The sequence below is a fragment of the Marmota flaviventris genome, chromosome 8 (genome assembly GCF_047511675.1).
Source record: "Marmota flaviventris isolate mMarFla1 chromosome 8, mMarFla1.hap1, whole genome shotgun sequence".
In the NCBI taxonomy this organism is placed as follows: Eukaryota; Metazoa; Chordata; class Mammalia; order Rodentia; family Sciuridae; genus Marmota; species Marmota flaviventris.
The window spans coordinates 2950714-3062788 of record NC_092505.1 but is presented as its reverse complement, the minus strand read 5'-3'; the positions used below and the strand labels follow the sequence as shown (position 1 = coordinate 3062788).

Below are 112075 nucleotides of genomic sequence, written 5' to 3'. Positions count from 1 at the left end.
ACCTGTGCAGACTCACCCCAGGCCTCCCCCATACCTGCCCAATCAGGCCACTCAGTCCGCTCAGCCCTCAGGGAACCGGCCTGTGGAGGGAGTCATTCCAGATGCAGTGCCCAGAACAGACCTGCGACGGCGACCATCAGGAGTTCATATCTGAATTGCTTGACGTGACAGGAAGACGATCCTGTGCCTCACAGCTGTACCGTCACCCCTCAGACTCCAAAATCTACGCCTGCTCGAACGCCTTATATAAAGTAGTATAGTACTATTGTACTATAAGGCCCTGTTACTTAGAATGCCAATACCATGTAATGCTATGAAATCAGTAGTTACCGTATGGTGTTTAGGAGGAACAACAGAGGACCTCAGCAACGTTTCATACAGATGCCACCCCCATCCCTAGACAGGCACCACCGCGTGCAAACCCCTCCTTGGTGAAGGCACAGGGTCATGTGCAGGTGGAGGGCAAGGCCTGGTCGCCATGGCGGGCTCTGGTTATGCAGAGTGCGCGTGGGTGGGTAAGGCTATGAACATCCATTAAGAGCCAGCGTGGGGATCTTGTGCTGCCACCACCCCAGGGCTGAGCTGTGAGTGAGGATGAAGAGCTCAGGTGTGCTAGGAGGGCTCCTCATGCCCTTTGGGTCCAGTAACAGCCTTGCTGACTTGGCGGCCACCTGTTCTGCATCCCGGCTACAGGTCAGAGTTAGACGAGCACCTATGGAAAATGACCTCTAACCCTCGGCCAAGCGAGCTCTCCCTGGGGCATGGCAGCCGTGACCATGACCCAGCAGGACTTGTCTGCGATCCTTCCTCTTCTAACTTCCTGTGGCATCAGGGTTCATGAATACCCACAAGAGATTCTCAGACGAGGTGATCATAGTCGTGCATGCAGAAGGCCAGTGGGACAGAAATGGTCATTGTCCCGTGTGGTTGAACCCTTTGACATCAACCCAAGAGCATTATCTAGGGACAGTTTTCCCTTGTTAGATCATCAGAACCTCACTCCCTCCCGTGAATGCAGGAGTTATGCTGTAATTGCTGGACTGTGAGGTAACCTAACCCTGGACTCAGCTGCCTGAGGGTCTCACTGCCTCTGACGAGTTGGATGAATGCCTGTGGTATCATCGTTTACCATTTTCAATATGGTCCTTTTAAATGACACACTTACTACACTGTCCATGTGTATAAAATCTTTAGGTGGTAAAAATGGCCTTCCCAGATTTTAAATTTGCAACAAATACAATTTTAAAGAAATAAACTTTTTCAATTCTTAAAAAAAAAAGTAGAACCGGTGTGACTAGTTGGCTGTCTTCTGAACATCCAGCAGCCGTGAGGGTGGCCCTCCTCTCCTTTGGCCAGGGGCAGATGGGTGGATGGCCAACAGTGGGTCTGAGTGTAGGGGGCAGTCTGACCCAGTGCTGGACCCCGCTAGATCTCTCACAAGGGAGGGGGGCCCCTGGGGAAAAAGAGGTGCCAAGAAGATTTGGCGGAAAGGGATGGCAAGCTGAAGACCGGGAGCCAGGGAGCCCCCTGCACGCCCCTGTCCCAGGAGGAGAACTCACTTCCTGTTGCCTGTTCTCCTCAGGACCCCACAAATTTGGAAGGGAAAAGCCCAAACTGCCAAGAAGAATTTGAAGTCCTGGCTGGCCCTGTCCTGAGCCCGAGGTGGCCAGCTCACACAGGACACAGGTCCACACAGGCCATCCCTAGGGCCCGCGGCTCTGCGGCTCTGAGAGGCCGTCCTTTCCCTGCTGGAGCTGGGCTGCAAGGAGAGCCTTCACAGCCCTTCCACCTCAGAGTGGGGACGGTGGCCAAGGGACAGTTACAAAAACCAATATGTCAGGAATTCCTCCTCAACCCAAGACAACAGTCCAGAGCACCCCAAGTGAATGAAGCTCAAACAAAAACCATGATGCAAGGTGTGGTGAGGGTAGGCCTCGGTTTAGGGTCTGTCGTGGTGAATCAACAGTCATAAACGTGGGGTAGTTTAGCCACAGGCCGTTTACCAAAAGGTAAGCCGTGCACACTCCACCACTCGGGCCCCCAGGTGAATGGAGAGCAGACCCAAGCTGGCAGTGGGCTGGCGCTGTCCTGTGTTCCCAGCCAGCACAATCAACCAGTTGCACAGACCGTGATGCGCCATCTTTGGTCTCACGTCTGGCTTACCTGACGTTCACAGTGGTCCATCAAGGGCGTCATTGCTGCAAAACGTTTATTTTACTTTTACTTTTCCAAGAGCTCTTCCTCACCCTTTGAACTGAATTGTTCTGCTCTGAAGGCACCGTCGGGGCTCCTTTGTTGACTATCATGTGCCTTATTATTCACCCTTATTTTGACTTGAGCTGTTCTCCAACATAACACTGACCATTTCCATCAACTCCTGCAGTTTTTCCAAGACTCAACGCTTCCCCTCCTCATCTACTGGACCACAATGTGGGAAACCTGGCGATTGGGAAGAGGGCTTGTCAACAGCATGGACGTGAGGGGCTGAACACAGCTCGCCTGGCAGGAACAGAGCACCGAAAAAAAAAACAAAAATGTGCGTTCACCTGACACCCAGGGACAGCAAGACGCTAGCGCTAAACAGGAATAGTCTTTAAAAGGTTGGTTCATTGGCAAATATGGCCAACGCTGCCTGACTGCCACAATCTCACTCCCAACTCTATAAAACAGGATTCACGTCATGAATACTTGGAGGGCTTCCAACCCCAGCCCCAAGCCCAGTGCCTGATTCACAGTTGGCCTCCAGGAAATACCCGCTGAATACATGAACTGCAAATCATGGTGAAGGGCATACAAGAATAAACAAATCATCGCCGTGGTTACCAGCACCCCGTCGAGCAGATTCCTGCTCAGAGGTATGAGAAGTCTGGAAATAATCAGTAAGGAATAGAGGGCAAAGACAGAAGTTAGATGGAAAGGGAGACACCAGGTGGTCTCCCAGCCCTGAGAGGAGCTGGAACTGGACACCTGGACAAGGCCCCAGTCCTTTATCTAAGGAAGTACATCAGCTTCCAGTGTGGCCGGGACCTTGTGGTGACAGGTGACGCCCCTCTCGGCGGCAGCGGTGTTTGATCCTGGGGCTGTGAGCTGAGGCAGGGCCATGGTGACCTGGGCTTTCTCCAGCCAGGAATCTCACCCAGGTGTGCTCAGTGCACGTAGGTAAATGTCACAGCTCATTGATGTTTACAACTCATACATGTCAATAATCACAACAGAAAAGAAAACCAAAGAGCTCTAGGAGATGGTATGCAGAGGAGGCATGACACGAGGAGAGACTGCCAGCAGCCAGAGGGGAGGACCCTTGCAGAGGGGAGGGGTGTGAGGCAGGGCGTCAGGGTCAGGGGTCAGGCAGAGCACTCACTGTGGGCAAGGCCAGCATAGCCAGGGGAGGAGAAAGGTCAGGTGCCATTCTGGGGGTCCCCAAGGACACTGGTCCCCAGGCTGGCAGCAGAGCCCAGCATGCGCTCCTGGAGACCCCGCAGCGGGAAGGTGAGCCGAGTGCCAGGGACAGACACAGCCAGAGCCGGAGAGTCTCCAGTCCATGATGGGACTCACCCAAATTGGAGTCCTCAAAATGTCAAAGCTCTGAGTCTCATCAAGCCACCGTCAAAAACAAACAGGCCACAGGCCAGAGAGATCACATGCTGATGAAGGGCAGAATGGGCAAAGAACTGTCCATTCAAAAATAAAAGAGAGCCCCAGAAAAACTGGGAAAAGACGTGACCAGACGTTTCACAAGGGCAGCTAGGCAAATACCAGAGAAGCACAGGAATAGAGGCCCAATGCCATAGTTAAAAAGGACGCTGTGGGGACAGTTAATGTGACCATGCCTGTGGGTTATGTGGATTAGGAAGATTCTATCAAATCACACTGACATGGACTCTCTTAGTTTTGTTGACTATAGTATGATGGTATTCTTGTTGTCATAAGACACACACTGAAATACTTAGGCATTATATTACACTCCGATGATTGCAAAAAATAATATATCTGTAACACACACACACAGTACATTCTCTCTGCACACTCCTCTCTCTTCCAGAGAAAATAAAACAGATGGAAATTGACTAAATCACATTTCATGCATGTACAAATATGTCACAATGAATCCCACTATTATGTCTTATTATAATGCACCAATAAAAATTATTAAATAAAAATGAAAATAAACTTACAAAATAAAGCAAACAGGGCCTGATGCAGATAATTTCTATCTGGGTAAGGAGTATATTATATAGGAGTTTCTCTTACTATTTTTGTAACTTATAAATTTAAAATTACATAAATTACCAAATATTAAAAAAAAAAAAAAAAAAAAAAAACACTGAAAAACTGTAATGATGTTTTCTAGGATTAATCTGGCAAAAGGACCAGAAGCCAAGATGAAGAAGCCACCTCTGGCCAAAAGGTGTCCTTCTGGGCACAGCTAGTCCTGGCCTGATACCTTGAGGCCAAGTCCACACTGACATCTCAGAGGAGACCCCAGTGCAATCTGGTCACCATCTGAAGCCCCGCTACTTAGCACCTATCTGAAGTGCCTCTTCTGTGATGCACAGCCTAATAAATCCAGAAGCAATGGCAGGTCAGGAAAATCTTATTTCTCCAACATGCCTGCAGGGCCTGAACTTGGGCCCCAGTCATCACCAGGATCACCTGCTCACCACAGGTCGACCACACAGGCCCACCTTCATGACGCCGTGGGTTCAGTTCCAGACCAAAACAAAGAGATGACAGTCAAGCACGTCACCTTGATATATCTGGTTTTCCAGTGCACATAAAAGTTGTGGTTTTTCTTCCATCAAATAAGCAAGTGTACAATAGCATGGTCCAAAAAAAATCTAGAGACTGTTATTAAAGATTCTTTATTGCTAAAGCATGCTAATAGTCACCTGAGCCTTTCGGGAGTCACATCGTCCTGCTGGTAGAGGGTCTTGCCTCGTGTTGATGGTGCCCGACTGACGCGGGGGGCAGCTGCGGAAAGCTGGACGGCCTGGAAGTTTCTCAGAACAAGAAGCGGTGAGGTCCACTGCATGCATTGGCTCTTCCTTTCAGGACAGGTTTCCTGTAGCGTCGGAGGCTGGGGACAGCACCGTGCCCACACTAGGACATTGGGAATCTGCTCTTCCAACCCCGCGGGTGCACTATTCTAAATCCTCAACCACATCACCTTGATCACAGCATCCTCCCAGAAGTCGGTTCCATCTCAAGAAACCATGCTCTTTGCCCATTCACAAGAAGTGACTTCTCACCTGTGGAAGTGTCACTGTGAGGTGCAGCCATCCAGCCACGTCCTCAGGCTCCACTTCTCAGTCACCACCTGCACAGTTCCTTCTCCACCACCGTCCTGAGCCCCCCAAAGTCCCTGTGAGGGTCGGGATGAACTTCTTCCCATTAGTGTAGGAATCTTGCCCCCCTCCCCTGACCATGAATGTTCTTACTGACATCCGGAATGGGAACCCTTCCAGAAGGTTTTCAACTGCCCAGATCAGAGGAGGCACCATCAAGGGCACTCACAGCCCTACAGAACACGCTTCTTAAACAAGAAGACGTGGGCTGGGGATGTGGCTCAAGTGGTAGCACGCTCGCCTGGCATGCGTGCGGCCCGGGTTCAATCCTCAGCACCACATACAAACAAAGATGTTGTGTCTGCTGAGAACTAAAATATAAATATTAAAATTCTCTCTCTCTGTCTCTCTCTCTCCCCCCACCTTAAAAAAAAAAAAAAAAAGACTTGAAGTCAGAATGACTCCCAGTCCCCGGGTGCAGAGGGGTGCTGTGCCAGGAGATCTGAACACAACATGGGGGCTCTGTGTCCCTCTCCACCAGAGCTCTTGGGGACAAGGTGTTTGGTCAATGAGCAGTGATATTTGAAAGAATCTTTTTTTCTGAGCAGCAGGTCTCAATGGTGGACTTAAAATATTGACCGTGTTGGAAAAGAGAGGCCTGTTCTCCAGGCCTCTTGCTCCATTCCCAGAGTATGAGCTGGTGGATCCAGTGCTGTCCCAAGGGCCCTCCATTACAGGTGGTCAGTAAGCACTGGCCTCGACTTGCATTCACCCGCTACAGTAGCCCCTGGGGAGAGTCAGCCTGTCCTTGGAAGCTTGGAAGCCGGACACAGACCCCTCTCAGCAGCCTCTTCCAACGCCGGCCTGTGTCCACACTGAGAGTCATCATTCAGTGCGGCAGATGGACGCATCTGTGCCATGTCACCATGCACCCACTATTTCCTAACCCTCTAGGCTGCCTCCAGGGGCGACCTGATCCCAGCTTCTTCTGATGAGTCTTCTCAGAACTGGAGAGAGCTGGGCCTGGCTCTGGATCAGCTTTAGGTACTGTCGTCGATCCAGACAGCTGGCCTCCAGGTGGGTAAGTGGCCTGTTTGGCTTCCTCTCCACCTGCATGTGCACTGCGGTAGCACTGTCATCTCCTGCATTCACAGCCTGGCTCACTGCTGGCAGCAAGCTGCCTTGGGACCTGCTGGCTTGGGACAGGCCTCCCTCACTAGGCTCCATCACCTCCAGCTTTGATGTAAGCTACTCGTCTTCCTTTCACTTGAACACCCGGACAAGGACATTGCAAGGTCATTCACGGGCCTTGTTTCAATACTGTTGTGTCTCAGGGACTAGGGAGGCCTGAGGAGGGAGGGGGTAAGGATGGCGGTAGGTGGGGTCAGAGCCCACACCACACTTATCTATGGCTGACCTTCCTTCGACCTTCCTTCCGTATGGGGGCAGTTGGTGGAACCATGGGCCAAGCTGGAGGAAACAGTTCAAAGAATCGCAGCAGAGACTGCTTCAGAAACAAAAGATAACGGGAAGATTTATTTCAATTGCAAACCAACTTAACAAATGACTAAATAAGAAAGATTGACTGGCCCTAACTGCCCAGCCCGCCACCTGCTGCAGTCTGCACCCTTCCCCCGCTGGATCTCAGTCCTGCAGATCTGATTGTCTGCCTTCTTCTTCTTCAAAGCTCACATTTCCTGAGAAGAAAAGGGAAACCTGAGTATATGGAAAAAACCACCTGACACAATAAAAGCCACGTCCCTGTCTCCAAGGGGCCCGAGCCAGGGCTGCCCTGCTGGGAGAGCAGGAGTGAGCACTGCATCCAGGACGGGCAGCCCTGCTGGGATCAGGAGGCAGCCGGAGCAGCCTTCTGTGGGAGGGCCCCCTGAGCTCACAGTGGGCCTTCTGCGGCCCCTCCAGGCCCCTGGGCCTGGCCCAAGGACTGCATGGTGGGAGGAGGGTGAGCCCCACGCTCCGCCTGCGTGTGACTCCGGCTTCACGCTCGGGCTCCTCACCCTGGTGCTCCTCTCCCTGGTGCTCCTCACCCTGGTGCTCCTCTCCCTGGTGCTCCCCACCCTCGTGCTCCCCACCCTCGTGCTCCCCACCCTCGTGCTCCTTACCCCGGTGCTCCTCACCCTGGTGCTCCCCACCCTCGTGCTCCCCACCCCCGCACTCCTCACCCTGGTGCTCCCCACCCCCGCGCTCCTCTCCCTGGTGCTCCTCTCCCTGGTGCTCCCCACCCTCGTGCTCCCCACCCTCGTGCTCCCCACCCTCGTGCTCCCCACCCTCGTGCTCCTTACCCCGGTGCTCCTCACCCTGGTGCTCCCCACCCTCGTGCTCCTCTCCCTGGTGCTCCTCTCCCTGGTGCTCCCCACCCCCGTGCTCCTCACCCTGGTGCTCCCCACCCTGGTGCTCCCCACCCCCGCGCTCCTCTCCCTGGTGGTCCTCACCCTGGTGCTCCCCACCCTGGTGCTCCCCACCCCCGCGCTCCTCTCCCTGGTGGTCCTCACCCTGGTGCTCCCCACCCCCGCGCTCCTCTCCCTGGTGCTCCTCAACCTGGTGCTCCCCACCCCCGCGCTCCTCACCCTGGTGCTCCCCACCCTCGTGCTCCTCTCCCTGGTGCTCCTCTCCCTGGTGCTCCTCTCCCTGGTGTTCCCCACCCTCACGCTCCCCACCCCCGCGCTCCTCACCCTGGTGCTCCCCACCCCCGCGCTCCTCTCCCTGGTGCTCCTCAACCTGGTGCTCCCCACCCCCGCGCTCCTCACCCTGGTGCTCCCCACCCTGGTGCTCCCCACCCTCGTGCTCCTCTCCCTGGTGCTCCTCTCCCTGGTGTTCCCCACCCTCGCGCTCCCCACCCCCGCGCTCCTCACCCTGGTGCTCCCCACCCTTGTGCTCTTCACCCTCGCGCTCCCCACCTTGGTGCTCCCCACCCTGGTGCTCCTCACCCTCGTGCTCCCCACCCTCGTGCTCCCCACCCTCGTGCTCCTCACCGTGGTGCTCCCCACCCTGGTGCTCCTCACCCTGGTGCTCCCCACCCTCGTGCTCCCCACCCCCGCGCTCCTCACCCTCGCGCTCTGTACCCTGGTGCTCCTCACCCTGGTGCTCCTTGCTCATCACCCTGGTGTTCCTCTCCCTGGTGCTCCCCACTCTCGCACTCCTCACCCTCGCGCCCCCCACCCTCATGCCCCCCGCCCTTGCGCCCCTCACCCTGGTCCAGGTCGTAGCCGTACTCCCCGGCCTCCTCCGGGTAGATGTCTTGGTCCTCGCCTAACGGCCTCAACGTCTCCATCTCGCCCTCGTAACCCTCGGGCATATCCTGGGCTTCCTCCTCTGATTCTCCCCGGCCTGACACAAAGCAAGGACCAGAAGGTGAGGACAGCGGGAAAAGAAGGTGACCAGTGGCCGGGAAGCTCCCTGGCGTGGCGCTCCCTCCTCCCGAGAGCAGCCCTCCCTCTTCCAGGATCCCGCCACCCAGCTGCAGCCTGAGCCCGGCCCACACAGCACTCCCAGCCCCACTGCAGCAAGTGGCTCTGATGGCCGTCTCCTTCTGAGGGTCTGGATATGAATACTGAGAAAGAGAAACCCTCTGTGCCTTGGGGCTCTTGAGCTGGTTGTGCAAGTCAGTAGAGTCCAACCGTTAATCCCAGAGGGAAGAGAGGGCTGGCGTGACCCGGCTGCGCCTGAGCTTGTCCCATAGACTCACTTTCCAGTTATCGGAACCAGTAATCAGCCAGTGCCGATCCAACTGTTCTCCACTGAGTTGGCTCTCAACCCTAGCAAGTGGGGGGAGTCACCCAGTTAGAGCCCCCCTCACTTTCTGTGGCATGTGGACAACACCCTGGGTGACACTGTGGTGGGGGGAGTGCTGCCTGAATCTTCCTCCAGGAAGGAACTGTCACCAGCACTGTCAGTCACCCGGCCAACATGCACACGCCGTGCGGCCCCTGACGCCTGGGGTCACAGGAACCCCGGGCAGCTGAGGCCTGCACGTCCGTGGGATGCTCCTCCGTCCCCTGGATCCTGTCTTCTCTGCCTCCTCTCCCTGAGGGTAGCTGATCCCAAATGATCACCCTGACAATGTCCTCACACCACACTGGCCCACGGGCCACATCCCAGGGAGCCCACCACACAGGTGAGCAGGACGCGCGGCTCCCACGGACTGGGGCTCCGCACCTTCAATTCCGACCACCTCTTCCTGGCCCGGCCCCTCAGTGGGGGGCTGCTCCTCAGCGAGGGTCGGTGTCCACAGGGCCAAGTCTGTGATTTTGGTAGCTTTCCACTTTGGGACAATAGTTATTAATGTCTCCTCTTCTTCCTCCTCTTCTCCTCTTTCCTGTTTTAAGTACAAAAATGTAAAATTCACCCACACTTATATAACCTTGGTTTGAAACATTAAAAGCCAAGAAAGGAAGGACAGGTTCTGAATCGTTAGAGCCTATTGGTGACCCTGCTCCATGGTCAGACCAACCTCCCGCCACCCCGGCATGAGACGAGAAGGAAGACCAAGCAGTGCTGCTTGCCTTCCAGGCCCCGTGAGCTCCCAGGCCCGGCGTCCCAGCTGTTGGCAGGAGCTAGGGGACAGCCCAGGCTGCAAGTCCCCTCCAACCTCTACGCTGGCTCTGATGTGTTTATATAAACAACAGAAAGAACATCAGCATCAGACAAGCCCCGAGAGTGACAAGAGGGGTAAACATGGAAGTCCTAATGTCAACAATTCTGGGCAATAGCATTCCAGGAAAGCGAAACGAGAGATCAGCATCTCTAAACATGGAGCGTTTTGTAACAACATGCAATTCCGACAATTGTTGGCAGCCCACATATGTCAATTTTGACAAGCATATTTGTCTACTTCTCAGTTCTGTAATTATCACAAAATTTCAAAAAGCTGAGCATCAACCCTATAAATGTGGCAGTCTCACTGTCGCACAGATGGTAATACCTGTGGAAAGAGCAACACTCGTCTTCCTCTGAGTCGCTCAGAAATAAATTACTCTACTTGGATTCAAAGTGTCTGAGTTCCATCACCAGGAAGGGGACACCAGTGCTCCAGGACCGCAGGGCTCAACCTGACCTGCAGCAGAGCCACCGGGAAAGCTCCTTGAAACCCAGACTGCGGACCCACCTGCAGAGTCCACGTACGATTCAGTAGTCTGGGTGGTGGCCTCTAGGCGCATGGACACTGACACTCCTGGTCCAGGGTCCCCACTCTGGGAACCTCCCCAGGGGCAGCGGCCCTCCACGCACCAGCACATCCTCCACCAGGATCCCAAGCTCCTGCCTCCCGCTGCTGGGAGGCCACAGTGGCAACTGCTGCTCATAACTGAGTCCCTCCCAAGGGACAGCCTCCACCAGAAATGCTGCAGAGCAGGGAGCCCCACACCACCGTCCACGGCAGCAGACACCTGCTGCCTGGTCCCTGCTGCCCTTCAGCAAATATCGAGGAACCATCCCAGCTTCAGAGCTCCCCAGGTCACCTGAGAGTTCCTTTCCGCTTCTGCCCAACCTGCTTCCCTCACTCCCTCTCAAAGCACCGACCCCAGAGCACCGATAAAACTTGCATGCACAACCCAGACTCCTGGATTCTGTCTCCTTGGTGTGATGGACTAAATTATTACCTCCATCCCAAAACAAAATTTTCTGTTGTTTAAGTCAGCCGGTTTGTGGTGTTTTGTTAAAGCAGCAAACTAAAACTGGCAAACTAACACACTCAGGAACCTGGTGCGAGGCATACCATTTCAGAGGAAGGAATGGAGGGAGGAGGGAGGGAGGGAAGATCATTTAGAAAGAACCACTAGAAACCATTTAGAAAGAAACACAGGACTTTTGTTAGAAAGCGGAGGGGGGGATTTATCTAAAGTTAGTTAATAACAAAAAAGATCAAAACTTAAAAGCATGTCATTTTCTCCCCAAGAAGGCCAAAGAGGAGCCATGGACAAGTCTGCACCATAGGCACCAGGGGATGGAGAGAAGTGCGGGGCAGCTGCTTGCGGTACTGCGGTCCACCGGAGACCTCCAGCAGTGTGGCCCACATCCACAAGCCCAGTGCTCTGGTCTCTACCACCAAGATCCCCTGGAGGCTTTCTATTCTATGAATTTGTTTCTCAAACTGTGATTCACAGTCTGCTAAACTAATTTAATGACCCGGAGGGGTTGCAACAAAGGTTTTAGATTTGGGGGGCCATTACAGTGTGTAATGGTCAATTCGAATTGTCAACTTGACTGGATTAAGAGATGCCAAGGATGAATAAGATCATGGATGCGTCCGTGAGGGTGTATCTAGGAGTGATTGGCATGTGGGACAGCCAACTGAAATGGAGACCCTCCCTAGGTGTGGGCAGCACCGCCCAATAGGATGGAGGCTTGAATGGAGTAAAAGTTGGAGGAACTAGGGAGCGGAACAGATGCAAGCTCCATTCTTCTTGAACGGGTCCTTGATTGTTGAGGATCCTCTGAGGATATAGGACTCTCCCTTCTTCTCTTCCAAAGGGGACTCGGCCAGTGATTCTCCAGGAGGCTTAGGTTGCAGACAAGTGGCAGCATTGATCCCTCCTGTTCTGGGGCTTCAGCCTCTTGGACTGCGCAGCTACTGGTTCCTCCAGCTCTCCAGCCTGCAGGCGGCCACTGTGGACTGTCCAGCTTCTGGTCACGTGAGCCAGCCTAATAAGTCCCCCTGCTATAATCATCCTTCCTGTTGATCTCTCCCTCTAGAGAGCCCTGACCAGTACATGGCGACTGCATCAGGTGCCTTTTCTGCCTTGGCAGCGTGAAGGCAGCGTAGGCAGTGTCCGTGGGCCAGCGGCTGGGTTCTAGTACCAACAAATCTATTTGCAAAAACAAGAGGTAGGCCCCTCTCCCAGGACTGGGCAGAGGGAAACGGCGCAGCTGCTGTAGGAAGCATCCAGCAGCCCCTCAGAAAGCTAAGCAGCAGGACACCATGCTGCCCTGCGGTGCCCCCCAGGTAACACCCCAAGACTGGAAAAGGCACTCGGACGGGGCCTGGCACACCCGTTCACAGCAGCATCCTTCACGATCGCCACAAGCCAGAAGCCGATGACGACCATCAACAGAAGCATGGATGAGCCCGTCCGACAAGGCAACGAACGTCACTCTGTCACAGAACGGAAGGAGAGTCTGACATTGGCCACAATGCGACTGACCCTGGAGGACAACACTACGTTCTTTGTCAAGTGAATAAGCTGGTCACAGAAGGACAAAGACTGTGTGAGTCCATTTGTATACACTATCTAGAAAGAGCACATTCATGGCACAGAAAGCAGGTTCAGTGCCACTGGGGAAGCGGGAGGGGTGACAGGGTACCATTGCCAGGCGGGCATTTTCCACTGGGACGGCGGACAAGACTCAGAGCATGTCCTTAGTGCCACTGAACTGTAGAAATGGCCAAACGCAGGCAGGTGTGTGGTCCAGCCACATGGCAGGCTGAGGCAGAAGGGTCACTGGAGCAGAAGTCGGAGGCCAGCCAGGACAACACGGTGACATCCTGTCTCAAAAAAATGGTGAGCTGGGGTGTCATCCAGTGGTAGAGCATTTGCCTACAACATCCAAGGCCTTGGGTTCAAATCCCAGCACCGCAAAGAAATAAAATATAAGCAAGTTTTGTTTTACAGATCTATACAAACACATTACACCCACAATTTTATTTTATTTTATTTCGGTACCAGGAATTGACACCAGGGGAGCTACACCACTGAACTATATCCCCTGGCCTTTTTAAACATTTTTATTTTAAGACAGGGTCTCACTAAGTTACTCAGGGCCTAACTTGTAGAGGTTGGCCTCAAACTCACGATCCTCCTGCCTCATCCTCCCTGGTCATTGGGATTACAAGTGTCCCAACGCACCTGGCTAAATCCAGGATTTCATTAAAAGGACAGGAGGTGGGCCAGGCTTGTCCCGTGGACTGTGAGCACTTCAGTTGATTTACCGGCTCCTATGCAGGGGACATGGTCCCCTCACTGGGGGAAGAGGACAGCTAGGCTTTCTGTGTCACGGTCCTTGGCACCCATGGCAGCCTGTTTTACAAGGAGGTCTCAGGGGTGAGCACTGCTTCCTGGTGGTGCTCCCCGAAGAGCAATGGTATGAGGAGCTTGTGTGAATGCCCCTTAGATGTTCTTGACGTTGTTTTTCTCATCACTCTGAAATACGGGCTTCTGATAACTGGTGCCAGGAGGGCCCCCACTTGGCTGTTTCTCCGCACTGCCCCTGGTGGCATGCCTGTGGAATCACAGTAGGACTACAGGCTGATTCTTACCAGTGGGGGCAACATGCTAGATTCACAACCAGGTTCTTTTGGGGGACAGGTGGGAGGTGCCCAACCCCGGGGAGCCTAGCAAATGTACCAAATGTGTCACCATCATGTTGAACAATAAGGCTGATTGCTTTTCCGACTGTGTGTCGTGGCCACATTCAAACATGATTGCAGCTTGCTAGAGAAGCACACGGTGGGACAACACGTCCCACTCCCCTCCACTTCTCCCAGATGCAGATGGCTTGTGGAAGCCACCTTGAATTGAGTGGAGCACCTGGGGTCCCTGAAGAGACCGTGCTCGGGGTGGTGAGGCCTCCGTTTTAGCCTGTCGATTTCTGGTTAGCCAGGACCTGACCCTGGCTGGTGGCTCTTAGCTGCATCAGAGGGGATCCAAAGCAAAACAGCAGGACCCACAGCTAAGAGGAAGGTTTGTGTGAGACCACAGAAGATTCTGGTCACTGAAAGGAGGTGGACAACTACTCTGTAGACCACAGAGGACAGTGGGTTGGTTGGGGGAACCGAGTAGCCATAGCCAGAGAGAGGCACAGGAAGGGCAGCACCCCAGGAGAGGAGTCAGGCCAACAGCAGGTGCTCTGGAGACCACGCAGTCCCTGGCCACTCAGGGGACAGCTAGGAGGGCCTGGCATCCACTAGCCATGGCAGGTTAAGGGGCAAAGATGCCTTCAATTTTAGCATCTGAGAGAGTTTAAGGAGAAAAATGAGAAAGTCAGGTTTGAAAATTATCTGAACACTGAACACAAAAACTGGTTCTGAATTCAGTCAGGATTTAAGCTGGGGCCAGCAGAGGGTAAAGGAAGGACATTCCCTACAGATGATGTCAGGCAGGAGCCCTGAGCAGGGCCAAGCAGAGCCCCTCAGTGAGCAAGGGTGACCTGCCTTCATCTCATGAGCACCTGAAAGTGGTGGAGAAGAGTCAGGGCAACACAGTCCCCATGGGTGATGCAAGTCAATCTGAAATGCCTCAGCCACAGCTGAGAGAGAGGCAGCCCACCTGACCCATAGTTTCACTTTTCACAGTTTCAGTTGCCCACAGTCCACCTGGTCTGAAAACATCACATGGAGCATTCAAGAAATAAACAACTAGTAAGTTTTAAAGTGAACATCCTCCTGAGTAGTGTGATGGAATCTCATGCAACAGTCCTACCCTGCTGCACCTGGGACCAAATTGTCCCTTCGTCCACGGTGTCCAGCCTGTATATGCTACCTACCCATCACTCACTCAGTAGCTGTCTAGATGACCCAATTGTCCATCACGGTCTCACAGTGTTCAAGTGACTCTTACTTTTACTTAAAAATGGCCCCAAATCACAGAAATATCCAAATGCTGGCAATTTGGATAGGTTTAAGAAAAACTGCGAAGTGCTTCATTTAAGGGAAAAAGTTCTCAATAAGAAAAGAAAAAAATAATATGTTAAGGTCACTGAGACTGTAGTACAACAAGGTATGCGTGAGGCAACATCCACATAACTGTATACAGACTCATGTCATGCTTGCTACATTTCATTTCTGGCCATGCTAACCTCTTGCTTTATAAATAAAACTTCAGGGTAACCGTGTACATCCAGGTAAAAGTTCAGTGTATACAAACTCCACACCATCCATAGTTTCAGGTATTCACTGGGGGGCATGGATCAGAGCCCCCCAGACGGGAGACACCACTGCACCGGTGTGGCGGTTGACACCAAGAATTCGGTTCTCCAGCTCTCTTCAAGAAAGAAAATATGTGGATATGGGAGAGTGTGCTTACAATCTATTTTTAGATCGTTAGGAAAGGGTACATAGGAACTTCAGAGAAAACAAAATCACAATTCAACACTTTTTTCCAGGCTCAATCTCTTTTGAAAAATTCAGAACTTCTCACAGTGAGAATGATATCAGTAAATAAGCAAGTCCAAGGCTCAAAACTAGCACCATGGTCAGGAAATTTCACTAAGTTGCCAATTAGGCACAGGCACCACTCAGACATTAATGACAGGAATGAAACCATCACCCCCAACACACACCCGTACCTAGAGGCCTCATGATGGTGATATTATCTGGCTCATTTTAATGTTCACCAGGGAACATCAATTTAGTATTGATATCAATGCTAAATACTGGAAAGGAAAGAAAAAATCATTTACCAACCAGGCTTTAAAAGATTCAAGGTGCACACCCAACACATGAACAAATACCAGACAAATTGTGGTGGCACTGGTGACAGATTTTCGTTGTCCTTCTGGTACCTAACACTGTCCAGAACTCTCCAACTCAGGACTAGCTGGTTCCTCTTCACAAAACCCAGGTCCGGACTTGCACAACTGTGAAATGACGCTCAGCACTCCTAGTGGCTGAGTCCCACCCGAGCTCACGCAGACCAAGAAGAGCTGGCACAGCGCCCCTCACAAATCACCCTGACCAGCAGGGTCCGCGTCACTGCCCAGCCCTCCCTCTGAGCACGCCGACGACAGCCACACTTCCACTCACCGTGTCTGTCAGACGATACTCGCCATGCTGCTCACAGCCGATGTCAAACACGTACTTTCCGGGGCCGACAGGCTACGAGCAAAGAGAACCCCAAAGCACATCACTCTCGAGGCATGACACCCAGCACAGAGCCCACCCCACACCACGTCCCCGGGCCAGTCCAGCAGGATTGCCACGTATGTGTCCTGTCTAGTAATTGTGTAAAACTTCAGCCACATTTTACTAGTTTATAAAAGTTGCCCTATTCGTACCTACAGTTTGATGAGCCTGACCCACAGGCAAACTCCCGAGAGGGCCGCTGCCCACGTGCTGACACCTCCTCTGTGACCCCATTGCTAGTAGACAGGGTCATTTAAAACACTACGACACTGCAATGTGACTCCATCCGTGCCCTAGAAAGACCTCCCGCCACAGGGCCAGCCATCAGCCTGGCTGTCCTCCACCTGAGGGAGGGAACCCCCTTGGCTCGGTGACCACTGCTGACACCTGCTGTGCCAGGGTCTTCCTCTGACACAGGGAGGACAGCAAGCCCGCTCTGAGATGCATCCTTAGGCACATCTCCAGAAGTGAATTCCCGGACTAAAACATTCATGTGTTCTAACCAGAATGAGGCTTGAATAATTTTCATTTCTACAGAGTGAGTCTCCAAGTCCTCAAACCCTTATTCTTCCTAAACATTAACATTTTGTTCTATCTTTATGGTTTTTATGTAATAATTGGAAATCTCATAATTCTAAGTTATACCTTTTAGGTTATTAGCAAAGGTATTTAAGATTTTCATGATTTTTAAATTAAGTTTTTGATTGTATAAATGGGTTACCATAATTTCACATAGGTATGTTTTGGGTTATGATCAAATGAGAGTAGTTAACATTTCTATCTCCTCAAACAATCTTTTAAATCCTCGATTAACGTGTAATGATCGTACGTGTTTATGGGGACTGTTTAAATCACATGGAGGAACGTGCTTTATATATTAAAAGTTGTGCATATTCTAACCCCCTTTGTCATTCATCCCCTAAATTTTCTTTTTACTGTTTTCTATTTATAAAGGATTATTCTTATGAATTTAAGTCTACTAAGCTTTTTTAAATGGATCTGATTACTAAAGCCTCTTCCTCGTTCCTGGGAAGCACCCACCTCTGTAGGCTGAGGGAACCCTGAACACCTTCTTTCCCACGTGGTCACCCAGTTGTCCCAGGCCTCTTGCTGATGCCACCCCGTCAATCCCTCATCAATTTGAAATGAAGCCACACCAAGCACTCGAGTGCAGTGTCCCCTGGGACCTGCCTCAGACTCTCTGTGCCTCTTTATATCTCCACGCGGGTCACACTGTTGATACCGCTTGTCAGCAAGGACATGAATGAGCCATTTTCTGAGAAACACAAACCAGCACTAACGCTGTGAAAAATGCTCCAGCTCACTAGTGCCCAGGAGCACCTCTGCCCCTGACAATGGCCAGTGCTGGTGAGCAGGTGCGTGCTCCTGCTGCTGGAACTACCGCCTGTGGCCGGTCGGCAGAACCACTGTGGTGTGAACGCTCAGACAGCCTCCATGCTCTATGGCCCAACCTACCTAAACCCTCCCAGCAAGGCAGGGCTATGATCCGTCAGTTTAAATAGCTCCCTTGCAATTCTAGGGTCCTGTGACACCTCTATCTATAGAACAGGTGTGTGCAGGTGAGCCAAGGGAGGAGGAGGCCTTTACAGACAAAATTGCTAATAAAAGTAGAAACAGAGACAACAGCAGATTGGTCATTCCAGCACCACCTCCCTGGTAAAGGTGAGAGCAGAGGGGCCTTCCTTGCCGGTCATGCAGAAATGGCTGGGGTTTGACTCCACCCTCCCTTCCCAGGTCCCCAAGTGCCACTTGTGACCTTAAGGTCTCCTAACTGGAGGACAAAGCCTGCATTTTTACTCCAGTTTCTCAGATCAGCCTCATCTAGCTTACTGATTCTTCCAAATCAATGCTTAGGGCACAAATGACGTGCAAAGGACAAGTGGACTTTCAGAGCCTGAGGGGAACCCACTCCATTAGCCAAAGGCCCCGGCGTCAACTCCAGCCCATCCACTTGCTCAGCAAATGCTCTCGTCAGGGAGTTTCTACTCTGGATCTGGTCGAATGCCCAAGTGGCAGGTTCTGAGCTCCTCAGGGTTCCTTCGCACCCTGTGAGAGCCAGCTCTCTGCGAGCAGAAACGGCCAAACAGGAGGCCTCCAGAGCCAGGCAGGCACTCTGGCCAGCCTGCAACCCCCCCGCCCCGCCCTGGGGGTGGTCTGGCCTGCAGCAGGAGAAGGCAGCTCAGGGGTCTTGCTCCCCAGAGCTGCCTCCCAGGGGAGACAGAGCCAAAGCATCCACAGACTGAATCCAGGAAATAAAGACTGGATGCCTGACCTACCAGGAAGCAGGGACACATAGAACCAGAGGGTAGGACGTCGTGTCATAAAGACACACAGGGCTCTGCTGGAGGATGAGGGGACAGCTACTGAGGCAGAGAAGCAGGCCAGTGTCCCCCCGCCCCGCCCACCCCCTGCCCTCTGGGCGTCAGCGGGCTGGAGACACAGCGGTCCACCCCGTGTTTTCATATTTTCCATTCCATCCCACTTGCAGGGCTAGGGAAGGGGCGACTGCCCAGCTCATCATCAGCTCTCCCTTCCCACAGACTCACGTTTTTGTTCATGAACTTGCCCTGGTACCTGTGGTTCAGGTGAACCAGCTCGGCCGCGCCCTCCTGCTGTCCATTCACCCAGGTGCCGACGTACTTACTGCCCGTGTCTGCGTAGAAGTAGGTGCCTTGCCCGTGCCTGGTTAAGACAAGGGCCCAGTGCATCACCTCACCTCCTGAAAGAACTTCCGGGGTCAGGGCTGACCGTGAAATCACAGACGGCCTAGATGGAGGCCAGCTCACAAGCCATTTGGGTCCAAACAGAGGAAGCTTGGGGTTCCGCACCTCCCACGGGCCATTAAGATACACACTTGGAAGTGGACTTTGGTCACGACTTTGCTGACAAACCCTAGCAACTGAACACATCTGTCACTGTGTTCCTATTCCAGAATAAGCCCTAAGGCCGAGGGCAGACCAACCTTTGGTGAGCGAACCAGTCCCCGGTGTAGGTGTCATTATTCACGTAGTAGTACACACCATGGCCATGCCTCTGGTCGTCCGCCCACTCCCCTGCAAGGGACAACACAAAAGCAGGCCCAGGTGAGAAGCAGGGAGTGATGCCCTGAGCCACGGGCTCAGGAAATTCCACAGAAGAGAGAGTTTGAACCCCAGGGGTGAAGGCCTCAGGGCTCCTCTGACTTCCTCTGAGCCCCTCTCCCTGCGCCGCTGGCATGTGGTGGCTGAGCCTTTTGGAGAGCAGCTAAGAGAGAGCTGGGTTGGGTTCCCTCGGCAGGTCTGCTGCAGTGTGTGCCCGTGGGCCACAGTCACCCCCGGCACCTACAGGCAGGGGCATGGCGAGATCCAGCCAAGCTTGTCTGGCCTGCTGCCGGAGATCCTGATGCCACGCTCCGTTCTGTGCCCTCGGCATCCAGCGGCAAGTCGGTCGAGCTCAGGGGTCTAGCCTCGGCACTCACCAGCTTCCCTCCTCCACCCACCGAGCCTCCAGGCTCAGAGAGTCCTCTGCGCCCCCTTCCCTGGCCTGCTGGCCTTGCCCACTCACCTCCACACTGGCCTTCCTAATTACCTGAAGACTGGATGGGAAATGGGAAATTGGCGACGGCATCGCAGGCTCACCACCCAGGACCAGAGCAAAGAGTGTCCACTAAAGCCTGCGCTGGAAAAGTGAGAAGGCCTGTGGCTCCCACGGTCACCTCCCCAGGGGTGGGGGGGCGGGGGGCTTAGTGTCAGCATGTGCCTAGCATGCACCAGGCCCTGGGTTCAGCCCCCAGCACTGTGAGAACAGAAAAAGAAAAGACTGACCTATCACCAATAACAAAGCATTAAGCTGAACAGAGCTTTCCTAGACTATGAGAACTCAGCAGCTAGGTCTGAGAAATATGTTCATCAATGAGAAAAGATGAAATCAGCCTTCTATGATCTCTATGAAAATATTACAAAATTGTTTTCTTATGGAGAGGTATTCAGAAAGTATTAGATAACCATGGTGGGAAAACTGGTCTCGAAGTGTGTCAGACACTAATTCATAAAAATTACTGGCAGGAAGCCCTGGGTTCGATTCCCAGTACCATAAAAACAATTAAAAACCTCAGTTACCCTTGGACTGTGTTGTGGTGGTATTTTTAAATGTTCGACGTATCCTTATTTCTCATTAGCAGTAGAAATTCACTTCTGTACCAACTTTACATCCTTTTTCTTAAGGTAATGAGGGCCCCCAAACTTGGATAAGCTCCTGGCTGGCAGGAACGCTGGACACACACCCACGTGGAAGTAAGAGCCCAGGGTGTGCCCAGAAGATGCCAGTCACCCACAAGGTGTGTTTCCAGGAATGACCCGAAGTCTGTCCACAGAAGGCACTGCTACACGTTCTTCAATCCCTTTACAATTCGTCCAGCAACAACAGTGTCCTGAGTACTTTCTGAAGAACATGTTCTGATGACACTGTCTTGGAGGAGTGTACACCAGCTTGGGGACAGAGGCTGGCCTGTGTGCCATCCATAGAAGGCGGACAGCAGCAGAGCCCACCGCCTGAAAAACAGCTCAGAAAAGGGTGGGCTTACCAAGGCCAGGCTCCCAGATGTGATGTGAGGGCAGGTTCCCAGATGAGCAAAGGGGGGCAGAGTCAGACATATAAGAAATCCGCGAAACAACACATTAGGTACCTGAGGTAGCCATGAGGACATACAGCATGTGCAGATGTCCCAGAGGAGCGGCCTGCATCTTAAGGGACAATAATGTGCCTGGATTTGCAGCATCGACCGATTTCTGTGGTGGCGATAGTCCTGCTGTGGCCAATTTCAAGCTACATATAGAAGTGCAGAATTGGCTTCTGTGAGCCATTGGGAGCTGGCTCCACACACCCCTGGGGAAGACACCTCAGCTGGAACAGTTACATCATTTGGTTTCTTCCCAGCAAAAGACTGGGACAAAACGACTACATCTCCCTTCTCTTGAGCATGTGAGCTGGGATCCAGGGTAGCGCCATAAGAAAAAAGTACTACATATTTTGCACACATTTTTAAGAAGTTAAAGAGGCCAATTAAATTATAAAAGACACTAAATTTTATGCCAGTGGGGTCTGATGAATAAAATTTTTTTAAGTCCTATTCAAAGTCAGAGACTCTACCCAGAGCAATGAGCCCTATACAGTTGAGCAGGCAGTTTGGAGAAAGGTCACCTGCTGGGGCGTCTTGAGTGGCCATGAGCCAAGTGAACGACATTCAGAAACTTCATTAATACTGCTTTAATTATGCATTTCACTCTTTTCAAAGTCCTCCTTTCACTGACCCTCTACTTCCTCATCATTCTGGATCTGGCAACAGAAGTTTTATAATTATATTTCTCTTCAGGAGTAGCCCCTACAGTTGGTTGGCTGGTTGGGGTTGGGCCTTCCTCTGGGAGAGCAGGGGGTCAGATGCCAACCCCGCCATTGTCACCAGGCTCCCAGTCTGGCATTCTGGGGATTAGAGACTATTTAAAAAGAAAAGCTCCCACACGAAGCTCTCCTGTCCTCTGAGATGCTGGAAAGCCAGATCCCAACACTGCAGGCCCAGCCAGACAGAGAAGGAACTAGCATTTACGCAGCATCAGCATGCCAGACACGGGCTGGCCTCGGGCACTTGGTATATGCAGAAACCAACGTGGCCTGCCAGACGCAGAGACCACGTGCATTGCCCAAGTCGCAGTGGAGCCCCAGAGAGAATGGAACTCCGGCACATCCAGTTCCAATGCCACGACTCTCCTCTGCAAGTCCCCTCTCCTGGAGTCCAGGCTCACTGCCCCTCAGAGCTTCCAGCCAGGCCACCAGGAAGCCATCGCGGCGCGTGTCTCTCCAGTTTCACTGTGAAACTGCACTTTCTTCAGTTCTGTTTGGCAGGCAACAAGACAGCATGCAGTAGTGACGCCCCTTCCTCTTTCAAGCCTCACAGGTTGAACCGGCCTTATCCCCAAACTCCAAAATGGACAGAGGTGGTCCAAGGGCCTCTCTGACGTGTGGTATCCGTCCACCCCTGCAATCTCATCTCCCACCACCCCTGGGCACCTGAGCCCAGGAACACCTCCCAGCTCATCTCCTGCAGCTCTGGATCCGCACACCCTCCTCAGCACCCTCCTCAGACCCGTCTGAGACGCAGGGAGGCCAGTCCTGGGCCTGGCGCTGCATGGTCCTGAGGCTGAGCACACTGCCCTGCAGGTAGCCATCCTGCCATTAGATGGCAGTTAACCCAAGTACACTGCATGGATCATTCCGTCACAGTTAGACTTGGTGATTAGAAGATCTTTGACTTACTGAGCCCACAATATCACAACTTCTGACTTGAGATTCCATTACTGTCTTCGTGAAATGAGACACTTATTTAAGCTTTAGTCAGAGAAGAAATCTCTGGGCAGTGACTATACCTCATGCCCCTAGGTTATGAGACCATCTGGACCCTTCCATTCTCACCCTGTGTACCTCTTCATCTGACGATTTATCTGTCTCCTTTGGAATAACCTTTATAATAACCCAGTAACAGTAAAGTTTTTCCATGAATTCTGTGAGCCATTAAATCAAATCACCAAATATGAGGAAGGGGGTCACCTTTGAAGTGGACAGAAGAGTGGGTCGCCTGGCATCTGAATAGGAAGCAGCCTGTGGGGCTGCGGGTGACACTAACTCACTCTGGGCAGTCAGTGCCAGCATTGGGCGGAACCCCGGGAGCCCAGCTGTCAGAAGAGCTGAAGACGGCTTGGGCTTGGTGTGGAAACCCATGCACTTGGTGTCCTGAGTCATATGAGTTTTCCTTTAGTTGGTTAATCTCCATATTAAAAGTTCCTGCAAAGGCTTATTCTGAGTATTTTTTTATTTACTGTTTATGTTGTCTGAATTGTATCAGCATTCACACTAAAATTAAGAGACAAGATTGAGATTGGGCTCATAAGGAATTGGAAAGAATTAAATTAAGCCCTAAAGTGTTTAAAGTTCATTTAAAAAGCAGATGGTGCTCATGCTGGAGCAGGCTTCTAAGATTTAGGAAACAACCCAACACAAACTCTACCTCTAATGGGGCAGGCACATACCCTCTCCAGCTTGGTCTCAGAACCGACAGCATCCCCTTTCTATAATCACCACTTTTCCTTGCTTTATCTAGGACAGGACAGGTATGGTTTGGATAAGTGTCCCCAAAGGCCAGGTGTTGAAGGCGTGGCCCCTGGCCTGTGGCACTATTGGGAGGTGGTGGGACCTTTAAGAGTGGGGCCTAGTGGAAGGAAGTTAGGTCACAGCAGCGTGCCCTTGAAGGGGACATTGGCACCCAGTCCCTGCCTGTCTCCCTTCACCTCCTGGCTGCCATGAGGTAAGAGATTTGCTTCACTGATCACTCCACCATGATTCACAGCCTCAGCACAAACTCAAAAGCAATGTGTCCAAATGACCATGGACTAAAACCACGAGCCAAAAGAAAGCCTTCCTCCTTTTCCAATGATGGTCTCAGGATTGTGTCAGGGTGACAGAGAGCTACCCACACAAGAGCATAGCTGCACGTGAAGGACACAGTGCCTCAATAAGAAGTGATGCTGTCACCTCGTCATGTCGTGGTCTTTGCCAATGGTCACTGGGCAGAGCTCGGTGTGCTCCCATGTGCTAATGCCGTCCTCAGGCTGCAGGCCAGGAGGCCAAGGCAGGAAAGACAAAGCCACCATGCAACATCACCTGTCATCACCACACTCCAAGGTTGGGATCTTTTGGAAATCTGATGACAAGCAGATAACTTTATCCAGGGGGAAGGGACAGAACACAGAATTTTGCATTCAGTTCCCAAAGGTTCACAGCCTACTCCCCACCTGCTCTCTGCCAGGTCTGCGATATGACTGTTGCAATCACACTAGAGGATGTGGTGCAGAGGGGCAGCAATGAGGTCCCTAGAAATAAGGTGGCACAGTCATCTGTGACATAATGTCAGCATGTGAGGAATGTTGGCAGACAGGAGCTCCACTTAGCAGACAGCCCCCTCGCTGAAGGGAACCATGGGGTCTGAAGAAACCCTGTGTCCATCAGAAGAGAGGCTGTCAGGAATGGAAAACAGCAAGGACTTCAGGGGACGAATGCTACAGAGCACCTGGAGCCATGGAGCCCTGTGACACCTGTGGCCTGTGCTCCCAGTCCCCAGGCCTCAGAAGGGCGTGGGCTGGCAACAGGGAGAGTCCAATTTCCACTGTAGGTTCACTAGTTAGTCCGTCGGTTAGTTACAAGGTTTCTGACTGCTGTGCCAACCCTGTGAAAATAGGAACACTATTTGTGTTTACTGACTGATAATATGAAGAACAGTAGGCTTTCTGTATACTACAGTACCCATAGATGAGTTCAAAGACAGAAGTAAAAAGGCAAAACTAAGAACCTCTGCAAACCAGAATGTGATTGTGATAACATTTACCTTCGTATCTGGACCCATCAGGATATATAAACGTGCCTTGACCATGCTTTTTATTTTTAATATATTCTCCCATGTATCGGGCACCATTTTTAAATTTGTAGATCCCCTGAAATACATCAATTGCATAATTGATATCATTCCTGAATTTCATATTCACTAATAATCAGTAGGGAAAACCACCCGCCTAAGTCACTGATTCTGACCTGGCCATGTCTTTTACCAAATTCATAGTTCCCCTCATAGGTGTCACCATTGGGCAGTCTCGCCTTCCCGTGTCCATGCCGTTCACCTGCCTCATTCCGATCCCCTTCATATTCCTGGGTAAAAGAAATTAAGAGAATTACAGGTAACATTCATTACATGCTAACTACGTGCCAAGCATTTTGTACATATTGTGCCAATGAATCCTCCCAAACCTCGGCATATATTCAGTTACTCCATCATGCAGGTGATGCAGGTGACCAAGCCTGCTGTGAAACAGCACTGGTCCAGGGCCACACAGCTGGGGCATCAGTGCGTGTGGGAGTCTCACTTCCCCCGACACGGGGGCTTGCAGTATGTTGTGCTGATCAACCAGTGTGTGCAGAGTGCTAATGTGCTCTGCTCTTTATGGGAATATGCTTCTGCAGTAGCACAGGCAGCTGGAGCAGGTCTGCAGCTGCAGACACCTCCCTCTTCACATCACCCAATAATCCAGCACTAAAAAAGCAAACGTCCCAAGAGAAGTCAACCTTCCTTCAAATGGCACCTAGAGTATCTGTAACCTGAAGAGAACTTTGCCCTGCAAGGAAATTCTGACAGCAGGGAGAAGGGTGGGAGGGTGCTGGGAGTACAGGGGGCTTTACCTACTGTGTTCTAACTCAGCAAAGTCTATCTGCTTTTCAAACTCCTTATCACAAGACTAAGAGTCAAACACTCATAGCCTAAGTTGAAATAATTGGGTAGCTGTCTAAAAGTAAATTGGGCTGGAGGCGTAGTGTAGTGGTAGAGTGCTTGCCTAGTGTGCATGAGGCTGTGGGTTTGATCTCCAGCACCAAAAACAAAAGGTATTATGTGCCTGTAATCCCAGCAGCTACAGGTGCATAGGTAGGAAGATGCCGGACCCTGTCTCAACAAAAATGAATAAATAAATAAACACAAGCTTGTAATTCCCCTATTTTTCCTATCCTTCATAAAATAAACATTCCATAACACTTACTACATGGGTGGGGAGTGCATATAATGACATGGTGGAAGCAGTATAACTTAGCCTGGGAAGCTGACAGCATCATCTGCAGAACTTAAATATAAACTGTAATATTTATTTAAAAATTAAAAAATAAAAAATCTTTAAAGCCATGGAATTGGCTTTTGTCTCGATGTGCTTCAGGTACAGACATAGGACAATGAAGACTTCAGAGACACGCCACCCCCTGATTCTCGACCTTTTCTAGTAGTGCTTAGCCCAGAATTTCTTGCCAAAAATAAAAATTTGTGACCTTATATATTTGTTTCAGGATTAGTCTCCATCAAAACATACAAAGGCCCATCTCCCCTCCAAGGCCTCCTACTACACCCAATACTGAGTTGCTAAGTGGCTCATCAAGAGAAATTCTCTAAGGTGACCCCAAATACAATCTAAACTTCAAAATCATGGACACGGAATGGTTACAGATACAAATCAATAGAGCCATTTGAGGATACAAACGAGAGAGCTTTCTAGACAGGAATTGTAGGTTGGATCTTCCCAGAAGCACACCTTGAATAAGTTACTTTTTTTAAGTGCTTGCACCAGAAACCTAAGGCAGAGTAGGGAGAATAGACAGGAGAGAGGAAGCAGCTAAGCAAGAAAGGAATTTCAGGTAAAGTATCAGCCTCAAACTCATGGCACAGAGGACTCTGGAGCCGGGATTTCACTGCAGCTTGTTCTGCCTGTTGCACTAGCTAGTGGGGGTGTGAATCCCAGGCACTGGTTCTTCAAACTGGCCAGGTGGCTCCAGGCATAGAAGTGCTAGCTTTGAGCAGCAAGTGAGGCAGAAGCTGGGACATTGGTGCCCAGAGCTGGGAAAAAAAAAAAAAAAATAGTGTGAGCAGGCACCAGTAGCATTACAGAAGAGGTGCTAGATTTCTTCGTTGATTCTGGAACTCTTAACTCTGTATTGCACAGACATAGAAGCCAAGGTTCCCAATCTGGCAGCAGAGAGGGGTCTTTCCCTGACTTAGGGAAGAACAATGTGCCCACACAAGCCCAAGCCCAAGCCACATCAGTGGACCTGTATACCTTACCTCCTCTCTGCCTGCCTAAATGAGAGAATAATTCCAACGACCCTGCTCAGGGCAGAGGAAACGGGAAAGTAAGGGCCTGCGTGGTGATGTCTCTGGCCCCTCCTGAGCGCAGGGCCTCTCAGCACCTCTTGGAGGCTGCCAGGAAGCAGCGTTCCTCCACTCACGTCACCCCTGCGGGGTCAAAGCTCAGTTAAGAGAAATGACTTATTCAAGGGCGACACCGCAGCTTGGGATGATCCGGTCATCTAAGGACATGCCTCCACTGTGGTTAACACAAGGAGAAGGAAATTCCAAAGCCCCGGGCCTGGAAATCTTCGCCTTTAATGGGAGGCGGGATGGGAGTGGGGAGCGCGAGGGGAGGTGGAAACCAGACGTCACGGCGCTTCACCTCTCGCCGTCCGGGACGCAGCGCCGCCCGGGAGGCCCGCGAGGTCGTGCCGCCGGTTGGGGCTGCGGCTCGGCGCTGCTGTCGCCCGCCTGGGCTGCGGCGCCCGACCCCGGAGGCCCCGCCACCGCGCACTCGGAAGCCCTTCCTGCCGGAGCTCACCCCAATGTCGTTCTCTCCCTCCTCCTCCAGCTCCTCGGAGCCCAGGTCCGACATGGCCTCGACTCAGCCGGGATCCCCACCGCCACGTCGCTAGCCAGCAGGTACCCGCCACCCTCACTGGCGCGTCCGGCGTCGCCATGGAGACGCGCCCCCCACGCTCCCCCAGGCCGGGGAGGGGCGGGGCGAGAGTTGAGGGGAGGAGCCGGGGCAGCCTGCGTGCCACCCTAGCAACGGGAGGGCGCCTCGGCCAATCGCCGCCCACGAGGGGTGGGGCGGTGCCCAAGGGGCCGAGGGGCCTGGCGGGCGCGCGGCAGCCGGGAAACCGCCCTAGCAACGGGAGGGCGCCTCCACCAATTGCCACCCGCGAAGAGGAAGGGGCGTGGCGGGGGCGTGGCGGAAGGCGCGGGGTGGAGCCTCGAGCGACCCTGGCGTTGTCCTAGCAACGCGGAGGCGCCGGCACCAATCGCTTCCCGGGAAGAGGAAGGGGGCGGGTCCTGGGCGAGCCTGGTACCCGGGCGTCTCACCTGGTCTCAGTGTACCTGGCCCCGGAATTTAGGCTGCTGTCCTTGCAAGGATTCACCTGGGAGCTGGGCCCCCAGGAGGAAGGGCTCCCGGGCACTTTCCAGCTCTCGAGCTACCTCACCTCGCGGCCTCTGTGTCTTCCCTGGGATGCCGCCTCCTTCTTACCTTTCCAAGCTCTTCTGCCCCTTCGGTGTTCGTGGTCCCCAAAGATGTGTGCGCCACGGTCTTCTTCTCTGGTTTGTAAACGCCTCCTCCCCTCTGGAGGCCTGTTCTGGCCTCAGCAGCTGCGCCTCCACACTGACATCCACCGGTTGAACACCCCTCCCCAACCCCGCGATCAGCCCACTCCTGGCCACTCTCAGGTGTCCTACACCCAGCTCCATTCCCGTCCTCTGGCTGCCGGCACCTCCACTCACACAGCCACCTGATACACTCAGCCGCCAAGGTCCCTGGATCTCCTTCCTCTGCTGTCACCCAGACTCAGGCCTCCCTACTCTCCCACCAAGCCAGTCTCTCTGCCTCCTGTCTCTGGTCTCTTACCGGCTTCACACGCCTCCTGTGCTCAAAACCCAAGTACAGACAGTCTCACTCTCAAGCACTCCATCTCTCCAAGTCCCCAACCTCCCCTCTCTGCACTTGCTGCTTGCTGCAGATAAACCAAACAGCATGTTCCCAAAGTACCTCCAATCTCCAGCCTCGATGCCTGTTTGCCTGTGCCGCACCCTCTCCCTGGAATGCCGCCTTCTCCCCATTCGACCTGGCAGAACTCACATCCATTCTTCACAGGCTAAGGAGCTACTTCCCCAAAGAAGCTCCAGACTCATTATGAGAGGACCCTGAAGGAGGGAGAGGGGAATAAGGCTTGGAGGAGGAATGATCTTCAACCCCATCCATCCATTGTAAAGGTCTGAGAGTGACAAAATTTAAAATTTAAGTGGCAATTTTTAAATAATACTTAATTGGTAAGTAAAAATGCTATGTATGCAAGGTATACACAGAATGATTTGATATACATAACACACATGTGTACTGAATACCACAGATTAGCACATCCATTACCATGCACAGTAACTGTTTGTGTTTAAGTGTGTATATGGAGCGATGAGGGCATTTAAAGTCTGCTCTGTTCTCAAATTTCAAGTAAACAAATGCATCATCATTAACCACAGTCACTATTCTGTACATTAGATACCCAGAGCATATTCATTTTATGGCTGAAAGTTTATACTTTTGACATCTCCACATTTTCCCCATGCCCCAGCTCCTGGCAACAACCATTCTCTCTGCTTCTGTAAGTTTGACTCTTTCTACATTCTAAAATGCTATGGTTTGAATGTCTTCAAAATTCAGGTGTTGCCAATGTGACAGTGTGTTGGTCAGCTTTCTGTCTCTGTGACACAGTGCCTGAGATAGTCAACTTAATTGACTCAGTTTCAGAGGTTTCAGTCTGTGGTCAGTTGGCTCATTGCTTTTGGGCCTGTGGCATAGTACATCATGGCAGGAGTGCATGACAGAGGAAAATGCTCACCTCGGGGCAGCGGGAGAGGAGGGAGAGAGGAAAGGGCCAGGGACACGATATTTCTTTCAAGGACATTGCAGGCCCTACATCTTAAAGGTTATACAACCTCCCAAAAGCATCAGGCTGGTGACAGATCCTTTAACACAGGGAGGTTGGGAGCAGTTTAAATAGCAGCAGATAGTACTGGGTGGTGATCAGGCCCCAGTGGCCTTTCCTCAGGAGCAGGATTCAGGCCCATACCCAGGAGGCTTCTCACAGAGTCCCGCTGGCTTGCCCCCCTGCCCTTCTGCATCTGTCCCCTTTGTCCCTGTCCATTCCCATGTGAGGACCCAGAAAGAAGGCCCTCACTGGAGGGCGTGGCTTTGAGCTTGGACTTCCTACCTTCAGGACTGACAGAAAATACATGTCTGTTCTTTACATGTTTCCCAGCATTTTGCTACAGCAGCACAAGGCACTAGCACACATAAAAGCGAGATCATTGTCTTTCTGTTTCTGGATTATTTCACTTAACATCATGTCCAACAGCTGCATTCAGGGATTTTTTTTTTTGTACCAGGGATTGAACTCAGGGGCACTCAACCACTGGGCCACATCCCCAGCCCTATTTTGTATTTTATTTAGAGACAGGGTCTCACTGAGTTGTTTATCACCTTGTTTTTGCTGAGGCTGGCTTTGATCTAGCAATCCTCCTGCCTCAGCCTCCCAAGCAGCTGGGATTACAGGTGTGCACCACCGTTCCCAGCAGGATTTTCTTTTTTATGGCTAAATAATATGCATATAGTCATCAATTGCTGGACCCTTTGGTTGTTTATCTCAGCTATTGTAAACAGGGTTGCAGCTGACATGAAAGCAGACATCACTTTGGCATACTGACTTCAGTTCCTTTGGATATATGCCTGGAAGCGAGATGCTATGTTGCATGAAAGTTCTGTTCTAATCTTTGGAGGAGCGTCTACATGGCTTTCCATGGTGAATTCATTGTGGCAGTATGTATTAATGCTGCAGTCTACTTTTAATTTTTATTCTAAGTATTTGCTCCCTTCTCACTGCAGCTCCTATTGGTCCTTCAGGTGGATGTGCTGGCCGTGCCTCGTGTACTTTAGCCCACATCTATCACAGGCATCCCGCTCTGGCTTCGGTGATAGACGTCCATGTGGTTGTCTGGTTTCCAGAACCTAAGGAGCCAAGCTGCCGTCCTCATCTCCCCCATGGCACTCAGAAGTGCAGAGCAAGTGCTCAGCCACGGCCACAATACCTGTCCACGGGGCCTTTAGATCTCTGCTCAGATAGAAATATGGGAAGGATCCCAGGTTTTTGCTTTCCGACTGAGCTACATTCCCAGCTCTTTTTATTAATTTATTAATTTATTTTTATTTTGAGACAGAGTCTCACCAATTTGCTTAGGGCCTCAATAAGTTGCTGAGGCTCGTCTTGAACTTGACATCCTCCTACCTCAGCCTTCCGAGTTGCAGGGATTACCAGTGTGTGCCACTGTGCCCAGCTATGTTAATTTTTATGCCAATGTTCATTAGCACTAATGTACTTAAGGGTAAGCAGACACTGAAGTTTCTAGAAATATATGGACATGTGGATTCTTAGATGCAAGTAGGTGTATTAGTTGTCTGGAGATCATAGCTCCAATAAAATTGGCAACCAACAAGGAAGAAGTAACCAGGTACCCACACACACACCTCCCTGAGGTATGCAGGTAAACAATAGGATTTTTTTTATTTGCTTTACTGAGATAGAACCCAGGGCTTCTTGCAGACTAGGCGAGTGCCCCCCTGCTGAGCTGCTCCCTCAGACCTGACGGAAAGGGTATTGAAGCAAATGTCAAGAGAGAGATATAAATCATTTTTCACACAGGAAGTGGGATTATTCAGTAATGCCACAGCCAGTAGGGCAAACAGTGGTGGAAGTCAGCTAGCATGGAGACAAGAAATGGCAGAAACTTGGCATACATATGGCACACTGGGGGACAACCCAAGCACATGCCCATGACACAGTGTCTGGCACAGAGAAAGTGCCCAGCCAACATGTGTTCCAGAATAAATGTTAGACATCATTTTGCAACAGAGCTGTGCTTTATGCAGCACTTGGAAAAGGCAAAGAAAGGAAAGTATATATTTTTTTATTCTTTTTTCCTTCTTGTTTATGATCTTGTTTACTATCATTCTTCTTCAATCATGCTTCGTTTTTCAGGTGCTCTCTTGGGATATCAGTTACTTAACTACATCTGAATATTTATGTGGCTCACAAACCAAGGGGTTATATCAGGAACTCCAAAAGAAATTTCAAAGCCATTTGGGGCAAATTCCACATTAATCCCCAAAGTTAAAAAGCAATGACCAAGACTGTGGTGCCTCGCGGCTGGGCTAGTCCTTCATTTTAAAGTGGACATGGGGGCTGAGGTGTGGCTAAGTGGTAGAGTGCTTACCCAGCATGTCCAGGGCCCTGATCCCCAGCACCACAGAACAAACAAATAGAATGGGCATAATGAATAAAGTTGGTTCTCTCTTGATGTTATGGGGCAGACCGCTCAGAAAACACCAAGCCCATTTTGTCCGAATTGGAGAGTCTTTATTTAGCCAGCCTTTATTTAGCTGCTCCCTGCAGGACCCATAACTGTCTCTGCAAGGAACAGCCCCGAGCCTGAGCATTTCAGGGTATTTAAAAGCAAAAACTGCGTCCAGGTTGGCATAGCAGCAAGCAAGCAAGCAGGGGTACAGAAGCTGAGCTGAGCCGTTAGCGAAATACTGCAGGGGGCACATTGGTATTGCCCACGGGACGTCCACAGTCATAACAGAAGGGAAGTGGATCAAATGACCCTAGCTGAGTGCAAGTTAAAGGATGTTACTAATGTCTAGATAATCAATTTCTGACAGGGTACATGGCCAAGAAAAATGGGAACCAAAAAGAGAACAACTTTACATTGTGTAAGGATTGCCATTTTGTGTTGCCAAACATGTTATGCTAAGCAACTATTGGTAGGTTCAGAGGTCGGGTGTTCCCACGGGAGAAGCGTTTCTTATAAGACAGGGTAAAATGGAGTCTGGTCCATATACCTGGCCTACAGCACTACATACAGCACCTACTACATACAGCACCCCCACTTGGTTCTGCAGTGATGGCCCACCTTCCCTGCCTCAGGATGAGTCGGGTCCCCTGAGAAAAGGGCAGGGAGGAGCCGGCAAACTGAGCCACTGTGCACTGTGTTCCCAGAATAAGGCTCACCCTGCCCAATTTACAGGAGGGCCCTGAGGATCGGATAAGACTACAGAGGATCAAAGTGGCCTGGAATTCCTCTAGAGAGTTAGTGTGTTTCTGTAGAAAAGTAATGTGGGTGCTTAAGCCTTCTGTCACACGTGATGCATACAAAAGGATACCTGTTCACACACGCTGGTGACATGGCAAAGTGTGCCGTGAACACAGAGACCACTGCCCAGGTGCCTGGGTGGACGGAGGGATGAAGTCACTTGAGCACCTACATGCCTGCATCTTTGTCCACATCCCCATGCACCTGTAAAGAAGCCAGCTGTGCAGAGCTGGGGTGGGTGACTGGGCCAGTGGGGAGGAAAGCAAGACTGAGTGCAGAGGACCACAGGCTTCCTGGCGTGGCCGGCCACCAGCACCCAGTGCTCGGCTCCCTGCTCCCAGGCCCCCTGTGAGTTACATTTCTTCTTTGAAAATTAGACGGGTAAAGCAGCCTCTCCTATGAGTTAGTTTGTCTTTCCTTGATCATTTTGAGAACGATGCTTATTCTCCATCTGTGGTTAACTGCTGCTAATTATTTATGTCACTTTCTCCAGCTCTCCTCATAGATTCTGCCTCTTTCTGAAATGCAGTTCCCTGTCTCTCTACCTGGTGAGCACTTCCCCACCTTAATACCTGGCCATCTGGAAGCTTCCTGGCACGCCTTTCCTGGCTGCGTCCAGCTCTGCTTGCCCTGCTTCCGGCTGGGCTCTGCCGGGCTCCCTAAGTTGCCGTGGTCTGTTTCCGGGTCAGCCTCTTTTTACACCTCCAGGTTTAAGGACTGCACTCCACAGTTAGCCTAAAGCCTGGCCCATAGCAGATGCTCACATCATTCAGAATTACTTAATGCACTCAGGGAAGTGGGAATGCCCACTTATCCCTCACCATCGTCATGTGCCTTTACTTAGAACATGTCAAAAGTCACCAAAGTTTCTTAAAAGACTAGTGTTTCACTCTAAGGATATACCAGAATCATTTTGACTCAGCATTGCACATAAGAATGAATGAAAAAGTTCAATACAAATTTGAAGAATGTTACTTAAGGAAATTAGATTCCATATTACTTTTAAGAAAACATTGTCTCAAGAGTCTTTTCTCTTTATTTCATTCATTCATGTCTCAGGCGACGACCAAAAGCACTTCCGCAGCTGTGTACTGCTGCTCCCCTCCTCCTGGGGCTGCAGCCTACCTGCTTGTTTGAATCATCTTTCTTTCTCCAGGTTTCTTTCTTAGAGACCTAATTGCTAGGACAAGCCTCTAAGCAGTTGTAGACCAAACAGTCGCTGAGAATGCTAAACCAGTCATTTCCCTCTCCCTGTACAAAGAAGAGAGCCAGGATGGTTCTAAACTGGGCTCGTAGTTTTAGGTTTCCTGAGAGCTCACCATCTGAGCTCTGAGCTCTGAGCTCCTGTGCTAAAAAGAGAACCTGACTGATATCTTCTCCGGCCACACTGAGCCCCTGGCAACCACATCCGGGTAATACAGTAACAACTTAGTGCTATTTATGACACAAAGGGCAAGCTTTCAGTTCAGAGAACATAGAAGAGTTTCCCAAGCCAACACAAATTGAAGTGTAAAAACATGCATTTGTTAAACAAGGTAAGATTATCTCATTTAGGATAATTGTGGTTCACCAGTGTATTCCTTTGATTAGTTCCCTTAATATGTGCAAAATATTTATTCCTGAAAATAACAGTTCAAAAAGAGATGTTCTTTTTAATCTTAAAGTGCTTAAGTTTTTGTTTTGTTTTGTTTTTTTTATTTAAAACTTGAAAATTTTTTACATTATAGACTTGGGGGGATCTCTACATTATGGGATTTGAGGCCCACTGTAGACTTGTTATCAACTCGATTGTGAGACCCTAGAGAACGGGGACCTATCATGTTTATCTTTGTGACAGGAACAGGGTCTTACAGATGAAGCCCCGAGTGACCCTGCATTAGAGAAGCTGGGGCACAGAGTTAAGGATGGTTCTCAGTGACGGTCAGTGCTGGAGCTGGGCAGCCGTGGCTGCGAGCAGTAGGGGACCTCTGCCTTGGGTGTGCTGGTGAGAGTGGGTGCTGCGTCCAGGCCTGGTTCAGCGTCAGTACTTCTCAACCTAAGGTGGTCTTGCTGTGTGTTCCCATAGGCGCTCCTTCACTCGCCATCCGAAGGATAGCTGTGAAGGAATCGTGGAACGTGGAGGGCAGACTTGACTTTACGCCAGCTGACCGAGCCTTACAGGATTAATGCTACAGACTGTGGTGGGGTGTCTCTGACTCTATTTTCAAGGAGAAAGGCAGATCAATAAAAGAAGCCGATGAAAGGGACTTTGTAGTTCCCTCCTTCCCCAGCTCCAAATTGTGCGTTAGATCACATTTTTCTATTAATTTGCTGCACTTTGCAGTTACTAGAGTGTCACAAGCATTTATAAGTGATTCACAGTTCCCATAGCACCCTTGTGACTGTTGGTTCAATAACAAGTATTTATGGAGAGTCCCTGGTGAGTTGGGCAGGCTCGGGTGATAAGGACTCGCTGAAGAATGAAACAGGTAAAGACACTGTGAAGCTCACTTCTCCTCTCAGCAAGCCCAGGAGGCCACAGCAGGAAAACTGGTGCTTAGGAGAGTAGGTGACTTTCCCAGGGTCCCAGAATACTAAGTCTGGAGTCTGAATTTGAACCTGCAACTTTAAATTCTAAATCCGGTGCTTTTTTTTTTTTTTTTTTTTTTTTGCTAGATCACTATACACTGGATCATAACTGATGTTCAAAAAGATCATCTTTTTTCTTTTGTGTGTGTGTGTGTGCGTGTGTGTGTTGCTGAGGCTCAAACCTAAGGCTTTATGTATGCTAGGCTCAAAAAGGTAATCTTAAGTGATATTAAAGAAAATACATTCTATTCAATAAGTCCATCTATTATTGAGTTGTAACAGTCTATTTTTAGAAAGGATTTCAGTTGTAAGGATGAAAACTAATGGTTACAGTCATAGGAATTAAAAGTAAGTGGCCCCAAACTTCCCATGACTCAGTGAGTGCCAAGGTCATCCGCATAGCCTCACACTAGTGAGTAGGGCAGGGTCAACTGGCTAAGCTCAGAGTCTGGCTTCACCATCAAAGTCACCCTCTCCCAGACTCCAGGTTGACTGGGAAAAGATGGGCAATCCTGATAGGCTCTCAGGTTTGGGGAGAAGGTCATGAGTGATGGCGTTCTCCCACCAGGCTGTGTGCATGCTGTATAAAGTGGAAGCGCCCTCTCCAAAAGTCATCAGATAGGCCCCCGTGCCTCCCCAGTTGAACTGAAGAATATGGGCCTTTTTCAAAAACCTCATAAAAGCTGTGTGCAGTGGCACATGCCTGTAACCCCAGGAACTCGGGAAGCTGAGGCAAGAGGACAGAGTTCAAAGCCAGCCTCAGGAGATTAGCAAGGCACTTAGCAACTCAGTGAGAGCTTGTCTCTAAATAAAATATTTTAAAAAGGGCTGGGGATGTGGCTCAGTGGCTAAGCACCCCTGGGTTCAAACCCCAGTATAAAAATTGTTCAACTCATAAAAATTGTTCAACTTGGCTAGGCATCCTGGTGCATGCCTGTAATCCCAGCAACTCAGGAGGCTGAGGCAGGAGGATCTCAAGTTCAAAGCCAACCTCAGCAACTTAGTGAGGCCCTGACTTGAAATACAAAATCAAAAGGACTAGGGATCTGGCTCAGTGATTTAAAAAAAATAAACAACTGTTCGACATTCTTATTGTGTTCGCATGCACTAGCTCAGCTGCAATAATGGATTCTTAATTGACCAGTCATTTTCTATTTCCATGTCCCTAATCTCATACTACCTATAGGCTGAAACTGAAGAGCATTACAGCAGATAGGTTCAGGCAACAAGTCGTCCTGGCATGGAGTTTGAGCTCAGAGGGATTCTTCACCAAAGGAAGCATTAAGCCCCTGAATGTGATCAATCCTTTGTACACACCCCACTTCAGTGAGGAGCCAGGTACTTCCAGAAGCCCTGGGGTGCTCTTGTGACGACTTCACCACACTGCAGAGGAAACACAAGGTAGTCTTCTAGAAGACATTGCCAAAGGGTCTTAGAAACCAGAAAATGTGCCCTACCTATCTTATAGGTAGCTTAGCAAAGCCACCGTTGTAATGTGACTGACTCCTCATTATTTCAGGACACTTGCAACACTCCTGTCTCTAAAATATGTCCCTAACTTAGGTATTAGTGCTAAAATTCTCCATCTAAAAACCCACCAGTTATTTTACATTAGTGTTTATTTTTATTTTTTTAAATACATATGGTTCTAAAATCAAAATCTAAAATATCACAGCAAATATTTGACTTCACCCTTTAACGCCCCCGTCTCATTCCCCAACCACTTTCTACTCTTTTGCCCTTGCTTCTCTTCCCTACATACTTCTAGATGGCACAGGTACGCTACAGTTTTATGTGTGCTTGTAGATGTGCACATCTTGTTTTGGAGGTGAGAGCTGGCTCTTTCACGTCCTCTGACACTTTCCCTGACCCAGTGGGACCATAGATCTATCCCACTTGGGTTGACTGTGTGAATGTTGTTCATGCCATCACCTGTGTCCTTCTTATCAACGAAGACAATCCTTTGGAGGGAAATAGCACTTTCACCTGTGAATCAGCTGGGGTGTGAATCAAGAGTACTACCAGGGGTGGTATGGCAGGTGCTAGCTGGCATGAGGCTAGGGGCATGGACACTCTCCTGTCTGGGCCATCTGGGACTGGGCAGACCTGCTTCTCCATACCCAGTCATGTTGCTGGATTGGGAGATAGCTCCTCTGCATATAGCCTCTTGCCAGCTCTGTACCCATGGCCTAGTATGACGCCTGCAATATAGAGCATGCTTAATCACGGGAGGCCTTTCATTCTGTTCATTACCACTAACATCAGTGACTGAATGTGCATCATCTTTATTCAACAATTAGTGCACCACACTGCTAGAATTCTTGCTTCTTGATCTGGGAAAATAAAATGGGTCCCTCTTCTGCACATTAAGTAATCAGGTTCTGATTTTCCTTTCCTTCTCTCCCTAATGGTCTTTAATGCTTCAGTGCTCTCTTAGCACAAGGCATTTTCTCAAGTTCTAAAGCCCAGTGTTCTCGGGCTGCCTGAAGGGCAGCTGCTGTTCCCCGTCAGACCCGGCTTGCCTTTGGCCTTGTCTTGGCCCTTCTGAGGAGTGGGCTCCTCACCTGCATGGCATGCTCACCATGTTTGGGGGTTAAAATACTGAAGAAAAACCATGGGACTGAAGTCATTATCAAGCAAACCAAGATAGGTGTGATGCGACCCCCAGGAAGAACAGAGATAGATAAGGGGCATAGCGCTTATTTAAGAAAATTATGACAGAAAACTAACAAAATCTAGAGATGGAAATGTACATTCAGATCCATAAGTACTATAGAACCCCAAATAGACAAAATATCAAGTAACTTCCACCAAGACACATAATCAAATTCTTGAAAGTCAGAGGCAGAGACATTTTTGAAAGCAGCAAAAGAAAAGCAATTTGTTACACACAGGAAAGATTACATACATAAGATTATCAACATATTTCCTAGAAAAAACCTTACAGGCCAGGCAGGGGTAGGACGATATATAATTAAAATTCTGAAGGAGAAAGATCCTGCTGGTCAAGACCATTATCCTCAGCAAGAATGTTCTAGAGAAATGAAGATTTTCCAAGACAAAAGCTGTGGCAGTTTATCACCATGGGACCTATATTTTATCTCTTTTTTTGTTGTTGTTTGTTCTTCAATATAAAACATTTAATGTTTAAAAAAAAAAAAAAAACTGTCAGGGCTGAGGTTGTAGCTCAGTGGTAGAGCACTCACCCAGCACAGATGAGGCCCTGGGTTTGATCTCAGTACCACATAAAAACAAGTGAGTAAAAATAAAAGTTGGGGCCTGGGTATCTAGCTCAGTTGGTAGAGTGTTTGCCTAGCATGCACAAGGCCCTGCGTTCTTAGTTTATGGTGATTGTTTCTTAACGGCAACCTCATGTACACCGTAAATGTATACAATTTTTATACGTTAGTTTTACCTCGGAAAAACTTTCAAAAAGCAAAAACTGACTCAATGATGAGGACCTCCCAGTGGTCTTGAGCTTGTATATACCTTTCAAGCATAAAACCTGACATGGTCATGGGGACACTCACACGTTTTCATTACCAAATATAAAATGTGTTATTTGGAAGTTTTGCACACGCCATCTCCTTTAAATATATTTTATATGCTGCTTACAATCACATAAAAGATTAATATAAAATTTGATGTTTATTAACATTTAATCTTTATTGGATCATAAGGTTAATATTTTCAGCCAATATTCTGCATGGGCCTTCAGTTCCCCTCTGGTTCCAGTGTGCCATGCAACTAGGGTCATTTTTTTTTTTCTGAAGGAAGATGTGACAACCTCAGGACAACCTGTCCTGTGTCACATTGCATTCATGTGGTTAGCGAACATGGATGAGTGCCTTCTGACACAGGAGGGGACGCCAGGCATCTCCCCAGGCCCTTCTAGGGGCAGGAGAAAGGTTTATGAGAAACTAATACCAATCCATGAGGTTTGCTCAGTGCTTCGACTGGGTGGAGGAGAAGCTGGCATCAGGAGGGCCAGGGCAGAAACATGAAAGTGTGAAAAGCCCATGCTTTGGGATCTGAAGAGCTGTCCTAGGGCTTTGAGCAAGACAAGAGTCAGCTGCAGAAGTGGTTTCAGGCCGTCCGGGGTGTGGAATAGCTGGAGGGTTGTTAATTAGGTAGACAAGATCACATTTGGCTTTCAGGGGTCTTGCTTTTCAGTGCCTCCCAGTCCTGTGGCCAGCCTCACGTGACAGAGAAGCCCTGATCAGAGCCAGTGACCTGTGCCAGGAGTGGGGAGATGACTTGAAAGAGACATGAGAGTCAGGTTGGGCTGGTTTGGTGCCCACTAGGAATGGAGTAAGGAAGGAAAACTGGGAGAGAGAAAGAGACCTAGCCAAAGGGAGAGAGAAAACTGGAGCCCTGGGCTGCCTTCCTTGTGGGATATTGGCCAAGAGGCTCCTGAAGCTGGCTCAAGAGCAGCTATAAGCTGGGCACATTTTCTTCCTGAGTGCAGAAGTCTTCTTAAAAGCCTAAATACGCTACCCAACTCTGCAAACAGCAGGGGATAGCACAGCATTCCTCAAACAGAGCAAGTCCTGAGGGTATACTGTGCAGCCTCCTCCAGACAGGCCTCAGGAGACAGCCTCAGGGTGCCTGGGCAGGGCTTGGTGTGTCTGGATTTTACAGCCAGGCCTGGGATCAGGTGGCCGGCATCTTCCTGGAAAGTTTGCTTCCCGCCCCAGTTTGCTTTCCCAGGGAGGTCTCTGGGCTGGGCTTGGTTGCCATCCGTGTTGTACAGGGTTTCCCTAGGACATAATCAGACCCCCTACTCAGCTGTCCAGGGCCCCGTTTTGGCCAGAGGCAGGCGCAGTTTGGAGAACAGTCGTTCCGGGGATGAAATGGAAGCTTCTGCCAGGGCACCCCACCCATTGCTCTGCACGTGGGCTGCAAGTGTCACACTCCCAGGTGTGATCCATGTTAGTTCCACGTAGCCATTTCCGTGTGCCCGCTTTTACTCTGTGGGATGCTAATCTTCATGATCCGATGTGACTTATTGTGTCGCCATAAGACAATAGGAACAAAAGCCAGAAGGCCAAGAAAGACCCTCTTTAGTGCCCGGGCTCTGTGGGAGTCCGGTCCTTCCTCAGAAACTCGTCCCCGCTGTTGCCTAGAAGCCTAAGAGCGGCCCTAAGGACAAAGGGCCGGCGGTGCCGAGACCCGCCGACGCTGGGGTCGGCGCGGGGTAGCCAACCCGTAAGTGCCGGTGCGCCCGGCGGCCGGGAGGGCGCGCGGCAGGTGTGGGGACGCGGGACGGCCGGGCAGCGCCACTCCGCGCGGGGGCGCCCCCGCCTGCGTCCCCAGGGCGGTCTGGGACCCTGCGCTCGGGGCCGGGGTCCCGGAGGGCGGGAGAGGGAGGAGCCGCGCGAACCCGCCGCGGCCCGGGCCGGCGCCCCGCGGCCGGGAAAGCGAAAGGGCGGCGGGGCCTCTGCGCGCCGCAGGAAGTCGCGAGCAGGAAGCGCCCGCGGCGGGCGGCGGGCGGTGCGGGGCGCGGGCCTCCCCGGAGCAGGTGGGAAGCGGCCGCGCGGGAGGCGCTGCGGCCCGACCCTCCCCGGCCGCACCTGCCGGCCGCCGCGCACCTGCGCCCGGGGCCGCGCTTCCGGCCGCGCGCTGCGGGCTCGGCTCTCGGCGCCTTCTTCCTAGAGGTTTGCTTTATTTGGAGGGCGGGGGGCGATCTCAAGCTCTTTTCGTTGCGGAAAGTCTTTGAAGTAAGGGATCTAGAAGAGTGTCCCTGGGCGACCATGCCAGGCGCCTGGTGCTTGGTGACGCTGCTATTCCGGGAAAGTGGAGGCAGAGGGCGCGGTCTTGGCCCGGCAGCCACTCGCTGAAGCCCCTGGCAGGGGTTCGCCAAGCTGTCCTGCCGGGTCCCTTGCCCATCCCCGCCGCCGCCGTGACAGTTGGGGGTCTAGGGAGCCGACTGGAGGAGACCCGCGCATTGTCTGCCGCGCGATGGGGACGTGGGCGTGCCGGCTGCCTTCACCTCCTCCCGGACCCGGCAATTGTATTGTGTGGGGAGGAGCCGGCCGAAAAGCCCTCGGGTAAGCTCGGAACCAGCACCTGGGCCTTCGGCTTGCCGGTCTGCTGAGCAGCTGGTTCCCGGAGCCCTGGAGCCTCCTGGCCAACCCGAGTGACAGCGACCTTCTGCTTATTATACAGGGCTTAAAACGCCAGAAAGTTCGCGGGCCGCTGGCCACCAACCTTCAGCCCTGGCGGCCCACGCCCTGAGCCCAGTTCGGGAGGAGGCGCTGTCTACGGATTTGCATTAGAATTTAGGATCCTGGAAGCCCCTTCCCCCACCCCCAGGTTTGAATTGCTAGAGGAGGAATTCCGAAGCCTGCCTTTCCCTGTCTCCTGAGCTCACTGCCGGGAAGCTGCTGCCTGCGTGTCCTGGAACTTAAATTGTGTGAAGTTGTGAGTTGGTAAATATATTCGATTTCCCCCACTCTTTATTTATTCATCGCCTGGTATTCTCTATGCTAGAAAACCTAGGCTCTAAATGTCCTGTCCCAGCACCTGGTCTTGGGGCTGCACTTACAGCCCAAGTGAGGGATGTTCTGTATGCTGCCATTGGAGTAGAGGCGTCTCGTGGACAGAATTCAAATTCCTAGTTGTACTGGAGCCCAGGAAGAGTGATGGTGATCATTTCTTTAATGTTGACTAGACCCTTAAAGCTTGGAGAGTGCTTGCCCTGGAGAGGGAGTTTTGTATTCTATCTCTTGATTTTTTAAAAAAGAAAAATGCATTGAACTTTTTTGGGGGGATGCCTTGTTCCCCATTCATGTTTGCTCTTGCAATGAGACCCAATCTTAAAATTTTTTCAACTACGTAAATGATTTGAAATATCTGAGACTGTGGAGACTAAGTGTGACCATGTGACCGTGCCCTGGAAAGACCCTTTCAACATTATTCTTGCTATTACTCACTTTCAGCCTCCTCATCTGTCTCAGCAAGAGACCCAGAGGGCAGCCTCTGAGGGGAGGGACTGTGGGGGGCTCTCAGGTGTGTATTTCCCTCTGCTCATCTATTTTGAGGAGTCTTTGACTAGGCTCTTTTGGAATAAGTCTAAGCCATGCTCCTTCTGGGTTTTAGTGGAAACAGTGTTGGGATGTTTGCTAAGTTGCTGTCTTGGACGGTGTGATGAAACTGCAATCAGATCCTTTTCTGATAAATTCCAGGAAGAGTGATTTTTTTAAAACTTTTGATGTATTTAGGCTGTGTGCCAAGACCAGAGTGCCACTCGCAATGTGCTCCCCTGCGGGGGCCCTCTGCAGGGCATGGGCAGGAGGAAGCACAGTGGAAGGAGGAGGTACCTAAGACAAACAGGGCGACCTGGAATTTGTCCCACAATATTGAGCCACCCGGGCGTGGTGCCTCCTTTCCTCGTTTTCTCTCCCTGTGAAGTGAATGCCCTGACTCTTCTTCCGGGTGGCCTTGGGCTCTGTGAGGGCATGTCACCTTCATGACCTCCTTGGTCCTGGAGCCGCCCATCCGGGAAACTGGGTTTCAGTGGGTGCTGCACAGGCCAGGGCCCTCCAGGTGTCAAATCCCTACTTGTCTACACCTCTAAGTGAGCTCACTGTGAGAATGTGTAGCACCCATCTCACAAGGGGAAGAACTCATAAGAAGAAATCAAGGAGCTTCATTTTCCTGCCTATTTTTCAGTGCCTTCTGGTTCTCTGTTGTTAAAGACCCTACAGGCAGAGTTGAGGTATATTGCTGAATTGATGCAGTTGACAGTAGCGTATTTTCAGATATACATGCATATAGAAGCATTTGGTGGAGGAAGAATTTGACTCTGGCCATCCATTTCCAGGCACTGTACAGTTGAAACCAAATCCTTTACTATAAAGTCATCGTTATAAAATAGTTTCTCCCAGTCTCAAACAGGGGCGCACTCATTTTGAGCAAAATTTTAGCAAAATATCATTTCAATCTAAAGATTTGAACAAAAGCAGTTTTAAAGATTTGCAGTCATTCATTCAATGTGAGGTGTTTGTTTTGTTTTGAGATGTAGTCTTTCCATGGATGGTTGCTTAGGCTGGCACCGACTCCAGAGTAATGGGGATTACAGATACGCAACACCCTGCCTGGCTTCAGCATGAATCTGAGTGCTTATTTTGAGGTGGGAAATGGGAGCAGGGCCTTCACCTGCAACCCCCATCTTCTCTTGGGTTCAGCCCAAATCGCCCTGGCTGGTGATAATTGAGCATGGACTGCATACCACAGGCTCTGTGTCAAAGTCTTCTGGGGATTATCTTTTTGTTTTTTATAATGCTGTAGGAGTGGCAGGCCATCAGCCCCATTTTGGGGTGGAGAAGGTAAGAGAGCAGAAAGTTAAAAGACTGGCTGGGTTCATGCAGCCCCAGGGCAGTGGTGGCAATGGGAAGGTTTCCTGGTGTGATGAATGAGTCATACCTGCTAAGGTCCTTGGCAGCCCTGGGGAAAGGTGCAGCTCTCCTAGGCAGAAGGGAGAGGGCCTCACCAATGTCAGGAGGGGAGACAGGGGAGTGGGACTTCTGGATGAATGGTCTGCAAAGAATTTGAATCCTTTTGTAAAATGTGATAAAGAAAAATCGAGGAATGTGTGATTCTTTGGTTGTCTGCTGTGCTGGGGACTGAGCTATCACTGAGTCATATCCCCAGCCTAGAATGTGCATTTTAAAAAAAATGTTTTTAGTTGTAAATGGACACAATACCTTTATTTTTTTTTTTATTTACTTTTATGTGGTGCTGGGGATTGAACCCAGGGCCTCACACATGCTAAGCAAGTGCTCTAGCACTGAGCCCCAGCCACAGCCCTAGGATGAGCATTTTTTGAAAGCTTGCTCTGGAGGAAAGGAGAGGGTGAATGTGGGGAACTGTCCTGTTTTGGAAGACGGAGTGACAGCACTACAAGCCGGGAGCTTGACTTTGCCACAGGAGACCAGTCTTGGTGGCCGGGCCTCTTATCCACTCACGGGCCTCCCCCATCCCTTCCTGTATTGTTTTCCTTCAGCTCCACCTTCAGAGGGGGACAGCTTTCCAGCCTCACTTAATGCAGAGGTAGAGTTCATGGGGTGGAGTTCACAACCACCACACTCATGCGCTTTGATTGAAATTACAAAGCCACAGTTAAGTGATTGATCAGCTCTGCCATTTTGTCCAGCCTACGGTCTTCTCTGTCTCCATGGCTCAAAGGTGGCCTTGTCCACAGTGGATGGAACTGAGCAAGTCTTGTGCCCTGCCGTACTCTGAAAATGGGGCACATGATGGAACCAGTGGGCACACACGGGGTTTCTTGTGATCGTCGTGGTTGGCCTGCATGGTGTGCTGGCTGAGAGTGCAGGGTTGATCTCCTGCAGAGTTGCAGATGGAGTATGCACTACAGTTCCTTTTTGTCCACCATGAGAGCATCTTGTGAAATTCATTTCCATGGGCTTTGCACACACCGCCTCTTCGGGTGCTCTATTTCCAGCCAGTAGCCCTCAGCGTGGGACTTCCTCTTTTTTTTTTTTCCTTTTTTGGTACCAGGGACTGAACTCGGGGGCACCCGACCACTGAGCCACATCCCCAGCCCTATTTTGTATTTATTTAGAGACAGGGTCTCACTGAATTGCTTAGGGCCTCACTAAATTGCTAAGGCTGGCTTTGAACTCACGATCCTCCTGTCTCAGCCTCCCAAACCGCTGGGATGACTGGCGTGCCCAGCTTGGGACTTCCCCTTGTACCCAAAGTTCAGCTGTAATCCGGACTGGGTAGCACTGCCTGTGTGGTCGCTGTCTGTGTGGTCACCCAGGTGCCATGGTCAGAACCCCAGACTTGAACACCTCTTGCTCTCTCCTCAGAGTGCCACCCCCCTCTGGAGAGAAGCAGGGAGGAGACCCAGGACCCCGGGCACCCTGCACCTCTGCTTCCAGGCTGGGTGGGTGAAGACAGGGTCTGCAGCCAGGATCTACGGCATCTTCTTCTGTGACCAAAGCTCCAAGGTCAGGGACTCTGTAAATGGCTCGACTCCCTGCCGGCATCCGCTTCATCGTCTCCTTCTCCAGGGATCAGTGGTGAGTCCTGCTGGGTTCACGTGACACAGTGCGAGTGTGGGTGGGGGCCTCCGGTGGTGGGTGACTTTGTTCCATGTTAGAGCGCGGGTGACTGGTCTCCTCTTTAGCGGTTGAGTTGCTGCTGGCCATGGAAGCAGTGGCCCAGAGCCCTGAGAGGCATCCTCCGCCTTTGGTACTGGTGTCAACAGATGGCATTGGGCTCCTTGGCAGTCTTCAATGTTTCTTTAACATCTCGGTCCCTATAGAAAATAGCCACTGACAACCAGCAAGCCTGTGAAATGGCAATGGGTGGACTGAGCACAGCGACCCCGAGCCCAGAAGGGTGGGCTGGCTGGGGCCGAGCTTTCAGAGAACACAGATCCAGTGCCACTCTCTGTTCCCAGAGCATCCCCCTTGCCAGCTCTGAGGCCGCTCCTCACAGTGGCTCCCAGGAAGCAGGTGGCAGGGCGGAGTCGGCTGTTGTCTGTCCTCCAGCCTCCCCTGCCGGCCTCCCCTGCAGATCCATGTCCAGAGGAAGAACTGTCAGTCTCCTACCTTTTTACCATGAGTGCTGGAGGCTAACAAGGACAGATGAACAAGAGAGGGGACAGAATCAGTGGAGGAGAGGTTATAGGAAAGTGTGCTCAGAGGGGCATTTAAGGGGGGCTTATTATCATCTTACATAAGGGAAGGGGGAGGGGAGGCACAGATGAGAAAACAAATGGTTTTATGGAAAGATAAGTGGGCCACTGAGAGAGCCAGGGCAGGTGGGTGGGCATGCCTGCTTCCGGTGGGGGAGGCTGCTCTTCTGTGGTGAGCATTGACCTTCCCTGCCGCTCCCTGGGGAGGGCTTGCTACAATGGAGTTCTTCTGCGTTGGTTTGGGAGACTCTGCTTTTAGCAAATAAGAGATTTCAGGAGCTCAACTATCTTCTGCTCAAAATGATGCTCCTCACCGCGGCCTGTTCTGGACCTGTTCTCCCACACCCTCTGCAGTGTCCCAGGCCCTGCTGGTGGGTGGAGCAGCCGCAGACTCTCTCAGGTGTGATTTAAAATACCTGGGGGTCACTTCCCTGGCTGACTTATTTTATATCTACTGGGACTCGAGCCACCATCTTCAAATACTTAGTGTTTAGCTTCTTTGTTTTGTAACTTTGCATTGATGTAATTTCAAACCCCCAGAACTTACATTCTTTGAATTCTAAGTTGCATTCTTACAACATTCTAAGAATGTTACAAAGAACTATAGGACTCATATGGATCCCAGATGTTGCCATTTGGCTTCTTCCCTGTGTCAGTGCAGGCAGAGGTAGATAGGGTGTCACACACACTGCATGTTCTAGCCCTCTTAAGAGTTGCAGAGATCAGACCCTTGTTTCTAAATATTTCCATGTTTACTTCCAATGAGCAATATGTTTTCTTGGGCTGGGGTGCAGCTCAGTAGGCGGCCACTTGCCTAGCTTGTGCAAGGGTGCAAGGCCCTGGGTTCTGTCCCCAGGACTGAAAAAGAAAATAAAAGAAAAAGAAATTCTCTTATATAACCTCAGCATGAAGAGCAAAATTGGGAATTGTAGCAGCTATAAAATAACATTATCCAATTCACAGTCCACATGAAACACAATATCAGTAACGCCTTTGCTACTTCTCCCCTCCGGCTCCCACCGGGATCACGCCCGTGTTTAGTTGTCCTGTGGGTTTCATCTCCTTTTCTCTGGAACCATCCCTTGGCCTTTTCTCTTTTTGCGACCCAGATGCTCTTGAAGGGCTCAGACCATTTATTTTGTGGCCCATTCCTCGTTTTGGACATGTCTGGTGTTTCCTCAGGGTCAGACTCAGATGAGGCGTTTGGGGCAGAAATCCCACAGAGGGGAGCAGCTTTCTTGCTGGTGGAGAAGGAGCCCTAAGATGGGGTCAGGAGCTGGAGTGGATGAGGGGATATGGATTGGCACCCGGGCCCAGGGTGGACTCCTGGAGGTAGATGGGTACAGGAGTAGATGGATGTATTCTATGGGGCATGTGGTCTCAAGGACACTCCTGGGGGTGCCTGGAGGTGCACCTCTGTCCTGGGTTGGCATGGTTTTGCTTGCTAGAAACTTGGGGTTAACCTAGACATTGATGTGGTTCTGTTGAAATGCTGTCATCAGGATGGCCGAGAAGGGGGCTGGGTGTGAGGAGCACGGGGTGCATTCACTCTTCGTCATGTTTGCCTTAGTCTAAATATGATCCAAAACAAAGTAAAAAGATGGCCTTTACCTAAAGCCACAGAAGGTCCTCTCTAGAGTCCTGGAGGCCTGCTGCAAAGTCGGGGTGTCAGGAGGCCCTCCCTGCCCCCTCCAGCTCCCAGCATTCCTGGCATGCAGCCACTGTCCCCCTGTGTGGCCACCCGGCCTCCTCCCCATCTCCTTTCTTTTGAGGACACCAGTCACGGGATGTGGAGCCCACCCTCATCTGTGTGACCTCACCTAAGCTGAGTACATCTTCAGAGACCCTAGCTCTGAATAAGGTGGCATTCCAAGTTGTGAGATGACGTGAATTTTTGAAGGACACTATTTAGTTCCACAAAGAATGGATAAAAGGAAATAAACAGCATTTCAAACTCTTCATACATTATTTTAAAAACTGAAGATAAAATACAAAATGCAGAAGGGCTTCAGGAGGTCACTGGGACTTCGGTCACATTGCCCTGGGTTAGTCTCATGTGTGCTCCCCTGAGACCGGCCATATCCAGATGGCACCCGAAGAACCATCCTGAGCCTCTGCTGCAGTCACACCTTCTTGAAGGAGAAACCAAACCTCTGGCACTGCTTCCTCCCACTCCCCAAATCCTGCGGAGGACAGGGAGGAGGGGCGTATCTGGAAATGGAGGAAGTGGGGCGGCCAGACCAGCCGTGAAGCCAGGGTTTCCTCCGCAGTCTCTAGGGAATCCCACCTGCCCTGCAGTTGACCCTCCACGGACCCCTGGGGCCATTCATCCGGGGCTTCATTTCTACACCATAGAACCTGGTTTCCGAGGTGGGGTTGCTTCCCTGGGTGGAGAGCTCTGTGTTTAGGGGGCAGGGAGGCCCCTCCTGGGGGGCACCTCAGCCTGCATACCACCTGCGAGTACCACCTGCAGAAGGATTAGAGAAGCAGGGCAGGGACAGAGCTGGCCCCAGGTCTCATCCTGGACAGCCCTAGAGGCCAAGAACGCAGTGCGTGCTGGGGCTGGGCACTCTCCAGCCATCACCCCATTGAGGGGTGAGGGTGTTATTTCCAGGGTGCGGGTAGTGGATGGAGGGCCTGAACCTGCAGCCCACCTGCTGGGTCAAGCGGCCTTGTCAGTCTGTAGCCTGTGAGTTCACGGTCAGGTTGCACAGCTCTGAGGTCCAGCGCTCCCACCACGCGCTCCAGGGAGAAGCTGTGCTTTCTCCTCCTGCACTGGCTTGCCAGGTGTTGGAGGAACTGAGAACTCTGTTTGTGCTTCTTGCAGAGATTTGAAAGGGGGTGGGGCAGGGACACCTTAGGCCACACTCACCCTGCTCACTTTAGAGAAGTGGGGAGGTGCGGGGCTCACAGGCCAGCTGTGGGCTGAAGCAGGTCTGGTCTGGTAGCTCCAGTGCTGGAACCTCCCCATGTGGTAGCTGAGGCACACATGGCAGTGCGGCAGTGCATGTGGAGCGGTTTCAGCCAGAGACTTCCGTGCTCTGCCCCAGGGGTGGCGGTCAGGCAGGAGGACAAAGACCAGACTTCTGCCTTGCGTCCCTGCACTGTAGGCACGGCTCTTGTGCTTTGGGCTTCAGTGTAAACCACGCACTCATTTTTTAGAGTCTACTTTCTTCTCATCTGGTCATTGACGGGCTTGTGGGGGAGAATCCTTGAGAAACCGTTGGTGTGTTTCCCTGAGGAAGGAGAGCTGTGGGGCACCTCTCCAGTCAGCAGCCTGTGCCTGGCTAGTCAGTTTGGTTTTCTCCTTTCCCCGAGACCGTGTTTCCGAGGCTACAGGGGAGAGTCCCAAGGTCCCACCAGCCATTTTCCCACCTGACATGGGTCTTCATTATTATTTTTTAATCGGGAAACCCTTATCTGGCTTCTGATTTTTCTGGTAGCCAGAGGGGCAGGTACCCCTCAAATTCTAATCCTGGGTGTGATTCACAGAAAGCTTCCCTGGAGGAGCAAGTCACACATTGCAAACACGGTGAGTGGCGGGAATAATGATGCCACCATCCCCGTGGGCAGGGACGGGCAGGAATGAGGTCATTGTTGATTCCGATGGTTGCCACACGATTTGAAGCCATTGGCCTCTCTGGGCCAGAGGCAGGACAGGTCTCAAGGTGGACAGTGCCTGACACCACAGCAGCAGCTTCCTGGTCGGAGCCCCTTTGCCTCACCTCCTGTCAAATGCTGTTCCTCCCGCCATTCCCTCCCTAGCAAGTCGTTTTCTGGGTGGGTTCAGTCTGTGGACTGGACTCAACCTCCGCCTCTTATTGCACTTCCTTTCCTCCTTCTGTCCCCCACGCTGCCCAGGCCTGCCCTTGCCCCTTGCTCCTGGCCGTGGCTGTGTGCCAGTGTCTTTCTGTCATGGGCCTCCTTCAGCGCTGGCTGGCGTTGCTGCCTCTCCCTCCTGAAGGTCAGTCAAGTGTCCTGTCGGCCTTGCCCATGTGCCTCTGGAGTGCAGAGACTAAACAGCCTTAAAATGAGCATGATCTGAAGTGCCCGGGACAGCAGGTGACACAAAGACCTTCTAGCTAACTATTTGTTGTAAACTAACTTCTAGCTAACTATTTGTTATAAAATAATGAAGCAGCCTTTGTGTCTGCTCTGCAAATACTCTGTACTTCATCTGAGTCCCAAATTTCTCTTTAGTTACAGTTTTTTTTTTAATTGACAAATGTGGTATTTTGATCTAATAATAAATAGGTATTTGGCCTCTGCCCCTGATCCGTGGCATACAGCTCCAGAACCCTGAAACGATGTCTTCTTGTGTGCTAGTGAGGGGACAGGTTGCCAAGGGGACAACTATGTGATTAGAGGGTTGAAACTTGGATCACAACCCCTGCGGGAGGAGAGAGGCTGAGGTCACTTGATCGCCAGCGGCAGTGATGTAATCGGCCATGACCATCAAAGCCTCCAGGTGGCTGGACATGGGGCTGCAGGGTGGTGTGGGCATGGAACCTCGCCCTCTCCTGCCCCTATGCTGCATCTGTTCCAGTGGCCTCCCTTGTAATAGCTTCATGACAAACCGGCAGAGGCTCGCAAAGTGCTGCTGTGATACCTGAACCTGAGGGGAGGTGGTGGTAACGCGGACTTATGACCAGTTGGTCACAACCTGGGACTTGTTGACCTCTGAAGCTGGGGCCGTCTTCTGCCACGGAGCCCTCGGCCTTGGGACCCAAGGACCCCTGCAGGCAGGCAGGGTCAGCAGGAGTTGGAGTGCAGTGCAGAAGCCCCCCTTGGTGTCCACTGAGAACCGCTCGATGCAGGGACAGCTCCATGTCTGCTGTCCGGAGTGGCGTGGGCGTGGGCGGGTGGGGGTAAGGGTGGGAAAAGCCGGTTTCTCCTCTTATGACATTTAAATGGTTTCAGTTCAGACAAGTGGCCTGGCCGGGCAGATTTGTTTTAGGTGGTGCTGTTGTGGTGATGCGTGAGCAGGGCCAACGGCTGATCCCGGGCAGGAGGCATGCAGGGCCGGCTCCCCCAGCCATCTCACGCGCCTCCTCCTCCCCCTGTGCTCTGTTCCAGGTACAGGGCCTTCATTTTCGTCCTGACATTTCTGCTGTACGCCAGTTTCCACTTATCCCGAAAGCCCATCAGCATAGTGAAGGTAAGAAACGACCCAGATCACTCCATTTCATATCCTGCCTAAGCTCTCCATGGGGAACCAGCTATTCAGGAAGTTTGAGGGAGGTGAGGCGCGCGGTGGGCAGGGAGAAAAGAAATGGTTCCAAATAGGTTTTTTGCTGCGTTTTTGGTTTTTTGCCCCTACATTCCCTTTTCAGAAATTTAGACCTTTAAAATGTTTCTAGGCTTTATAATTTTAGAGTTATTATGCTTGTATAAGTTAGCAGTTCCAGAATTTTCTAGATTATTTAAATATTTACTTTATCTTATGCAAATTTTCTTTCTAAGTACATCCAGTTCTAAGTGGTTTCCCAAATTGCTTCAGCCTCCCACAGAGGTGGTTCTCTGTGACTCTCCGACCCTGTGTGAGGGACGGGCGGGAAGTTGTTGAACAGGTATCCCAGTAGATCTGAGGAAGACCAAAGCAGACATTCCTCCATAATGACCGGTCCCTCCTCCTGCCCACGGACCCTCTGCAGGCTTGGATGGCCTTTGACTCTTGCTGTAGAAGGAGCCAGGAAACTGCCTTGGCAACAGCCCATGTGCAGCTCAAAGGCCCTTCGCTTACCTTCCCGCAGCTGCAGGCACCAGGTTCAGGACTGTGACCCTGCGACCTCGCAGCCAGCTTCCTCCCCCTCCCACAGGGCCAGGCAGACAGCTGCCCTGCAAGTCCTCTGGGCAGTGGGAGGCAGCACCGAGGCCTCTACTTCTGTGACAGGTCTGCATCCCTCCCCAGTGCCTTTGCCTAGACGTCAGGCGCTCAGTGACTCAAAACCTTCTCCAACTCCCCCAGACCCTTGGGAGCCAGGAGTTTCTGCACCCGTCTAGTTACTGACTGGGGATATTCGCAGATCTGTAAGCACATGGTTTTCAGGAGACCTAGAGATTAGAAAAGAGGCGATGGCCTTAGTAAATTCTCGCCTCAGCAGCAACAGGCCCTGGAAGTTTGAATGCTGCTACTTCTTGTCCTTTTGGTTAGAGAAATTCATGGACAGCTCAAGAAAATAGCAAATTACAAAAATGGAAGAGACCGCTGCAGAGGGAGTGAGCATGCGGAGCTGGAAGGCACCGTCAAGGGGCCCTTGTAGGGCTTCGAGATTGACCTGGGAAGGTCTGGGTGGATCGTGGGGGAGCGACCGCCTCCAGTACCAGATGGAGGGATGCAGCATCACCATGAGGCCACCCACCTCACGGGCATGTAAGGCAGGGCTGGCCAGTGGAGGGCCCCAAGGTCAGGAAGTGGCCCTTGGACCCCATCTGATGACCACCAGCATCCCTGTCTGGCCAGGAAGGGATGTGAGCATGGTTTATGTCCATTCTGCCAGCTCCTGTCAGGACCCCACCCTGACTCTGGTGTGCAGGAGTGTCCCCTCCTAGGCTCCTAGGGCTTACTGAGGAGGGGTCTTGTGTTAGGTTCTCAGGTCAGTATTTCATAAGGAGCAATAACTGCAGCGGAGGGCCCCCCTGCTGTGACAGGGTGCTCACGTGCTTTGTTCATGGTCCTCACAGCAATCCTGTGAGAATCCTTCCCAGGAAGCCAGGCCTCCCTGCAGGGCTGGGGCTCACTCGGGCAACACTGGTGGCTGCCCTGACTCCGGGTCCCTCTTTAATCACTCTGCCTCGGGGTCTCCAGGACATTTAATCACCTGAGTATGGTCAGTGTCTCAGCCAGATTTTCTTTAACACCCAGAATTTCTGATTTGGCACCACGGGGCTGCCTGGGTATGGATTGGCCGTATGCTGAATCTTATGGGCTTCTTTGCCTTTTAAGATAGATAAAAATACACTCCCCACATGGTAACTCGGACTTTACGCTCCTTGTGAAGTTTCACAGGCTTTAGCTCATGTTATAAATAACAGCAGAGAAGCTGCAAGCAGTAAGGATTCTTTTGACCCAAGGATCAGTTTGTATAATTACCTATAGCTTGCATTTCTAGAGTTGTTATGAACAAAACTTACCTGCTTACTTGAAATTGGTCAGCAGGGCTTGTAACTGATAAAGTGATTCATGGTTTATAACTCATTTACAGAATAACATGGCCTCTCAGGCCAGGTTTAGACTTGACTTTAATCACTGCTGATTAAGTTTATTTATCTCTGATTAAAAACTGTATATATAAAAATGATGACATGAGCAGGGCTCGGACCGTGGTGGTGTCACACACAACCCTTGTCCCTTTTCCTGCTGCTCCATCCGCATCCTGCCTTGTGATTTGAGGCAGGTGTCCACCCAGGCTGCTAGGGAGGTGAGGTCTGCCAGCGGAGACCTTTGGGGGACCCTTTTCCCCAAGGCCTGGCAGGGAGCTTCTTAGCTAAGATGCTGGTCCCTGGACAAAGGCAGAAATGGGGACATTGCTTAGAGTGTGCCCAACCCTCTCCACCTACACAAGAGCTGTGAGAAGAAAACTTTAAAATATTCAGAGTCAGATGGACAGCAGGAGGTCTGAAAAGTCAGAAGCCCCACCATGACTTTGGGCATAAACTCACTCTCTAGCACCCTGAGCTCCCTGGGTCTCCCTGGGTTGACGTTTGAGCAGAAGGCCGTCCAAGGGACGTTTCAGCAGGGATTTTTTTAATTGAATAAAATCTTAAAGTTTAAAGGATTGTAGGAAATCATCACTAAAGAAACTGTGGAAAAGATAACATGTTTTGTTGAAATGAAAATGTGAAAAAGCTTAACGTGTTTTTAAATATCAGCTGAGTTATTAAGATATTGCATGAAAATAGACAAAATGGTCCACAAAATAGAGAATATGGCGTATTTGAAGGTGATGAGAAAAGCGTAGGTGTTTATGTACCTGGTTTGGGTGTGGGGATGGAAGCCAGGCCCCCGTGCTGGATCTGCACACACTCCCCCCAGCCCCACGCCTGCTCAGCGTAGCTTACTTAGTGCTGGTGTTGGCACAACTGGGTATTCATCTACAGGACAAAAAGTTCACTCCCTATCTTGATAATAATTATAACTAATAATAATAAATGGGTGATCACATATTTAAATGTAATAAATACAAAACAAAAATCCAAGAACAAGACTGCGTGTCTTAGGAGTATGAAGTTAGGAAACCCAGAGGAACAGTGGACGAGGGGGATGAGCAGGCAGTTCACAGGCCCGGAATCCACACTCCAAGAGATGCGTGAACCACATTCAAGTTTGTTAGAATTCACAGATGCGGGTTCAGGTCACACAGATGGCTTTCTGAGCTCAGCCGGCACACTGGGAGCCTTCCCCTGTCGGTGGTGGCGTGTGGAAGAACTCCAGTCGTCAGGGTGTTTGGACAGTATTCTGGGAACACCTACTGAAAGCCCCAGTACAGCTGCCTGATCCTGGGCCCTGTCAAGGGCCAGTGACGCAGAGAGGTGCTGTCTGTCCATGACCCGTCTTTACAGCAGCCCTGGGACTCAGACACTGTCATGCCAGCTCCAGAGCTGGGAGTGCAGCTGCGGTCGCCCAGGGCAGGACAGGCACAGTGGTCCACAGCGGCTGCCTGTCTGCAGACGAAGCCTGTGCCCCTGACCAGATGTCCGGCCATGCTCCTCAGGTGACAGCGCCAGGAAGCTTTTTCTGCTGGCATGTGAATAAATAGATCACTTCTACCCTGTTGTATTTTCTGGGGGTGGTCCTCCCCAGAACGTTACATGATGAAGGAGTGAAAATGGTGTACCAGGCGGTGGTCTGCAGAATCCCATTTTCTTGCTTCTGCCTAAGGCTGCGTCAGACACCTCAGGTTAGCCCTGCAGACAGTTCCCCTTGTCCTGGCAGTGTGCCCTTCTGTCCTTTTGTCAGGGAGCTGGACAGGAGAGCCTGCAGGCTGTGACGAGGTGGGCTTCTCAGCTGCTGTAAGAAGAGGCTGGGGAGGGTGGCAGGGACACCCGACTTCTGGAGGAGCAGAGGGCATATGAATCAGGGGAGGGGCAGGGAAAGGAAGGCACAGGAACCCTCAGGTCGCTCCTGATCCCTGGGTGGGGCAGGTGGCCCAGGGGGAAGCAGGCAGGTGATAGCGTGGATTAGCCAGACGGGGAGGCCGGTGCGGCCCAGGAAAGCTGTTTGGAGGTGAGGACATTGCGTGTGTGAAGCGGAGCTCTGGGCTGGTTTTAGGGCAGTGTTTAAGTGACGGGCAGCCCGGTGGTGATGGCGGAGCATGTTACCCAGAGCAGCCGTGTGCATGGACCCTGCCAGGGCTCAGTCACTGGTATCCAGGTAAGCAGGCTGTGGACCTGGTGTCCACCCTGGCTGGCCATGGCGGGCAAGGGCTGCCTTTCAGAGGGGACTGCTCCCTCCTGAAGGAGGTGGACAGGACTTCTGGCTGCCACCTACTGGTGACCAGAGTGGCCCCTTGCCCTCTGCGGTGCCCCATGGTGAAGCCAGCTTTCCATGCCATGTCAGCCCTGCCTCTCAGGCTCCAGCTTACTGAGGTCCCCCCGAGGGACACTTCCCTGACCACAAGGACCCCTCCTTCCTGCCCTTGCTCACACCTGGTGGACTGGTACATCTGAGCTCTTATTAAAGAAGCCGCAGGTCAGGAGAGAGTGCAGAGGCCACCCGGGAGGGGCCACCATGTGACAGAGCAAGTTGCTTGTTCCTCAGTTTCCCCACAACCAGGTGGCCCCAGCTGTGACGGTTGTTCTAGGGAATGTGGCAGGAAGCCCCTGCCCGCGTCCCCTCTCTGCCTCCTGACCACAACTTGCCTGTCCCCGTGTCTGCAGCCCGAGTGCTGTGCTAAGCCGTGGTGCTCACCATCACCATCCCAGTGACTGTTGTGCAAGTGAGCAGCGGCCTGACTGCACTGGGGGACGCTGAAGCAGGACAGTGAGTGACCTGCTCCCCCGGCAGTCATTTGGCAAGCTCCCTACCTCGCCCTCCTTCGCCCCAGGGTTGCTTGCTGGTCTTGATGACCCCGTGGTGGACTGGTGGCCTCCTAACCCAGGCATGATTTTAAAACTGGGGTATGATTTGTCCATAGTAAACTACACAGGTGTTGGGTGTCTGGCTGACAAACCTTGGCCTGCATCTGGGTGTCCAGCACCCAGGTCAGGGATCCGGCCCCGTCCAGCTCCCTGAAGGCCCCCTGTCTCTGTCTCCTTGACCCTCCTCTGGGAACCACAAGTCTCACAGCCAGCCCTGTGCACTCATCTGCCTTTTCTTCATAGAGATGGAATCATTCAGAGGGAGCTTCTTAATATCGTGTTTGTGAGCCTCGTCCTCACTGTGGCACGGCCTGGGGCGTGTTCTTCTTTCTTGTGGTTGTACAGTTGTCTGCATCCGACAAAACGGACCTGCTGCTTCCCTCGTGGGCAGTGAAGGGAATGGCAGGCCATCCTCGGCCTCGACCCCGAGGACACCCGCCTCTTGGTGGCTGTGTGAATGCTCGTTAGTTACACGTGGGTGTAGGAGTGGGACTGCTGGTGAGCGTCCCCACAGCGGCTCCCGAGGCCCTTGCGGACCCCTCCCCAGTGGGCCTCATTTCTGCCTGAGGAGGCCGTTGCCCTAGGACGAGGGACAGCCCAGGCCGAGCCTCTCAGGACACTAGTCCTGCTCTGTGCTGCCTTCCTCCCTAGGGTGAGCTGCATAAGCACTGTGCTGGGGGTGAGGCTGAGCCCAGCTTCAGTGGCCAGAGCAGCAGCGCCGGCCACAGGCCCCCTCGCCAGCTCCCGGACAACGAGACTGACTGCGGCTGGGCCCCGTTTGGTGAGTTGAGCGTCAGCCCACCCGGTATCCAGGTACCCCTGGGCCTGTCCTGTCGCAGCTCTCCGGCCTTGCTGATTTGAATGCTGTTCTCAGGCGTGAGGGTGTGTCCATGCCAGCCCTGTCCTGGCAAACAGCAGCCATCACAGTGTGGCCACCACGTCTGTGGTGACAGCACTTGCCACCCTGATACAGTTCTCCAGTGCTCAGGAAACCTAAAGATCTTTTATATTTTGCATTTGTCCCACTTGGAAGTGAGGGCCTGCAGGGCATCCATCTTTGGGTGGGAAGAAGAGAGAGAGGACCTGGTGTGGGAGGCTGAGGTCAAGCCAGGGACATTCAAACACCAGGTGACCTGACACCTGCGCCCGGGAACAGGGGGGATCGTGTCTGAACCAGAAGGTGCATATTTAGGGATAACTTGAAAATATGACACTTGATTTTTCTTTGCAAAAAAATTGAACAAAATTTGGGCTACCAAGCTTTCTGTGTTCAGAACCAGCCCTCCTACTTCCTGAGCACCCCCGGATTTGGATTTCGAGAAGAGTTGTTTTGTATTTTGTAGCACTGCTCCAGAACTAAACTAAGCTATGCTGAGCATTTCCTGTTGATTTTCCAATCTGTGTAGATAAGAACAACTATCAGCAGCTGCTCGGGGCCCTGGACTACTCCTTCCTGTGCGCCTATGCTATTGGGATGTACCTGAGGTAGGTCTGCTTGAGTTTCCGGATGCATCCCCGGTATGGAAACGTTCCCAGGGCATGGAAGTACACAGGAGTGGGAGGCACAGGGCCCTGCACACAGTGGCTTCCCTCCTGGTATCTCCCTAAGGCAAGGATGAGTCAAAAGCAAGTGTCCAGCACTGTGTCCACAAGGTGGGACCTCAGAGCAGTGTCCCAGGATTTCCATCAACTGGACACAGGCTGTCCTCAGCTCTCCTGGACCTGGTGGTCAGAACGTACTGTGAATCCTGCCAGTCCTGGGCTGTGGTCACAGAGCAAGGGACACTGGAGGTCCCATGGGATGCTTGGCAGAGTGCATCCTCTCAGAGGTTTCCGTGGCTGCCCTCTGTGCACAGACCAAGTGACTCTCTGGTTGGGACGGCTGAGGCAGCTTGTGTGGACACCTCCCCTGGTGCCCAGTTTGGCCCCAAACAGAATCAGAGCCCAGGGGCAGCACCACATTCAGCTGCAGCTGGAGTGGGGACAGGGCTTGGAGATGAGCCCCTGCTTCACCACCTGCCACAGTGTGGCCTTGGGCAAGTGACCGCACCTTTGGGGGCCTTAGTTTCTCCTTTAAAACTGGGGGAGATCATAGTTCTTGCATTATAATTGGTGAGGATGAAGCGGGTAGACCCCTGGGGCTCAGAACAGTGCAGGGCCGTGAGGGCCTGGCCCTAGGTAGGGACTAGGTGCCCCGCAGGTGCAGGCTGTGGCTGGCTGACCTAAGCTATTCCATTAGTCCAGCGGGGGCTGGTGGGGCACATAGCAGGCACTAAGGTGTTGGAGCCAAGAGGCTGTTGTCCACGGCAGATCTTCAGAGCTCTGAGAACCTCAGGGAAGCCTGTAAATGTTTAGCTCCTTCCCTGTGGCCCCCCCTAGAGCCTGGGATCAAGACCCAGGCCCCTCCTGGCTCAGCCCTGTGGTGGCCAGTGCCCCGGTGAGCACCTTCGCAGCCCCTGTCTGCGATGTCCCCATGCTCAGCGCTGTAGCGCGCTTTGAATGAACAGCAAACAGTAAGGATTCAGAAGCCCAGCATGCAGTGCGGCAGGACAGGGGCCAGCCGGAGGGCAAGGTGGTATGGCCTTGGGCCTGCTCGGGGCCTGAGCTGGCCAGACACCCTCAGAGGTCAGATGTGTTCATGTTATGAAGACTGCAGTTATGCTGGATTCAAACCATCTGTAGTTCTAAAGACCCAAGGCCAGAGTGCTTTTCTTGGTTACTAGAAAGCAGTGTTTAAATCCGACTTTCAGCCAAGGGTGATTTTGTCCCCTAGGGGACATTTAGTAATGTCTGGTGACATTTGTGGTTGTCACAGGAAGGTAAGAGGGTGCTTCTGGCATTTGTGGACAGAGACCAGGGATGCGGTTATACGTCCTGTAAGACACAGGAGACTCCTCACTCCAGTGCCTCTCGCCCCACAAATCCAAGGAGCTGTCTTCAGAAGCCCTGGCACAAGGGAAGGTGGTTTTATTGTTGCTTATTTATGGCAAAGATGACTTTTCATCCAGTTCCTCAATGAGGCCATTGAAAGGAAGCTCTCTCTAGCATGAGATGCGCGCTGCAGTCTCACATCTGAGGCAGGGCGTGCGCTGCCTCCCTGCCAGGCCGGTTAGTGTGACCGCCTGGCACTGTGGCCCGCTCAGCTGGCTGTGGAGCCACTACCCAAGGTCTCGGCAGTGGGTGTTTCTTGGTTTGGTATATCCATATGCAGCATGTCCGTGGGCCCAGGTCACTCCTGGAAGGTCCAGCAGCTGCAGAGTGGGCCTGAACCCCTGAGTGAGTTCTTATAATGTGGAGTGGTGTCCACGCCATCAGACCTGCTCTTAAAAACCTTTCAAGTGGACATCAAATATGGACCCCACGTTGGGGAGCAAGACGACAGGCTGCGTCTAAGCCCCAGCGGACGGCACCTGCTCTCGGGGCCCTTCTGGGCAGCCTAGCCAGCCTCTCTGGGCCGTGTTCCTAGCCTCTGAAGGAAGCGAGGTGAAGCACCCCCCCGGAGCTCCGGAGTGATCTGAGTCTGTGTGTGGTCGGTTCTGCTCAGCCGACATTGACCTGGATGTACTTGGCCTCTTAACTTGCTGCCCCTGAGTCAGTGTTGAGAAGGTGGTCCGCATGGCCTGTGTAGATCTGTGTGCCTGGTCGTCTCGGGAGGAAGAGCTCTCTGACGTTGGGTTTAGGTGATAAAAGGTAATGTTGCAGTTAAGTCCAGGGGGTCACCGGGCAGTATTCCTAGAGTGACTATGTGACGTAAAGCGGGTCCCTGGCATTTAATGGTTGCATGGGGCTCACATCACCTGTGGTGCCTCTGGCCTTTTACTCACTCAGGTTACACTGTAGCTCCTTAGTGACAGTCCCCGTAAAATCCTAAAGAGTGTGACATGAGGCAGTGTGAGCCACAGCCTGTTTGGCACCTGCCCTGGCGTGAACTGAGTCTTGCCACACCGTCCACCGCCATTGTGGCTCTGTGTAGAGTGCCCCTTACGTGCCGGACTCATGCCTGTTGGTCTCATCTGGAAAATGGCTCTTGTCCCCGAGTCCTGTCGCTGCTTTGGAGGATCAGGGAAGTCTACCCTGGGCCTCAGACCTTCCTCTGTAGGGTGAGAAAATGACACAGGCGCAGGTCGCTGTGGCTGGACGTGGTGGCTGGAGCCTGGCACATTCATGGGGGAGGGACTTGCTCTGCGTCACTGTCCCCTTCCATGGTGTCCGTCTTAGCTTGGCAGTTGGGATTTAAATGACTCTGTTAGTTGAGTGGACATTGTTTGTATTAAAGCGGGATCGACTAGCAGGACCAGTTTTGTTTGTGTAGCTGGCAGTGTCACAGGTGAGTGACAGTGTGTGAATTTGTTACTTGACGGTTAGTGACTTTTGCTAGAAACGGGGCGTCTCCCAAGGTCTGCCATGGCCTTTTCGGGCGAGGGAGTGAACGTTCCACGGGGAACAGCAGTGTCCAGGCTTCCTGGGAATCACTGAGCTTCGAATTCTGGAAGCTCAGGGAGCAGCGCGCAGCACCCGGGGGACACAGCGGCGTCTGGGCGGGGTGTGTCTGGTTCCTTACGTCACCTTTCCTTCCCCTCCTCAGTGGCATAATAGGGGAGCGCCTGCCCATCAGGTACTACCTGACGTTCGGGATGCTGGCCAGCGGGGCCTTCACCTCCCTGTTTGGGTTGGGATACTTCTACAACATCCACAGTTTCGGATTCTACGTGGTCACGCAGGTAAGGGTCGGGGTTCCGGTGACAGGCCAGGGCAGTTAAAACGAAGCCCTTCGGAGTCACTCTGCCCTGACCTGGGTAAACTTGAGATGCTCTGTCTCATGACATCTGACCACTTGGGAGTTGGGGGACATGGGGTGTGGCCAGCAGAGATGGAAAGGCTGACTTTGGGGGCCTTGGCAGCAGGCAGGGGTTTGAGAGGAAAGGCGGGATCCTGCAGGTGTAGGAGAGGGAGGCCTGGCTTTGCCCTTCTCTCTGGGCCCCTTCCGGGATCTCTGGACCTCGGGAATCTCTGGCTCCAGCCTCCCCACGGTCCTGTGGTGTTGCCCACTGGGAATAGCGACGCCCCTCTGGTTCTGTGATTCTTCTGGGCTTCTCCACGGGGAGTTAGAAAATCATCCAAGCAAGCTGTATTTCATTCTGTTTTTCACGATTTTGCCACAATACTTCAAAAGGTTTGGCTGTTTAATTACAAAAGTGATTCATGCTCACACACGGCCGTTCCCAGCATCCGTGGGGAGTGGCCCCAAACCCCCTGCAGTGACCAGAACCCACACCTGCTCGGGTCCCCTCTGTGAAACGGCAGGGGTTTGCTCAGAAGCTGCCCACACTCTCGTGGGCTTCAGTCACCTCCAGATTACCCACATCCCTCAGACAGGGCACGTGCTCACTCCCACGTCAACAACTGCAGGAGCGCACAACGACAAGAAGAAGGCCCTGCGACAAGAAGAAGGCCCTGCGTGCTCCTGCAGGCCTGGCTGCAGGCTGGCCCTGTGGGTGGTCGAGTCCTCAGACGCGGAGCCCTTGGGCCACAGTAATACAGAAAGTTGGAAGGAAGGAAAAGCAGTTCCCAGAGTCCCCATGTGTTCAGGCCTGAAGGCCGAGCCTGGCCAGGCAGGGCAGCTGCAGGTCGATGGGCGGCACCGGGCTGGACTTGACTCCTGTGGCCTTAGAGGGTGGTTCCAGTGCCCAGCACCAGTACATGCCCCAAGTCCCTTCATGAAACCACGGGGACAGGAGTGCTCCCCAGGCGCTGAGTGCAGTGTGGTCCCTGCAGAGGCTAGCAGCCGTCTCGCGGCACAGGGAGGGAAGATGGGCCTTTCTAAGCCTCTTAATGGTACGGTTCATAAAGAGTTCTATAAAAAGAAGAAGCATTTTCTCTCTTCATAAAATTTTTAGATTGCACAGAGCCTGGGAAGCTCAGCCCTGAGCTGTGAGCGGGAGCTGTTCCTGGCAGTGTCCTGCCTGGTGCTTCCTGCTCTTCCCTAGTACTCTAACATTTCCACGACGTGCACGTTGGAAGTCTCACCTAAAATATATACTAGAGAGTTTAAACTGTATAGATTTTAAGCTACATTTATATAGGTATCCTATGTATAGAAACTACATATATATGCCTTAAATCTTATAACTTAAACACTATAAATATGAAATTTTAACTTTGCGTTTAAGGGCTGGGGTGTAGACGGGTGGTAGAGTGCGTACTTAGCATGCACAAGGCTCTGGGTCCCTTCCCAGCACTAAAAAAATACAACTTTGGCTGCCAAGGGGCGTGCACACAGGAAACAAGGTGTTGTCTGCTTTTGCGAGAGGCCCTGCAGTGTCCCAAGACCCAGGGGAAGGGTGCGGCAGCTGGGGGAGCCCGCCTGAGGGGCCGCGCATGCTCACGCCTCCTCTCACTCCCTGCAGATCCTCAACGGACTGGTGCAGACCACCGGCTGGCCCAGCGTTGTCACCTGCCTCAGCAACTGGTTTGGGAAAGGAAGGTGAGAAAATGCAGCCACGGGGCCTATGTTTAAAATATGCTGATGGAAACCAGACCACCCGCTTCCCAACTTTCTTTAAAGTAAGATGATTGGAACCTTCAAGTCCAAGGCGGGGGCTACCCCGTCAGTGGGTAGAGCCCCACCTCTGGCTGTGTGGGTGGTTCCAGTGTGTGTCATTTGGACTACACCAGGGGTCACTCTGATGGCCACCCCCTGGATGTAGCCTCACCCAGCCTTCCAGGAGCCGTGGGAAATGCAGAGTCCAGGGACCCATCCAGCTGTTTGGATGCCAAATTGACATTTTAACGTGGCAGTTGGAGAAGTCCTGACCCAGGTCACCCAGTGCATCAGAAACAGGGCTGGGGCCCAACTCTGGTGATTTGACTGCAGCGCAGGGTCGCTTGGCGATGTCCACGAGAACGGACAGCACAGCCAGGCTGCAGGTTCGTAAGGGAGGAAGGGAGCTAGCGAGGCACATGCTCCAGGCACCTGGCCTGCGGCACCACAGCTTTCCTTACCCGATGGCTCCTCCTGAGTCTGGGTTGAGCCTGTGGAGTTAAATCCTGGGCCTTCCAAGGACTTCAGGAAAGGGCCTCTTTCTTCTTTTTAATCGTAGAATAAAGAAGCTCTGAGAGAGAAATGGAATGTGTCTTACGTAGCCTGTGGCAGAACGAAAGCCGGCTGCTCTGGTCGGCCTCTTGGTCCTGCGCCCTGGGGAAGGCTCTTCCTACCCACTCAGGCGCCCTGCCCCAGGACCGGCCCAGCTTCTGGGCACTCACTGTGCTGGTCTTGTGTTGCAGGCGAGGGCTGATCATGGGCGCCTGGAACTCCCACACCTCCGTGGGCAACATTCTGGGCTCCTTGATTGCTGGCTACTGGGTGTCCACGTGCTGGGGCCTGTCCTTCATCGTGCCTGGGGCCATCGTGGCAGCCATGGGGATAGTGTGCTTTCTCTTCCTTATTGAGCGTAAGTATGCCTGGCCCTGGAGGCGGCTAGGAGAGGGTCCCAGCTTCGCCTGCCTGGAGGGTCAGGGGCAAGGTGGGTGTGGGCTGCTGCCCGGCTCCCTGCATGCACCCTCACACTGCTGTCCCCTGGCTCATGAGACTTCCTGTTCGTATACAGGCCTACCCGGTGCCCAGCCCCCTCCTGGTCTTGCTGGATCTCCCACCGTTTCCTGGTTTCTGGGGTGACCACGGTAGAAATCCCTCCTTCTGCCCTCCTGCCCCTGCCTCCTCCCTCGGCCTCAGGCATAGTGTCCAGGACTCTTCTCCTCCTCCGGCTGCCATGGCACTCAGGCCTGGGGGAGGCCAGCCAACGTGGCCGCCCCTGCTCACCCCAGCCTTTCCTCCACAAATGGCAGTGGACCTTGCCGGCTTATTTGCTTTGTGATAAGCTGTATCTAGAACAATGCTATAAACCATGGCATGACCTAAGGCTGGATGTCTTAATTAGCTAGAGTATCTACCGGAAAACCAAGACTTTCCATTCCAGAGTCAATACTAAGCTTTTCATTTAACTGATTTTGAAAGTGATTTTCTAAGTAGAGATCCGGCAGGACAAGGATTCGAACGATCATGCGTGACAGAGATGCCAGCTGTTCTAGCCTTGCAAGCTGTTCTGATAGATGTTTGGCACTTCGCTCTTTGATTGACTTGAAGCAGAATACCAGCGTAGAGAGCTCACGTGGCAGGACAGGCCCACTTGACCTCCCCAGGCACGGGGCGCAAGTTAGGTTTCTCTGCCTGGGTTGGGCACTCCAAGATGCCAGCTCATCTTCCAAAAAATGATTGTGTCTTCTCTTCTCACTTTTCGTCGTTGTTGGCAAAGCTAACCTTGTTCGTTTGTTTGGTACCAGAGATTGAACCGAGGCTGCTTAACCCATGAGCCACATTTTTTTTATTTTTTTATTTAGAGTCAGGGTCTCACTGAGTTGCTTAAGGCCTTGCTAAGTTGCTGAGGCTGGCTTTAAACTTGTGATCCTCCTGCCTCAGCCTCCTAAGCGCTGGGATTACAGGCGTGCACCACTGTGTCTGGCTCCAAAACTAACCTTTTAATTTTTAAAATAACCAGCATCCAACCAAGTTACGGTTTTGAGACTCCGGGTCCAGGCTTCTATGTAGATAAAAATGGAAAGGAAAATTCAGATGTCGAGTTCATAGGCATGCCCCCGGCCCCACCCGGCCCCACCCATCCTGTGTCAATGCTCAGCCACTTCAGCAGGTGTCCTGTGGCACAGGCAGGCCTTCTGACCTGCTGTCCAGCATGCTAGCGTGTGGCAGCTAACTAACGGCATGCCACTGGCATTTCAGGAAAGGCTGCTCGTACCCACTGCCCCTGCGTGCTGGCTCTGTCCTCTAGTCCTCAGTGGGTGAAAGGGTCAGTTCTGGGGCAGGAGGAGCTGCGTTGTGGAATGGAGTGTATGCTGATGCCTACGCGGCCCAGGACCTCGGGTGGCACCCTAGGCTCAGTGATCCTGGACGGGTGTTGTCCCGCTCAGCAGGGTGCCAAGACAGGAAGCTCTGGTTTGGTCTTTTGTGATTAAACAGGAGTGTCCTTTTCATGAGCCTCCACTCCCACAGCATGAGGCGTGGGCAGGTCATGCAGGAGGACTGCCCCGCACCCCTCCTGTTCAGAGTGACCTGCTGGGCCGCCTCACCCACTATTGCCATGTCTTGGGGCCCTGTTTGCTCCTCCCTCGTCTACACTGGGGCAGAATCGCTGTCTCCACTGTCCGGGCCTCTGGGCCTTGAGCACAGCACAGGCCTTGCGGGCTCCTGGGGGGTTTGGCTAGACCGACGTGGTCCGCTGGCCCCTCAGAGCTCTGGCCTCCTCTGTTCTCCTCGGCTCTGGGAGGGAAGCGCCCACTGTCACTGACAGGCTGTCCAGGGACCCAGGGGAAGGAGGCCATGCTGCAGGGCCCAAGTCCCACTCGGTTTTGCTTCCTCCTCTCTCCACTGGTCCCATTCCCCAGTTCCAAGGGGGTTTTCTTGCACATAATATTGGCTTTTAGTCATCACTAGGAAGTTCTGCAGTTCCGTGAGGGCCATTGAGCGCTTCCTGTTCCTAGGGAACCACTCCTCCCCCTGCCCCACCTCGCACCCTCAGGCACTTCCTGGGTCTGCTCCCATCTCCCACCACCCCAGGGCCTCCAGGCTCATCTCACTGCCCCAGCGGCCCCTCTGCCTCCTCTGCTCTGGCCAGGCTGCCTCCAGGGCCTGGCGCGGGCCATGGGCCCCTCCTGGCCTCGCCCTTATCAGCCTCTGGCAGGACGGCTCCCTTGGTGCCTTCCCTGCTGCCCCTTGCTGCTGCGTTTGGCCGGGTCCACCTCTTGTATTAGAATCTGAGGGTGACGTTGCTCCTCTTCTCAGAATGGAGCCTTCGTCTCTGGCACCTCTTGCAGAGGTCAGCCCGATGCCTGCCCTGGGCAGTGCTCACACAGCTCTCCTGGCAGGGCTGAGTGGCCCGCCCAAGGTCCAGCAGATGCCAAGTGGCAGAGCTGCCGTGGCCACTGCTGGCTCCTCTACGCTAATTTTCTCTGACTTCAGCCATGGACACCTTGGGTCCTTGGGGTATGTTCTTCTGAGTTTCATTTAAATATTTTCCACTTACACAATCTCTTAAAAGACAAAACGTGGTGGGGGTGTAGCTCGGGGCCCTGGGTTCCATCTCCGGCACCACAAAAACAAGCGTCAGTTATAAATGCCGTCTTCTCCTGCAGACACGATGTGCATTTGGAAAATGTGCCCTCACGCGCGAGCTTAGCTTCTTAAGTCAGTGTTGGTCCAACCTGGGTCCCTGCAGCCAGCACGAGTGTCCACCGCTGAGGTTCAGATTGTGCTTCTGACAGTTGGCCAGCAGAGCGTGAAGAGGCGGGACGCTGGGAGGGGGTGGCCAGGTGCACCCTCACCTCCGCAGCTGTGACCTCAGCCGTGTCTTTTCCTTATGGTTGTTGGAGTGGGAGCCCAGGTGGCGCCTGTCCTCCCTCTGAAACGCTCCTGGGAGTCGGGCGTGCAGTGGTGCCCTGGGATGCACGGGGCGGTGAGGGGTTGCAGGGGAGCACGTCCCTGTGGGTGCTTTCTGTGGGAGCGCGGCTGTCTGTCATTCCCGTGGAGCAGCGACGCCCAGCCTCTGGCCCTGCACGGAGCATGGCCACGGTCCCACTCTGGTCCATCCTGCGCGTGGGCAGCATTGCTCACACTATCCTCCTCTCTGCTCTTTCAGATCCGAAGGACATCAGATGCTCCTCCACCCTGTCCATGGTAAGGCTCACTCCAGTTCTTGTCACCTTCTGGACCTGGGTGCTATTGGCCGGTGTCCTCACCCCGGGCCTGGTTCTCTCTTGGCTGGCCGTGGCTGTGCCCATCTGGATTCCTCACTGAGGGAGCCAGGGGCAGGGGCCTGGCAGAGCTTCTCCAGGAGGGGCAACCCCCTGGCTCTGCCCTGGGGCCGGGGTCTGCGTGAGTGGAGAAAAACACTTGGGTGAGCTGGTTAGCTCACCCCTCAGAGGGCTCCGGGACTGCCCAGTACACTGACGTGCTCCTGGTCAGGTTAGTTGCACGTGGCCCTTCACCTCTGCTCGTGTGAAGGCCCTTGTCCTGGTGACCATCGGCCCTGCAGCAGGGCGCACACCCTGCTGCCTCCCTGCCGTGTCCGCTGCCCTCTGGAGTCACTGTCTCGCCTTGGGCCAGCCTCTTGGCTCCTGTCCCCTCCCCTGTTTGGCCTGGGGGGCGGGCTTCTGCAGTCCCCCCACCTCCATCCAGCCCCACTCCCATACCATTCCTGGCGCGTCTTGTGGTATGAACTGCCATCTTAAAAGAAAGGCCTCTGGCCTTCTGTCCTGCTCCAGGCCAGTCCCCTCCTCTCCTCGAGCTCCCACCGCTCCACTGAACTGGCCACCAAGGTGCCAGCAGCATCTGGTCATATGGGGTGGGCATTACCTCTCACCCAACTTGAGCTGACACTGCTGTTTGGCTGGGCTGTCCTCCCTCCATGAACCACTCTCCTTGGACTTGTGGTGGTCACCTCACCTTGCTGGTTTTCTGGTGGCACACTGGCTGGACGGCCTGGGCAGTGTTGTGGCCCCTCTGCAGAGCCCGCTCCTTAGCCTGCTCGGCCCTCGTGCGCCTTCCGCTGCAGGAGAGCCTCACACGCTGCTCCCAGCAGTCGTTGTGCGTTGACACCATCGTCCCTGAGCTCCAAGGTCATTGATCCCACTGTCCACTTGAGCTTCCCATGGATCCATCTGGTTGTCCCCTCAGACCTAGCACGACCAGAGTAGATCTCTCAATTTTGCCCCATAAACTCACTAATCTTGGCATTGCCCATCATGGCCCAGGGCCCCTGACCACCCACGGACAGACACTCGCATTCGTCCAGCCCCTCTGGCCTCCACGCCACCTGTGCCAATCCTGTCGGTTCTGCTCTTGGCGTGGGTTTGGGGGTTGTGGTACGGACATGCTCTTGTCACCTCCACCTGCCTGGCCCTCCATGCTCCTCCCCAGAGTCCTCTGTGCTTCAGATCACTCCTCACACTCCCCCTGCAAAGACCTCTCCAGGCAAAGGCAGCACATGTCCTGGCCTTGCCTGGCGGCTCTCAGTGGACATTTCACTGGGCAGGAAGTCCTTTTCACCTGTCTGCTCTCTGTCCCCACTGAAGCAAGGATCCCGTCTGTCCTGTCCTGCTGCAGTCCTGGCCTCGTGCAGGAGAGGGCGCCAGAGCTCCCTTCCCGCCCACTGCTTAATAGACTGGTAGGGCTTCCGCCTACAGTTCATTTGAAACAAAGGGTTCTGGTGTTTTACTAAACGAACAAACAAAAAAGTAAGAAAATGAATTTTGAGAGCCACTATCTTCTGGAAGATTAAACATAGTATGGCTTTTGAAACTGTGGTCACTAGAGGACGTTCCTGAAGCCATCTTCCTGCCTTGGCCTGGGGTTCGGGGTCTGGGGCTTGTAGAGACTCAAGCTGAGTTTGTGCCCAGAAAGCTCCAAGAGCCTCTGGGGGGGGCGCACGCGGGCTCCCCTCCACCTAGCCCGGGCTTTCCCCCAGTAGTGTCTGGGCCTGGGGATGGGAAACGTGGACAGGCAGGGCAGGGGCTTGGGGAAGGGCCTGTCTTCCTCAGAGCCAGCCCCTAGGAGTCCGCAGAGCAGGCCTGGGCCCCGGGAGGTTCTTCTCCCGCGGTGTGCGTGCACCCGGGCTGCCACCTCTGCTTTATTTTGCTCTTCGAATCTTCTCTGAGCAGTTCACTGAGCTCGCATGGAGCCCAGGTGCCCGCAGGGCATGGGACAGCCTGGTCCTAGGGCATGGCTCCTCTTCCTCTTCCCCTCCCTGTCCCTGGGGCTGCTCCTTGGGTCATGGAGAAGTTGGCGTGATTCTGGGGACATTGCATCAGCTTCTGCAGACGGCCAGCGCTCCCTCTTCTAAGAACATGTCCCACTGAGTGCCCCGTCTTGCCACACAGTCCTGACACAGCCCCAGCAAGGAGGGAGGCAGCCTGGCCCACCCAGAGTGCTGTTCCTCTGTGTGGCGGGGGGCAGGTAGGAAGCAGGCCACCAGGAAGACCTTTGAGCTGACTGGCTCTGAGGGAGCTGTGTTCTGAGGTGTTAGTTCATGATGTGGTCCTTATTTTTTCCAATATTTTAGAGTTTTTGTTATGGAAATTTAAAAACCTAAAAAAGTTAAAATAATTACAGGATGAACTTTAGGATTTCCAAAACAGTCTGGGAAAAGAACAAAGTTGGAAGAACAATCGCCCTGATTTCAGTGCTCCCTGCAGTGCTGCCGGAACTGAGCAGACGCACAGTGGGTGGGACTGAGAAGCCCAGAGAGGACCTCGTCCTGGTGGGCAGTCGATGTGACAGGAGCACTGGGCGTCCAGCGAGTGAGGGTCATCACAACACAGGCGCTGGGACAGAGGCACCACACCATAAGTTAAAGTGGACCAGGGACCTAAATAGGAGCTAAAACCCTTGGCAGAAAACAAGGAGTGCGTCTTCATGACTTCAGGCCAAGCCTCCTCTGAGCACTTCACTGAGCTCGCGCGGGGCCCGTTGCCCTCACCCTCTCCGCGGGCCACCTCCTGGTGTGCCCTCGGGTGTGACGCCAAGCGTGCAGGGGTGTACCTGTCCCGTTTCTGTTGTGAGTAACACAATACTGTGGCCGGGTGAGTGTTAAGACAGAGGTTATTAGTGCCCTTGGCTCTGGGGTGCAAGGTCGAGGGCTGCCTCTGGCAGCAGCCTTCCTGCTGGTAGATCCCGCAGCACCAGGCAGGGCAAGGGTCAGCCTGCCTGTGTATGAGTCCTCGGGAAGCCATCAGGATTCCGTTGTGGGGCTCCGCCCGATGGCCTCATCTCGCCCCAGTCACCCCTCCCGGGCCCCTCCTCCAAACAGCACAGTTAGGTCCAGTTTCCACACTCAGATACCTCGCAGTGCAGCTGGACTTCAACAGGCAGCGCCTAAGGGACACACCCAAGCCACGCACAGAATCAAAACTTGCATCATTCCAAGGGAACCACCCAGAAAGTGAAAGCACAGCTCCACAGAACGGGGAGGGAAATATTTCCAAATCATGTCTGATAAGGGACTGTACCTGCATATATAAAGAGCTGTTAAAAACCAGGAATCGAACAACAAGCCAGTTAGCCAGGAACAACGGGGGTGCACACCTCTAGTCCCAGCAACTTGGGGGCTGCAGCCAGAGGGTAGCAAGTTCAAAGCCAGCCTCAGCAACTTAGCAAAGCCCTATCTCAAAAGATTAAAAGGGCTGGGGCTGGGGCTTAGTGGTAAAGTACCCCTGGGTTCAATCCTAGTACCAAAAAAAAAAAAAAAGACAACCAAGTTAAAAAGTGGTGCAAGGATCCAAACAGACATTTCTCCTAGGAAGGTATACAAGTGGTCCGTGAACACACGAATAGCTGCTCAGCATCACCAGCCATCAGGAAAATGTGCTCAGAACCACTGAGGTGCATCCACACCCCACGGGATGGCTGGGATCAGCGACAGACAAAACGTGTCCCTGAGGTGGGAGCTCACTGCCGTGCAGGTGTGAATGGCCTCGCGTGGGGACCAGCCCTGCGGTTCCTTGAAGAGTCAGGTGTAGGCTTGCGTGTGGCAGCAGTGCCACTCCCCAGAACCTCCCCAGGGAGAGAGCTCGTGTCCTCCATAAAGCTTGCTCGCGGATGTTACTGCATGATGTGTAGTAGCCACAACATGGTCGCAGCTGCAGTGTGCCGGCTGGTGAGCAGCTGAATAGAGCACAGGGTGCAGGGCAGCTGGGAGCTGAGCACCCACACACACTCCACGGTGAACCCCCCAGCCCCGTGCACGTCCCAGTGCCGTGCCACTCAGCTGCGCCCAGCCCCCGTGTGAAATGTCCAGAAGAGTCAACTCGAGAAACGGAGAGCAGATGGGTGGGCGCAGGGCGGCAGGGCCTGGGGGCAGGAGGGTCTGCTCCTGAAGGTGACAAATCTGTTGTGAGATGGGCGTGGTGATGGTTGTGAACTCTGAGCTGCACCCTCCAGTTGAGCTTGAATGATGCCCTCACCGTGCCGCCTCCTGGTGCTGCCGTGGGTTTTAAGGCCCAGGTGTTCTCTGTTACCACACCCGTCAGTGCCCGGGCTGTGGCACGCGGGGTTCTGTGTGGTACTTAAACAGGTCCAAGCACGGTCTGTCCGCCCCTTGGCCAGCATGTCCCTGGAGCCTCTCATTGATAGGTCGCTGTGTTTATTTTTCTGTTGAGGAAAGCGTGTTTGTCCTGTGGGGTTACCCACATCAGGGGCTTCATGGCCACGTCCCCGGGTGCTTCTAGCATGCTCCTCTGTCCCCATGTCCTGCAAACTGGTAGCCATGGTCCAGCCCAGAACTGAATTTCCCAACAAGTTTTCCTTTCAACTGAATCACAAGAACTGTGAATTGGAGGCTGGGGGTTGTTTCCTGTCTGCCTCAAGTCGGAGGATGCTAATGAAGCAATGTGTCTCTGCATCGGCCTCCTGCTGCTGAGGAGCTGTTGGGATTGGTCCTTCCGGTTCATCCTGCTCTCTGTGTTATTTAGGTTTATGGCATCTGTGAGGGACCCCAATCTAGGGCCCGTGTTAGGGCTTTGACAGATTTAATGCTGTTATCTCCAAGCAGAAGGGAAACGCACAGCCTTCTACCGAAACCAGGTGGAGAGGTACTTCTGTCTTGCCTCACCAAGTCGAGAGGTAGCCAGCCGCCCAGGGTGAGCCACGTCCCAGGGTTGAGGGACCCAGGCTCCTGCCACTGCTGTACCCCTGGGCATGGGTTTCAGGCCAAGATGGTCCACCCCGAGCCGTCCTAACAGTGCCTGGCACAAAGTGGAGGCTTAATAACTGTGAGTGAATGAGCGGGTGGTCAGTCCAGATGGGGGCTGGACTCCAGCTGTGTCATCTGTGTCCTGGCCAGTGGGAAGGAGCGCAGGCCCCTTCCCTTCCCGGACACTTCCTCAGGGCTCCTCACTGCTGTGCCTAGCTGTCCCCCGGAGCTGCAGAGGGGCTGTGGGATGGGCTTTGCCTTGAGCCCATGTCCCTGACTGAAAGGCCTGGGCTTTGTCCACAGGGAAGAGGACGTACATGCATGCTGGCTTTGAGAGCAGGCCAGCCCCTGCCTCTGACTGGCCTGGCGAGGGGACACACCGGGTCCTTGCCTGACCTGGGCATTTCCCTTGCAGGCACTAAGCCCAGGCTTCCTCAGAAGGGCTGTCGCCCCGTTTCAGATGGGGGTCCGCAGAGCCCTGCATGCAACGTGGGTCTGGTGGTCCACCTGACAGTGACAGCAGCTCCAGCCAGCTTGTCTCTGGACCCCTGGGACGCTGCCTGGCCCCCATAGCAGGTGGCCCTCATCGGGTGTCCCTCCCTCACCCCTGCGTCTCCGTCTGTTCTTTAAGAAAGGAGTTTATTTTCACCTTCTGTGGTCCGAGACTCTGGAGGTGAAATTGAACTACTCTCCAGCCCATTGTTTTATTTGAACTATTTCTCGTATTTTCTTTGTCGTGTTTGTGGGGACAGGAGGTATCCTTGCCACGGTAAAGGTAGCTGAATTTCTGGCTGTTGATTGAATAACTGCTCTAACTACGTTTTTCCTCCCAGCACTCCAAAGGCTACGAGAACACAGTGGACAGATTCAGACTCCACAAGCCAGTCCTGCACGGCGAGAAGAGCAGGCCTCTGGTGAGTCGCGCAGCGCGGGCTGCAGGCCCTAAGGTCCTTCGAGCCACAGGGCCGCCCATTCCCCTGGGTGTGCCACCAGCTTCCAGGGTCTTTACAACTTGGACCTCGGAGTTTCACCAGTAAAGCTTGGCCTTCTTTGGCTACTAAGCCAAACCTATTTTATGTTTTAAATCAAACGTGAAAGTGATTCACTCGTTCAACAGCTGTTTCCAGCATTCGGTGTCCCAGCACTGTTCCCTGCTGGGGGGAGGGGAGGTGGGGACAGATGGGAAGTGAGCAGAGGTGAGGCTGTGTGCCGGAGGGCCCCGAGCAGGAGCTCTCTGTTCCCGGGGGCTGCCCTCAACGGGTGGCAGGGTGCAGAGCAGGAGGAGCCCACAGGTCCTGCGCCTCGAGGGGTCGGCAGGGAGCACGCAGGGGTGGATGTGAGCTGCACCCCAGACCCAAGAGCAGGTGGGGGAGAGAGGAAGAGCGTGCGCAGGCGCCCCGCCCTCCCGCCTTGCAGGTGAGGCACAGAGCTGCTGAGCTGCTGCTCTTCTGTGGCACTGGGAGGCTCCTGCCGACACCTGGGGCCTTTACCCTCCCTTCTCCTTCAGGATTCTTCCAGAAGCCCCTCATCCCTGTGACTTAACTGACTGTACTGAGCATCCAGGGCCAGTTCAGACCTGGTTTTAATCCTAGAAACAAGCTATTTTCTTTTTAAATCAAATTGCTTAAAGGCTAAATATATCAACATACTTTTTTCTTTATTTTCTGGGGAAATTTATTTGTGGTGGTTGAAACATTAATAAAGGGAAGCTAATATCTAGTGCTTCGTCTTCCTTGGATCTTAGGGAGTGTGGGCACTGGCTAATGCAATGAAAAATGCTTTAGTCTGTATTCACTGCTGAGTTTATAGGTTTAAAAATCACATCTTAATGTCCACCTGGATGCAGCTCCTGATGTTCCTACAGATTGATTGACCTTCTCCTCTGATCTGGACCACAGGCCCTTGTTCTGATGTCCTCATCTGAAACTAGCCTTGCTCTGAGTATAGCTTCCCTCTTTCCTTTTCTGTCCCTTCTATAAAAGCCTATTCGCTAACATGCCACCAAAGTGCCAGTTACATATTTAGAAGCCCAGCAGGTCATTTCAGGCCAAAGGAGATAGGAACAGGGCCAGACGGTTGCTGGCAGCTCGCTGGGCATCCACTCTCAGCAGGCCCCTGCCTCTGCCCCTGGCCCTTGCCCTTGGTTAGGGTCAGCAGGCAGTGTCCCATCAGCATGGCGGGACACCCTGGCTGTTCTCTTGCCCAGAGTGATGCGCGGGCACCGACCTCCCACTTCCCACACAGTGCTGTGGCCTCTGTCGGTGCCGGGCGCATCCTTAGTGGCTGAATGAAGCATCAGGCCAGGGAAGTGAACCCGAGAAGGAGCCAGAGCTCTGGTGTCGCGTGGGCAAGCAGCAAGCCTCCTCTGGTCCTCCTGGGGTTGGTGGTCAATTGCTTGGGATGGTCCTCACGTGCCATCCCTGAGGCCACTGTCCTCCCTAGCCTCTCTGATTGGCTGTGGCTCAGAATAAAAGACACAGGGTGGGCGTGTTCACACTGTGTCATTCCATCTGCACCTTTGGGACAGATGTGTCCCAAGCTCTCCCCTGGTGGCCTTCCTGCAGCATGGTGCAGACAGCTTGGGGCCCTCTTGCGCATGCCCCTCATGTGTGCCTAAGCGTTGATCTGATAGTGTGTCTGTTTTCCTGTCCCCTCCCCTCCTGCACCCGCCCTGCTGGAGATTGGACCCACTGGGTTTTCACAGTAGAGGGCCCTTTGCTCCTCGAAAGGGTAAATCCCGAGAGGGGAGTGCCGTGGTCCGAGCAGCCCCTGCACCCAGCAGGCTCCAAGGCCCTGCATGATTGAAACCTGCTTGAGTAGGGGTCAAGAGTAGGGTCTCTTTGGCCCTGTGTCTTCTTTTCCATCTCCTCCACACTCCAAGGGACTGGGTCTTGGTGACAGGGAAACCCAAAAAGGGTGGCGGGGATGTGGGCGCAGGGCCTGTTCCCCACCGGCACAGAGCTGGGCTCCTCTCTGCTGCAGGAGTTCAGGGCCTGGTCTGTGGCTTTAAGCCCGCCCAGCAGGTGGCGCCCTGGAGCACCCTAGGAGTCCTGGAAGGGCCATGGGGTGGCCCGGCATCTGGGGCTGCTCTGTGGCCCCGGGGCTGGTGTGTGGCTACAGTCCAGAGCGCCCCTTTTTTCATTTTCTGTGTGGCTGCACTTCATCTACCGGCTCACCAACGCCCTGTTTAGAAAGGCCAGGGGTGTCCTGCGGTTCTCAGTCTAGACCCGGGGACCAACCAGCCTGGGCTGCCCCCAAGACTGCTGCAGTAGGGCAGTGCCAGCCTGGCCCCGGGGCTCTTGGGTGCCCAGGAAAGTCCTGGGTGCAGCACGGCGGGTGATGGCGTCTCCTAGCATCGCTCCTGAGAGGGAGTCAACTCCCAAACTCAAAACGCGGCTCCTTGATTTCCTCCACCTTAGGGAGTCGGTGTTGGGAAGCTGCAGGGTTTCACCCCTGGGCTTCACCGCCACACGGAAGCATCAGACTGTCCGGGTCAGTGTGAAGATGTCAGTCAGCCCAGCTCTGGATCCGAGTCCTGGTCAGGGCTCCTAGCCTCTGGGACCACACAGGTCCCGGGCACCTGAGGCCACCACGTGGGAATGCAGCTGCTGCAGCTGCCCCACCACCACCACCTTTTCCCTAATTTCTGTGTCTCCCTGAGGGAACTCTAAGTACCAGGGGTAGGTGTGAAGTGCGTCACCATTTTCATTTCTTGTTCTTTTTGAGGATTTTTATTGTATTTAGAATCCGGCTCCCATAGGTCACAGGGAGATAAATACAATAAAACCTCTTTGATGTTGCAAAAAGTCTAAAACACAGAGAAGTATCTCTTGTTCAGTGCTTTACCTTCCAGTGCAGCCATGAAGAGACTCTCCAGATCAGCCTCGTTCTGACTTCAGACTCCTCCCTGACGTGGGGGTCCTCTTCTACACTTTAACAAGTGCATACTTTGTCCCTTAGGAATGCTCAGAATATGATAAAACACAAAAATCAGAATTGGTTTATGAATTTTAAAATAATACTGCTTCTGATAATATATGTCCATTGTGAACTCCTTAAAAAATTCAGGATTATATAAAGAATTTCTTACCTACATTTCCTTCAGGGACAACCCTTGTTTAGATTTTAACTTTTTTCTGTCTAGACAAAGATCCTGTAGTTAAGTACCTACCCAGCAGGATACAAGCATTCTTTGAGATCATAATGAGAGTGTTATTATTTCATGTGCTGAAGTATTTTCCTATGTTGTTAAACATCTTCTAACCTTCTTTAAGAACTTCAAGGTGTGCCGTTTATGAGGACAAACTGTATTGACCAACATTTCTCCGCAGTTGCGCAACATTTATTTTATCCTGTAAACATTTCTTCACTTTTCACGTTTTTCTCAGACTGCTAGAATGTCTAGATCAAAGGATTTTGTGTTTCACAGTGTTTCATAAAACACGATCATAAAGCAGTGGCCGTGGTGGGACGGTCATCATGTCCCCGAGTGGTGCCGGACGGCGTCACCGAGTGCTTAGGGCGCTGTCTCTCTGCAGCCAGACCTGCCAGCTGATGACACCTGTGTTTTTTCTCTAACGGACCCTCACCCAGGACCCAGAGATGCAGTGCTTACTGATGGCTGACGGGAAGAGTTCCATCTGCCCGAGCCACGTCGTCGTCCTGCCAGGGGACAGCGGGAACAGCATGACCGCCATCAGCTTCACGGGGGCCTTGAGAATCCCGGTAAGTACCTGCCGGGATGCTAACTAAGAAGGCGGGTGGCAAGTGGGGGTGGCACCGGAGCTTCAGGGCCAGGTGTGGCTGCAGGAGTGCTTAGTTGCATGCTACTATTTCCATTGGTTGAAATTAGCTATTCCATTCGGAGAGTCAGGGATTTCCTAGACAAGTGAGACTCCGGGTCTTCACTTGGAGAACAGATTCTGGCTGCCCCTGAGGCCCCCTCTCTCTCCCTGGCCCCAGCCAGCCCTGGGGCTCTGACCTTCCTCCCGACGGCCTCAGTGTGACCTGGGGAGGGACCTCACCTGTGCCTGGTCCATGGCACCAGGCGGGTCCAGCTCCGTCTTCTCCCCCTCTGAAGTGCCTCAGCAGCACAAGCCATGCCGGCCCTGGGTGCCAGCAGGAGGATGCGGAGTCGGGGTGTGGAGACCGAGGGGAGTGCCTGAGAGAGGAGCCGTCGGGCCTCAGTGTCTGGACATGGTCCTGGTCTACAGATTTCCTTGGGTTGGCCCTGGGGCCGCTGTCCGTGGTGGCAGTGTCCTGTGCTGGCAGTCTGCCTGCATGGGGAGACTCCAGGACAAGGCTGTGTACGCAGGGGGAGGCAGGGGCGCGGTGGTGAGAGCTCTTGGTGTCTTCTCATTTCTCCTGTTCAGTTCACGGGCTCGCTCAGCCGTGAGGACAGGGAAGGCAGCGTCCCTCCCAGGGCTGGAGGCCACGCAGGCCAAGGCCAAGAGCAGAAGCAGGGGACACAGCAGCACCCGCCCCAGGGCCGCTTTCAACGCAGCCAGAGCATGTGGGGAATGAGTGGCCCCACTCAGAGGGACAGGGAGGAGCCAGGGATGGGAACGGTGTGACCCAGAACTGAAAAGTCAAGAGAATTAAAGGACAAGAACTGCTGCTTCAGGACAGAGGGTGCCACCAGGGCCCCCAGGAAACCGGGTCCACAGCAGTGAACCTGGGGCGGCCTCTAGCCAGTGGGAAACACCGGGGCTCAGGCCTGGCCACCTGATCATGGGAAGGCCTCTGCCGGCAGCCCGTGGAGATGGGACGTTACGTGAAATCAGTTTTAAGATTGTGTTAGTAACAGCCGAGGGTTCTCGGTGCCTGACTGTGTGCCACCCCTAACCCTGATGCCCTACACGGGGTCCGGGAGCCGGCCCAGCCCTCGGCCACTACTGCCCGGCTCTGTGGCCCTGCCCTTTGAGCCTCCTCTTCCCCATCGTAACCTGGCTTCCCACCTGCAGCGATCTGAGGACCAAGGGAGATGGTTCAGTTACAACACTGAGCAGCGCGCCAGGCACCGGGTCAGGACGCAGGGGACACTGTGTCCTCACAGGGGACATGCCCTCACACAGCGTGCCCAAGGAGCCACCCCGCTGGCTAGAGGGGTGGAGGGGTGGAGGGGTGGAGTGGTGATGGATGATGGCATGCGCAGACATCATGGCAGTCAGCACCAAAGCATCTTTGGGATTCTCACGTGTTCCAAGTGGGATCTGGAGTCACTGTGTCACAGGTGCCACCACTGTGTCATGGGCTCCCAGAACCCACCCAACTCCAAGCCTCGGTGCACTCGCCACTGCCCTGCGTCTTCCACAGCATCCATGGTTTGTGCTGTGACCAGCAGATGCCGTAGCCTGGAGACAGGGGGGCTGTCCAGGGTGTCCTGGCTGTTGTAATTCACAGTGACTTCAGGGAAGACGCAGACATTAAATGCTCAAAAGCAGGTGGATGGCCCAGGCCGTGCCCCGTGAGACTCCTGTACTCCTGAGTGCACCAGGCAGTATGGGATGCGTACAGCAGGGTGCAGTCCATCGACCCCACTCTGCCGTGAAGACGGCCCTCCCCTTGACAGGCAGCTGGGCTCCCTCGGCACTTGTGGTCCTGTGGGGTGGGTGGCCCTCTTCCAGGAGGCCCCGGGTTTCCCAGGCGTGGAGTGGCTCTTCCTCGGTTGCCTGCGGCAGTCCTGCTCTGAGTCTGCCTGTGGTCTCACCAGCTTGCTCTCTTGCAGGGTGTGATTGAGTTCTCTCTCTGCTTGCTCTTTGCCAAGCTGGTCAGCTACACTTTCCTCTTTTGGCTCCCGCTGTACATCACCAGCGTGGGTGAGTATGCAGTCCATTCCAGGCACTGACAGCTTTGAACCCCGCGAACTGGTGCCTGGAGATGGCCGTGCACCATGACCCCAGGGCCAACGTGGCGACAGGCAGCCCAGCCGGAGGGAGTTTGGAGATCAAGTTCTGTTGTCCTACTAATAACCTTCCTGGGGTTTAAAGGGTTGAGTGTTCTGTCCCAGCTCTGGCCCCTAATTCCATGGGGTGCTTCCTATTCTGGGCAGCCTGCATTTAAATCTGGGCCACGTTGGACTTTGGAACCAGTGGGCCATGAGGGATCCAGATAATAAGCCCTTAATAGTCTGGCCTGGAAATTGCCTCTGGGAGGTGCATTCTGATTCGAGGGCAGACTGACCGTGTTGTGTCTCTGGAGTCCAGCAGTGGCTGAAGCTGTGGGTTATGACAGAACCTCCCCGGAGTACAACTCGCACCCCATGTAGACACGCAGGATGACAAGGGGGGCCTCAGCAGCCCGGGAGAGGGGCCTGTGGAGGAGGTGGAGCCCTGTGGACAGGGTGGGGTGTCTCTGCAGCACCCCACGCCCCCGTCCCAGAGGGCCTGGGGAAGCAAGAAGGAGAAGCCACTAGGGGAGAGGCAGTCTTGGAGGAGCCGGGGTGGGGAGCTTGAGGATGTGGGAGGGTTGGAGGGAGCAGAGCAGGTGCAGGTGGTCTCTGAGGGTAGAGGTTGGAGAGCCTGAGGTTCTGGAGCCAGTAGATGTGAGGGGAGCTCAGGGTCAGGGAGGATCTGTCCATCACACTCCTAGAAGGACCAGCCTGCAGGGTGGCGGACAGAGGGTGGGTGCAGGCTGCAAGGAGCTCCCTGAGGCTCCCTCCCCGATGACCCCCCTCGTTCCAACAGGAGCACAGCACAGGCCAAAGGGCAGGCCCTTGACGGGAGGCCATGCACTTTCTTTCTCCTTATTCCCATGTGACAGCACAGGGTGACACTTCTCAGACTCAGATCTCACACTGCTGGCCTGGCCAGTTTGAGTGACTGAAAAAAGCTGAGTTCCCTGCATGTGACAGCAGGACTTGCCCATGCTGCCCAGCCTCCTTGAAGCACAGAGCTGTGGGGTCTAGAGGAGACCCTGAGGCCTCTGTCTTGCTCTGGGGCCCGGAAGGCCTGGTCCCTGCCGTGTACCGGGCGTGCGTGGCAACACTCCTGTTTGGCCCGAGGCACAGGCCAGCTTCCCAGGCTCTCCTGTCCTGAGCCGATGGCCCTTTGTGCCGTCCTGCACTGCCAACTGGAGGCAGGTGGTCACAAGGCTGGACCGGCCACTCTGGGCTTGGGCTGGCCACTCTGAGCTTGGGCTAGGAGTATCGTCAGCCGCTGTATGGCTTTTTTGTTCTTTTTTAAGTGGAGGTAAATTGCTCCTTGACGTAAGTGGCACTTGGGGGCAGATTCCCCTGGGGCTCCTCCGGAGCTCACAGTCCGCTCGTTTTGACAGACCACCTCGATGCCAAGAAAGCCGGCGAGCTCTCCACCTTGTTCGACGTGGGCGGGATCTTCGGTGAGTTCGTCGCCAGCTGTTCTCTTTGGGAGTATCTAACCTTGCTGTTCACACCCATGAGTCAGTTTGCTGCTGGGAGGGATCTATGGACCCGAGTGAGCTCAGCCATCACTCTGGGGGGACCTCCATCTTCCAGGCCCTGCCTCTGTCCTTCAACAAGCTGCCCTCAGAAATGGCAGCCCCAGGCACGTGAGGAGAGGCAGTATTTGTACCCTAGCAAGTGAAGGGGCTTCCTGGTTGGCCTAAAAACCTCAACCCGGACCCTAGGGTTCCTCCAGTGCTCACATGGAACCCTACCGGGCGAGGCCTGTAGGGGCACAGACCCCTGAAGGCCACCTGTGGCCAAGGAGCACAGAGCCAGGAGGAGACCGTTCTGGCTCCCGCCGTTCCCTTCCCTCCGGAGCAGCCCAGGCCTGGGCGTTGGCCCCTCAGCCCGTCCCTGTCTGTGGCAGGTGGGATTCTGGCGGGTGTCATCTCCGACCGGCTGGAGAAGCGGGCCTCCACCTGTGGCCTGATGCTGCTGCTCGCGGCCCCCACGGTAAGGCTCCGCTTCCCTCCCGCGAGCCTCCCCGTGGCAGCACAGCGCTCCCCTCTGGCCGAGGTCTCGTACTGACTGCTGTCTTGGGGTCCCCCCCCTCCTGCCCTTGCTGTCCCTCTCCCAAGACAAGCTTCCTCCAGCCCTGAGGACCCAGGGCCTTCCCAAACCCCAGGCTTGCTGGCCCCATCACACCGGTCTCATTCTGCTCCTTACGTCCTCAGTTGCTCATGACCTTGAGCAAGTGACCTCTCTCTGTGCCTCAGTTTCCTCATCTGAAAACCAGGGGTGACGGTGGCACTGCCTCTCTGACTAAAGATCCAGTGAAGTGCTGGCCGGTCATTGCTGTGTTCTGATGTCTTAGAGGCCACTCTGTCACCACCTTGCAGTCTAGCCATTTGTCCACCTGCCTTTCCACTGTCCCCAAAATAAGGCCTAGTTCTCAGTCAACCTGGGGCCATGGACATTCAAGGAATATTCAGGTGCCCCCTGCCATCCCTGGGTGCAGCTGCTCAGGTGGGCAACCCAAGTCGGCAGTTAAGACCTTCCATCCGGGAGCTCAGAGGAAGCTGCCCAGTGTGGCCATCAGCACCAGCTCTGAGCCCACCCTGCGGGTGACCCCGGGACCCCAGAGCTTGGTCCAGAGCCCACACACCTGGGGTGGGCTGGTGCCCCACCGGCACTGTCTTCAGGCGGGGGCGTGGCCGTGATTTCGGGGACCCCACTCTTGGGGTGCTGGCTTTAGGACACAGGGACCTGCGTGCCCTGCGGCGCTCCCAGTAAGCCCCATTTCCCGTCCCCTCCCCGTCCAGCTCTACGTCTTCTCCTCCGTCAGCAAGATGGGCCTGGAGGCCACCATAGGTGAGTGAGCCTTTGCTGCTCTTCTCTCCTCCACACGCATCTTTGACCCCACAACTTGGGGGACAGAAACCCAGGAGCTTTGGGCTGGTGTAACTGGAGCACATGGTGTGGCTAATAGGCCTGCGTCCCGTGGGGTGAGACCCGGGACTCCTGCCCCCAGGGTGGTAGGCCTGGTGTCGGCAGGTGTGAGTGGTGGGGAGAGCTCGGGGCAGCAGTGGGACCCCAGCCAGCCTGTGAGAGTCAGCCCGGCGCGCTCTTGGGCTGTGGCAAGAGGCCAAGCAGCTTGTGTGCTCAGCCTGGGGACAGGGCAGGCCCTTCCACTAGCCTTCTAGCTGGCCTCTCGGCCCTCACCCAGAGCAGCAGCATGAAGTCAGAGGACCGTTGGACTTCCTGCCAGCAGCACCTGCAAGTTACTCCCTGGCCCTTGGGAGACATGCTGACAAGTCTGCAAGTGGTGCTGGGGGGACGTGGGGTATGTGCAACCCCCTTCAGAGTCACCCAGAAAGCAGTCACCCAGAATGCCCGCTCTCCTGTGCGCCAGAGCCCGGCTTGGGAACGTGGGCCTGTGGCAGTTCAGGACAGACCTTGTGGCTCGTGGAGTGGCACATATGTCTCGCGAGTGCACAGCCTTGTGGTGAGAGGACACCCCTAAGACAAAGCTGTCCTGGGTGCAGCCTCGCCTGGCACAGACCCCGCGTGGCCTGGGCTCAGCCTCCAGGGCCTCACTCCTCACACTGCCAGCAGCTGCTGCCCATGGAGAGTGGGACCCCAAGCCCCAGGTCCCCTGAAGAGGAGCCCAGATCTTTAGGGACTTAGCAGATGTACCTCTGGGCAAGGGCAGAGGGGGCCATTCAGCTGCCGGCCTGGAGGCACCCCGGACCAAACAGCCCCTCCCTGCACCCTCTGACACTCGAGGAATGCGTCCCGCAGGTCACTGGGCTGGGCTGGCTCTCCCCAGGGACTCCTTTCTCCTCTGAATCTCCCTCTGCTTCCCACAGCCATGCTGCTCCTCAGCGGGGCCCTGGTCAGCGGACCCTACGCGCTCATCACCACCGCTGTCTCTGCTGACCTGGTGAGTGACCCTGCACCCCCTCCACAGAGGAAAACGCCGTGCAGCAGAGCAGGGGTCGATTGCCACCTGTGTGTGAGTGTGCTGCCTGTGCACTAGAGAGTCCCTGCTGCTGGCCCTCTGCCACCCTCTCCCTGGGTCCTGGGCAGGTTGGCCCAAGAGATCCCCCCTTTGGAGCCATGAAAAGCCCCATGAGCTTTTTGCTCCCCAGAGAAGTGGAAGGGCCTGTCCCGATGAGTCAGCAGAGAGAGCAGCGCAGCGGATGGGGAGGCCTGGGCTTGGTCCTCTTCACCCTGTCAGTGTCCCCCCAGGGCCAGCCTGCCCTGGCCACCTCGTGTTGAGTGTGTTGCCGAAGCTGCCCGTGTGAAGCCTGTTCTTGGATGTGCATAGCCGGCAGGCTCACATCTGTGGGTGTGGAAGATTCTGGAAGGATCCACACCAGATCTCCAGCACTGGTCACCCACGCAGGACAGTGGCCGAGGAGGGACCTGGACTGCTTCTCTTAGACCAAAACAGCGGGTGCCTGGCCGCGGGTGCCTTCCATCCTCCACTGGGTGCACATCCCTCAGCTCCCTTGTGCTTTCTTAGGTGCTGTTCATGTCCGTGGCACGGGGCTCCTGAGCCCTGCTCTTCCTTACTGTCCCCAGTGTGTGCCACATGTGGAGCTGTCAAAAGCCAGATCTCCTGCCTGCCGCCCCATGGGCCTCGCTGGGTCCCAGCTTGGGTCTCCTGACTGTCCTGGTCCCCTCTTCCTGGCCCTCTGCATCGTCACGTTGACTTTAGGCACTGCGGTGACATCTGGCATGTGTCACAGAACAGCCCTGGCTGTGGAGAGTCTGGGTGTCACAGTGATGCTCATGCTAGAGTGGCACGAGGTGGAGGTGTCCCACGTAGCCATGTGGGGCCTCGTGAAGAGGACACCATGATAGCTGATTAGAAGAGCGCCCTGGGAGTTCTGGGAGTCGGATGCCGTGGCCGGTATTTCCAGGACTCCTGTGTCCTGGAGATCCTGACCTGGTTGGCTTCCCAGGGTTGGCGCAGCCGGGAGCATGGGGGCGTGTATGTGTGTGTGTGTGTGTGTGGTTGGCAGGCCCTGGAGTGCATTCTGCATGTGACTGGGCCAAGGCAACCGGAGCCTCACGTTCCTTTTCCCCTCTTCTAGGGCACTCACAAGAGTCTGAAAGGGAACGCTCACGCCCTGTCCACCGTGACAGCCATCATCGACGGCACCGGGTCTGTAGGTACGCAGCAAGGCCACCCAGAGCCCGTCTTACCTGACAGGTGTTCAGGGTTCCAAGGGCCAATGTCAGGACTGACTGGCTCCTAAAATCTGAGCAGCCCAGGGTGTAAAGAGGGGAGATACAAATCATGCAGTAAAACACTTCTTTCTTGATTCTCTTCAAATGAGGGACACCAGGAGTGGCTAGTGAAGGGAGGTGACGCCTCCTCTGTGAGCGGAGATGCCCTGTCCCCTCCAACACCCTCTGGGCTGGGTAGGAGAATAAGTCTTGTTCTGATCCCCTTTTGCCACAAGGGAGGAAGGTGAGGTCCGCCGGGCTACTCCCTGGCCTGGCTCCTCTGCAGTCACCTGCTCGGAGCCGCCACGCCCACCTTAGCTTGGTTGCCCTTAGTCGGAGGTCTGACGGGGTCTGACTGCAGCCTTGCCAGCCCCTTGGGCCACGCTGCCTGCTGGAGCACACGGGGCCTGGGAAACGGTCACCATGGAGACAGCACGCGCCAGTCCTCCACTGCGTCTCAGTCATTGTCTCTGCCCACGTGCGCCACCCGAGAGACAAAGGCAAAGAAAGACCAAGGGAGACACGGAGCCTCGGCAGGCACCCGGCGTGTCCATTAGGCGTGGGCGTCCAGGAGCGCGCGGGGTTGAGGTCATGGCCAAGCTCGCTGGTTGCAGTGGGCACCTTCTCACAGTCCAAGGCCAGGACTCTAGTGGCCCAAGTCTCCGTGCTTCATGCCCAGTGGGCATAGGGTGTCATGTCCACACCTTTCACACAGAGCAACTGAGTTTGCCTTGCGTTTTCCACTTGATTCTTATCAAAGCAAAGCATAAGGGGACCCGCAGCCCCACCCTCCTGCCCCAGCCTCTGTCCTCCTGCAGAGGAAGGTGGACTTCATCCTGAGCCTGCCGCCTGTCCCCAGGCAGCTCGGTGCTCTCCCCTCCTCCAGCCAGGAGCAGATCACCACCCTCAGCTCGCAGGCTGTGTCCCTCCCTGGCCACACCTGCATTGCTCCCCCACAGGTTCCTTCCCAGGTGTCCCCTCCTCCACGCCACGGCCTTCAGTCCCCTGGTACTGTCCTTCCACGTAGCCACGCGAGGCCCCAGGGCCGCCTGCCGCACCACATGGCCTCCGTGGTCCACGAGCCCCTTTCTCCTCGGCCCTAGATCCCGTTTACTCCGCCGTGGTGGGAATGTCTCCTGGTAGCTTCCTGAGTTCTCAGGAGGCAAATGCTGAAAAGTGACAAGTCCCTGGGGTCAGGACTCGGCTCTCACCGGGTGCAGCTCCGTGTCTCCCAGCTCCACGGTGGTTGGGAAGTCTGCTGTCACTCCTCGCCCAGTCCCCACGCCGGGCCTTCTCCTGGATCCTCGGGGCGCTCCCCTCCCCCTCCCTGCAGCCCTGCCCCCCACGCTGGGGCGCCCGGGGCCCCTCGTGCTGGGGACGCCGGCCCTTCATTTAGGGGCACTGAGCTTGTGGTTCTCTGATAAGTTTCCTGTTGCCTGGGAGGTGAGAAGACCCACTGGCACGAGCAGTGCGTGTTTACCTGGTGGATCTTCTGAGACTTGGCCACAGAGCACACAGTTGCCTCTCAGGTCATAAAGCAGCGTGTGCTTTGTGAACACCGGAAACTGAACCAGTGTCCCGAGGCCTGAGACGAGGGCCACCTGTCCGGGGCCCAGTCTCAGTTGACAGCTGGAGAAAACCCTTCTTCTTCTTCCCACCCTGAGTGCCCCAACTCCAGCCGCGAGGGACACACCAAGCGCTGCTTGACCATCGCGCATAGAAACCCCGGGCACTTTGGAGGATGCCCTTTTCTTTCGCGGTTTTAAAATGTTATTTGGCATAATTTTGTACTTGGAGGAAACTTATAAAAATAGGAGTTCACAGAATTGCAGTGTGTTAGCTTTGCCCCGAGCTTCTCTTGTGTCCACGCACCCACGTGCAGGACACACACTCTCACGCACACAGGCACGTGGCTTTCTAAGGGTGAAGCGCAGACAGTTCCCGATGCCACCTCAGTGCGGTGATCAGAACCAGGAAGTCAACGTTGACCGATTGTTGGTTCCTACAAATCTTATTCAAATTTACCAGTAATATTTTTATAGCATAAGAATATCTAACACTGCGTGTTGGATTCAGATTTCTTTATATAAATAATAATAATGGAAAGGTTGGGTCAAAAGAACGGAAATTTGAGGCTGGACACAGTGGCCTAAAATGATCCCAGCACCTCGGGAGGCAGAGGCAGGAGGATCTTGAGTTCAAAGCCAGCCTCAGCAAAAGTGAGGCACTAAGCAACTCAGTGAGACCCTGTCTCTAAATAAAATACAAAATAGGGCTGGGATGGGGCTCAGTGGTCGAGTGCCCCCGAGTTTAGTCCCGGTACCCCCCAAAAAAAGAATGGACATTTAAAATATCAACATCTGTCCTTATAATGGTTCCCGAGGAAGGCAGGCCAGCTCCCCCCATGCTGAGACCATGCTCCTCCTCACTGTGGCCGGTGAGTGGCTGCCGGGCATCGTCCTCGTGTCCCCAGGGCACAGGGTACCAGGTGGCCCCATGCACAGTCTTCCTCCATGTTCATGTCTGCCTCTTCCAGGAGCAGCCCTGGGCCCCCTGCTGGCGGGGCTCATCTCCCCCTCGGGATGGAGCAACGTGTTCTACATGCTGATGTTTGCAGACGCCTGTGCCTTACTGGTGAGTCATCCTCTCTGTGACCCAGGCGGCTTCAGTGAGCTCTCTGTGCTTGTTGGCCAGACACTGGTGGAACTTTCTGTGGATCCCTGCAGTCCTGGGGGCATAGGGGTTATCCTGTCATCACTAAATACACGTGGTCCAAGTTCCTTATCTGGGTAAAGAACTATCAGAATCGGAAATAGGTGAGTCTTCTGCTCTGTAGTTCCAGGCAGGACAGTGTGAAGTGCCAGAGCATGGTGCCCTGTGGCTTTGGATTCTGCCCCAGCCTGTGTGTGATGGTGCAGGTTACTGAACCTCTCTGGGCTACAGCTTCCACATATTAAAATGGGCATGATAAGGCCTGTTGGAACTAAAGTGGACTGTGCCCTAGGACCATGTAGTGCTATGCTAGCCAGCTGTCTGTCACTATCAATACGCCAATTATCAACTTAGAGAAAAGGTCTCTCTGACTCACGGCGTTGGAAGTGTCAGTCTGTGACTGGCTGGCCTGTTGCTTTGGGCCTGGGTCCAGGCAGCACATCATGCGGGGAGCCCTGGGTAGAGCAGACTGCTCACCGCATGGCCAGGATCAAAACAGAGAAGGAGGAGGGCCCCGAGGTCCTCTGTCCCCTTCAAGGGCACATACCCAAGGACCTAAGGACTAACAAGGCCCCACTTCCCAGCACCACCAAGTTGGGACAAAGCCCTCGACACGTGGGCCTGTGGGGACACTCCCGTTCACCCAGCTTTAACCCCTGAGACTCCAACCTGAACCCCAGACATCGAAGAAAACCGGGTGTCTGCCTTCAGGGTGCTGGCCCAAGGTGGTGGGGCTTACGAGCCCTCAGAACTCTCTTCCCACGTCCCCACCACCCTGGCCACCCAGGACTCCCCTCCCACGTCCCCACCACCCAGGACTCCCCTCTTCTCTGGTCTGAGGGCACCTCTGCTCTCTGAGAACAGGGGCCACCAGAAGCAGGACTCCTCTCAGGAACCCGCTTCTGTGTCCAGGACACTCCAGTTTTGTGGGGCCACCCTGGATTGCGTCAGTCAGGGAAGGGGACTAAATCACACTCAAACATGAAGGACGCTTGGACACCTGGGCACCCTTCGTCTGGGTCCGTAAAGTGACTTAAGCCCTGGGAGCTCACGGAGGACGGGAGGCTGAGCTGAAGGGCCGAGGAGGCAGCTGCCCTTGGTGGAGGGCTGCTGGGGCCACCAGGCTGGGGCCACTGTGGGCTCCAAGACAAGCTCCTGGTGCTGGCGTCCCCTGAGAGTCACCAGCCCGGTCACCTCAACAGCTCGAGTCACCCCAGTGCCCACGGCTGCAGGTCCTGGTCTCCACTGTGGGTTCCCAATTTGGGCATCAATGATTGGCTGGTTGTTTTAAACCTGACGTGAACAGGAGTGCGTCCCAGTTTCCCAGAGGACGTAGGACACACAGGACAAGCCTGGGCCAGGTGTGTTGGCCGGCCTGGCCACCACCCTGAAGAGAAGTGTGTCCTGGGCAGGTGCTGGTGGGTGCTGTGCAGGAAGAGCCCAAGCCCGGGGGCCTCAGTGAGCGAGGGCCTGGGAGGCCCCAGGTCATGCCCACTGGCCGCTCGTGTCCCCAGGCAGTGACAGGTGGCCTTGTCTTTGTTTTGGGTGCAGTTCCTGATCCGCCTCATACACAAGGAGCTGAGCTGCCCGGGGCTCACAGCAGGGGGCCAAGCTCCGTAAGTCCGTCACCCCCCCATGAAGGTAGCCGGTGTCCTGTCCGTCTGCCCCCTGACCAGACAGGGAAGGGCTTGCCACTGTCCCTGCGAGGCACATGGCTTTGCTCACGTTCTCTTCTGTGACGAGTGTGGCCGTGCCATGTGACAGTGGCCTCTCCTGCGCGTCAAGGAGACGGTGGGGAGCTTCCTCCTTAGTCACCCCGGTGTTTTCTAGCTGCAGTCCCCAGCCTCAGGCTGGCCTCGCCCTCGCCCCACCCCTGCCCCTGCCCCTGAGTGAGTTCCTCAGGCCCCCTCCAGCTGGCTCCCTGCAGCCACCTGCCCCTGGGGGCAGAGGGGCTCCTGCGAGGGTTGGTGTGCTCTGTGGGACTCCCTGTGCAGGGACCCCGTTGGTCTACCTTCTCTTTCAGGCTGAAGGAACACTGACCCCGGAGTCCCGTGGAGGAAGGGCTGAGCCCGTCCCTCACAAACTGTTTGGAGAGACAGCTGAAGGAGGACCCTGCCCCGAGTGGCTCGCCCTTGCCTTTTGCACATGCTCCTGGAAAAGGCCCAAGGGCCGACTTGAGAATTCCTGGTACTAGTCACACAGACGGGCGCTCAGGACAGCAGCGCAGGTCCAGGACGCTGTCCGACTGCCTTAGCTGAGCCCATGGATGGACAGCTCTGGCCGCCCCAGCCCCACAGATGCGCGTCCATCTAGTCCCTTGAATACAGTATGTGACAGCCCCGTGGCACTGACCCACAGCACCTGGCAGCCCCGTCCGTCTCGGGTACCCAGCAGCAGTGTTAAAGTGCACGAGCCCCATGCTGCAGGAGATCCGGCCACCACGTGCCGCGGGTCCCGGAGGACTTGAACGGGCAGGGAAAGGCCGGGCCTGGGACCTCAAGGACACGTCAGCCAGCCCGGAGCCCGCCTCTGCCTGGCATCAGAACCAAGGCAGAACCAAGACCCCTACTACCCAACAGGTTTCTCCATCCCTTCCCAGACTCGGTCCCCACCTGGACACTGATGGTCAGGAAGTGGACAGAGATGGCAATACGCTGCCTAAGGAACCAGCCCCAGGGCACTGTGACCCCTGCCCAGCTCCAGGCGTCCTGCTGGTGTCTGCGGCCACGCACTGCTGGTCCCCTGTGATGTCCAGGGCCGTGGCAGAGGCCTGGGAAGGGGCCTGGCTGTGGGCACCAAGAGCCACGGGCGTCTCTGAGCCACTTGACTCGGTCACATGCACAAACACGGGAGCAGTTTCTAGATCCATAGCAACAGAGGGGATATTTATTTAAAATGTATGATGTCTTATCTGAGGCTAAAGGAATACAAATGGCATTTTGTTATTTATTAAGACAAACTAGTGGCTCTCTGGACATCTGTTTTCTGGGTTGGCTATAGCAACGTTCTTAGCTGCCTTTTGAAATAAAATGGGTTTTTAAAAAAAATCCAAGCAGAATACTCAGGGAATATTGATTATTTCTGCCCGTGTTTCCATCACACTAAAAGAAAACTTCCAAATAGCCTGTGTGGCTTGCATTTTCTCGGGGGTCAGACACGTCCCATGGTTGTGCTGGTCGGCAGGAAGCTGGGGCTGTCCCCTCCAGGAGAGGGCCCTCTTGCTGCCAGGGCCAGCAGACCTGGGCCTCTGGGTGCTCTGTGAGCCTGGCGTTCCCCCCGACTGTGCCAAGGCGTAGGGCTGGGTGGGTGATGCGCTGGGTTCTGGGTGGAGTGGATTCAGGCTTTCAGACCTCAGGAGCTGGGCCGTCTATGCTCCTGTGGTGCGTGCTGCTCTCTGAGGGTGTGCTGTGTTTTCAAGGTCAGTTCTTGGGCCCCCTCCGTGGCAGCAGGCCAAGGACTCAAGAGCCCCTACCCTGAGCTCTGTGGGCCTAGCAGGGGACACAGGCCTGTCCTGCCGGCCCGCGGCCCTCCCTGGCTGGCTGTGCTTTTCAATAAGTTATTAACACATTTGTGATCTTCTACTGAAAGCAAGATCTCCGCAGACTGGCTAGGTCACAAGTCCCCTGCTCAGGTCCCCAGCCTCTGGCTCTCTCTCCTCAGCCTCCCACGTGCTGAAGGCACTGCTTGTCCTTCCCACCCTCACTGCCCACCCCAATAGCGGCCTGCCCTCTGCCCCTGCAAGACGCCACACCTCCGTCCTTCCAGGCGTCCAGTGTGGGTATTAATCTGGATAAAGAAAAGAGCGACTAGCCGTCGAAATGTGTCGATAGGTAGCACAGAGAAAGTCTTCCAAACTGGTAAGGTTCGGCTGTGAGGTGCCCCTCCGAGCTCCGGTGCTAATGTTTGCCGGTGGACAGGCTGTCCCGCGAGAGCTGGACCCTGCCAGGTTGAAGGAACCTGGCCTGGTGTGAAGCCCGGGACCCGCCTTACCCCACGAGAGTGTTCACCTCGGCCCGAGCACTGACGTCCCCACCGTGGCCTGAGACCTTGCAAACCCTGAGTCCAGAGGGGCTTTTCCTCCCCTACGTCCTTCCAGTCGGGCATTTCGGTCACAGTGACAGAAAGCCGAGTCACACCCAAGCTGTCTCGCAGCACCACTCTACAGAATGGCCTGAGCCCTCCCCAGTCAGGCGAGGGGGGGTCCCCAGCAGACCCTCCCCAGCTGAGGCCCTCTGTCTGCTCAGCCGCAGGAAGACTTGAGGGGCAGTGGTGTGTCCCCCAGCTCTGTGACCAGAGCGTTGGGTGAAAACCTCACGCAGCCCCTCAGCAGCTCCCCACTCCTGGAGCTTCCTGGCTGAGCCCTGAGGGGAGGCCATTGAAGTGGACAGTGATGTCATGTAAAACCTGCCTGCCTTCCTGTCCTGGGCTGGGCCGGGGAGCTCATCCCACCTCACGTGGCCCTGCTCGGCCACCGCCACGTGGACATGCGCGGCGTCCCTAGGACTCCAGTCAAGCTAGCACACAATGCCCTGCCCGCACTGGGACAGCGGGGGACCCTCCAGCCCCAGGGGAAACCATTGGGAAGCTCCTTAAGAGGAGGCCTGAAGGCTCCCGGGTGCCAAGGCACCTGTGGGCTTTTGTCCTGGCTTGTCCCCAGGATGTCAGGGGAGGCCAGCCCCCCAGCCAGCAGCTTGTAAATCCAATCTAAATAAGTAGCTTCGAAAAATGAACTGGACAACTCAAGCCCTAATTGCTTCTTGTTGGATTCACAGACAGAGCACCAGCTGTATGCGACCTCAGGGGGGTGCCCTGCAGCCGGTGCCACAGACTCAGATGGGAGGAGGGGAGCAGGAGCCGGTGTGGGGGCAGGAGGAGCTGTGTGCCTGTGGCCAGGGTTGTGGGGACCCTTGCTCAAAAAGAAAGGAAAAGTGCTGCCAAGACACTGAAATACACAACTGCCCGTCCGTCCACTCTTGTCTTTCCCCCACTCTTGTGTTTTATTTGCCAGTCAATCTCTCCATCCCTGGGGCCTCGGAACTCTAAAACATAGCCATCATATCAGGTGCCCAGCTCTGTCCCAAGACAGAGGTCCTGTGCAACTGGGCGGACCCCACCCCCAGGCCACCTCCCTTCCTGCAGCTGCTGCTCAGGGTGCCCTGGGCACCTGGTGGGGCTGGCACAGCAGCCCAGGCTGGGTCAGCACCACCAGGCCCCACAGGGACACCAAGCTTAGTGCGCTGAGCCCTGACCTCTCCCTGCCCTCACTCAGGCCAGAGGGTGACCATGGAACACGGACCTCTGCCGATAAGGCCAACCTGTTTCCTCCCTGGGGGGCCAAGGGTCAGGAGGGCAGCAGTCCCCTCCAGAGGAGGCAGTGGCACACGCAATGCAGGAGCCCAGGTCCCAGGCCCCAGCGACAGTGCCACCAGCCTGGACCGTCCTCTAACCACAGGCACAAAGAGCAAGGTTCAGAAGCCAACGGGCACCTGCTGAGCACCGAACCCCAGGCCCCCGGGCACAGCCACGGGGCTGCACCACCACTCGAGAGAAGGTCACCTGCCCAGAATGCTGCTCCATCAGAACTGAACCAGGACCCTCAAACATCAGATAGAGCTCTAATCTCTAGGGTATACAAAGAACTCAAGAAGTTAAACAACAAAAAAGCAAATAACCCAATCAACAAATGGGCCAAGGACCTGAACAGAAACTTCTCAGAGGAGGATATACCATCAATCAACAAATACATGAAAAAATGCTCACCATCTCTAGCAATCAGAGAAATGCAAATTAAAACTACCCTAAGATACCATCTCACTCCAATAAGATTGGCAGCCATTATGAAGTCAAACAACAATAAGTGCTGGCGAGGATGTGGGGTAAAGGGTACACTTGTACATTGCTGGTGGGACTGCAAATTGGTGCAGCCAATTTGGAAAGCAGTATGGAGATTCCTTGGAAAGCTGGGAATGGAACCACCATTTGACCCAGCTATTCCCCTTCTCGGACTATACCCAAAAGATCTAAAAAGAGCATACTACAGGGACACAGCCACATCAACGTTTATAGCAGCACAATTCACAATAGCTAGACTGTTGAGCCAACCTATATGCCCTTCAATAGATGAATGGATTTAAAAAATGTAGCTTATACACAATGGGATATTACTCAGCACTAAAAAATAACAAGATCATGGCATTTGCAGGGAAATGGATGGCATTAGAGCAGACTATGCTAAGTGAAGTTAGCCGATCCCTAAAAAACAAATGCCGAATGTCTTCTCTGATATAAGGGGGGTGACTCAAAATGGGATAGGGAGGAAGAGCATGAGAAGAAGACTACCACTAAATAGGGAAGAGAGGTGGGAGGGAAAAGGAGGGAGAAGGGGAGTTCACGGAAGATGGAAGGAGAACCTCGTTGTTATACAGAATACATGTTTGATGTTGTGATGAGAAAAAGAAAAAAAAGTGTGTCACATGAGATTGGATAGAGAGAAAGGATGGGAGGGGAGGGGAGGAGTAGGGGGGATAGGAAGGGCAGCAGAATAGAATAGACAACATGATTGCTGTATGCACATTCCATGTATATATTATATGTCAAAATACACTCTGCTGTCATGTATGACTAAAAAAATAAAAATAAATCGTATGGTTAAAAAAAAAAAAAAGAACTGAACCAGGACCTAAAGGCCAGCCTGAGAGCCTGGGGCCAGCGTCCCCAAGCCCTGATATTGGAAAGAGGGTCCTCAGGCTCCCCAGCCCCCCAGCGTGGGATTCTAGAGCCCGGGGGAAACGCGGCTGCTTCTGTTCACACTCAGTCCTGGTCACAGGGACGTGCGGAGGAGCCCGTCCTCACCACTAGCACGTCTAAAAGGAAACGCGGCTTCAGATGTCTTGTCATCGTGGGAAGGAACCAACTCCGGAGCCTCTGAGGCCTCCCAGAAAACCAGTCTCGGCCAGCGGTCCCCACGTGTCCAGCAAGACAATTGCTGAGCTGTCTGTCCCAGAAGCCCCCAGGCCATGGAGTAAGGGGGACCGGGTTGGGGCCGGCTGTGACCTCTCCTTCCTGTCCCGCCAGCCTTCGCTGCGGCTTTCTCCTCTCACGTCCCCTTCCGCGTCCACTGGCTGTTGGCAGCAAAGCTTAGGCTCCTACAGTGTGTCCCTACACGTCCAGGGGACAGCGTCAGCCCTGCCTTCCAGGGCAGGGGCCATGCCAGCTCGGGTTCTGCCGCGCTGGGCCCCTCGGCAGGCTGCTGGGGGGCGTTTGCAGCCATCTCTGGTAAGGAGGAGACCCTCCCCTCGGCCGGGCCTTGGCCGCACTTGGAGCTCCGGGGATCTCAGCACCTGCGGATGGCACAAGCTGAAGAGCTGCCACCGTGGGGACATCCTGTTGAGACCAGCCAACAGTCCTTCCTGTCCTTCCCACAAGTCCACTGGCGGAGAAACCCCTCCCTGGTAACCATGCCACGGTGCAGGGTGGGAAGGTGACTGCCGCCCACCCAGAGGACCTGACGCTGCAGTTAGCAACCATCGGGACCTCAGCACATTGGCCAGCGCCCGGGGAGAGGAGGACGGAGCTGGAGAACGGCTCACTCTCACCCTCCATCCATACATTTGTGTTCCGCTTCCCCTTCCCAGGCCGCAGCGCACTTGACCTGACGCCCTTTCCTCTCTCTGCTCGGATTTTACTTATTGAGGATCTTCGGACAGTGCCGAGCGGCTCCCAGTCACGGACGGCTGCGGCACCTTCCTGTGTGTCCAGCGCGGTGGTTTTTGCCTGGTTCACACTCTGCACAACTGCGGTCTCCTGTGGCTCAGGGTCCCAGGGTCCATTATCAGTTGTGTTTGTCCAGCAACCTCAAGGGACCTCAGAGGGCACGTGAGAAGCAGGCAGCTTGCTTGGAAGGGCGAGAGCCAGTGCTGCTTGCTGTCTACCTAGTTGCTGAGAACCCAGCCTCGTGAGCCCCTCCTGGCCCACCTGTTCAGTTTACTCCTGTCTCACTGAATGGCACACCCGGGAGCCCCCCTGCAGGTAAGAGGCAGTATCACCAGCCCCCCGGAGCAGGGCCAGGGGCCCACCCTTAAAGGAAGCCCCACCCTCCCAAGGTTTCCACCTAACTGGCCTGGCAGGTGCCTCACCGTGTCACGGCCACCTGGGTTCGTCCTCTCTGCTGCTCCTGGCTGCCCAGTTCCTGACTGGGCAGTCTCCTGGGTTCGTCAGAGCACCCTGGAGTCCTGCTCCTGCTGAGCTGGCTGGTTTATGTGTCAGCTGGCCGGGCAGTAGCCCCAGTTATCCCGCTGAACCCTGGCCCAGGGTAGCCGTGGTGGTGTTCTGTGGATAGCTCACATCTAAAAAGGAGTTGACCTCAAACAGTGGTCCTCAATGACCCTCCCGAGGCTGGGTTCTCAGCAGCCAGGTAGACAGCAAGCAGCACTGGCTCTAGCCTTGTGGGCCCAAGCTGTGACCTGATTGTGGCTAAACACCATGGCCCTTGCCCTGCCAAGCAAGCCTCCTGCTTCTCACGTGCCCACTGAGGTCCCTTGTGGGCCCCGTCCACACCAGGGAAGGCCTGAGAGCGGCACTGAGGTCCCCTGAGGAAGAAGGAACCCACCAGCCCTCAGCCTCTGCTCCTGCTGGTCCTCCCAGCCAGCCTTCTGCCTGCCCACCCAGCGGGTCCAGGACACTCCATGCTCCCAAGGCGGGCTGCAGTCCACTCCCAGCTCAGCTCCCCGGGGAGCCTCCTGGTACAGTGAATGGCTCCTGTGGGGCCTGTCTGAGTTTTACAATCAGAAGAAGTAACAGTTACTTTAACGCCCAGGTAACACTGGGAGGAAGGGGGGCTGCCTCCAGGGACAGCTGTATTTGGGCACATTTCTCACAAGGTGATGTGAGGCCACCTCTGTGTTGAGCCAGTATTCTGCCATACCCTAGTGACATTGAATGTCCCCAACCCTAGAAGTTCTACTTTCAGAACCCCCTGCACGGAAGCCCAGCCCCATGAAGACACCTCTCAGGTCCTGGTCTTACCCGATGCAGAGAGGGAGCCGCAGTGTAGGGTGGCCACCGTCCACTCCACGCACCCTGCCAGGCTCTGAATAGGTCCAGTGATGAACAGGCAGAGCCAGCTCCACCACGCGGGGTTACTGCTAGGCAGGCGGGGGGCGGTGTTCACACGGCAAGGGGACAGATGCACAGTGTCGTGTCCATGATGGTGAATTCTAGAAAGAGGGCGTCAGGGGGCCGGAAGGGGGTGTGGCTTCACGCCAGCCATCGTCCTGAGGAAGGGGTAGATGAGTGGAGAATTCAAGGGCAAGATGGGAAACCAGGCAAAGAGCTGGGGGGGCCCAGACCAGACCCCAGGTGAGGTCAAGGACAGCAGGAAGTTGAGGGGCACAGGTGCAGAGGGACGCAGATTCCACCAGGACTGGGGGTTCCTGACCGGTAGGGCTGGAGGGACAAGGGACAGGAGAGTTGAGGCAGGGCCAGGAGTGACACCCCTGAGGTCCCAGCTGAAGCTGAGGCTGGTGAAGGGGTGGACGACAGGGTGGAAATCGAGGCCCCCCAGAGTGTGTGACCCACGGGGACTGGGGGGAGTCTGACCACTCTAGAAGGACAGGAGCCCTGAGGGGCCGGAGATGGTGGGGACACTGGCGATGACCAGCTCAGGGGTCTGACGGTGGTGGGGAGAGGGGGGAGAGTGAAGTGGAAAACTGTCCAACAGGAGGAAACGGGGCCCGAAGGAGAGTGGACCTCAGCCTCGACAGGTGAGGACCAGGCCCAGAGGGCACCGTGGAGACCAGATCCCAGCTTGGCCCCGTCTGTGCTCTTTCCAAATGACAGCCTCGCCTGTTTGGCTGACCCTCCCTGATTGCCAGGGGCCCTGGACATGGCGCTTCCAAAAGTGTCTTCTGGCCTCCAGGACAATTGGATCAGTCCCTCATGTCCTCTAAGATGAAGCATGCTGTCCACCCTCCAAGACCACGGCCTTGGCTGCAGACCCCAGCATGGACAGTGGTTGGTGCCACAGTCTCTGACCACACACGTCAGTCAGGGCCCCTCATGGCTGGGGCCAGTGGCTCAGGGGCCTGTGAGCTGTTCCTGCCTGGGCATCTGAAAGCAGAGTCTGGGGCCGTCATGGTTGCTCAGAACACCGACTGCGCTGCCACCTGGGGGCCTCCAGCCGGGGCCCTCGATGCCCTCACGCAGAGGACAGCGCTCCAGAGCCACCAGGGCCAGCAGGCCCCCCACCCCCACCCAGCAGACGTGCCTGGAGCTGCCACCTTTCTGCATGCCACAGGGTCTGCTGCCCCCCTCCTCTCATGTTCCACATGCCCAGAAAGCCAGAGGGAGGGCAGGAGGCCAAGAGAAGGGACGGGAGAAAACCCGAGCACACACGGGCCGCCGCAGCCTCTGAGCCTCGTCACACCCTCCTTTAATCAGAAAGGGGGAGCCACGCTCAGAGAGTTAACACGGCCAGCCCCCTCAGTGGTGTGGCCCAGCCAGGGTCCGGACGTGGACTTGGTCAGGACCCAGCTCTGAAGCTACCTCTCAGTCCCTGCCCTTTCTGAGCAGCCAGGAGGCTGAGCTGACTCCACGGAGGCCCACGGGGACCCCCTCCCCTGAACGTCAGGAGCCTCCTGGGGTCAACTCTCCTGTCTGCACAGAATCAGACCAGGTAGCCCTGGCTCTGCACCCTGGCCCTCCTCTCGGCCACCAGCCATCTGCATTTCCTCCTCAGCCCTTGGACCCGTTAAAAGTCTCATTTTCCTTTGATCACATTTCACACTTTTAAGGACACTGGGCTCACACCCTGGCACCCCAAGAACTTCACTGCCTGACCCTGTTGGATCCCAGCAAGGATTGGAGGCACTTCCCTCTGCGCAGGTGAAGGAGCTGCAGCCCAGGGAGGCCAAGTGTCTCCACAGCACGTCCTGCCGGGATCAGGGCTATCCACCCCTGGTGACACAGCACTGCATGGTGGCACCCTGGGTCTAGGCCGCCCGCCTGAAGGTGGTCACACTCGGGCTGTGGATTAGATGTCATGGGAACGAGCCGCACACTCCAGGTGTCCTGCCTCAGCAGCAGGACTTCAAAATCCTTCGCCTGGTGTTGAAAGGGAGGAGAGAGGAGTAAGAGGCTGAAGTGGCACCGACTTTATTTTTAGGAACTGCACCATGACATTGAAAAAATGCATGTCTCCAGAGCCCCCGGTGGGGAAGAGCAATCCCGCCTCCAAACCGCGTGAAGCCAATTGCAGCCGCCAAGTGCCAGTGACTCAGAGGAACCCGGGGGTGGGATTTGATGGGGAGCAGGAGCTACTGGGGGATTTTCAATGCAATGACAAGTTCGCTGCTCATGCGAGTGGCACCCTCTGGAAGATCCGCCCTCTCCAGAGCTTTCCAAATCATTTGCAATGCAGTAGAGGGACAGTGAGGGCCGGGGTGGCCAGACCACACAGGGCAGAGCCCGCCCTGCTCTGGGGCGGGTAGAGGGTGGTGGACAGGACTTGCAGGTGTCGACCAGGCTAGGCCAAGGCCACTGCAGCCCTGTGCTGAGCTGCAGCACCACAGGAACGCAGGCTGTTTCCTCCCCGAGCACCCTGCACGCCTCTGCGCGGGCTCAGGCCCAGCCCTGGTGGTGGTGTTACCGCTGTCGGCCCGTGCCGAGTCCTTGCTTCCCCGACGTTGAAGAATAACACCAGAAAAGCACGCCGAGGCAAGGTCAGAGTAGAAATTAGAAGTTTATTAAAGGACAGCATAAAAGACTTCTCCCGGAGGAAGAAGGGGACCCAAGAGGTGGAATCCGGTTGGCGGGCAAATGTGTTCCCCTTTTTATAGGTTTGGTGATGGAATGCAAGGGGGAAGGGTTAGGACACAGGTGGGCCAAACGGGCAGGAAGGACTTAATTATCACTTTTGGGGATGGGCTTATCGCTTCTTTGGGATGGGCTATCTCCAAATCTGTTGGGGGATGTTTCCTGGGCTCCATTAACATTTCTTTGGGGTGGACTTTGGCCTAGGGCCTTTCTGGGACTTCATTAACATTCCATGAGTTGTCCTGCGTTTCCCAGGAATCATTGTCAGCATGGCCTCCATTTTAGATTTCACTGGATATTAGACCCGATTTACCTAACTACACTGACTACCTCACTTTAAATCTGGCTTCAGTGTGTCCAGCAGGCCTGCTTCCCTGGACTCCTTCAGAGCCCCTGCCTCCGGCCCTCTGCAGTCCCCATGTCTGTTTTCTGCCCAGTACTTCCAACTCTCAGCTTCCTGAACAAACCTGTCGCAACTCTGCTTCCAGCCCCCCGTCTTGTTGGCCAACGTGGGAGTGAGTGGGAGTGACCCGTGTCCCTTGGGGCTGGACAGGGTACATCACGGCAGAGCCCTGACTGGCCGTGGAGCATGCCACGGGAGGTGGAGCCCCCGCAGCCTACCAGTGATCTGCGTGGCAGGAGGGTGATGAGGAAGCTGTCACCAAAGGTGGCAGTTCCTGCCCATTAGGGAGGTGGCCCATTTAGAGCAGGGGTCAGCCGCCAGCCCTGGGGAGGCAGATCGCAGTCCCCAGGAAACCTGGCCCCAGGGCGATGTTGGAGGCTGGGCCTTACAGCGTGTGTTTGTGGGACTCGTGGGAAAAGTGATGGAGAACAGTTGCCTGGTCAGCGAGTAGGGACCAAGGGGTGACACATGGAGGGACTTCTCAAACAGGACAGCAACGTGATGAAATGCACAACACCCAGGCCTTCTCAGAATGCAATGGAGGCCTGGCCTCGTGTCCATTTCCACAATATCCCAGTGGGTCAAGATGGCCCCCGTGAGCCGTGCCGGGGCCAGGAGACCGAGGGCGGCCTCCCCTGCCAGCTCCACTGGCCGCAGAGGCCTGCCATTCCAGCTCACTAACAGGAGCGGCATCAGAGGGGGCCCTGTCCACGGTGCTGTGAGCCTGGAAGAGAACAGCGTGTCCTCGGAAGCTCTGTGCAGTCGCTGTGAACCGGGTCACTAAACAGGCCCCTGCCACTCCCTGAGCCCCTCTTCTCGAGGGCTCTGTGAATCAGCACGTGACCTCGGTGGTGAGCGCCGCACTTCAAGCTGCCTGTGCTCAACGTGTGCTGCTGGGTCACGGACAGGAACCGCTTCTCCGACGCGTGTTTTCTCTGCAGGGCACTGCGTGACCTTCTCAGGACACTGGCTACGCACGGGCTGCTTGAACGGCAAAATGTGGGGCAATGCAGCACCAAGTGCGTATCTGGTGACCGCCCGCCACCCTGCCCTCCAGGCTGGCTGAGCTGGCAGAGTCCCCGCTGCTCCACCATTTCATGTGAAATGGGGGGAGGGGACGAACAACTGTGCTCCCCAGCAGGACTGGATCCCCAGTCCTACTGCAGATGGCAGGGCAGCGGCTCTGTGAGGAGAGCTTGCACAGGCCTGCAGGGGGCTTCCTGGGGAGGGAGGGAAGGAGCTGCCAGCCGCTCGCCCTGGGCAGCTGCATGGACACGGAGAGCTGCTCCGCCTCTGCTTCCCGCCCTGGGAACATGGCAGCTCCCGCAGGCGGGTCCTGGGAAACAGGCTCTGGATGGAGTCTGGCAGGCAGGATGTTTATCAGGAAGTTCCCTGGGGGGTCACAGCCACAGAAGGCGGCAGCAGAGGACCACAGCTGGGGGCTCCTGAGAGATCAGAGAGAAGCAGCTGTCCAGGCTGGCCCACGTTGGCAAGCAGCCCGCCCAGGCCTGTCCGGTGCCACCTCCGTGGTGGGAGCATCACTGCTAGACAGCCCTTGTGGCTCCTGACCCCTCCGTGCACCCCTCCCACGCCGCCACCACACCTCTGTCCCCGTTGTCATGAAAGACCCCAGCCCAATAACTTTAGGCCCAGTAATAAATCACCAGGGCTTGCTTCCGCACCTGCACAGACGTCAGATGTATTTTTCAGAAAATCAGTTAAGTGTAACCGATTAAGAAAGGACAGGATGGTTGGGAAAGGAACCGGCACGGTTGGGCAAACGGGATCATACAATGAAAAACCATACAATGAATAACAAATGGTTTTTATGTGGTTTTTCCAGGAACCTATAATGAAAAACAAGTTTACCCTTTAAGTGACCTATATGCTGGATTCAAAAGAGCCAATGAGATACCTGTTACTGTGCTAGGAGGGAAACTGACCACTGTACCCTATAAAAGATCTGTACCCCAAAGCCCGGTGTGCCAGTTCACCGAAGCTCCGGCTGAAGTTTCGCTAGGCACCCGCAGGCGCCTGTGTATCAATAAATCGCCTCTTGCTTTTGCAGCCAGTGCCTTGTGCGTCTTTCTTGGACAGGGAATCGGTGGGTCTTTCAGTCACTCTCAGCGTGGTCACTCAGTGTCCTGTGACCTCACTGCAGTCGCCTCTGTCTCCAATGTGGACAGTGGACAGCGTCCCCCGTTGCTCTCCTTAAAGGGCAGCCTGTGGGGCTGTGCACGGCGTTCAGGCTGGACGGGCCAAAACAGAGGGAGGCGCCCATCCGTAAGCCGGGGGAGTGTTTCCCTTGGTCAGTTGGCTGCACAGGCTGTGGGGGTCGCAGGAGCAGCTGTGGGGGGTGGCGGGGGCACCGGGTGACCTACAGCTTGCCCTCAGCTCCTCTTCCGTGTACACTCCACCACCTCGGATGACTGTGAGTCCCCAACCTGGGGACAGGTGGGTGTGACAGTGCAGCTCTCTGGGAGCAGGTGCACGCTGGGCAGCCCCGTCAGTCCCCAAGCCCACGGGGCATTAGCCATGTGGTGGCAAAGGCAGGAATTCTCCACAGCAGCCGGGGCAGAGTTCCACAGCCAGCGGCCTGCGCCGTGACTCTGACCCAGGGCTTGCTGTAAACACAGGGCACTTCTCCCGCCTCTGAGGAGTCTGTGGGGTGGCATGGCCAAGTCACAGGGCTGCTCGCATGGACCATGTCGGAAGGTGCAAGATGCAATAATTGGAGCCTTACTCTGGCTGGGAGCTCCCGGATGCTCATGGACGCCCAAGAGTTTCATTGGTATTGTAGTTCTCTGAATCTTCTGAGAATGTATCTCTCACTTGCTGGTGCTCAAGTATCTTACCAAGATATCCTTCTTGTTAGCCACTTCTGGCTTGTCACTAATTAGCATAATGTCATTACTGTAGTGAACCAATGCTATGTTCCTTGGCATGTCTTTATTGTCCGTAAAGCTTTGGGCCACCTTAGTCAGCTTTCTATTACTATAACAAATTACCTGAGATGATCAACTTCTAAAGAGGAAAGGTTTGTGGCACAAGCCACCTATCTTTTTTTTGTAATTCCAGTTACTAGGGAGGCTGGGGCAGATGGATTGCAAGTTCAAGGCCAGCCTGGATAATTTAGTGAGATCCTCCCTGCCTCAAAATGGAAATAAAACAAGAACTAGGGATGTAGCTCAGTGGTAGATCACCCTGGCTCAATTCCCCATTTTTATTTTGTCTCAAAGTTCTGGAGACTTCAGGTCAGCTGGCTCCAACACCTTGGCCTCTGGCAAAGAGCACACCAGGGCAGAGGAAGTGCTCACCGCACAGCCACAGGAAGCAAAAGGGGGGAACAGACCAGACTCCCCCAGTCCCCCCCAGGGAACCCCCACCATATGGCCTCTGGGGACACTTCTCCAGGCTTAGCAGGAGGCAGGAGTTAACGTGGCCCTGAGGCAAAGCCGGCTTCTCCCATCCTCACCCCGTGACAGCGGGCTCTTCCCGGGGCTCCTTCCTCACTGGGGACACACAAACCTAGGCTGTCACTCTGCCACAGCCAGGAGCCCCCGCTGGCAGGTAGAGCTGTGCTCCTGGCTTGGCGAGCTGAGGCCTGCTCTTGTGCCCGGGTTCCCTGATGTCTGCAGCAGCCAGATGGTAAACTATGGCGCTCTACTAGAGACCACCCCACATCCCGCAGGTCCTGCAAGCAGAACTGATTCCCACCCACCCCCAGGGATACAGAACTGATTCCCACCCACCTCCCCAGGGATACAGAACTGATTCCCACCCCCCTCAGGGATGCAGAACTGATTCCCACCCACCTCCCCAGGGATGCAAAACTGATCCCCCCCCCAGGGATGCAGAACTGATTCCCACCCCCCTCAGGGATGCAGAACTGATTCCCACCCACCTCCCCAGGGATGCAAAACTGATCCCCCCCCCCCCAGGGATGCAGAACTGATTCCCACCCACCTCCCCAGGGATGCAAAACTGATTCCCACCCACCTCCCCAGGGATGCAAAACTGATCGCCCCCCAGGGATGCAGAACTGATTCCCACCCACCTCCCCAGGGATGCAGAACTGATTCCCACCCACCTCCCCAGGGATGCAAAACTGATCCCCCCCCCCCCAGGGATGCAAAACTGATTCCCACCCCCCTCAGGGATGCAGAACTGATTCCCACCCACCCCACCCCCAGAGATGCAGAACTGATTCCCACCCCCCCCCCCAGGGATGCAGAACTGATTCCCACCCCCCCCCCCAGGGATGCAGAACTGATTCCCACCCCAGGGATGCAGAACTGATTCCCACCCACCCCACCAGGGATGCAGAACCGATTCCCACCACCCCCCCAGTGATGCAGAACCGATTCCCACCCCCCCACCAGGGATGCAGAACCGATTCCCACCCACCCCCAGGGATGCAGAACCGATTCCCACCCACCCCACCAGGGATGCAGAACCGATTCCCACTCACCCCCCAGGGATGCAGAACCGATTCCCACCCACCCCACCAGGATGCAGAACTGATTCCCACCACGCCTCAGGGATGCAGAACTGATTCCCTCCCACCTCCCAGGGATGCAGAACTGATTCCCACTCACCCCACCAGGGATGCAGAACAGATTCCCAGCCCCCTCCAGGGATGCAGAACCGATTCCCTCCCACCTCCCAGGGATGCAGAACCGATTCCCACCCACCCCTCCAGGGATGCAGAACCGATTCCCTCCCACCTCCCAGGGATGCAGAACCGATTCCCACCCACCCCACCAGGGATGCAGAACCGATTCCAACCCACCCCACCAGGGATGCAGAACCGATTCCCACCCACCCCACCAGGATTCAGAACCGATTCCCACCTCCCCCCAGGGATGCAGAACTGATTCCCACCCCCCTCAGGGATGCAGAACCGATTCCCACCCACCCCCCAGGGATGTTGCTGTCTCCCCACGGGCGGGCAGGCCCGGAGCCTTCCTCTCTGGGGAGGCTCTTACCTCACAGGCCAGGGACCCAAAAGGAGCCTATGCCAACCTCAGGTTTGCCTGTCCGCACTGTCACTTGGGAACTGGGCTGTGAGCACCAGGGAGGAGCAGGCCCGGGCCGTGGCCCACTGTGTGCTGTCACCACCAAGACACTGCTCTTCCCTGGCCGCCCGCGCCTCTTTTCAACAGGGGCCCTCGCTCTGCTTTGGTCTTTGGCCACCGATGTCAACTCCAGCCTTGATCTAATGTCCTTTTAGTGCCTGGAACGTCCCCTCCCACTGTGCACAACACCATGGTGGTCTTCCTGGGGAAGGGACAGGAAGGTGTTTCTAGTTTCAGTGGACATGTGCCATGAGGTCCTTCTCCAAGGACTTGGACTGCGGTCAACAAGGCCAGGCAGAAAACTGGCTGCTGCCCTGACCCTGGCAAGGCCGAGACTCCCCCTTGTCCAGCACAGCTTGGTCAGATGGTCAGAGAGGACCCTTGCTGTCCACAAGTATCTCTGCCTCTAGGTCTGCTGTGTTCTATGAGCCATTGTCACCTGGGGAAGCCACATCCCGGGAGCCTTTGTCATACCCCGCGGGCCAGCCCTTGACTACTCTTCTGACCTTCCTGCTCACCCTAGTGATGGCACCCGTTCACCTTCTGACAGCTAAGCGCTGACACCTAGGGTCTCAGTCTGTTCAGGCTGCTACGACCCAGCAGATGAGACATTGATAGCTGGGTGTGGTGTCACACGCTCTAGTCCCAACTACTCAGGAGGTTGAAGCAGGAGGATCCGCTGAGGTCAGAGTTTGAGGGCAGCCTGGGCCACATAGCAGACCCCATCTCAAACAGAATAAAATGCAGGCATTTATGTCTGGTGGATCTGGAGGCTAGAAGTCCACGATCAAGAAGACTCAGTGTTCTGAGGACCCACTTTCTGACTCAGATGGCACCTTCTTATAGTGTCCTTGTGTGGTGGAAGGGACAATAGGTGACTTTTGAGTCTCTTCTCAGGGCACTAAGTATTCGTGAGGAGTCCACCCCTTGACCTAGTTACCTCCTAAATACCCCTAAAATCACCACCTTGAGGGTGGGATTTCAACATGTGAATTTGGGGACATGAGCATTCCAACCACAGCATCTGGTCTCTCATTTTGGTGGCCTTTCATCTCCATCACTATCAGTGATCCTGGTTCAAGTGGCTTCTTTCTGCAGTGACCCTGCAGAGGAGGTCACATTGACCCGACGAGGCTGGACCCATCACACAGCGTTCCTGGGCTTTGGTCAGGGGGAGACAGCTAGGACTTCCCGTGGAATGCAAGTGAGCATCTGGTGGGCCTGGGGACGATCACAGGACACCTCTCCAGCAAGCCACTTCCTGAGCATCTGGAAAAGTCACTTCTTCTGCCATCTGCCATGCCAATCCTGCTCAGGAAGGACAGGATTCTGGGAGTCCCTAACCAAGGGGACTGGGGGTGCTATGGATAAGGGGGTTGTTGGGGGAACACGTCATCACCTCCTGAGGCCTGTGCCGCGGGCGGTGGGCTGCAGCTTGTGGTAACTGGGCTTCCTGTGTGTGCTCGTGCCCACCGCAGGGTGTGAAGGCTCTTCCCCAGCACTGGGACCCAGACAGAGGGCCCAGCACGACCCTGAGGGTCAGAGCTCTGACCCACGTCATTTGGGCTCAGCTCCTTGTCACAGGACCACAGTTTTCTGTCTTTTTTCCATTAATCACAAGGACATGCTGACATTTTTTCATGCTTTCCCCCTCATCTGGTGAGAGGATTTAACCATTTCTTGACTAGCTGTAAACATATTCACATCTTATTTCTTATTGTGTTCATTTGGAAAGTTATTTTTCTAGGAATATCTCAATTTCCTCCAAAATTTCTAATTCACTGGCATGAAGTTGTTCATGGAGCCTCTTAGAACCACTGTAGTGTAGTGGGGTGTCCTCTTTACTGACAGTGCTTGTTCTCTCCTCTGCCTACTCCCTCCTTCCCTCTCTCCCCTCTCTCCCCTCCCTCCCTCTATCCCTCTCCCCCTCCCTCTCTCCACCCTCCCTCTCTCCCTCTCCCCCTCCCTCTCTCCCTCTCCCCCTCCCTCTCTCCCTCCCCCTCTCTCCCTCCCCCTCCCCCTCCCTCCCTCTCTCCTCTTCCCCAGGGCTGAGGATCCACCCCAGGGCCTGATGGGCCAAGCAGGCACCCTACCACTGAGCTGCATCGGGCCCACTCTTTTTTCTTGGTCAAAGTTACTAGTTTTGTCGACTTTATTGGTCTTTTCAAGGTATAACTTTTGTTTTTGTTGATTTTTCTATTATGCATTTGTTTTCTATTTTAAAAATTTCTGTTCTTCTCTTGGCCCCTTAAATTTTGTGTTATTTTTCTAATTTCTTAAGATAAATGCTTAATCATTGAGTTCAATCTCCCTTCTTTTCTAGTTTACACACTTATATCATGAATTTCTCTTTAAGCATTATTTAACTGTTTCTCAACATTCTTATATGCAATATTCTTATATCTTTCAGATCAAAGTATTTAAAAAAAATTTTATTGACATTTCTCCCAACTTATGAGCCTCTGGAAGTAGTAAATTCCAAACACAGGAATTTCCTATTTTTCTTTGGTCATTGTCTACTAGCTTAATTGTAATACAGTTAGAGAACTTACTCTGTATGATTTTAGTCTTAGAAATTTGTTGAGAATTTCTTTCTGGTCCATTTTGATAAAATGTTTCAAATGCACTTGAAAGAATCCCTATGTAGCAGCTGTTTGGTCTCCTGAGGTCAAGTCTGTTGGTCTGTTAGAACTGTTTTGCGTTCACACTGTCTGTGTTACCTAAGTGCTCATGTAAGGTGTGCGTGTGAACCTGTCCTGTTATCAGATAAGACACACTGAGAATTATCAACTAGTTCTGGCAAATCAAAATATCCCTTTCCGACTATAAATGTACATCTCTGATGACTTTATCCCCTACTTCTTCAGTCCTTTCTTTGCCTTCGACTCTGAATCTCTGAAATTCCTCTAGGAATTCCAAGTCTGGGAACTGGTTCCAGTGGCTCCTCATGTCAGGGTTGCGTCAGGGGCCACAGGGATGGGGGATGGGGTTGGAGAGAAAGGAGCTGCCCTGGGCTGCGGGGCTGTTTGCAATCATGGGAGTTTATAAACCAATAAACCAAGTATCTGTAACCCTGGATTTCTCTGCAGTTGTAATTTTAGATTTGTCTCAAGTAAATCAGTATTTTAAATACTCTCTGTTTGCTGCTTCCCCCCCACCATTCTTTAAATTATCAGTCTAAAACTAAATTTGTCAGGCCAGCTCCACTGCTCAGGCCTGCGGTGAGGTAGGACGTCACGGTGGAAGGGCGTGGGGAGGAGAGCTGCTCACCTCCTGGCGGCTGGGAAGAGGAGCTAGAGGAAGGGACCAGGGACAAGACACAGTCCCCAGAGCACAGGCTGGTGACCTGTGTCCTCCAGCCAGCCGCACCCCACCTGCCTACAGTTCCCACCACCTCCCAGTTGTCCACTCAAATTATGAAGCCGTGACCCCATTGCTTCCCCAGACCCCAGCCTCCAGGCTTGCTGCCCTGGGGACCAAGGCTTCCACACACGGACCTGTGGGGGACAGTCCAGAGCCAACCATGACACTACCCCTGTGGGTCCTCTGCTTGTGAACGCTTCACTGATATTTTGAATTTTGAATGGAAATGTTAAGGAATGAAACCCATCGTCTTAGTAATTTGGAGTTAAGGAATTCATGAATATTTGGAGTTTCACAGATCCATAATTTGGTCCATTATAATAAAAGTCCTACCTGTTTTTTTTTCAACTAATTGAAACTTGAGTAATTGATTTAAACTTGAGTTGTCACATAGAAGTGTCACTAAATTTATTTCCAGAATTGGAACATTTAAAAGAACTTGAGAATCACAATGTTTACAAGGTTAATTTTTCAGAGAATTTGATTATTGGGAAGCTTTGGCTTGTTAATCAAATAACTGGAGAACTCACTAATAAAATCACTATGCTTAATGTGTGTGTCCAGTTTAAAATATTTGAAGGCACTCGACACTAACTCACACCAACCCAGGGCCTACTAACTCACATCTCACAAGCTTGATTACAATGTAAGGAAGGACTAGTGCTCAAATGCTCAACTTGGATAAAATAAAGTCGACTTTTCAAAATCACTGTACATTTCTGAGTTACGTCTTCTGTTCTAGTGCCACCCTTGAGCGTGCCAAAACCCTCACCCTGACCTCAAGGGGGGGAGGCCGAAGGGAGCCAGTGTCAGGGACACTCCTGGACGGCGGCTGTGTCACCAGAACCTTCCTTCTCCAAGCCCCTGCCGCAGCACGGGGGCCACACAGCCGAGTCTCTGCCAGGAGGTCCCTGGGCGCCAGGGCGTGGGGCTGCGTCAGGTCTGCGCCCAGGTGAGCTAAGCCCCTCACCCCTGCTGCACCTGCCGTCCTTCTGCTTGTCTCTGGTTTGTCAGGGGCACTGGGGGAGCCTTGGGTGCGGTGGCTTGTCCGGGGGGGGGGGGCACTGAGTCCCAAGGGAATCAGGTGGGCACCTGTGCCTGTTTTCACACCCCCGGGGCCTTGGCCGTGGTGAGAACCTAATGCAGTTTCCTGCTTCTGTGTTGGGAAGATTCTACCAGCCCCCCTTCTCCAACGAAGGCACAGCTGTAACACACCCATGCTCAGAGAGTGCCGGTTCCACTCCAACCCAGACTCCAGCCGTGGACAGTCACCGTGGCATAGGCTCTCAGGTGGCACTTTCTCCTCCCTCCTCCCTCCGGACCCCCAGCCTGACATCTGGGGGCCAAACCTGCACTCTGACCCCCCCCCCCGGGCAATGCTGTACCCACCTGACCTGTATGGGGCCTGGGGGAAAGGGAAGAGGTGCCCTCAGTGCTCCTCTGAAGGGCTTTGTTTGGTTTCGGTGCTGGAGATGCAACCCTGGGCCTCACATGCTGGGCACCTGTGCACACCGAGCTGCTCCCCAGCCCTACGAGTTTTTACACGGAATCCTTCAGCGGAGCTTAAAACAGTCCAAAGACAGCAAGCAGACAGCTGGAAAGGAGACGTATTAAAACACCCCACTATTGATTTTTTTTAAATTATATCAAAAACAATTAATTTTAATTTTACTTTAACATAATTGAAATTATTGAAGATCATCAATTTTTTAAGAGAAATGGTCAAACATGAAGATTCTCTCAGTTAAAAACATGAGAAAGTCAGGTGTGGTGGTACCCACCTGGGGTCCCAGTGACTCAGGAGGCTGAGGCAGGAGGATCACAAAAGGTAAGCCACCGGGACCCAGATCGGAGAAAGGGTCTTTGCAGATGGTAGGCAGGGATCTGAATCTAACGGGTTCTAAATCCAGTGACAAGTGTCCATGTAAGGAAAGAGAAGGGGTAAAAGGGGGAGGGAAGGCACATGCCCCAGGCCATGCAGACACAGCGGAGCCGGGCAGCAGCCACTAGAAGCCACAGAGAGGCGTGGACTCGTTTGCTATTAAGGACCTGGGCATTCAATGTGACTTTCAGAATATTGCCACCTTACATGGCCCAGTGACAAGCACCGCCTGGGTGAAGAAGACTGGCTGGCCTCCACAGGGTGGTCGTCCTTGACCCTGAAACTCCTCCCACACTCCTGGTGGACCTGCATAGAATAAAAGTGGCGGCCCTCTGTGCCGTCCACAGGTCCAGCCACAGTCCTCCTCCAGCCCCCCTGTGGTGGTGAGCCTCAGGTGGCCACTTGGCCTGAGTGCACACAAGTCGCTGGTAAGGGGCTGTTCCTGGGCCTGTCTTCAAGTGTGTTCCAGAAGAAATTGGCTTGGGGTCATTGGCACAAAGTGGCCGGCCTTCCAACTCTCTGAGGGCGCAGACAGGATGAAAGGGCAGAGGAAAGGGGAATCTCCGCCCCTTCCTCTCCTCCCCTGGGGCTCGGGCTGCAGGGCTTGGAGCAGAGGCCACTCTGCACACCTCCCCTGCCATCAGACCTCCAGCAGAGCCCCCTGGGTTCTCAGCCCCCAGCCAGCCGTGGCCTCCAGCCTCCATCCCCTCCGCAGACCCTGCGTACGTACGTGGGGACCACACAGCCTGCTGTTCTGTCTCTGGGAGCCCCGGCCCCTCAGGGCCACCCGCCTTCTGTTTGCGTTCTCTCCACATCTGGCAGTGGCTAGCCCCCACCATGCCACCTTCAGCCAGCTGCGCTGCTTCCACGGGCAGCGGACACAGGAACTCCAGGCACCCTGGCCTCTGGAGGGTTCCCCTGGTCATTCCTGGCCACCTGCTGGGTTGTGAGGCCTTGGCCACGTTCCAGCATTCCAGCCTGACCAGCACACTGTGAAGACCTCTGCTAGCCAGGCCTCCCACTTCTTCCTCTAGGACCTGGTCTCGGGACACCCCTGTGGCCACAGGTATGGCTGGGGCAGCTGGGGAAGCGTCCCCAGGTTCCATTAGAGTCTGGGCTCCCTGCCCCTCAGCTCCCAGTGCCCTCCAGACTCTCAGGCCTGCCCTCTGCTGGCCACCAGCCCCTCACAGTGGGATCTCATGTGCACTTCCTTTGCTGTGAATGGGGTTTCTCTTTCTCCTCCTCTCTCCCTCTCTCTCCCTATCACTCTCCCTCTCGCTCTCTCTCTTCTTCTCCCTCTCCCTCCCTCTCCCTCTCTCTCCCCATCTCCTGCTCTCTCTCCCTCCTTCTCTCTCTCCCTCTCCCACCCTCTCTCCCTCTCTCTGTCTCCCTCTCTCTCTCCCTCTCGCTCTGTCTCTCCTTCTCCCTCTCCCTCCCTCTCTCTCTCTCCCTCTTGCTCTTCCTCCCTCCCTCTCCCTCTCTCTCTCTTTCTCACTCTCTCTCCTTCTCCCTCTCCCTCTCCCTCTCTCCCTCCCTCCCCTACCCCCCTTCTCCCTCCCTCCCCTTAAAAGGTGTTTGCTTTGGGTCTAGCAAGACCCTCAGATCTCCTGCTGAGGATCGTCTTCAGGGCCACTCTTTGTACCCACTGCCTCCATTGGCCAGGACCCCACAGGGAACAAGTCGGGACCAGGATGCTTTGGGTGGTGTTTGGAAAAGACTTTGGGTGAGGGTAGGGCACCGTGGAGCCTGGGGATGCCAGGAGCCTGCAGTTGGTCACACTTCCGCTGCTGCCACAGTGGCCAAGGGATCAGAGTGATGGAGGTCACAGCACCAGGAGCCACCAGTCGCATGCACAAGGCCACCTTAGTCAAGGGAGACCCGCAGCCAGAGGCAGCCTCCGGGGGAGCACCTGACTCCCCTGCCACCTCTGAGCTCTGCCAGGGGTCCCCATTGGCCAAGCCCAGCCCACGCCAGGAAAAGGGACCAATTGGCCCATCAGGACAGGTCAGTCCCAAGGCAGGTGAGGAAGAAAGCAGAGGGCCTGTGGCACTAGGCCCTGGACATGGGCTGTGGTCCTGTGGCCTTTAGAGTCCAGCCCAGTGACCAGGCCTCTGCCGTGCTCTGCCCCTGCCCAAGGCTGGCTCTTAGGATCAGACCAGATGCCACCCCCATAGCCTGCACCAGCCTCACCCAGGCAGGAACCGCATGCCCCTAACAGCTGGAATAGGACCTGTCACAAAACCACGCTCAAGGCCCGTGCGTCCCCTGCCACCCGATGTCTGTGGTTGAGAGTGCAAACACCTCCTTTAAAAAATTGTCCATCCATCATGTTGGTCCCTCCAGCTGCATGTGTCCACCAGAGCACACAGCCACCACGCACCCATGAGCCACCACCCTGCAACCCGCCACCTGAGACTCGTGCACCCTCCTGTCCCTTCTGCACCACCTCATTCCCCTCAGGCCTGTGCCCCATGACGGAGCCATCTCTGACTCCTCCGGCTTCTCTCAGCGGAAGACCAAGACAGGTGCCCTCCTGCAGAGCAGCACAGGCTGCCTGAGCGGCCTGTAGTAAGGGAAGAACAGAAGGCTGAGGCTTGGTGCCTACTCCCTGGGACACAGAGGTGACAGTGATTCCACGGCCCTGTCTGCAGAGCCTCAGTCGGTGGAAAGGGTTAGACACACGCTCCAGGGTGACAGCTCCTCAAGCTACACAAAGCAGTCATTGATTCATGCTCTGAGATACTACTGCCCCATCAGGTGCACTGTGTGACAATTCATCACACACTGCCAACACCAGAACCTGGCTGCAGAGGGTTTCCAAAAACGCCTTGCGGGGTTTTTCGAAGAGGTCTGCCTTTTCCAATTCGATGCCATTTCCCGTGACGCTGCCTGTGTGTTGTGTTTTTTGTTTGTGTGT

The 112075-nt window shown here is 54.3% G+C and overlaps 2 protein-coding genes across 9 annotated transcripts; one reads left to right on the top strand and one right to left on the bottom strand.

Annotated features, from left to right (window-relative positions):
• Positions 1-6793: 6793 nt before the first annotated feature.
• Positions 6794-27468, bottom strand: Rsph1 (radial spoke head component 1). Of its 2 annotated transcripts, none has more exons than XM_027929290.2 (9): positions 27381-27468; positions 24772-24885; positions 24569-24674; positions 19121-19211; positions 18705-18840; positions 16039-16110; positions 9459-9618; positions 8493-8630; positions 6794-6982 (listed from the first exon to the last, which is right to left on the bottom strand). In XM_027929290.2, the coding sequence occupies exons 1-9, from the start codon at positions 27432-27434 to the stop codon at positions 6930-6932; spliced, it is 924 nt and encodes a 307-aa protein (XP_027785091.1). In that variant the 5' UTR covers positions 27435-27468; the 3' UTR covers positions 6794-6929. The 2 variants fall into 2 exon arrangements, with proteins under 2 accessions (XP_027785091.1, XP_027785092.1); XM_027929291.2 differs by lacking the exon at positions 6794-6982 and adding an exon at positions 8989-9058 and having other exon boundaries at positions 8541-8630.
• Positions 27469-34210: 6742 nt separating this feature from the next.
• Positions 34211-89743, top strand: Slc37a1 (solute carrier family 37 member 1). Of its 7 annotated transcripts, XM_027929196.3 has the most exons (21): positions 40972-41355; positions 41474-41736; positions 45142-45354; positions 51051-51132; positions 56706-56835; positions 57461-57539; positions 60640-60775; positions 62462-62538; positions 63339-63505; positions 66761-66798; positions 72643-72723; positions 76403-76534; positions 78537-78627; positions 80084-80146; positions 80599-80684; positions 81494-81542; positions 82541-82614; positions 83774-83852; positions 86446-86543; positions 88173-88237; positions 88645-88755. In XM_027929196.3, the coding sequence occupies exons 3-21, from the start codon at positions 45299-45301 to the stop codon at positions 88658-88660; spliced, it is 1599 nt and encodes a 532-aa protein (XP_027784997.2). In that variant the 5' UTR covers positions 40972-41355; positions 41474-41736; positions 45142-45298; the 3' UTR covers positions 88661-88755. The 7 variants fall into 7 exon arrangements, with proteins under 7 accessions (XP_071471109.1, XP_071471110.1, XP_027784997.2 ...); XM_027929194.2 differs by lacking the exon at positions 88173-88237 and having other exon boundaries at positions 40973-41355; positions 88645-89743; XM_071615007.1 differs by lacking the exons at positions 82541-82614; positions 83774-83852; positions 86446-86543; positions 88173-88237; positions 88645-88755 and adding an exon at positions 81898-82537 and having other exon boundaries at positions 41474-41728.
• Positions 89744-112075: the final 22332 nt, after the last annotated feature.

What these genes read in the sequence shown, in the direction of transcription:
- Rsph1 (XM_027929290.2), bottom strand. Translation starts at nt 27,434, where the DNA reads ATGTCGGACCTGGGCTCCGAGGAGCTGGAGGAGGAGGGAGAGAACGAC. An exon ending in AGGGAGAGAACGACATTGGG is followed by an intron (nt 24,886 to 27,380) that starts GTGAGCTCCGGC and finishes TCTTTTACCCAG; the next exon opens with GAATATGAAGGGGATCGGAA. An exon ending in GACTGGTTCGCTCACCAAAG is followed by an intron (nt 18,841 to 19,120) that starts GTTGGTCTGCCC and finishes TGTCTTAACCAG; the next exon opens with GCACGGGCAAGGCACCTACT.
- Slc37a1 (XM_071615008.1), top strand. Translation starts at nt 45,299, where the DNA reads ATGGCTCGACTCCCTGCCGGCATCCGCTTCATCGTCTCCTTCTCCAGG. An exon ending in CGGGGGCCTTGAGAATCCCG is followed by an intron (nt 76,535 to 78,536) that starts GTAAGTACCTGC and finishes GCTCTCTTGCAG; the next exon opens with GGTGTGATTGAGTTCTCTCT. An exon ending in GGGCCTGGAGGCCACCATAG is followed by an intron (nt 81,543 to 81,897) that starts GTGAGTGAGCCT and finishes GCCCTCACCCAG; the next exon opens with AGCAGCAGCATGAAGTCAGA.